This window comes from Bactrocera dorsalis, chromosome 3 (genome assembly GCF_023373825.1).
Source record: "Bactrocera dorsalis isolate Fly_Bdor chromosome 3, ASM2337382v1, whole genome shotgun sequence".
NCBI lineage: Eukaryota > Metazoa > Arthropoda > Insecta > Diptera > Tephritidae > Bactrocera > Bactrocera dorsalis.
The window spans coordinates 62,762,062-62,882,200 of NC_064305.1; the positions used below are offsets into that span (position 1 = coordinate 62,762,062).

General features: G+C 37.5%; 1 protein-coding gene and 1 pseudogene across 1 annotated transcript; one reads left to right on the forward strand and one right to left on the reverse strand.

Annotated features, from left to right (window-relative positions):
* The first annotated feature begins 24,648 nt into the window (after positions 1-24,648).
* Positions 24,649-104,828, forward strand: LOC105224647 (mucin-5AC). The gene is made up of 6 exons (XM_029549560.2): positions 24,649-27,644; positions 73,922-74,555; positions 82,253-82,366; positions 82,901-83,029; positions 100,367-100,570; positions 102,398-104,828. The coding sequence occupies exons 1-6, from the start codon at positions 25,582-25,584 to the stop codon at positions 103,901-103,903; spliced, it is 4,650 nt and encodes a 1,549-aa protein (XP_029405420.2). The 5' UTR covers positions 24,649-25,581; the 3' UTR covers positions 103,904-104,828.
* LOC125777454 (ADP,ATP carrier protein-like) lies at positions 80,777-81,540 on the reverse strand (annotated as a pseudogene).
* Positions 104,829-120,139: the final 15,311 nt, after the last annotated feature.

The following is a 120,139-nucleotide window of genomic DNA, read 5'->3' on the forward strand; positions in this document are numbered from 1 at the left end:
CGAATGGGAAAAGCGAAATTTATTTCAAAAATCCATAATGGCAAAAATTTTCGCTGCCTTTGATTTTTTGCGTTGCACAGCGGGGCGCCCTCGCTGCATACACTCTCTCCGCACACTCTCAGTAATCCATGCCATTGCCCGCAATCTTTCCTTTCGTCAAGCAACTGCACGCTTTGACATTTATTAAACTTTGCATTTCACCTTCCTTTATGCCACAACTCTGCCTTAAGACTGCTGACATCCCCTTGCACCTCATATGCGCATAAATAAATTATGGTTTTGGCATTTGTTACTTCTTTTTTTTTTCTGCGTTTCACTATTAAGAATCCGGTGAAATCTTTGGCGAAGCAATTTCAATTTGATTTGTAAATGTTGCGCCAATTGAGAGGGAGCGGGGGCAGAATCAACCACCAATAAGCAATATGTTCCGATACATAGAATTCAACAGTATTTGGGTAGCACTCAACTAACTTTCAGAGCTTATTTCTTCTAACACCCCGCTCATAAGCGTATTCGTGCCTCCCCTGTGCCAATTGTGGTGGCGACAAATAAAGTTAAACATCCTTGCGTCTCAACAAGCGGGTAGTCATTGCACATTTCTTCAACAATTCTTTTCCGTTTTTTTTCGATTTTCCAATTTGCGTATTTATACATTTTTCCTTCCCCTCCCAACGTCTTCGCAAGACTACTTATTGCTGGCACTTTTCGCTGCTGAAACACTTGGCTTTCTTCGCTCACAAAACTTTATTCATTACCTTTCAGCTCGATTTTCGATTTCGTTGGCTGCCTGAACTCATAAAAGCATCGTATTTGCCTGGTTTCTCCCTGCAGCGCGTGTCGTTGCCCGCTGCCAATGTTTCGCATACGCATAATTGCCCAACGATGCGTAACTCATGGCCACTCGCTTTGTACGCAGTCGAAGGTATGACATTTGTTGTTCTTTGTTTTTGCTTTTTTTGGGTGGTGGACATTTTTGCTTGTTGCCTGTAGCCAAGCGGCTTTTAGTGCGACACTTTAGTGGCATTGTCACTACATCGGCACTTGCTGTAAGGAGTGTGGCAGGCAGCATGCGGCAAGTGCATACGCTCCTCTCTCCCACTCACTTCTCGGCTCTGGAGTATGGCTATTGACCGACGTCTATTCTCCAGGGTGACATAAAGGCTCATTCCGTTTTCATAGCGTGCATAAGAGGTTCGATTATTGCACGAGTTTAACCGACACTAAAACTGATTGATTTTAATAAGTTCGTGTGACCTTTTGTTTCCTGGCTATCATAAGTACCAGCGCAGGTGTGTGTTTAAGGGTCATCGGTAATTGATGGCAACGCTATAGAAAGCGATTGATAAACGAAATGTGATTAATTCCTAACAAGTGAGTGGCTCATTCGATTAGTTTTGATAGATTTAAGTAAAAAAAGGAAGATATCTGATATGTGTACAAATTTTTCGAGGAATCTAGTACCGTTTGGGGAGATGAAATGTAGGTCTGGCCGATAGTTGATTAAAACATCATTTAGAAAATTTGAGATACTTGCAAAACTCTACTATTCCAAAAGATTGATATATCTGATCCTTGAGTTGATCGTAAAGATAATCATTTAGAGACAAGACTATATACGTAGATATTATCAGTGGTAGAGATCTATATTAATTAAAGCAGGGAACTTTTCTGACCATGTCTCGCTCTTCTGAAATAAAATGGTCGTGAATCAGCCATAACTTTTGAGGGAATATCAACCAGTTTCAGCATTGGGAGTCACCCTATTTCAAAGCGACTACATGTGTCATGATTCAGAAATAAGGAACATGGGTTCTTTATGACCTCAATATCAGGACGGGAACGAAAACGTGATTCAGCTGCATGACTACTCTCGGCCACACGTGACCAAACTCGTTAAAAGCGCTTAAATGAAAAGTCCTACTCTATTCGATATATTCCACAGACATTCCACCGTCCGATTACTATTTGTCTGGCAATAGTTCCACTCTCAGGACGGCATCGAAAAATGTCCTGATTCTTGGCTATGATCACAAGATGAATAGTTCTAACATGATCGGATTTAGTTCAAATGTGTGCCGTTTCATTTGATAATCTGTTGCCAACTAGACGGCAACTTCATAATGCCCCCCTCTTAATTGTCAAGAAATCGGACAACCACTTTTCACAAGCCTCTTTTGAGTTCAACTTTACACCAACTAGGGCGTTCGCTATGAACAGGAAAAGGTGGGAATGACTTGGCGTTATGTCCGGGTTATATGGTGGATGCAATAAAACCTCCCATCCGAACTCCCGTAGCTTCTAACGAATCATCAACGAAGTGTGTGGTCTGGCGTTGACTTGGTGGAACACTACACCCTTCCTGTTGGCCAATTCTGGACGGTTCTGGTCGATTTCCTGCTTTAAGCGGTCCAGTTGTTCGCAGTAGATGGTATAGTTAAGAGTCTGGCCATATGGGAGCAGCTCATAGTGGATGATTCCCTTTCAATCACACAGCAAAACCGAAGTGATAAAGTACCATCCCCCAAAACAGCATTAATCTCACAGAACGTTTCTCTAGCGGATTTGTCTTTAACGAAGGAAAACTTTAAAATAGCGCGAATTTCGACGTTAGTGAACTCCATGTTTACACGTCTATAACTGTTGAATGCAATATCCAAACTAATCATTCATTGCGTCGTTTTGTAGGTTATGTCTAAACCTTTCATAGATGTATAGTATTGCCAGATACGAGCTCTGTAGCGCTTTATATTTAGCCGCGATGCCAAGTAAAACGTGAAACTTACTTACATGAATATATTTTTCATTCTTTATTTCCCTTTTATGCGATGTATGCACACAAGTATCATACCGCGAGTCACATCAATCATGATTTGATTGTCGTATTGCTCTCTCGCTGTGATTGACTTATGTTGTAGTGGTTGCAGTTAATAATAAATCTAAGTTATTGACATGAAAGAGACGAGTTGTTGAGGTCCCCTACATACGCATGCTTTAAACTTCTCGCTTTGTGCATCACCTTTGCCCTGCTCTTTTATGACAGTTGCCGGTCACGTTTCAGAAAAGTCCAGGAGCTGCCTGAAGCCATATTTATGAGTCAGTCGAAAATTATAGTGTTAAGGTACGATACATAAATAATGTGAAATATTTATGGGAATTGTATTTGAGGCTATAAATATAACATAAAATGGCTTGGCATGCTTAGAGTTTCGGGTTTTTAGTTTCAAGTTGGCTGAAGGATCATATCAATAAGGGCTAATGAAAATAAATCCGTTATTATTACACTAAATTAAAAGTTGTATTTAGTATAGTTCGAATTACCTGACTTAGATTAAATATGCACCTACCTTTCAAGCATTTTTAAGGTAGTTTCATAATATCACCCTCATAATATATCTTCGTCTCATTGCTAATAGGCAAAGAACTGAAAAATTTCATTTTTATACCATAAGCTTCTGTCGAGGCGAATAGTAGAAAGGTATTACTCACTTTGTTCCTGTTCCGAAGTATGAGGGGAATGTATAGGGACCTCCCAACTAAGTTCCCGGATCTTTTGGCGAGTCACTATCTATCTATGTGCCGCCTGGCTCTGCCCTAATGGTACAAAATTATTCGCCCGTTGGCCAAAGCTGGCCGTCTCTTCAGACGATCCAATTGTTGACAGCACAGGTCCGAGTTAATCATTTAGTCGTAGGGAAGCAGTTCATAGTAGATGATAATATATTATTATATTAGCATCGGTAGCATCGGTTTTTGGTGCATATATGACCAGTTCATTTCAAGGACAATTATTAAAATGATAAAAATAGCTTATCGCAACTATTTTGGCTGAGTTCAGTGATCTCCTCAAGTGTGTGCTCTTACCTGTGCTGTCCTTGACTTTTGCATAATATTGGTTGCCCAGAGGTTCCTTTAGCAGCACCAATACCCTCACGGTGAAGGCTTACCAAATCTGTTTCCCTCTCGAAAATTGGGAAGAAGATTTGGGTTATGATGCTGAAGGAGAACAAAACACTATAAAAAGAAGGAACGCTACCTATTTTACTGAAAACAGCGAAATAAAAGCACCCCATTTACTTGTACAAAGACCATACCGAGCTATTGTGTTCAAGACTATATCAGTGGAATTCATTGGTATCAGGCATGAAAGTTCGCTATATGAGCTCTTGGAAAGTAATGAAAAAAGATCCGACGATTTCGAGCCAAATTTTGTCCTGCGATTAGACCAACATTGCTGCATTTGGGACGAATAGCTACCTGAAGAGATTCAAGAGCTACCATTTCATTCAGAAAAAATACGGTGTGGTGTGGTTTGTGGGCCGGTGGATACACCGTTCTATATTTCTTCAAACATGATACCGGTTAGATGGTAACGGTCACTGATAACCGACTATTTGACCCCACACATCGCATCATTCAATGAATTTATTAAGCTGCCCACCAAGATCATGTGATATCTTTCTCTGTGGTATATGTAAAGTCTAAAGTCTATGCTGGCAATTCCGCTTCGATTTAGGCTTTGGAGCAAAACAAAAAGTGGCCGCGATATTTTTGAATTTTGTCAAAACACAAACAATCATGAACATAAATTTTTACTATTGTGAATAAGTTTGGAATTCTCATATTTCAAATAAAGCGAGGAGAGTGCTAATGAGAGCAAGATAAACGCTCGCTGTTAAAGTCTACAAAACCCAATTCAGTATCACACGCACAAAATCTATTACAATTCATTGTTATTATTATGTTTCTAAAAAATTAAAAGAAAAAAATGCTCAACTGTGTGTTTACAAGCTACAGCTGTTCAAAACGGAGAAAGCAACAAGCCACTGCGCCTGTCCGTATGCAACAACGCGCTCAACTGTTGCGCTCTCTTACGCTCTTCACTTCTAACAGTCACAACTAGTGAGCGCGTTTGAAATGTAAATTCCAGCGGGATTCTTAGAAAAAATACACACCCACACAGTCAACACAACACGACACCGTTCAAGGCACAGCCAGACTGTGTGTCTGCCAGGAACAACACCCACAACCGGCCGACGTATAGACGCGTTTGGGACAAAACTGTTGACATCCTGTCGGCTGCATAGTGACAGCGCCATTTCCAACTCACTTACGATTCAGTTGTGGTTCGGACGTGCGGTCGCAAGGTTGCATTAGCGCGTAGGAATTTCAAATCGTTGGCTTCGGAATGTGAATAGAGGAGAAAGTCCACTTGTTTATTGTAAGATTTCGTCGCGTTTGTTTGTTTGCTTTTCTGCTTTCTACGGTTTTGTTCGCAAGTGCATGTGTGTGTGTAAATACATATGCGTGTGTGTAAACGCATATGTATGTGCGTTGAAATACTTTTCCGTGCAGTGACGTCGCCTGATGCCCGCCTGCTCGCAGTTACTTTAGTGCAGTAACAACAACGCGCCAGCAAGTAGACAATTCCTGGCAACGCGACAATTTCCGCTTCGATTAATTTTCGAAATTTTGAGCTTCCTTTACGATGCTCAAGTTCAAATGTTTTGAAAAGGCGAAAGTTTGCATGAAATTAAGTTCGCTTATTCGCTTTTGCATAATGAATTCTCGGCATGCGGAAACATTGCGTCGAAGCCAAGTCAGTGAGAGCTTAATTCCATTTGAATTGAATAACTTATGTTAATTTGTTTAAAGTTATTTCGAATAAGAAATTAAGTGTGGACAATGATTTGTTGTTGTGAGGATTATTAAATTGATTGAAATACTCACAGGGTTGTGCAAAAGTGTGAATAACAAAAAACGTAGTAAATGAGACTTATTGGTTTCACGCTCTAATAAACAATGTGTCTAATGTGAATTAAGTGATCAATTGGAAATAATATCAGAAGTTTTTAGTTTTTCCAACTGTGTTAATACCTTATTAGTCATAACTGTGCTTTTAAGGTAAAAAAAGAAGAGTGTGTAGTTATAATCTTCAAATACTACTTATAAGGTAAGAGCTAAGCCGCCTCTCGCAAATATTCATTTATTAAAAAAATTTCGGTCAGCTTAAGATAGTTAGCAATTCAAGTGGTTATGCATATGGTGTATGACACAGAAAATTGTAAGGTATTTTATTGTTCGAATAAGTCCACCAAAAGCAATGCAAGTTTTAATAGAAAACGGTTAAAGAGTCGTGTTACACTGTTAGCGTTTAGAAAAATTTAGGTGACGACCTAAAATGCAAAATAACGTAACATCACTTATTATAAGTTGACAGGCGAAGAAAAAGCGATATTATAGAAACAACTCATATTGCAACAAACTTTGAGTTTTGCTTATAAAATGGTTATGTATTGATTATATCTGACAGTGGAAGTTAGTTTGGTGACGACAAATGGTCTATTGTGCCCTCTCTTATATCACATCTGCTCACCCAAGTATTCTCTCAATAAATCCATTAATTAATGCCAAGCAAAGTGGCGTAGTCTTGTTGAGATCAAATAAACAAACGCCGAGATCACGAGCTTCAATTTTAGGCGTCAAATAGTCGGCGCGATAACGGTTGCCTTTGACGGTTACGTTCTCAATATGGACCTAGGATTCCACCGGAGCACAAACCACACCAAACCTTCGGTTTTTTTTTAAATGAAATGACAGCTCTTGAATCTCTTCAGGTTGCTCTTCGTCCCAAATGCGGCAGTTTTTCTTGTGTACATACTCATTGAGCCAGAAATAGGTCTCATCGCTGAACAAACTTTGTATCGAACAAACGTGGAATCTTCTTGTAACTTTTCAAGAGCCCATAGAGTGAAGCGACATCATTTGGGAAGTTCGATCGATTTTAGTTCTTTCACCAACTGTATTTTGTACGCTTTCTTAAATGCTTAAAATGCGCAACGTCGTTCCATACGTTAGTCCGAGATGCTGCGAATGGCGTCGAATTGATTCTCTACGGCCTTCATTCTCAGCTACGGCTGCTATATTTTATTCACTGCATACTGGACTTAGTCTAGTCGGTCGAATATTATCCAGTAATGAATACTAGGTCGCAAGACGAAGACGAAAAAGGCTATTGAAAAAAGAATATCCTTTTGGATCACCCATTATTCCAGAACTTGATAGCTAGTGCTTCTAATATTTAATCGTAAATAAAATATATTGAAACAGTTCACCCTTTTCTGCACAGTGACTTGCCAGATTAGCGAAAATATTCCCAGTGGTTGGGACGACAGTATAGCTTGATACTCATATTACAGCAAAGAGTTTGAACGTTAGTCATTGGTCAGTTAGCTAGTACTCCACTCATATTATAAAAAGAAATAACAAACACTTATTTAGCATTTTTTTTTTTTATTTAATTTTTTATTTAATTTTAATATGAAAGAAGATTTGAATAGATCAAGATTTCTAAGTATTCGTTGAAAATACTTTGACTAGATTGCTTTTGAATTCCTGGCAAATTTCAAAGGCATTAATATATTATGCGTTCTTCTTTTTTTACTAAAACTTCAGGCTAAGATTCAGGAATGCTCTATATATGACCTAATTGAAGGATATGCACAGCTTACTCTAGATTTTTTTTAAATGAGAAAAGTTGTAGATATGGTGGTGCACTGATTCATTGTAGGCCATATATAAAACTATTTGGCGAGTTCAAAGCAATGGTTTGAGACATACTTGTATGTACAAATATGAGCACTGTAATATGTAGCTGTTGTAGTATAATTGAGAACTTTCAACAGCAGCTTGTATAAAAAAGAAATCAGTGCTATGAAATTCCTAAAATTTCTTATGAAGTGTGATGCATTTCGAAATTCACTACTTTCTAAAATAAAAAACATAGAAGCTTCAAATTTAATGGGGAATATTTATTATCATTGGAAAGATCATTTGTCATTTATTTTTTTAGTATTATTTCTTTCAAATGTTGGCCACAGCTACGTCTCAGATGGCCCATGCGTTGAGCCCAACTTAGATGATCACAAAGCTAGCATTTTATTGATTCACTTTTTCATAATTTCGATGGCAATGCGCAAATCAGCTGAATTTCCGAAATCGGCTTTGTGTCTGGCAACATAGATCTGAAATACGTTAAGGTAATTTTGGATGAAAGAGCATCTCTGGTATTATTCAAGTAACGCACTGTGTAAGAAAAAAAAATGTTTTTCAGTATAAATTTTAAAACTCCTATGATTAGTTTCACCAAGTTATTTGTCGTCTAACAAATACTAGAAGATTATTCCAGAGAGAAAATCATAACTACGGCAGTTGGTTCTTCGAAGAAAGCTTGTGTGTGTTTATTTTTCATGCCACGGCAACAGCTTATCTTTAGATAATAGGAAAAAAATGGCTAATTTTTCTGATCTAAGGTATATTTTGTGTTTCAATATCTATCGCTGTGTTGTTTCGATTTGCTTGATCAGGTATAACATAAGTCCTATCTGGATTTTACATAAATTACACAATCTGGGGTATATAGGAGCGAAAATACTTCCTTCCTTTTCTGTCTACATTTTCACTTTCGAAATATCTAAGCTTGTTACCTTAAGTAAAAATAAATATAAAATGCTTCCGTTGAATTTCACATACCTCAAAACGATTTTATGTCGGTGAAAGTGAAGAAACTGTCTAATCAGAATAATAGTGTTCCTTTAAGTATGTGGGTGTCTGTTATAAGACAATGCTTCTATAGAAAGATTAACATACGACTCCACACCTCCGACACCTATGACACTTTAAACTAGTTAACCTGCAATCCAACTGATTTATAAAGAGCAAACACATGCGTATGTACATAAGCATGTATATATTGGTGTGCGTGCATAACTAGCAGTAAGTAAATAGTTAGGTGTTAACTTTATCAAATCCTTGGCACTCGATAATACATGCTAATACCCTAATTAAAAGCTATGGCACCTACTAAGAGATTACCGTTAAGCGGTGTAAAGTGGATGGAATATGAAGAAAGTGAGAATTTTCGCCAAGCAATATCACTATGAGTAATGAATTATTCAATTTAATTAAATGTGAGCGCAGTTGTCAAGGCCCAACACTATTGCCAACACTACAGGCTACCTATTTGTAGGCGAGCGAGCACTCATTGACACTAGTAAGTCTCTGTATATATATAAGTAAGTGTGTCTGTGCATTGCCAGTGATGCGCAACTTGAAGTCATAAAGGCGAAAGTTCGTAAAGGATAATAGGCTAATAACTAACCTCACTTTCGCCACACTTATGCGCGCAAAACCACCGGAAGGTATGGGGGTATTTCAAATTCCGTTGCATAGCTACAGGCGCTGAGCACTAAGTAAGCGTAGCAAAGCTTTGCTTCCGTTTGTGTGTTTGTTTTTATTTATGCTTTGTGAGTGGCATATAAGATAATTAGGAATTTAATTATTTACACACGCTTACATGTATGTGAGTGTGCATGGGTATGTGTGTGGAGTGCATCAAATGGGTTATACCAACGAAAACAGGCGGCAAACTCATTTCATTATGGCTTGTGGTAATGCTAGAGTAGGAAATTTCATAACAGCTTCGGCGGAACGCCTAAACTGCGATACACAAGCACATACAACAAGTTAAACATACACACACTTATGCATATATGCTCATATAATATTTTACTCAGATGTATATGTGTGTGTGTGAGTGCTTATACTCATATGTGCCATGCAAATACGAACAAAAGGATGTCATCACTTTTATTTATTGCCAATGACGAGTACATACATACGAATATACATGTATATGCATATATATTATTATATAAAACATATACACTCATTTCTAGTACCTTGAAATTGTCGAGCTGTGCGCCATAATAATTGCCAGCCTACAAGTGCTTGCCAGCTGAGTTAGTCAGTCATTCCACAAAGCCAATGCTCATAATTCTTCATAAAAGCTGACGACTTGCGGTTATTAAACGCTTCGAGGGTTGGCCAATAAAATTCTTGAGCCACTTTATGCGAGTGCGTACAATGGCAAAGCCTACTTACAGGCGCTTTGATGTGGTTGTTTGGGTTTAGTGGGTGGTTGAGCTTCGAAAATGTCGATAACTAGTTGAGCGAAAGCTGTGTTGCGACTTATACATACATTATACCTACATACATACGTAGTCTTATATATATTCACCTATTCCCTCATATAAGCACAAGATAATAGTGTCAGATTATCAGCTAGTTTATTGCATTGCCTTCCCTGCAGTACTTTTTTGAATAGTGTATTCAATTGTATGATGCTTCCAGGAACCGTTTTCACTGCAGTAAAATAATTTGTTGCTTATATAAGTTGGATATTTATTTTTATGTGAATTGCTTGTATGGACTCAAATGCGGCATTTGTTTGTGGAAAATATATATCAACAATAGATTTGGAGAGCGTCTACCCTTAAGCTTCTTGCTACAAATATATATATGTGACATTGTTTCGTAGAATCTATTTATCTTTTCTCAATCAAAGAACCTTTGAACACAAGTCATCAACTTCTTCTAGTGTCTCACATTTAAAATAAATAATAAAATTAGCGGCATTTTTCCAGAAATTGAGGGAAAAAGACGTGTGCAAGATTTCAGATCGAGATCCTTAAAAGACTGATTATCGTGCTGATCGTTTTTTTTATAATATAAGTTGTTTAGGGTTTCTGTCGTTTCCTTTTGAGTGGAATTTTGTGGCGAGCTTAAAATCCGATAAATTTTATGGAAGTCTACCCGAAAGTGTGTCACATTGATTTTAATGCTTTGGTTTCAACCAGACGAAAAAAATAAAATTCTGCAATAAAAATTACCTGGACGTCTAATGTTGAAACTGCATAACAGATTTGATTTCTCTAAATCTGTTTGAGGTGTTATTTGAAAAGAAAAATGCAAGTCTTCGCTTTTTTGAATATTGACTTCAAGGCAAGCATTCTTTCCGTGACCTTCGCTATAAAGCCCATGATGCTGGAAAAGGTTATGAAAAGTCATTACACCAAAACTTTTTGGATTTTGTTGATATGAGATTTTTTGATATGGAAGCGATATTCGAAGACAACTAAAATGCAAATTTGAAGGATGCAAAAGTTAAGAATTGCTCCGCTGGCAGTTTTAGTAGCTAAGAGGCGTTTTGTTTTGCAGTTACATTAACAACAATAAATGTGAATGTTTTCATTTATTCACCCCCTTCATTCAGTTACGTACTTCTTCTAACCAAATTTTACAGTTGTCTTTCTGCCGCATGCAAATTAGTTGTTTTGTTGCCCTTGGCAATACATGCAAATTATGTCGATATCTTCTTTTGGACTTCAAATAAACATTAAATGCATACGATTACATGACATCTGTCACTTCTCACAGAGCCAAACTTGGCCAGTTACTTTCAGATGGTGGCATTTAGACAGAAGGCGGCAGATATTTGTCCATATAATGTAATCTCTCATTTACTCTTTCATATTTTATGCATTTTTTACAAATGTTAATATCTACTTGTATGTGAATAACATGAATAATTAAAAATGAAATTTGTTCGAATTAATTCAGACTACATATTGTATAAATTTTTGCATAAATTCATAATTTGAAAAATAATTAAGTGACGAGTGTGTTTAATATAGTATATATGAGGGCTGTAACCGACCTAACCATGATGCACGCGACTTTTTCAAAATTTTTTTTTTATTTTTATACATAGTCTCCTTGTAACTCCACACACTTCTCCCAGCGAAGCTCCCATCACTGCAACCCTTCCAAATAGTACTTGGCGTCTTTGTCTGCAAAATACGAGTTCACGAAAGAGATTGCCTCCTCATTTGACGAAAATCTCTAGCCGCCGAGCGCAGTTTTAAGTTGAGGAAACAAAAAAAAGTCGCTTGGTGCTAGATCCGGTGAATAAGGTTGATGGTCAAGCAGTTCGAACCGCAATTCGTGGATTTTCGCCATGGCGACTGTTGAGGTGTGAGATGGTGCGTTGTCTTGGTGGAACAAGACTTTCTTTTTTTTGCAAATGTGGCCGATTTTTCGAAATTTATTCCTTTAGCTTGTCCAATAATGATGCGTAGTATGCTCCTGTTATAGTTTTTCCTTTTTCAAGATAGTCGATAAAAATAATTCCATGGCTGTCCCAAAAAACACTCGCCATCACTTTCCCAGTCGAATACACAGCTTTAGGTTTTTTTGGGGCTGGTTCCCCCTTTTCAATCCACTGTTTAGATTGGTTTTTTGTTTCGGGCGTATAATGATGAATCCAAGTTTCGTCTACAGTTATCAATCGGCGCCAAAAACGGGTTTTATTGCCTCTAAACTGAGCCAACAGAGCGCTGGAAATGTTCATGCGCGCACGTTTGTGGTCTAGCGTAAGCAAACGCGGCACCCAACGCGCGGACAGCTTTCTCATGCCCAAATCTTGGTTTAATATGTGACAAACAGTTTCTTTTGACATCTTCATAATCTCAGCTATTTCCCTAACTTTAATCCGGCGGTCGTCTAGTACCAATTGATGAACTTTAGTGATGTTACCGTTAGTGGTTACAGTTTTTGGACGCCCAGGACGTTCATCATCTTCCAAGCTCCTGCGACCACGTTTAAATTCAGCTGCCCAAAATTTTACGGTGGTAAACGAAGGTGCAGAGTCACCATACACAGAGTCCAACTCATCTTTGATTTCTGAAGGCGTATTGCCTTTCAAAAATAAAAATTTAATTACAGCTCGATATTCAATTTTTTCCATTTTGGGGAAATCACCGAAATAGACTCACAAAAACGACTGTCAACAGATAATTGCGCAAGATAAATTTCTGAAATTTTGGCGAGTAGCTATTATAATATGCACAATTTGAAGTAGAAACTTTTTTTTCAGATGTGCTGCTAGCTTCACGTTGAGGTCGGATATTTATCGGACAGCCCTCGTAGGTGTTGATTAATTGTTTTATTATTAGTCAATTTCTCAGTATGAAAGATAGCTCCTTAGACCACTCGAAGAAAGTCTCTCCAAGTATGATCTGTTAATTGTAACAGCAAGGTCGTCCGTCTTACAGTTTCCTATTTTCTCTTTTTATTATCAGATAGAAAAATTTAAATCTCGCCTACAACGACTAGAAAAATATTTTATATTTCAATTTTGTCGAATACCACCTAGCCGTTTAAAAAGTATTGACGATTGAGGTTTTATTATTTTAAGACAATTTTGTTTTTTTCCTTTGAAAGTGTCTAGGAACCTGTTTTTCGTAATAATAAGCGAAAAACAAATATTTGTCTTTGACCAACCCTAATATACGCATACATATAAGAATGATTTTTATCTTACTCCGAAAACTTCTAATGCCGTAAAAGCATTTACCACTCTACTGCATGAACATCTTAGCAATGAAGAAATTTTTTATGTGCAAATATGTCTTTATTTGGGATATTATTATATTATATACATACATATATGTATGTAGAATGATCGCCATCTATAAACGCGTTTTTCTCGAAACGGTGTTTTGGAAGTCGGTTGGCAAGGTTTCTCAAGGACTACTCAACTGATATTCATGAAATTTTATACAGGTTTTTGAGTTAAAATTCTTAACGATTAGGAAGAAGGATTTTTTTCGATCATAACTATTTGAAAAAAAAAGAATGTTGAGAAATTTTCACTAAAATTTTTTCCGTGGGGTTACCGAAAATGGCGTCGCAAAAATTAAAATTTAAAATTTTTTTCTAAAAATTTCAGTATTTCTTTGATAGTAGTGTATGTTGGTAACAATACAAAATTCTGATAATTTATTTAATTTTTTATTTGGGAAAAAGTTTTTGGAAAAAGGCTGTACTATAGGAAACCTATTAACACCGTAGGGATTATAAAAATATGTATGAAAGTTTCCGAGATATTCCAATGAAATTTAATACGTAGATGTATTCTGATATTTTGTTGATCACTTGTCGGAATCGGTCTGACCAGACAACTGTATCACATATCTCTCATACAACAGTCTATTTACATATTCGAAACTCATTGAAAATGATGCAATAGTGGGTTAAATTTCAATCTTGCCTCTCTGTTCAAAATTTTTAATAAAATATTAGAGTAGTAATTTTACTTTTTTACAGCTACTAATGTTTTATTGTTGTTGTTGTTCCACAATATAAATATATACCTTTCACTAAAGTGTGTTATGCCACCAGCTAGGCAGATCTACAAAATAAATAATAACTTCCGCTAAGCACTCTGTGCTTCCTGCTTTAATGCGCCCGAAGCGGCGCCTAAATGTATGCCTCAAATGAGTCTAATCTATAAAATAGGCAATATTCGCTCTGGCTCTCACTGCTGCTGCGGCTTTTGTTGAATTGTCTAGTACTGATGGTAGCATTACGCTTGTTGTTGTTGCTTTTATTACGCTTGTGGCTAAAGTGACTGCGACCCAAAGCTGTTGGCGAACGGGTTATGGTTGGTTGCATGGTTGGCTTGATGGTTTATTGTCGCTACTGCTGTTGCTGGCAGCACCAACTTTATCTGCACATGCTTATAAATATGTATGTGTGTTTTACTTTTTGTTCTTGTTGCTGCTGCTACTGGTGTTTTGTTGCTGCCACAAGCATTTATTGCAGCTTTTGCTTTTGTTGCTGACTGTTTTTTCGGTGTTTTTGGAAAATGTGAAAACGAAATTCATGCAAATCTCGCTGGTGTGGCCAACAGTTTTTTCACTTCACACTGCCACACCGCAAACTTTTAGCGCCCCTCTGCGCCGCACCTCCAACAAGCCCATTTTTGACAACCCATTTTCGCGTTGCTTTCAATTTCGTTGAGCAAGCGAATGATGCTGTGGATTTGTGTGTGTGTGTGTGTGAATGATTGCGCGTGCAAAGTGAAGTTTGCTTTGATGGGTCGGCTGTTGCCTTGACTGCAGTGATTATTATTAATTTCAACTCTTTGCATATGCAAATTTTTCTGCAGCCGAAGCGAAAAGTTGGGCGAAATTTATGCGAAATTTCCATGGCATTTTTCACTTTTATATTTTTATTTAAAGTTGTAAATTGATTTTTGATTAATTAAAAGTTTTTTTTTCATTAGCAGTAGAGGAATACATTTTTGAATGGTTTAAAAATGCCAAAGCTGTTTTGTGATTGTGCCCAAAAAATCGACTTAGAAAATCGCCAAGCTCATAAAAACATGTCTAACATTCGCGGCTTCTATAAGCAAAGTAAGCGATGAATACAGTTGAAAATGGTGTCGTACTTCACGGACATGTAGCACGTACATAGTAAAATACATTTTTTTTTCATTCAAAATTCAACATTTACCCTTCAAGGGTGCTATACTGATTGTAGCGACCCTCCTTTGAAGCCACTTTTGTAGTGCGATTTGTTTCTTGCTTCAAGATAGTCCACAGTTTGGGCGATCGCTTCTTCATTCGACGAAAATTTCTTCCCAGTAAGCATGCTCTTGAGATCTGAGAACATGAAATAGTCGCTGGGGGACAGAACTGGAAGTTACGGTGGATGCCGTATCAATTTGAAGCACAATTCATGGATTTTTCTTATAATTTTCACTGACTAGTAACACAGTCCATTGGTATGCTGAAGCAGCACTTTCTTTTTCTTCAACGATTTCGTGGATTTCGTCCTTCAAACGGTCTAATAGCGTCTTGTAATAGTCGCTGTTGGTGGTCCTTGCCTTTTAAATGTATTCAATTAAAATTTCCCCAAGTTTATCCTAACTTTGCCAACCGACAGTTGCGTTTTTCCACGCTTTGGATCGGGTTCATCGTCTACTGTCTACTCGCATAACTGTCCATTGCATTTCGGAGTGAAATTATAGAACTATGTTTCATCCATTCTTAAATATCGAAAAAAAACTCGAGTTTATTATGCTTGAACATCTCCAAACACTGTTCCGAATCAGCAACTCGTCTTTGTTTTTGATCAAAAGTAAGCTCGTGCGGAACCTCTTTTCACAGAGCTTTCTTATACCCAAATATTCGTGAATGATATAATGTACATATTCAGTTGATATCTTTAGACTGCCTACTATCGCGAACAATTTCACTTTACGGAAATCCAAAATTATTTAGTAAACTTTTTGATGTTTTCGTCGGCAACAACCTCTCTACGTTCACCGTTTTCGGTGCTCATTTTGCCAAATCTAAACTTATACCATACCAAGCATACCAAGCCTCGATGGTTGAATTTCCTGGAGCAGTGCTGGGAACTCGTTGTTAAGCCAATTTTTTGCTTTCACTCTATTTTTCCCTTCAAAAAGGAATATTTTCTCAACACGCGATTCCTCTTTATCTATTTTTTCACAATAACAAAAATTGTTTCATTAAAAATGATATAATTCACAAAGTAATGTTCCAACAGTTGCCAAATTTATAAACGCGTAAGTTAAAGATTAGGGCTAATTAAAAATTTTTCAACTGATTTCTTATATCCTTTAGTCATAAATAAATTAAACACTTTCTTATTTGCTTTTGAATTTCTGTGGTCGTATTTTAGATATTTAACATTTTTTTTTAAATAAAGTTGATAAATTTTCCATGTTAATTTTTAGAACTAAAGGTTGAAATTCAAACAAATGGTTAGTTTTGTTTGCTCTGGATTAACTTTAGACAGAGTTTTCAACCAAAAGTTCGATAACAATCCTTATTATTTGTATTGCACAATTGAAGAAGTTTAGTACAGACTCTCTAATTTTGGAAATTGCATCTTCTCAGTCAAAGGATAATTCATAAAATTAAGCAAAACTTTCGTCAGAGAAATAAGTAAGTCAGTATAGTCGCTAGTACCCGTCGTACTTACGACTCAATCCAGATATTCGCATTCAACGAATGCTGAGGTTCCAGAGAGAACACGATTTGAAAGATCCATGGCTGACGTTTAATTGTTAAAAGGTGAAGAAATTCTTTCATTTTTCTGTGGACTTTCGAATGTTTTATGTGTAGAAAGAAATATCTCTTACAGTGGAGATGCTCTATCAAAAAATTACTCAATTCGCATATGTCTGAAGAGTGTATCATATTCAAGAGGACATTTCGATTTACTAATGATATTTAGTTCTGGTTAGACACTTGAGATACTGGCTAGTCACAGGCTTTCACTGTAATATTTGAAAAATCAAAATTGATATATTGGTTATGAGTTATTGTTAAACTTTACTCATTTAATTCAACTTGCGACAGTTCCCTTAATTATGAACCACTTCGATGCTCCAGGAATCTGATTGAGGTATTAGAAGACTTTCAGAAATTTTCGTTTTTAGTTATAGATATTAAATTCTTATTGAAATTTTTTTATATCTGATGAAAAGAGAATCCATATCCAGTATATTCATACATTAGGACAAAAAAGCATCCGGAAATTGTCATTATAATTTTTTCTCAAATTTTGCATTTGTGGCCAAATTTCATGTGCTTCTTTTTTGAACGTTAGAAAAGCCATACGGTGATTCAGTTTTATCAAAAACATAAGCCTACGCGTGGTAGAAGGCCGTCAAAGACGGTCCAGTGATCGTTGAAGAAGTTGCCAAGTTCTGGACGACCTTCGATCTCTTCAACTGATGAAAATATTAAAAAAGTGAAGAATAAGGTGCTTGAAATCACCAGGCAAGTATTAGAAAGATGTCAAGAGAGTTCGACATCTCTCGCGAGTACGTTCGAATGACTTGGAATTGGATATATGGGGTACGAAATGCGTTTTTGCTCGCCTCGTCCGTCGTAAAGTCGGTTTTTTTTTTTCTAAAAGAGTACGATTGTAACTGAGTTTCAATTTCGTTAGGCTACTACGAGTATAGCACTGTAAAACTAATCGTGTGATTTTAAATATCACCCTAATATGCGCACATCTGCACTGTAATTTTCTCTACCGCGAAAAAAACTTCTAGCTGATTAAAATTGTTGACACACCAACACGAACACACTAAAAATCACAATAAACTTTTGCAAACAATAAACATCACCGCCTCCAACAACAACATCACTCAACATATCCACCTCCCCAACAACCTGCGCATTGACAACTGTTAACGACGTTTATTTCTGCTGTTTGAAATGTCAACTTCTGACTGTTGCCAGCGGTGATGATGTCGAGTTGAAAGCCCAGCATTGGTGGGTGAGGGTGGTCTAATGGTGTGCACAAGCGTTAGGGGGATGTCGCTGATTAAGGGTTGCATATATGCGGCGCAATCATTGTAAATGGCAACTGTTACCTGCAAAGCCTTAGAAAAAAAATCAGCGATGACAATAATAACAACAATGACACCGACAATGACAGAGCAACGACGCAGCAGCCGTCACGTGGCAACAAAGAATACCATAAATAACAAAACAAATGACAGATTCAGCAGAAAAAAAAAAAACAGAGAAGAAAGAAATTCTGAAGAAAGGCAAAGGAATGGTATAAAATTTAAAACGCAGAAATGTAAAAAGTTATAAGAAAAGAAAAGAAATTCGCACAGCAAGAACTTTCTCAAAGAAAACATTGAAGTATGCGGGGAAACAAAAGAAATGCAAAAGTGGAAGCTCACAGCGGGTTCTTGATAAATGAAGGCAGAAGAAGAAGTTGTGTAAGGCTTGGCAATATAAGTTACCGCCGGCGCTCATTAAATGCACTTAAAATTGGCGAGAGTCCTTCCAAGTGCGCGTTTTGTTTGACAGCGTTTTTCATTAGCAGCAAAAATGTGCGTTACATTTTTTGAGTGTGGGTGTGGTGTTGGCGGATTTCTAATTAAAAAATGTGGATTTTATCATAAAAATTGCAGTCTTTCGCAGTCATAAAAGTAAAATAAAATGTAGAGTATTGGCGGGATGAATATTTCATATTATGGATCAATGACTTTAGAATTGGCTGAACAATAAACAGAAGTCTTGCTCATAAGTAATAGAAAAGTGGAGAAGAGTACATCTAACCGTAGGAGAGTGTGAGATTCATTCACAGCCACAACTAAAGTAACTGACAGTAATAACAGTCTGAAGGTTCAACCTAAAAGATCACCCTGAATACACTGCAGTTAAAGCGAATAAAGTCCTAAACGCATTAATACGAATAATGACAAATAAAGGCTGCGTGGTTTCAAGCCAGTGATTTTACTCGCAAAGGTAATGAGATCGGTTGTATTATATGCGGCTCCAATATGGATCCAGGCATTACAGCATATGCCAGATAAATAAGCACAGTGCACAGGCTGTCGGCACCAAGAGCTATCAGTGCTTTCCGAACAAGCAATGCTGCAGTGATGATAGCTAACATGTTGTTCATTGACATCTGGGGTGGGTATACAAGTTAACAGAGTCGTCTATAGGACCCAAAAAAAAGATAGAATCAAAATCTTAACAATTCGGCAGCAAACCTCACTCAAAGAACGGTGGGCCCACAGACTAATACCGGATATTCATTCGTGGATGGACAAACGACATGGAGACCTGGATGGTGGATGGAGTTCCACCTAACCCTTCCATCTCGAATTTAGTCCGAATTATCCGACGTGTTCAGAGTGTTTTGAAGGCTCTGTATGCATATATTCTTTTATTGTCTTTGCTTTCAATAATGACAAAACTGAGACAAATGTACAGATCAAATTAGGCGTTCGTCAGTCCGTGCAATAGAGGAGACTCAAATGTCTTATTACTCCCAAGAAGTAATACTTAATCAGGTTGTTCCGTGGGAGAGTCTGGAGTTGGCTAGGTTTAGCAAATTGAATTTCCGCACTCCAGCTTTCGATGTTTCCCCCTACTTTAAAAATAAAGGCATATAGGGGATGGGGAATAAAGAAAAGCTAGATAAGGTTAAACGTTTATTCCATATACCATATTCAATATACCACAAATTTCAAACATCTTCTATTACTCTGATGACTGGTTTAATAGCAGATTGACACTTATTCCTCTACGTATTCTGTATCTCAAACGAAGTGAGAGGAGAAGTGGCGAAACGAACACCATTCGGGAAAATACGAATCAACATAGGAGATGTTGGCAATGACGCCAGTATCTTTGTAGGTTCAAGCCATGTAATTTTCTCTGATATTAAGGGCACGAGACGTTTCTAACATTTTCTTTAAGTATTTACTATCGGTTAGAGAAATTGTCCCAAGAGATCTCTGAAGCTTATTATTCTGATTTGAAAAATGAACGCAAACGTCCGAAACGCTATAAACTTCTTCTTCTTCTTTACTGGCGTAGACTCAGCTTATGCGGTTATAGCTGAGTTAAACACAAGGCTCCAGTTGTTTCTTCTATTCGCTATCAGGATGAGTCGATTTAGTCATGTCCGTCTTCTGTCTGTCCGTAGTTTTATCTATACGCAAAGTAGTCCCTTAATTTTAGGAACTATTGACATACAATTTTTTCACTTTCTTTTCTCCCCAAAAAGTGCTCATTTGTAAGAAGTGCCGATACATATTTGACAGGGAATCGTCACAGACTTCCGGATAAATTATTAAGTTAGTCAGCGCTACAATATCGGCAGGAATTGCTTAAATCGGACCACAACAGCATATATGTAACTTTCATATAAAGTGACCGATTAAAACCATGAAAAAAATCCTGTATATCCTTTTTTACTATATTTTTTGAATCCATAAAAGGTATTATAGTTTCTGTGCAGCCTAAGTTAACGCTTTTCTAGTTTAAAAATATTTAAAACCATAAAGTCTGTATAAACTTCATATCTGCTTAATCTAAAAACAAAAATATTTAAATAAACTGGGGAAAAAATTTACATACATAAAGTTGACTGTAAAACTGTTGACTATATACTCCAACACCAACAATATAGAAGAAACGCCAACATCACTAGCAATTCAACACAGTCAATTGCGCCCCTCCAGCAACGCTGCGTGCATCCGCTTCACGTAGCAACGCTTATTGTCTCATCTGAGCAATAAACGGAAGTCGACGGAAGCACGTAACTATTTTGAATGCCTCGCTGACTGACTAGCTGCTTACCGCGGACATAAAAAACGTGTATGTATGCAGTGCAATTCCATGCATAACGGTTATTCCACAAACAGTCTGCAAATTCTGAGCATACCCTGGTGGGCCAGGCAATTTATCTGCTGCAAGTGTAACTTCATTTTCCCTGCAAATGCAAAATAAAAAAAGAAACGAGAATGAAGCTAAACAATTTCTCGTTGCGTTGGCGCATTTCATTTTTAAGAAGTGTAAATTGTTTTAATACCGTCAACGTTTTTTATTTAACGCCTTGTGACGCCATCTTGTGCGCCATATTGTATGCTACAGCATGGCCAGCACACTCAGTTAGTGGCTGTAACGGCAATCCAGCGATGAACTGTTGTGGCGGTGATAATCAACAAGCAACAACAACGTGTTTGACACGTGTTCGAAACGTTAAAATCTCTACTTTTACGAGTTGCACAATTGTTACGAGCACGACTGACACAGGAAGCGAAAGCGCCAGGTCACAGTTGTGTGCGGCGGAGGCGAAAATGGTTATGAAGGTGTGCAAATATACTTCTGTAGATGTAGATGTATACGAGTCTGTATATTTGAATATTTGCGATGTAAAATAGTTGTGCTGCCTTGTGGTCGTTAGTGTTGCTGAAGTTCTTCCTAGTTTCTTTGTTGCTGTATTAGTTAAAGCAAATAATGGGTATTTCAATAAGTGAAGAAGTCCAGACTCTGAACCCAATTTTCGACGGTTTTCAAGCATAAATCGGCGGATATTTCAATTGTGACATTCGCTATTTGGCTTTTGGCGCCGTCTTGTTGGAACCACAAATTGTCCAAGTCCGATTAGGACCAAAAATATTCGGTTATCATTGAGCGGAGGCGATTCCCATTCACAATAACGTACCGGTCTTCATCATCACGGCAGAGGTACGACCGTTGCGCTCTAAATCGCACCAAACCGTAATTTTTTCGGGATGCAATGCTGACTCATGGAGTACGTGCGGATTGCTGCCTGTCTAATAACGCATATTTTGCTTATTGACAAAGCCTTTAAAACAGAAATGAGCCTCATCGCGGAGGATGAGTTTGTTCTTCAACCTATTGTCCTTTATTTATAGTCTTCTTCTTATGCCAAAAGCTTAAAGACCCGTGCACACAAAATTAGTAGTTGCTAAATATTCAATTGTTTTTGAACTTCAAAAGTCAGCTTTCAATTTAGGCACTTGCCTCCCTTCTTCTTATCCTGTTTTTCTTCGTGAAACCTTTCTCCCAACTCTACATCGCTAACTAACTAACTTCTCCGTAATTAAAATATTTCCACTTCTTATTTATTTGTTTGCTGTTTAATTTTGCAGAAGCACAGTTAGTCTAAGCGCACACACTTCCACTTTGTTAACTGTTTGTAGTATGTAGGTAGATATGCTGTAGACAAGGACTCGCAGTTTGTTTGTTTGCTCGTCGGTCGCCAAAGAATTTCACTTTGATTCACTCTCGCTACTAATTAGCTAAATTAATTACTAACGCTCCAGCAGTGTGTCTAAATATTTACCTTAAATATACTACATTTCTTCTTACTTATATAGTATATAATTCTCTTTGCAGCAGTGTTTATAGAAGCGAGAGGAGGCTTTTGAAACTAATGCCGACACTGGTGACTACAGCAAGTGGGATTTTGAATGTCTAAGAGGTGAGTTTACAATTAAGCATATTATATTATATATTATATCATATATTGTTTAAAGAAACCAAAATGAAGTTTACAAAACAAAATATTCATTGGTACCAAACCTTCGTCTTAGACCTTTATATAAATGCAGAAGATCTGGGAATTCAAAAAAATTTTACTTTTGAGTAAAGTCTTTATTTGTTGCTCTCTGATACCCAAACTAACAAAAAAAAATATATATTCACAATAGAAAACGAATTTCTCAGGATGTGACTTTAAAATCGGAAACCCTTCTATTCCAGAATTATAATACATTCGAAGAAACATCCACCCATCCTTTGGAATTAAAATTGACTAGTAATTCTTTTATGCGGTAAGACGGTGAATGACCTCTTCATGCATTATTTCCATCTTGGAAGACTGTTTTGTGACAAGAATGCCTCATCGATATCAGTCGATAAAGAAATTTTCCTTTTGACTACTTTGTTTACTTCTCCAGACGTGTCTTTAAAAAATACCAACTTAATCCGACCTGACTACATACTCAAAATTTGTTGATAGCACACAAGAATAATAATCCGCTGAAGTTTCGAGGAAGAAGACGATAAAAATGGCAGAATACGGAAAACGCAGTGGAGATATGGTTCTGCAGGTAGGTAGAGTGAAAGTCTGATGACGCACCTAGGTTATTAGGAGGCCTACTGTAAAACCGCCTTGGTTGAAATGACCTCTTAGCAATCCTAGTAGAGTTCTTATATCATTCATTTTGGTATCTCTGGCTATCTGCATCTATATTCCTTGTCCTGAGCACACTCTTTGTCAGAACAAGTAGGCTTTCTTTAATTTCTATGACCTCCGCTAGAAGATCCTGCAGTGGTCTGACGATTTTGGTAAATAAGTTTGCTGAAAAGACACCACCCCCCACACGATTATCCAGTTTGCGTATAAATACTTATGCCTGTGACCGTGTACTCCTCATATTTTGCCAATCTGCTCTAGAAGGGAAGGCAATGATGTGAACCGAATTTAAGTTCAATTCTATAGCATTTCGAAAATCTGTGGTATTGAATAGAAAGCGAAACTTAACGAGTATCTTAGAATGCCCCTTAATACAGGCGACTAATAGAAGCGCTGACTTCGCTGTCAGTTGCTTACATAACGAGTCTGTTGGCAATAAATGGCAATAAAATGAAGTTGGCCCGAATTTCCGAAGAAGACATCTAGAAATAATGTATAGATCAGTGCTAGCTTGGTTCTGCTTAGAGGTATGATTCTAATCGAAGTTCTCCAAAAAGTCTTTAGGAGTTACAAATATAATATTATTTGTATATTTTCTTTTCGAAAGTTTTGAGCGCTGATTAATGTGAAGTTATCCCTTGAAGCCGGAGTACATAATTTACTAAAATTTCTTATAATTAAATCAATAAATAACTTAGACGTTTTGAAAGAGCGAAATATAAGAATCACCCATAATGCAAACTATTTACTATGACTTTGTATACTACTTCCTTATTGTCTATATTAAGAACGCCAGCAAATTTCACATTTAAAAATAATTGCCCATGTTTCTTTTGCTGCACTTATTGCGAGTGCTCCACTTTCCACTGGCAAACACGATCACTCTTCGATCGTCTGCAAGCAACGACATTAATCATTGCGCTAAACAACACGAACGATCCTTTAGCTACGTTAATTGTGTCAAATGACCTCGAGCAGTTGGTGAAAAAAGCGACAGCGATTACTTAAAATAGGCGCGTTCAATGAGGAACACGCCAAGAGAGAGAGCCAAAGGCCAAAAGTGAGTGGAGGTGTAGCGGCGACGCAACTTGTTTGCTTACTGATGATAAACCAGTCAAAAGAGTGTTTGTGAGAGCGCGTCTAACTGGCTGAAAGAACGCGAGTATATGCACTCATCTCTCTCTTAACATTAAATTTAACCAGCTTGTGGTCAGTTCAAAGTTTGGCTACAACAAATATTTATAGTATTTCATATTGATGCTCCTCTTTTCACCATTAGTGCCATTAATGGTAAGCGCACCTGTTGAGCGCAACGGCTAGCTGTGGTGAATATGTATTTGTTACACATTTGGTGCAACAAGTGTGGTGTGTTGCGGTGGTGGAGTGATCATGCGCGCACGAGCGCGTTTTGTTTACAAACCTCTTTTCTTTATTTAATGTTGTTGTAGCTTACGCCGAACAAGTTGCTTGATCTACACCTGGGTGCGCGTGCGCGTGCGCTCCCAGGCATGCTTGTTGCTACTGTTGCTGCTACCACGCTCTCGTACAAGTAACTTTCTTTTGCATTTCACCACTAACAAATTATGCTGCGCGATCGTTTCGTGTTTACCTGCTGACTCTTCGCTTTGGTGGTGGTTTTAATGTTGGTGCTGCTGATGCGCCAGCATAGCTGGGCATATCACAGTGACTCTACTTCACGTTTAGTTTACAACGAAACTTCGACGCGTTAAGACAAGTGAATCCAGTGACCGGTTTTTTGATTATATTCTGTAAGCGCTTTATTTCGTGATCGTGCGCATGCGCGTAGAACACACTTCTTGCTATTTTTGCATAGTTTGTTGATCGATCGCTTATAGTGCAAATACTTAATATAGCGTAGCGTTACGATTTCTAAGCGGATTTGTTGCGTGCAAATGCGGAGCACGTAATTAGAACGCGCGATCGCGCCGCTTGCCGTGTATCACAATAATTGGCATTGACAATAATTGCTTGCATGCAGGCGGACGTATAAAGAACCGTCTATTCGGGGCGCGTTGCCGTGTTCGATTTGCAATTTAGTGCGATTAACTGCGCGCGTGCAATTGGGTGAATGTGAGATTACAAGATTTGTGCTGGTTTTGTAGAAATTTTACTAAAAATAGGCGTGGCGCATATAAAGCGCCTAACTTGCTGTAATCTTTTAGAAGCTTTGTACTGTAGATCCGTAGCATAGCTTCCAAGTAAAGTGCACACAAAAAGTGGGCGGCGCGTTATCGCATTGATCGCCGCTTACTTACTAGTATTCAAAAGGCTAAAAAATTAAAAAAAAAAATAAAACCGTGTACTATTAAATATATGCCAACCATAAAATCGTGTTTGAGTTTTGTCAACTAACAAAAAATGTCGCATGCGCTGCAGGCGTTCAAGTTGAAAACGGCCGCGCAGCCAAATTTGCCGCTACCCAAAGCGTTGGGGCGCCGCGCCCATTTGCTTGCCACAAAAAACTGGTGGAAATTATGTTTTGTGTACGGTCATGATCCGTCGAAACTTTACCGTGAAATCACTTACAACACAGAGTCGCCAACGACAACGGACAATAAAACAGATAATACAACAACAATGAATGCCAGTGGGAATACCGCTACGGCGTGTAATACGGAGGCTGCTGATTCATTGCGCGCCGCGACAATGTCACCAGTGGAAAGCGGCAGCGCTTCACAAAGTTCGCTGAATGATGCTGCAAAATTATTTCCACGCAATATGCCGAGCGTGAGGCGCAGTCGCAGGCGCATAGCGACCAAAACAGTAGCAAGCGATGAGACAGCGGACGGCACAGAGTTATCAATGATTGCTAAACAAGCAGCAGAGAAGAAAAAAATATTGAACAGTGCGGTTTTGCACCGCGTCGATAGTAGCTGCCACAAATCGAGCCTCTCAAGGGTCACCAAGTTGACGCCGCGCAAACTAAAGGCGCCGAATAGCGGGCAAAGGCGGCAACATTGTCGGCGCACGCCATTTAGTGACAATAATGCAACGCTGATAAATGGCAAGCGGGAGGTTAGTGTACACAGCAAAGAACGTAGAAATAAGTGCAGAGCGCACGCGCAAAACAATGACAGCGACAAGCTGAATGCTGCTGACAACGCTAAGTATTGCGAAGCACACAACGCAAATAAGGCGCCAACACAGCATGCAAGCACTGCGCGTTGTCACAAACATAGCAAGCAAGCGCTTGGCGCTGAGCAAGAGAAACAAAAATATGAGCATTTAACTGCTATGCAAGCGCAAGAAATGACGTGCCAGCAGCTGCAGCGGTGTGAAATTGCACAAACGCTCAAGCAATCAGCGCGCACACATCAACATTACGCTAAAGCACTAAAATTGTCACTGCTGCCACATGAAATACCACTGTGTGACGATGGCGCGCGGCCGCATACATTGTCTGCCGCAAGCGCGTTGTCATGCGCGGTCACCCAAACTGCCGATGTTCAATACGCGCAAAACCGCTTGGCCGCAATCGGCGCATTGCCATCACCCTCGGCCGCCTCACAAACTCACTCTCATCAATCGAGTCTCATTAGCTACGATTTGAGTCGTTCCACAAGTCGCCTAAGCTACTTTGAATCAATGCCGAATGCGGTTAATGCCATAACAACAACAGCAGTAGCAACAACAACGGTTGAACAGTCGCTAGCAAGTCAATCACATACCAATGCTGGCAAACTAAGTCACAAGCCGCATCACCAACATATGGATGACACATTTCTGTCATCAGGCATCTCATGCGGCGACGCTGAGACGCAATCAGAAGCGAGTTGTAGTTCACCATCGCTAATGCAACTACAAAATGTTGCTGTTATTGGCGCGCATATGGAGGACGTCGAGGATGCTTTAATTGAGGCAGAGGTGGCACAGCTTACGGCCAATCTGCGGCGTGACGAAGAGGCGGCCGAGCGACGCCTGTCACGACGCGTCGAGGCCACAGCAAAAATGTTGCAGACCAAAAACGCGGTCTGTTCAAGTGGGAGAGAAGCGGCGTCAGCCGTGGCAGCAAAGAAAGTCGCCGTCATCACCAATGCCAAAACAATGTCAACAACTATGACAACAAGCGCAACGTCAACAACAACAACAACAAGCGCGTCAACAGCAGTCTTACCACAATCACTAAATGTTGCTGATCTACGCAATTTAAAAGTTTGTCGCAATCGCAATGCCGTGTGGATGCTTTCGTGCGCCAACAACAGCGATAGCTGCATAGCGCCCATACCGGATGACGCGCAGCTAAGCGATATTGAAGAGCAGCTTGCGCGCTTGCCATCCAGCGATGAAGTGGATATGACGAGTGGCGTGTCGTCGACGCTTGAAGAGTCAGCAAACACAGTAGCAAGTAGCACAGCAGAAAGTGCAGCCACAGTACTGTCATCAACAACAACAACTACAAGCTCGTGTGTGCAGCAGCAGCTGTAAGTGGTCTTAGTCAATAAAAATCTTTGAAATTTATTGATATTTATAAGAATAGAAAGCTGCTAAGAATTCTTTATCATTTATTTTGTTCTCACACATTGCCCCTTACGTCTGTAGCTTTCATTTTCAGCAAATAATCTGAAATTATATCACAGTCATTAGCATTTCAATAGTTCCGCCGCGCTCAGCTGCTAAGCCACCGATTAGTCTGTAAACAGGCTTTTATTGTCAGCTTTAATAGCTTGATTGGGCGCGTCCAAATTTATACAAATAGAACAAAGCAGTCTGTGCTTCTATTCTTTACAACCGAACACATGCTCGACAGTGGCTTAGTTGGTTTTTAGTGTTGAAGGGATTTAAGTAGGAAAATAATTTTTTTCTTATGTAGAAAGTGGTTGTAAGAGCTTGATGAAATAATAAACATTTAAACTAAATAAACAAGTTTTTATAAAAACGAATTTACTCTAACTTTTCTTCAACCAATTTTCGTATAAAATATTGATTTTATGATTTATCATGTAGTGCATTAGAAAGCAAGGTATAACTCAATACTAAGGAACTACTGGTTATTTTATTTTTCAATAGGAGCGCTACAAAAGTTTTTTTTTTTAATAAATTTCCTGTTAAGACTAAAAAAAAATTCCTTAGAAATTACTTTTGCATGGTTACCACGAACATGAGCCCAATCGTCGCTGGCTTGTTGACGTAGACCGTAGACTTAACGTAGCCTCACAGGATAGTCTAACGGTGTCAAATCGCACGATCGAGGCGGCCAACTGACTGGATCATTTCGTGAGATAACACCATCACCAAACTTGGTTTTCAATAAATCGATTGTGCCATTTGCTGTGTGGCTTCTGGTGCCGTTGGAACCACATATTGACCAAGTCCATATCTTCCAATTCGGGCCAAAAATATTCGGTTTTTATTGAGCGGTGGCGATTCCCATTCACAGTAACGTGCTAGTCTTGATCATCACGTAAGAAGTACGGCCCAATGCCGCCGCTGGCCCATAAACCGCACAAAACCGCAAAACCCGTTTTACCCCCTTTAAGTCTATGACTCTGCTACTCTATAAACGTAAACAAGCGATTAAATCCGTCTCCATATTTGTATTGAGCGGCAACTCAATGGAAGCCAGTAGTTTATTCTTTTTCGATTTCAAAAAAATGATTATCGATTTCTTTAGAATGATTGTGTAAATATGCACTCAACTTATTTTGATTTCAGACTGATCATTGTGTAATACTAACATTTAGCTATTTGTTAAGTTTTCTTTAGGGTTTTAGTTTTAAGTCTTAAGTTTATTGTTGAAAACTGTACAAAATATCTTTGCTTGCATTGAACTCAAAAATAATCTAAATCAACTCAAAAAGCTCACTGCTAAACTGTAAAAGCATATTATAAAACTGAACTATCGATTATTTATTGAAGCTCAACTCTCGAAAAGCCGAAACTCCTATGGAAGCAAAAAACACCTGTGATTTCAAAATTTAAATAAAAAGCTTATTAGTATGGAGTTTGCTGAGCATTTGTAGAGTATCAAGCTTGTTGAGAATTTAGAAATCTTTCGAGCTAATTTCTGTTCCTGTAGTAGTACTATAGCAATGCGCTGCTTCTTCAAGTAATTTTGCTGTCAAAAAATCACTTCCCTCGAGAACAGTTCAAAAATAGTTCGTAAATCAAAAATGTTTCGCTTTTGATTTGTTTACTTCGAAATAAGTGGGAAATTTCGAAAATGATATAACATCTACTGTGCACAAAAATGGCTTTGTTCGATTTTTTGTACTCAAACTGTCACTCAGAAGTGATTTTATAATAAACTTCCATTGCGGAATTCCCTGCTTTTATAAAGAAAAAAGACAGAACGTTAATGGAAATGTTTGTTATCATTCGAAAGTATGGTATTTAGCATTTAATTTTTGAAGATTATCCCTTTCAAATGTGGCACCGGCTACGTCTTAGATGGTACATCCGTTGAGTTCAATTTTCGATGACTCGTTCGAGCATTTTTACTTGTAACTGGTGAATGAGAAGGGTAATGTTTTCCTCCAAGGCCTGAATCGAAGCGCATAGACTTTAGACTTTATATTGTATATCCGACATAAAAGGAGCCAAGTCGTTTAATACGTCAGTCCGAGTTGCTATGAACGGCGCGGAATGGACTCTCAGCTAAGGTGATGAGTCTCAAATCTGTTTCTAGAAAAACCAATTTGTCTAGGTGTTTCGCAAAAATTCTAAAATATTAAATATTCAAATTTTGAACTAATTGCAGCCAGCAGCTACAAGCACCATTTAAGTCACAGGAGTCTGTCCACAAATATACATACTCTACATATATTTATAGAATGTATACTATGTATGGAAGCTTATGAAAATCATCAACTGCTAATTACTATACAAATATAAAGCTCATTAAGAAACTATTTAAAATTATTAAAAAAAAAAAAATATTTTCACAAAAATTAAAATTCGTAAAATGCGTGTGTGTGCGTATTCTAGCGCACAGCATACACATGTGCATTACATACCGCAGAGAATTAATGAGCTGCGTTTACAATATTTCGCGCTTCCACTAATTAATTTATTCAAAAGCCATTAGCGATAAACGAAACTCCATCTTCTTCTTAATCACACTTTATGCTGTTTCTGCGCTTAAATATTTATTTATCTGCGCATTTTTCTGCTAAGCGTTTCCCCTGTGCCATATGGTGTAGAGCGTCGCCGGTCATACGACAATGTGTCAGAAGCAATTTTGTAGTAGTCAATTGATGAGGCGCACCAATCTGGCATTTGGTTAGTTGTTTTACCAAAAATTGTTTGCCTTATGGACATTTGAAGCGCCCAGCGGCAGAGCAGAGCGCCAATCAAGCGATGAACTGCCGAAAAAGCCGGCAAGGCAACATTGAAAAGGCGTTGCAAATTGCGAATTATTAATAGCGGTGGCACTTAAGCGAATACAAGTATGCATATACATACACATATACACATAGATATACATATATACACATCTATACACACATACATTTATGCAAAGTAATTTTTGGTAATTCTCGAAATTGCATTCGCATTATTTAGTTGTCAAAAAAGTTGTAAGCGGCGCTGCATCCTTCAGCAGACGGCGGTCTGACACACTTTCATTGTTGTTGTCTTGACTTTTTTTGGTTATGACATGATGCATACGCTGATTGCATGTAATAAAGACATAAAAGCACAAATAACAGCTGCTGACAATAAGCCATTTTTTATGAGCGTTTAATGACTGGGCCGCGTACTTTACGAATTTATCGTTTGTTTTGGAGACGCGCGTGCGAAGAGCTGGAAAAAATTATGCATGTGTATATACATATTTACATTATATGTAGATATATGTGCTTGCATGCATGTATAGGCTTAAAACTTATGGGTTTTGCATTGTGTGTATTTTTCTGATGCGTAATATATTTAACCGAAAAATTAAAGTAAAGTAGTTGCCACCCAACTGAAATACCCACAAATAAATTAATTTAATTTTCGTCTAAATAGTAAATCAATTAAGCAAAACTGAAAGATTTTGAATAATTTTACAAAAATATTTACAAAAGGAGTTGCCACCTGTAAACATTTTTTTAAATTAAAAATGCTGCTAATATAAAAAAGACTTCAATTTAAACACCAGATAAAAAGTTTTCAGAAAGCCTTCGTTATTTTGAATAAATATTTTTGGGAAAGTTGCCACCTATTTAAAATTTTTATTAAAAAAATGTATTAAATAAGTAATAACAATATTGACGAGAAATAAAAATTAATTAATTAGGTATAACTGAAAGGTTTTGTATGCTTGTGCATAAATATTTACAAAAAGTGCTGCCACCTGTAAACAATTGTGGAGTAAAATATGTCAGTAAAATAAAAAAATATCAATAAAAACATTAACTGAAGAGCTTTAAAAACTTTCGTTGTTTTAAATAAATATTTTTGAGAGCGTTGCCACCTATTTACAAATTTTTTAAAATAAAAAAGAAGCAAACTTTACAAAGACTTAAATAAGCAATTCATGCAAATTCGAATACAGTTACAGACAAAGTAGGATGTAAGGAACCAGTTTTTACTATACTGATTTAAAATATTAAATTCGGTTATGAATTAAATGCATTAAAAGTAAACCAGATTGACAAAAGTTCCCCAAAATATATCCATACAATATTAAATTTTGTCGATACAACCAAAAAGTGTATTTTAAACCGACATTTACTTAGAAAAAGTTTCGCGCAATATCTACACCCATTGAGTGCCTGTGTGTAACGTAGCATAATTTTAAGTCTGCACTAAAAAACACGAATTGCAAAAAAAAGGATATTTTAACTTATTTCCGAAGCAAAAGTTTGCGAAAAACAGCACATAAATACACAGCCAATAATAACTGCTGCCAAACATATTAATTTTCCTCCATTTATAATTACATTTACATTTTTTACGTGCCCCATCAGCGCAGTGTCAACCAATTGAATTCCAGAAATTCGCCTGCGGTCGCGCTGACCTGTATCGACATGTGCCCAGGCATACACGCCATACACGTAAGCGCGCACCACACATTCCCACCGCATACCCCTCTGTCTACATAGCGACTTGCGAGACCGTCCGTTCGTGTGTTTGTGCATTGAATTGATGTGCCGCCAAGAGGACATGCGAATATTGCCACTCATAAATTCCATATGTCGTTTTAATAACCACACATTTATGTGCATGTTGCAAGCCGGCAGCGTGCGGCATTTGCAGCCGCATTGTGGCAACATCAACACGCCCATTCAGTTAAGTCAGAAAAATTAAGATCCTCTTACACAGACGGCAAAATGGAAGCAAAGATGAAAACCGACACGAAGACGCACAGACTCACCGCACTTACGGCGTCTCCCGCTTAGTTCATCCGACGGCTCCGAATGCCGATGAATGGTTCGCTGATAGCGCTGCGATATATCTCACTTGGCAGCTGACTGCCAAGGCATTTGCACACGTACCGAAGCAGTGCAGAGCAACAACAACCACTTTATTTTATAAGTATTCTCAGGTCCACCGTTTGTTGCGACCATATTGGGAGGCCTCAGCGACATTGACTAACCGCCCAGCAGTCACGCGCACACACACACACATGCACCCAGGTGCCCATCCAAACCAGCATATCGCGCTCGTAAATCGCACCTTTCGATGTTGCTTAGCTCGTGCATCTTCGCATATCAGCACGAGATACGCAGCTCAACACTTTTATCGCTTCATTTGCATGCTTTTGTGTGCCACCAGCCCAGCCTCCGCAGCTGCGCGCCTCCACTGGTTGTGGCGACTTTAAATCGCTTCGTATTATGCATAAAAAGCTTGTGGACGTGCGCAGCGAAGGCGGTGTGCTCACGTGCAAATCTTTTGTTTGCGTGCAGTGCGGCAATTTCCTCACGCACACAACTTCAGCTCGCATCATTTTTATGTCCAAGCCGCGCATTCACCGGCTACCATCTTCCATCTATGAAAGCTAAGTAGCTGGTTATAAATCTGATTTATGAGGTGAATGTTTGAGTTATAAAGTGTTAGTGTGGTGTTGCTATTGTTGTTGTCGGCGGTCAATTTGCAATTCTTAAGAATTTCGCAATGGTTTCGGGTATCGTATTCAAATGTCATGTGCGTATGTATATATGTATATGGCAGAGCGTGGCATATTGCTACTTTTACTTTTTATGACACGAAGTTTCATGCTTTTATAGGCGGATTATGCGCGCTGCGCTATTGATATTGTTTGCCATAAAAACTTCAAATATATGAGAAACTAAAATATTTTGAAGCTCATATTAGAATAATAATCAGTTAGAATTTTGTAGCATTAACGTTTCTACCCACTTTCAGTACCGAAATTTTGAATTTTTCAGATTTGCTCAATAATATCTAAAGTGTCTGCTTGGTTGCCATATCAGAGCTCAAAAACTTTAATGTCAATTAATAACTCCTAATCCTATTTTGCATTTTAGGTGACGATATGTAATGGGAAACAGTCAAAGATAGTGTGAAGGGAAGTCAGAGATATACTAAGCCTTATCTTGAGGCTATTTTCACTTACGGTTAGTAAACATTGCTTGGTTGGAAGATATTAAGGATCAATGAAATGTTTTTTTAAGTCCTGCTAAATGAAGTCTTTATGTGGTGGAGGGTTTTAGAAAAGACCACACTTGCAAAGAAACTCGAGAGCTTTCAATGGGCGGCGTTCATCAGCATGTGTGGGGCACTAAGATCCACTCCAACCATGGCACTTAACGCCATTCAATGCAATATTGCCCGTGGACATCGCCGGAAGGTGTATGGCTGCGAAAGATGTCATCAGATTCAGAGAGTCTGGGTTCTTAAAGGAACACCGATCACTTGACTTGGATCATTGAATCGCTAAACTGAACTCTGATGGCTGTTTTTCTGCCTATATACCGGCGAGGCAGTTGTGGGTGGGAAGAAGCCGTTGGAGGAGAGGGGCAGTGAGCTTCTTCACGGATGGGTCAAAGCTTGGAAGAAGGTTAGTGAAAGGGTCCACTCTCAGGAGCTCTCTATGAACTCCAGTTTCAGATTTCTTGACTATTGCAGCATTTTCCTGGCTGAGGTTGCAGTCATTAAGGTAGCAGTAGATTTACTGCTCCAGATTGCAGCCCTCTTCAAGGAAGTGACCATCCACTCAGATAGCAGAGACGCGAGTTCAAGGGTAGTAGAATTCATTAATTTTACGTTCAGGGCTGGTCGAAGTTTGCATTGGCTACCAAGCGGTTTGCAAATTGTTTAGCTTTCCTACACTACCTTAAATAAAATTTCGAAATTATTTTCCCTATGTTTCCTTATCTCAAAAGCTTATTCCACTTTTCTTAATTTTTTATTGCTTACTAAATAGGTAAATATCTCCAGCCCTTTGCACGTTAATTTAATACTCGAAATTCCTGCAAATTGATTGTGCGCATTAAATTGACATTCGCGGCCAGGCGATCGCCGCTGTCACTATTTGCTTGCTTTATTTTAAAAAATGCCAGTGAGGCGAGTAAACGTGGTACTAGTATAAATATGAGCGCTTATGCAAAAGAGTCTTCCTCACTTACCGCAACAGCAAATAAGTATTAATTGAAGAAACGTATTGGAGCTCAATAATCATACAAAGAAAAAAATAAATAAAAAGGGAAAGGTAAAAACTGTGGCTTTAAGTCCATAGACCTTCACATTGAATTCCTTTTCATTGGTTCGTGCAAAAGGTGAATGTATGCATATGCTCGTATATATGCAATATAATTACTTATTTACATATGTATGTGCGTGCGCACAATGTGTGGCAAACAAAGGCCAAAGTCACTTTCGAACTTGGCCACAAAGAACATGACGATTGGTGGCAATCGTTAGGCTGAGCGTTGAACAAAGCGCGAACCATACATACACACATGCATATATGTATGTACACATTGGGAGTGCGCTAAGCTGCGCTTGGGTTAATATGCCAATATATGTATGTATAATGTATATGTATATATGTATGAATACCTGTATGTGTTTATCACGGCATGAGCGCGCTGATTTTAGCATCTTAATGGCTTTTCAATCGTCATTTATGCGAAAACAAAGTATTCTGCAAACAACAACAAATTAAGCGGAGATAAATATACCTACGTATGTGTTCATGTTTACTTATGGATACTTAAATTTCAATTTTCCGCCTCTGTCAGCCGCCGGGCGTGAGAAGGTCAGACGAATAAACATCCAGGCAGCCAGCTATTCAACTGGAATAGTAGTACAAATACATACAAAAACACATATATGCGATTACATATCGACAACTAAAATGCAAAACAACGTATCATAAAACAAAAATCGAAAATCGCTTTCAGATATAACCAATATACAACCGTTTTATAGGCCAAACTCAAATTTTGTTTTAATATGAGTGTATGATAACCATTATATAACTAATATATAACCAATGCATAACCAATATATAACCACTGTATAACCAAAACTCAAATTTTGTTTCAATCGGAGTGGTTTCTATTGTAACGTTGTTCCGTCACCTGTAAGCTGATGAAGAGTGATGTTACGTTATTTTGCATTTTATGTGATGATATATAAGAATATATGCTTAAATAGGTATACGTATAACACTCAACAGACTTGCATATGTATATATGTATTTATACTAAAAAAATTCCATTATTATCTCTCGAGAAATTTGCGGCGGCCGTTTTATATATGCCGACGCCGCCGTACACTCTACTCCTGCACAATTTTATCCTCTTCTACAAGTGCATACATACACATACCACATATGTCTTTACATATACCCTCATTTAGCCGATTTCAAAGTTAGCATGTAAAATGGAAAAATGTAATTAAAGTCGACATTAAGCAGCGAATCACGGGTGGTCGGTCGCTTTGCTAATAAAAATGAAAATTGTGGCGAGCAAAAGTTGTGAGCAGCACCAAATCGGCCTAACCAGCAGAAGCGGCGTGTACAAGTGGAGCACAGATGAAAGCAAAGGCGACTACAAAGTGTAGCGATAAATTAGTGTTTTCTTGCTTTTTACGAAGAAACATATGGACGTTGCGACTTTGAAGAGTAACATAAGCTCCGATCAGCCTACTTACTTCGAGTATTTGCCACATCACATGGCCGTATGATGTCCGTATTTGTGTATTTAATTAAAAAGAAATTAATTTTTGTTGATTTTAATTGAATAGCAGCAGCGCTTACAGCAGAGTGTGGTGATTACTTTTCAATTACTTTTTCTAATGGTCAATTTAATCTTTTTTATCGTATTATATTTTGAACTAAGTAATAAAGCATTTAAGTTATGATAAATTAATTGAGTTAGTCTGCATTAATATTTAAATCACTGCGAAGGTTTGGTTTTACTAAAGTTTAAGATAAATACTAATGGCAGTGTGATAAAAATTATTAGAAAATTTAAAATCATTTTTCACCGCTCGTTCCAATTCGTAAAAATATCTTAAATATATAATTCGCTTACTTGAAGCTCTTGCCAACACTTTGTTCTAATTTATATTTACAAAGCCATTACTTAAACACTACAAAAGTCATAAAAAATATGGTTCCAAAGACTTACATTTTTTCTCTTGACTGACCTTTGATAATGTTCTTACTAAAATAGAGTTCGATTTCAATGGTTTTGAGTATGCTTGCATTTTCCAAAGATCTAATCAACCCATATGCCATTTAATTCTACACTTTAGCTAGTTATTTAAAAAACTCTTTATATATTCAATATTGATATATAAATTCTTACACAATTACTGCTGTATTCGAAGGATGCTCTCAAGCAAGCTCCTCAATACGGCTAAATGGAGCTCCCTGGAACAAATTCATGATTCACCAAGCCACGAATATCGAAAAAAATTAGGATCACCTTGATTTTGAGCGTCTTTGACGATTTTCAAGCACCATATTCTTCACATTTTTAATATGTTGAACAGTTGAAGGGGTCGAAGGTCGTCCAGAACGAGGGGTAGTTAAATTTCAACTTCCCGGTAGATTTTTTGTCACACTGTAAATACACATTTTGTCTCTTTTAAAGGTAAATTCGATTCAATTAGGAATGAAACAATTATCTATTTATTATATAGGCTGCGAACATAATAATTGTGATGCAAGTTCCTACCTAATAATATTAGGTTATAGTTGATGTGAAGACCTTTCTCTCAAACGTGTTCAGAAATATAATAGATGTTATTGTGAGCATATAAGGTACATATAGTATATGTCTTAAATCCAAATTGCATCGCTCAGTGAAAGGTCTGTAATAGATAATCTCTCATAGACCTCGAATCGATAAAAAATACTCCCAAATAGAGAAAACACTTCTAAAAAGTCATTAAATCACTGAAAATGGATAATCATGCTCTCTATTTATTAATTTATGAACTGCTAAGTCAGCACATTACATTAATCAACCCAAAGCATTTGATTGGTTTAAGAAGATTTCATCTATATTGTGGTCAGTTAAAACAGCGAATTATCAAGTAAATTGAACCAAAATAAAATCCATCAATTTATCATTCTTTCCGCATGCAATAACTCATCAAATAATTGAGGCGGTTTCCAAGTATCTGGCTCGGTTTCCATTGACTTCCTCGCACAATTTCTCAAATTTTCAATTATTGTATTAAATTATGATTTTATTGCTGAAATTTCAGAGTAATTCGAACAATTTGCTGGATTTAAGTGGAGAGCATTAAGAAGAAAAGTAATACCAAAACAAAATTTTTGAAATCGTATCCAAAAAAGTGAACTGAAAAGTGGGTAGGAAAAGAGAGGAAATACAAATTGATTACGCAGTCGAAGATAATGTGAACGGAAAAATAACTGCGGCATATTGATAAAATACTATTATGTAATATAATTTTGGTTTAAAATTTCACTGTATGCTGTTCAGATATTTTGGAATTTTAGCTTGTTTTTAATAATTTAGTTAATAATAGTAATCTAGTTCGCACAATTTGTTGTTAAGTTACGGGACAGAAAACGTATGACTGTGACAGAGAAGTTTGTAGGCTTAAGTGTATTAATTGGAGTCTCAATCCATTGGAATAGATTTCTCAACACCACAAAAATCAGTATTTTAGAAAAATACGTTTAGAAGAATCATAAAAAGGAGTTAAAACTATTTTTCACTTATTATAATCGATGCTAGTCGTTAGTTAAGGTTTTCGTCTTAAATACTGCACTTATCCAATTAAACCTAAAATAATAAATTAAATAGTCTAATACCATTTAACTACATCTATAAGTACCCTATAGTCAAATCAATAGTTCTACTATATTTAACAACTAGTTAGTATGAACGTCATGTCAAATAACCACTTTAATTTAACAAGCATTTACTCAAGCAGGTATTTCTAATGAGTTGATTTCCTAAAAAATGTTAATTGACAGATTTTTATCAAAAATATGACACTTTCTTACTAGTTTAAACAGAAACATAATTGCCAAGTTCATTTAATATTATTAGAATTGTTCTAACATGGATTCTATTCTCCCTGATTTGATTTAAGTAAATGCTGATAGAGTTACTTTCGAGTTCTTTAGTGTTACTTTGTTCTCTTTCTGAACATTCTAAAGTTTTTATAAGTCAGCAACTTTTCTGACCAATTCAATTTAAGTCATTCTTATAACTTTTTCTTTGCTGGGTACACACATGTTTATATGCCTCATTGGTCTCGCCCGTCAAGAGACTTTCGTGCCAAACCAATTTTGATTGCCTTCAAAGAACGGCAACTAAAAGAAACCAAAATTGGAACTTGTGATTAGTTATGCACGCAAAAGCATGCCGCAAATCAAACTTATGAAAATTCAAACTTTTTTAAATGAATTTTGAGTTAATTGAATTTGCTCGTTTTGTTTCGTAGCTAATTTGCAAATAATTGAGTTTCCAAAAGTGTTAAAAAGAGACTATTAAGACAAACGTTTTAAAGGTATAATAATATAATACATACCTATTTACTCGTATATATCTGTTCATAGTACTATCAGCAAAAAATTGAAGAGCGTAATAAAAATAATAAAAATGCTTCTTTAAGGGATCTCATTTTCTCTCATTTTCTTTTAAAAAATATCGGCCGATTCACCAACTATTCCTGGGTCCTAAGAATAGATCCAAGATCCAATGATCTTTCAACATGGTTTTCACTGATCCTTCCCATATTCCAACGATGCCAGTAACATCTCTAACTATTAATCGTCTACTTCATTACACGTTCTGTATATAATATGAATACTTAGTCCATCCGGCTTCCATGCGATGCCAGTAAGTTGTGAGCTGTCATAAGGGTGATAGCCGTCCTGTAGTCTCTTCAAGAGTATATGAGTAAAATACATGCGGGGTTTTCATCGATGCGCATGTACGTGTCCTTAAGACATTCCATGATCACTCACTTTCGGAAATTTTAATTCTTATCGTTTTTAGTGACCTCTGTACTTCCTATACGGCTTCGGTAACCAGACGGATGGCACTTCTGGCAATCTCACTAGCTATTAGGTTTCCCAAATTTCCTTGTGGCTTGGAACTGCTATCCGGCAGCCGCTACATCTTCAGCCACCCTGACGCAATGCGATGTGGGATTATTGGCTTAATTGCCGCTTCGCTATCGACGTATGTTTCATCATATTTATATTGTCTCTTGCGTTGAAATCATTTATCATCATTTTCCTGGTCCCAAGGACCTGACCTCTGCATGGAAGATACTCCAATATTCAAGAAGCTTGAAGAGTGGCATGAGATCCAGTTTTCAACAATAGATTCCGGCTCAAACTTCATCAGCATTTTTTGATTCGTCTGTAAATTTCGCTTACATGTCGCATGCTCTTGCGCCATCCCTCTTTTAGTGCGACTTGAAAGATTGTCTCACAAAAAAAGAGAAGGATACATATGTGGGGCATATTCGCCGCTTATTGAGTCCGATGTCCGAAGGCTATTGTTGAGAATTCACCTTACGCCGCCAATCTTCTAGCTGTTTTTCCAAAAGTGCTGAAAAATAAATTTAGAAAAAAATTTAAAAATAGTTTTTGTTAATTTTTCGCAATTATTTATAATTATTATTTATAACTTTTTTCGTGAAATCAACATTTCTACAGAATTTTGCAGTGACTTGCAGCACTAAAACGACTACTATATAACATACAGTATGTCAGTATGGATATTTGAATGAAGTTAAATATTGGTATATGTTGATGTATATATGTATATAGAAACTAAAATTCCATTCCATATAATTTCGTAATATGCCGCACTTGTGGCTTCTTCTGTTGCACTATGTAGCACACAATCAGTGCGCTGCCAAAATGCATGCAACATTTAGCACAGTGCATGTGGCAAGTTATGCCCGCCTGCCCAATTTGGTAATGGCACATACAACCGGCAGCGACCTACAACGCCAGCAAGTGCGGCCGCACTCACGTACATTCGTGGTCGTTCTCTGAACTCCAAAAGTCAAGGAGCGTGTAATGGAAATTGAAAATGGGGAGCAATGTTGCGGAGGCGGCCAAATTGATGGCGTTGCATGTAGGGGAAGTTGCATGCGCAAGTAGCAGTTGCAAGGCAGCCATGCCACACTATGTTGAATTATGCTTTGCTTATTTTTAGTGACTTCCAAATTGGCTGGTTACAACTTGGATTGAGTGTGGCACGGGAAATGACTCAATGCGAGGAGATGAGTGGAAAATAAGTTTTCTTCTTACTATTTTAGGTACTGTAACATCTAAGCAACATATTTTTATAGCTATGTATGTGTATGTGTACATGCAAGTGCATAAGTATGCCCGCGTGTGTTTGTGCGTCTGCGTGCATCCGTCGATTTGATTGTAAACTATAATTGGTTACGCCTTGAGATTATAAAGAGTTCTCATTGTTCCTTTATTGCGGCAAGTGGATAAGGCTTTGTTGGAGCCTAAAAAGCGATGGCGTGTTGTTTAGTGATGGCGTCAATAGCGTCTGTGATCGAAGTCAAGCACATAAGCTGCCCACTAAGCCACTTTCATGAAACTCATGTTGCTTGTATGTCATAAATCAAAGGGCCTCATGTGGTTATAAAAATTACGTTTTTTCATTCACCGATTTTTTACTTTTCACATCAAAGTAATGCTCGTTTAAGCCAAGCTACAAGCCGCCACGTCAAGCTTCATTATCTCAATTATTTCATGGAGAAAAATGCGTTTTGATAGCCATCAGCTGATATTCTTTGCAAATGTAATTGTTGGCGGCCAAGCTTAGCGCTTGAAGAGTGTGGGTTCGTGTTGGTGTTAAGCAGAAAATAAAAAATTAAAAATAAAAGTTTCGTAGCGCCAAAAATCTTTTCAATTATCAAATAAAAAGCTCAATTATCCGAGTAACTGCGCAGCACTCAATTCCCCGACGCGCCGCTGCCTTCTTTCGGAAACCCAATAATAAAAGAAACATAAAATTCTTTTGTCTAATAGTCTGTTGCCTTTTTTTAGCCATTTTTGGCAATTTGGCCGCCTTGAAAGTAGCTGTCGTGGTCAGGCTTTAAATGATTTGTCATTGCTTCAAATGGGCTGTCAAAATAACAAACAACATGTTTACAAGCAATAAAAGCAGTATTGAAGATTATTTATTCGAGAAATACATACATAAAGGCACCTGATTTTTTTGCTTGCCTGGGAGAGTAATATTGAAAATTAAGCTCTGGCTAACATATTTGTTCAGTCTTATAAATAAGGTTTTCATACAAATTCAGAAGCTATTAACTCACCTCTTATCTGGGAGGTCCATATTCTTTCTTACTTTTATACTTTACTGCAATGAAAGCTTCTACTGAATTAGAAAACACTTAATCTAACGAGGAAAGTCCATCTGATGCGGCTATATAATTCCGTCTCATCGATAGTCAGCCAGAGACAAAATTATGACTCCAATATGTGAAGTTACTAAAAAGTTTAAATTTCCGGAAATGCTTTGATGGTAACTAAAAAGAACTTTGATTTAAGTTCTCCAGAAAGTTTTTCCATTGATAACTTGTTGTGAGTTCATTGAAGTTCACCCTTTGATAAGATAAGTTATTACGGAAACTTGCATGATGTGATAAACTATTTATTTCCATGTAAAAATGTAAAATCAACAAAACGGCCTGAACCTGCCAGAAATCTGCTTAGGTGTTTTATACCTCTTACCGCTATTACACATATGAGATCTGAGGGGTTTTTGCATTCACCTGACACAAGCAAGACCATTGTGAAGGAAGTATTTAGATGATGATATCTCTCATATTCACCCAAACAGTTGATGCGTTGATATCCCGTAATCTGTATATCTCACCGCAAGAATTCTGATTGCACAGTGTTCAGTTAGAACTCCTATAATTATTGAAAGGTCGTTCTCATTTACCCTAACTAGAATATTTTAGACTGCAAGGCTGCTGGTAGTTGACCTATGGTTGCTGAGCTAGTCCGAGGTCCAACCGTTCAGAACTAAATCACAATAAACCAACGGAGCTCTTAGCAGTTCCCATTCCGCAGTCATGGAGGCTAAAGTAACTGTCCTAGCAAGCTCAATAGCCCTACAGTTTCCAGCACTACCGCTGTGGTCACGCACCCAAACCAGTCTAACCATAAAATAACTCTATGGTAGAGATAAAGAGTCTCGATAACCCTTCACTTGTCATGAGCGCACAGTCAGTGAACTCAATGCTAATAACGCTGGTCGACTGCTACATTTATGGCAGTCACCTACGCTTGGAAGACACTAAAGTGGTCTGAAACTGGAGCTGATGGAAAGTTCTCGAAAGTGTACTCCTCCATCAACTTTCCTCACATGCTTCAAGTCATCAGTAAAAAACCTTACCGCTCCTCTCCTCCAGCGAGTGCTTCCATCCTATGCCCGCTTCGAAGGTATGTGAGCAGAGAAACGACAGTCAGTGCAAAGCTCTATAACATGGCAATCCAAGGAGAATTCCAGAGTTCTGATACTTGCTGTCTTAGGGATATACCTATATACCTTGTATGTAGTTTGGATTGATTTTTCATACAGTAACAGATTATAAAGCTCTTTTACTTCTCCAAATATGTAAACTCAAAGACTACACAGTTTGTTATAAATTTCCATTGGTCTAATCGGAAACGAATCACATCAAGATTCGAAATTTTGTTAAAATATTTATATGAACGTTTGCTATCAATAAACTCTGGCGTAAATCTGTTAAACTGGTAATGTCAGTATAGTATGGCCTCTGTACCTCTGTGCTGCTGGGAACACTTTAAGTTGAAATTCGATAGGTCTCTCTGATTGATTTGAATTGCCTAATTTCGGACATGGCAAATGCAATGCACCTTACAACCATATAAGCATAGAGAAGTATAAGGTGAAAGTACTGAATAGACCTTAAGATATTATATCCAGTGACATAGATAAATAAGGATCGATTACTCCCGCTGAGACACCTACGCATAGTATTAAAGTCATGAGTTAGTTACTTGCATGGTATTATGGGGGTCGCTGATGGGTCTACAAGTAAATTCTCTAAGTTTCCACTACTTCATGGTATGTATTAGAGACATTCATATAATCAAATTGATCGATATAAACATGTATATATGTATTAAATATGCATGTGTATATTTTTCGTCGACTTTTTTGTTAATAAATGAACTGCAATATACACCAGGTACTGCTGGACAGCGGTTGATATTTTTTAAAATTTATACGACAAGTCCGGTGAGCTGAAAAACTAGCATTACTTTTTTTTGTTTGGAGAAGAGTGGTAAAAGTACATTAAAATGGTGAGAAATCGATAATATACAAATCATTGTATGAAAGTGGTACATTAAGTCAAAGAAATATTTGATCCATCACAAAAACGATCGAAAAAAGTCAACACACAATAAAATGTAAATCGAGTTGGCTAAGCCCATTGAATAATACTTTGCACATTACATAGCGCATACCTTATACATATATGGTACATATGTATAAGTAATATATACGCATATCAAATATTTTATATCGCACAGTTCAATGAAAACCAAAACGAGAGAGACAAAACAAAAGCGAACACTTTGACAGGCGAAAAAGGCGTAAGATTAAGATAGTGAAAAAGAAATGTTGGAAAATGCCGGAAGAAAGTGTCAAGAAAAATGTGTGAACGCGAGCTATAAGTACACGTACAATATTTGCTTTTCCAATTTGCTGGAGCTTGTGATGTATGTATGTTCACTTACATAACTCTAAACATATGAGTAAATACAGACAAATTGGTGCTAACTACCAAGGCAGGTTTTTTCACATATTTTATATATATACAAGTTAACATATGTAACACATACTAAATACGTATGTATGTATGTACACATTTAATACAGCGCAGTTGTAAGATGATACACTGACGGCGTCGCGCTTGCGTATTAGCGCCGCATGGCATTAACACTTTCACAATGCGAGAATATTTATGAGGTGACAGGGTGACAAAGTGATAAAGTCAGAACAACAGCGTAGTGCGTGCCTAAGAAGATGCTTCAGCTTCATGCAATGGATGATAATTATGTTTATTTACAAGTTTATCTGTCTTCTTTGTTGTTGTCGCTGACTTCTTGGCTAAAATGTTTTTATGACAGCTGTTCCAATTTTTAAAAACATTTTATTGACATTGGTTTTTTACACTTTCGCGGTAATTTGCATATTTCTGTTAGAAAGCTGTGTGGGTCTGCATATATCATTTGTTTTTTAAGTTTTTTAATACTTAATGGATTGAAGGGTTTGGAATCTAAAATAAAATAAAATATAAAATAAAATAAAATAAAATAATTTTTTGTTGTCAAAGACATTCAAATATTTTATTAAATTCTACAATGATTTCAAAACAATATCTGCTGCTCTGGAACTTTTTGAAATATCCGGAACCGGATAATAACTTTGTTGAGTAGAAATCGATTTCTTTAAATTTACGACATGAACATAACTTCAGATCTCTTATACTGACCATACTTGGTGATATCGTATCTTCTCTTATTTGTTCAATTACGCTCTTGTTACTGACGGATACAGTCATTAGCTCCCACAGCCATTTAATTTTGTATGCTAAGCTTTCCGCCGTATCCCTTTTTAACACATTCGCCCAAATCTCTGCTTCTTATAATAGAACTTTCTTGCCGTGTGCTGAATTGCTGGAGTCCATTCTTAGACCCAGGTAGTTTCTTGCCTTTTGTGTCCGTATAATAGCCGTAGTTGTTTACTTCAAGAGGAATATGCGTAATTGTTAGCTGTCGAGCCGAATATTGTGTTATCTGATAATCTGATTCAGTTGCGTTCTTTTAAATAATATTCGTCTGGTATTTCAAGTTTTAGTATTTCGGCATAACTTGTTAAACATTGGTTTAGGCCTGAGCCTAAAATGGACTCGCGTGCTGCTTCTAACGTAACCACTATTTCTCGCGATCCCTCTCTAGTCTGGTTCAGCAGTTTTCTATTACTAAGTTAGTTCTCATCACAGCATTGAGTTAATTGGGAACTCCAAAATAATAAATAAGTCAATTTTTTCTAGAGCTTTCGTCATATCCACCCATCTCGCGCTGTTGAAGGCGTTTTGAACGTCTAAGGTCGCTAGTAGAACTATTCGCTTGTATTTGTGGAATCTACACTATGCTACTAAAACTAACCTTCCGGGACTAAAACCGGCAGAGTCCGAAGGCTTCGTTGATAGCCTTTCAAAAAGCTTTGCCGTTGTGGCGGGTAAGCAGATAGTTGGCGGTATTCAAGCAGGGATTTTCTTTTCTCTTGATGTTTAGAAAAAAAATCGTTGTTTCTTTCGGCTCTTCTAGGACTCTCCTTTCCTTATTGAGCCTGTCATATGCTCTGATGATGATGTTTGGTGACGTCACATCCTGGCCGAAAAATGACTGCGAATAAAAAAGAAAAAAACGTCCAAGGCCACCAGAATTTAATTATGCCCAAGTACATATAACTAAACTACGGACTACTTAATCTCTTTAGATTTTGAGTAATAATCACGAAGTGATATAATAACTTACTTAGCCGCCGAACTAACTCACTTCGTTTTATGAAATATTTACATTGTGTTTTCATAGTAGTTTTGTTCATTGGGAAAGGGAGACGCACTAAATGAAAATTTCCGGAAAAAAATATTGTAATTACCTAAACACATACATACAAAGCAACCATAATTAAGGACGTACATAACGTGCGTATGAGTTTTGCAGACGTCACAATCTCATTACGCAACTTACGCCGTAACCGTGAAAATCGTTTAATTATCTGAAACCGAAAACTAAGCCGAGGCATGGAAGAAAGCTCCAACACTAACGCAAATGAAATGAAGCTGCTGGTGGCGCATTTACTCCGACCAACATTAGCTGAATACCGATGCCACGCCGGTTGATGAGAAAAATTCCCACAGCAAATAAGAGAAACAGAAAAACAAGTAAATAAATTTATTCCGACACATTAAACGTTAACACATTTTTATGCCATAATTTCAGCTTATTGCTCATTACTCATCACTGAGCTATAATTTCACCGGCGCAAAAACAAAAAATGTTAAAATAAAAGCAACAAAGTTGTTGTAATAAGTGTAAAATGTGGCATTACATTAAGCGATTTTCCAATGATTAAAAACGCAAAAACCACAAATAGCGGCATTAGTGCTAATAACTTAATTCAATTATAGTCATTAAATAAATCAGCGCAGTAATGAATGTCAATGAAATGAATAAAAACGCGCGAAGGAATAATGAAGGTGCGAAAAAATTAAATGGCGCCATTTTATTTGCCGCAGCGTGAATTCGAATGAAAAAAATTGCAATAAAATTTAATATTAAAAGTTAAAAAATGGCAAACAAGAACAACAATTAAAAACGTTAACTTCGTTTGCGCCAAAGCTATAATAACCATTACAGGTAACTGGCGAATGACACTCGTGATGTTTTGCGCCAAGGCCTGAATCGAAGCGGGATTGTCCGCATAGACTTTAGACTATACTTATCCGCGCAGGAAATAGTCTAACGGCTTCTTCGCATATTATTTCATTATATTTGATTATGATCTGTGAAGGTATCTTGCCAAATCAATGCTTTTTTTGAAAGGGCATGTAACGATATGATCATTGAGTTCGTATGTCAGCGAAATGCTTTGGTAGTCCGATATCAGCTGTGCTGTCAAATGGCCAGCTCCTTGAGGGGCAAAGGACATGCGCAAAATTTCAGATCGGTATCTGCAAACCGTGGCACTAATACTCGTATATACAAACATAAAGATGAGCATGGCTTAATCGACTCCGCTGATCACGCTGACCTTTAATATATCAGGGTATAAAAATTAGCCATAAAAATTAAAGTTACATTTTTTTCTTAAAAAATTTCAAATATTTCATAAAATACTACAAAAAATTAAAAAAAAAATAACATAAAAGTACAAAACGAACACTGGAAAATAATTTCGGAAAAAGAATTAAAGAAAAATAACATTCACAATTAAGCGCAATACGCTGCTAGGGTTGGTGTCACACAGTTAAAAGAATAAAAGTCAGCGTGGCGTGACGCCCAGTGGTCATTTGAGCTGTAGAACAAGAAGAAGTGTGGAATATTGAAGACAAGTGACCAAAAAGACAAACTACCGAAGAATACACATTCACGCTTACATATGAATACATGCATACATATACATTTGCATTTCAACAGTTAATACCACTCGCCAGGGGAGGCAAATGTTGCACAGGAGTAGGTGCCATAGCATATTTAACGCCACTTGTTAGCCGAAAGTGCAGACAAACACACAAACACACAAGCAAACAAAGCATACAAATATGTATGCATATGTGCGTGTGTAAATATATATTTCCATGTATGCGTTACCCCGCACACCTGTTGCATCGTGGGAATATTTTGTTTGCTCATCATTTTTTGTGTCTTAAACTGATGGCCCACACCAACGGTGGTGTTGTTTTTGTTAGAGTAGCCACTGTGACCACTGCAGCGAAACGCTAAGCGGTCATTTTGTGTAGATTTGTGGTCAGGGGCGATACATGGCCGGACATCGGAACTCACATTTTGGGTTTAGAGATATAAATTTATACTTTTACCACAGATACATATGTATGTATTATAGTATATACATATGTATATGTACCATTTATGTATATGTAAACGATTTCATCGGCACTTGTCAGTTAGCTGAACTACCCTGTAAACGTGCGTTTTCAATGTCACACATTCTTCCTTCTATCGTTTAATAAATAGGGGTACTTCGTTATTCTTTATTTGCTACAATTAAGCTAATTCCTGTGAGAAAAATATTTTATATTTTCATTCCTTTGTTCACTTCTTTGGAAAGGATGTCTCGTTGTGTTGCGCATCGTTGCTTTCAGTTTTAAAATGATTGTGCAGAATTTAGAACAATTTCATAACATTAAAAATATGATAGACAAAAAGGTATTTCGATGTGAGCAACGGAAGTTGCTGACTTCCTTTTCGGGTTCCTTCTTTTCTTAACTTCAATGTAGTAGCGATGATTTGCATGAATTTTGTGATTACTAAAGGGAAGAACTCTTTATTTATGCCTGTACCAGTAAGCGTTATTCTTAAAAACCAAATTACGCTCAGTGTTACAAGTCAAGTTCACTTTTGATTACTACAAATTGTTTGTATAGAACGCATAATGCAACAGTGCCTACCATATAGCAGCATTTAGAACTCTGTGCTCCTTTTTCTTTTTGTTTTATTTAATTTGAATTATTTTAACGTTTTTCTAACCCAATTTTGCTTAGCCTAAGAAGAGTCCAAAATGAAAGCGTTATAGAGTAGAGTAAAGGAAGTAATAAATATTCTCCGAAATATGGAAATTTATATCCGTTGCGCGCAAGTATTTACATATGTTATCAATGCTTGACTGAATTCTGGTGCTGGAGTGGTGGATACTTAAAAAAGTCTAGCTGTCGTTGATTCAATGCAATGTAATCTGATTAATGTCAAATTTATATATACCAGTACATACAAAATATGCGAGTATAATTACCTATATACTGATATTACCAAAAAATTAACTGCAACATATGTACATATATCAAAAACTACATGTATGTATATGTACCCTCTTCTCTATAGTATAGTATGAGTTTGTGCTAAGCAATTATAACTCAGCCAAGTATGACCGCACAAGTAGTATGACTAATGAATGCAGGAATGCCGAAGCGGCCAAGCGGTACTCCTTGTAGTCGTATATACGAGTATATATGTATGCACTACACATACCCATAAACAATGCGGCAACATGTAGCACTGTTCCTTCCTTAGTGCCAACTTTTGTTCTACAGTCTTTTCCCAGTTAAAATAAGGTTAAGAACGGAATTTAAAAGCGCATAAAAAAGTCGAACTAATTTGAAGAAATATATGTTTATACTATATGTAAATGTTGTTGCATGCAATTCACTTGTTGCTAGTTTAGTACAGTGCAGTGGAGTATTGAGCATATTAAAAGCAATACCGGATGTGCAACACATATCTGTTTTGGGTTCTTCCTTTTAACTTATATTTTATGGCATGCAAATATTTGTACAAAAAGGTAACAACGCAATGTAACAATGTTCTTTCATATGAAGGAGAGTATAGATATTGGTTTGCAGGTCATAAAATAGAATATGCATAAATGGAGTATAGTAAGTATAGGACTAATACTTACGTTGTCGAAGCCCCAAGGAATGCATAATTATTAAATGTCGTTCTTTTTAATAAGAAAGGCTCTCTATAACAGGAGGAGACAAGAGATCTAGTGATCTCTCTAGTTATTTCTATGGTCTCACAAAGGTCTACATATACTTGTAGAAGTCCACGTGTGATCTTTGATCCATCTAACCTTGCCTAACCTACTACTATATCTGTATCATTTTCTTGAAAAATGCAGAGAAGTTTCTTTAGAGACAGTGGAGTTTCTCACCAATACTGACTATCTTCCATATATAAGTCAAGATCAACTCAACAGCACCGAGAAGTTTCATAAGGCTTAAGATTTTGCATTGTAAAAGTTATGTCCAACAAGGAATCTCGAGACAATCAACATAGCACTCTCGAGAGTTCTTGCTCCAAACGTTACTTTCGATAGTTAACGATAAGTTCTCGAATACGACGTTGGATTTTCAACTCTTATCGCATATTCTCAATCAATAACCTCAGGACTCGTGACTCTCTATTTTGTAAATTTACTAGGTACTCGCGAGAGTTCTTAGGCCAGGCAATATTTTCGACATTTATCGATAAGTTATCGTGTGGTATGTTGGGTTTCGGATTTCTACCGCATATTTTTGTATCATATTTCAGAAAAGAAGTTTTTTTTCAAATACTATATATTCAAGTATGTGTCTTAAGCCTTGTACACCTGTCCATTTAACAGCACTTCCGTATACTTGTATAAACATTGGCGATTTATTACCACTTTAATGGCTTTCAAAAAGAGCAGAGATTTCTCATTTCATACTCAATTAAAATTGCTCAAATGCTTTACTCGCAGCCAAAAGTACCAGTTGAAGGCATGTTAGCCTCACATATAAGTGATTATACAGACACATGTGCACCGAAAAATCGGATTGCACACATTTATATGAATTTACAACGCTTCGGCTGTAAGCCGCATGCCTTCAAATCAGTGCAGCGTCAGCTGCAACAACTGCGCCGCGCCTTCTAAGCTGCGGCTTAAGCCCAGCGCGGCTATTGCTTCCACTTTTTAAGCATTTACAAGCATTTAACAACTAACTGTTGTGGCAATTAACATGCAGCTGTGAGCTAACCATGCTACGAGCATGCGACCAGGTGGCAAGTTGAACATTGTTGCCTTTGTTGCACCGCGATGGCCGCGCTCGTCTGCCTAAAGCGCTCATTAACGCTACTAAATACCGCATGACTTAGTGGTCAACTGTCAAAATAATGCTAATTGCACAACAAAAGGTGAAATGCTGTTGTTGTAACGCAACTCTATGCAGTTGCATACATAGGTGACGGTGTCACAGAAATGTGAGATAACGAATTGTGGCAAATGAAGCCATCAAAAGTGATAACTAGCGACGGAGCATGAAAGAAAGAAGAAGAAAAAAACGGCAAATTATAACAACAACTTGCTACACAAAAATGCAGTCATTAGAAGCAGTTGAACAGCTTTCGTTTATATTATTTATTTCTTGCAACGTCGCATTCGTTTGGTGTGTGCCGGTGTATTTGCGTTGGTGTGGCTTAAAGGAGCAGCAAACTCCATTACCTTGTTTTACCGTTGTCGCCAGTGGCTGCTTGCAGTACTTTCCGTGCATTGGGTGAGCGCAAAATCTTGCCAAACTGGTACACATTTGCTTGCCACAACACGCCTTTGATGCGTTTTCCATCAACTATGCAATAGACAACAACAACATTTGCATAAACTCATCATAATTATTCATCTGCGGCGATAGTTAGGTGTGCACGCTGTTCGCATTTATCAAAATGTCATTCGGGTCTACAGTCGAGGGCGAAATTTTTGTTGCAAAAACGTGTTAATCATTGTGTTTTATTTATTATTTAATATAGTTTTACGTAAGGAGTTTCAATTAGTACTTAAATAATTCCCTGTGACCTACAGGTGTCCAAAATCCATTCTTGTTCCCATTTTTACATCAATCTTGAGATTGATCAGTATCCAAATCAAGCTGAAAAAATACTTTTTTTTAATATTGTGTTTCAGTCAAAAAATACCTCTCATTAGAACGGTGGTTCCCACAAGTGTGCGACATCCATACATTTCTTTAACAATCTTGTGCTGGAACAGTACCCAACTAATTCCGAAAACAGGTTTGGAAACTGACACCCTCGGCAAACCGTTTTTTTTTGTCAATAGACCTCATGCTTCTGCCAGAAAATGCTACTCGTTGAAAAGTTCTGGGATGACTTGAAAACTGTGAGAGAGTTATATACTTGTATGTAGGCTATTCCGCCACAGAAAAGTTCTTTTAGTTAGTTCGTGTGCAATTAGTGAAACTGGTTTCTCCCTTCAAAGTGATTCTTCATCCCACTCGGGGTATAAATATGGATCTAGAACACAGTTGTAGGAATTGCACTCTCTGAGCTTAAAAATTACCTCTGAAATACAGCACACAACTCACTCTTACTCTTACTCTCAGAATACTCTTCCCAAGCTCATCAAGTCCTATGAATATGGGCATATATGCCTCAACCGATAAGTGAGTATTTTCCCATATAAATCCACCAGAACTTTTAAGTGTAAAATTGGAAGTCTGATTAATGCTCTTACATAGCGGCAATAGGACTGTTTCAGAAACGCGCTCAACTTGTGCTCTCTTCTGCTAGTTTTTTTGAGTTGAGAAACGCTTTTCCAACACAGAAATTTTGCTAGATGGGAATAGTTGGTCTTCCCAAAACAAACCTAATAACACTTTGATAGCCAGAAAAAGAGAGAGAGAGAGAGAAGGATGATTGTATTTTACTTTACCGACTGGTTCCAATTAAGATAGAATTTAATGCCGTGGTTACCTTTTCTGTTGGGTTTCCTTAGGATATAATAATAATGTCTCCATATTTTAAACAATATGTCGGCGTTTGACAAATTGTCATCTGGCACTTTTGTGCGCAGTCGAGTAGATTATATCTATACTGGTTTATCAATAGTAAATATCTATCTGTATTTTTCACTTTGCTTTGGGTTTAAATAAAAACTCTACTAATGAAGAGCTGATGCCACTCTGCTAAGAACACTTGACATTTAATTACATTTTCACTCACAAATTCTTCAATTTAATCTTCGTAATCGTAATAATCGTAACAATATCGCAAATCATTTAATTAGCTTTATCAACCTCAATCCAATCTGCGCTTACAATGTGTGTCGCTAGTTTTACATGCCTTCTCTTTTGGCTGTAGAAATTTATTTATTGCCCAACAACTTGCTGCAAGGTGTGTGAAGTGGCAACAATTTTTGCGTTTCCCCAGTTGCAATCAGGGAGACTGCAAATGGCAAACCTGTAAAATACTCGTATTTGTTGTCACTTTGGGATCTGGTTCTGCGGTGAAATGCACTTAGAAGCACCGTTAGATGTTGCACAGCAGTTGCAAGATCACAGCCAACAATAACTGGTCTACTGGAGTTTCGCATGGGCTTTTCAACAATTTTTGGTTTATTTTGTACGAGATACCCAGTAGGAAAAGTTGTGTTAAATGAAGCGAGGTATATCTGTTTTTTTTTTTTTTACTAGAGAATACATATACCAAATTTATATATTACTAAGTATATATTTTCAATTTAAAAGTCATTCGATTTTTTGAAATTATATATCGTCATCTTAAATGCAAAACAACGTATCATAAAAATATCGAAATGGAGTTTTATTGCTAACGATTCAGTACATTATATTACATATGTATATGTAACATAAAATTTTCAGCGTCAGCTGTCAGTTATAACCAACATATAAGCAAATATGGTGATAATTTTTTTAAGCAAATATGGTGATAAGCTATATACTTATCGATCATAACTCATCAATATGAATAAATCCAGAGCTCTTAAGTGAGTTATTCAAGCTAATGTTTGCAGCTTATATTTCCTACAGGGCATTTTTTACGTTTCTCAATTATCGCTACCTCTATACCGCGTGTCGTGTTCTCTGTTGCATTCACACCACAATCCAATTGAAGTGTACATAAATAAGTTATGAATTTGAGAATTCTCAGCCAGTTGATGTTGTTAATTCTGATGATGACTTCTGGTTCAGAAGTTACTCTGGTTACACGTAAGAAATTATACTCACAGGTTGAGACTAAAAGCAGCTATATTATGATAAATTAAAGTTTGCATAAAAGATTAGTATCCAATCGTAAGTCTGAACACCTCGCTATTACGTGAATTTTTCTAAGAAGCATTTTATTGATTAATTTCGAAAAATTTTGCTATCCCTTGATACCGTAGTTGATCTTGCAGAGCATCTCAGAATAGTGCATTTGGCGAGTAATATTTTTTGGTGAAGCTTATCGTAAATACAAAAATCAAAAACAGAACAATTAGAAAACCGTTAACTTCGGTTGCATGGAAGCAATAATATCAGAATGGCAAAAAAATACTTACAGTATCTCTGATTTTGATCAGTCAGTTTTATGGGAAATTTGGTAAAGATGACTCGTCAAATGAAAGAAAAAAATTCTCGAAGATATCTTGTTAAATGTAAAAGCTCCCCATACAACCACTTGATTCTCATCGTTCGGTTTGTATTGAAGCTATAGACTTAGCAGTGCAAACTGAATAATTTTGAATATTACATCATTGCCTTCGATAGTAAGGCATGCCAAATTTGTCGAAGATACTTCGTCAAACGAAAAAATCTCCAGATAAGAACTTGATTTCAATATTTCAACGACTATAAAATTGAACAGCTTCGGGATGCAAGAATTTATGCAAAATTTCACATGGGTATCTTGCTTATATTTGAGCTTCACTTAGTAATCGGTCAGGCAGCCAAACGCACACTGTTACAAATGACAAAAGAAGTTTGTGGCAGAGTTAAGGTAATCTCGTCCCAGCGAATGAAAGAGTTAAGTGCTGTAATACTATTGGTAATTACCAAAAGTGTAAATTTCATCAAGTAGTTCAAGGATACCCTTAGCAGGACTCTTCAGCTACTACTGAGGGACAGTACAATCAAGTGGCAGATGTACGGCTGGAAAATGTCGGAGGGAATTGGTGCATGAGTCGCAGGACGCACAGGCATACATTTGGAAAGTTTTCCGAGCACTTCCAAGCAGAAGTCATTGCCAAAAGTCGTTGTATTGAGATTAACCTCCAACGCTACTATCGCAACGAAGGTACAACCACACTTAGCGATAGTGGAGCGACACTTAAAGCAATCTCTTCCTATGAGATCAAATTGCTTTTGGTGCAGGAGTGTAGACAAGTTTGAATAGTCTAATGGAACGTCAACAAGTGTACCTTCTCTGGGCGCCCGGTCACAAAGGTATAGCCGGGAATGAACTGGCTGATGGAATCGCCTGCTCCGTAGCATCCACTAATATGGTAGGACCTGAACCTTTTACTGGGGTCCCCATACTATAAAGCTCCGTAAGGAAGAAGGAGTAGGCAGAGAGATGTATTGGAAACAACTACAAGGCCTGCGCCGTACTTATTCGTGGTTATTACCTTAGCAGGTTGAAATATGTAATCAACTACCTTAGAGACAAACTCAAACTACTGGTCGTTTTCTATACTTACACAACATGGGCATAGCTTCTTGCGTAAATTGTCGGAGGGTACAGTCTGCAGACTTGGGTTAAAGACCCTTGGATCCATGTTTCCAAATTGGAATCACAACGCTTTTTTTGTAAAAAAAAATTGGCAATTCAGAGTAGGCTTGAAGAGAGATGTTACCAAAAGTCGTAAACCTTCAATCATTACCTAACAACCGTTTCAAGAAAGAGTAGAGTAAAGAACTCAGAACTCGTTTCATGATCGTGATATTTCTGAATTCGAATTGAGATGAGATCACAATTTTATTTATATAAGATCTGTCTACTTAAACTCTCGGTAAACTCTTCAGGAACATTCAATCTTAATCTAAATGTGTTTTCTGATAGATCGTCTCCAACAAATTCAAGTAATCAAGCGATTTTCCGCTTGGTTGACCATAATTAATGGAATAAACGTTTTTTGAACTGACTGGTAGTTAGAATAATCAGATAAAGTAAATAATCAATTAAGCAAATATTAACAATAGACAATACAAATATCGTTTATCATCACAAGTTTAATTAAAAACCTAATTACTGCACCACAATTTCACACTTAATCGATAATTTGCTTTATAGCCATAAATTCTGTCAATAAATTGCATTTTCAAAATCGATTTCCCTCCCGACGAACTTCATGACGTTTCGCTTTCTTGCGACTTCGACAACTTTCGATTTTTAAATGCTTGTATGTATGTATGTAACTGCCAGCATTTCACAAAAAACAACTAAAAAAGAAAATTGCGTTTTCATAACCCACCGTCTGGCTAGCTTCATTTATCAAAGGTTTGCTGCATTTTGCTGACAGCTCTGAAGTTTACTGAAATGAAAAATTGTCATTATGTCATATACTCTCGGTTGTTTGTTTGTGTTTTGCCCGGTTTCTCTCCCGGTAATTTGCTGGTGATATATTATTACGAGTATACGCGGGGCTTTCACATTCCCAAGATGATTTATGGTCTCATCGTTTTAAAATTATGAAAACTTTGTAAGTGTTTTGGCGGCACTGTAATAACATTTTTTGACGCAGTTGAAGTGCATTATGAAATTTTGGTGAAAATGATTTTAAAATAAGTCTGAAGGTAATTTGAGTGAATGAAATGCTTTGGCGTAAAAAGTAAAGAAAACGAAAACCAATTATTAAAACAAATATCACATTTATCACATTAAAAGAAAATAAAATCTACAAAAATTGTTAACTTCGGGTATACCCGAACATATGATATTCTTGACACTTGCAAGAATTAAGGTCAGGGAAGTAACAGGTAATGAGCCTTATTGCTGAAGATGACTTTTCTATGAAAATCCGGATCATTTTCAAGTTGTTGCTCAGCCTAATTCACGAATATATGACGATTCTAGTGGTCAAACAGCTTCAGTTCTTGCATCAATTTGATCTTGTAAGGATGTAGGTCAAGATCTTTTCGCAATATTTGCCACAAACGACGTCACAGAGATGCTCAATGCTTGAGAACGACGTGTGAGGGACTGATTTGGGTCTTCCTCAGTTGATGTGCTAGCGTCAGCAATATTCTCGACACTATGGGCATTTCTTTGTCTCACTGGCACCGGAGCATTTTGTACTGTGTCTGTGGATTCAAAGTTTTCCAATAGAAGCTCACTTGTTGATCTAACAGAACAATTATGACGACCATAAACTGCCACTGGCCACTGACTTTGGATTTCTGTAGTAAATATACATATATAATTTTCAGTCGTTGTTGGATCGCATGTCTTTCCATGATGAAATGTCAAACTTTACTGAAGAGAAATGTTAAAAGAGAGGGAACAAATATGGCGTCGTTTGCTATCCCTATCGATCTACTTTTGTGGCGTCCCTTTGAACAGACCCGTTTACTTTTGAGGGTTACAAGCTTCGTGGAAAACTTAACATACCTTCTTTAAAAAGACTATGATTAGGTTGAATACTTTTCCAATTATAATCGTTAGTGTTTTTAATGAAGCCTTTTAATATGTAATCCAAAAAATATTTATTTTTTCTTTGGGTTCTTTCTGTTATGGAATTCAGGTTGAAAAGTAAGAGATGCTGCCGAAGTGCTCTAAATATCTTTACAAGAGCCTTCATAGGTATCACAATCAAAATCCATCTCTATTCTGACATATTTGATGGAATCGTTATTCCAAATTCCGAAATTAAAGAAAATAGCACGAAATTAAAAACCTGCAATCAAATAGGATATCAAAGCACTTTAAATATATATAAACTTATGTTCACATTACACGGTAATCTCACACCACACAATGCACTTCAATTACAATTAAAATTACAAGCTAAGCACATGTTCACTTGTTCCGGGCCGTTGAACTTTAATGCAATAGGTTGCTGCTTTTATCCGCAGATTTGTAAGAGTAATTTGAACTCGCGCCATAAACCCACATACAAACACATTTATATTATATCACTGCCCTGCTGATGACTTGCAGTCGGTTTGCAACTGAATTGTGCATTCAAATCGTCACATAAAATACACAAAAGTTGTAAACTGCAAGTAATATAATGCAGCAATGTTGCACGCTCGTGTAAATCTTATAAGCAAGCGAATGTTTGACGCGCACTCGTCTATATTTCAGAATTATGCACATTGAATCTCGGCGCTGGCATTCCCATTTCCCAAAGCGCTTCAGTCAGCCAACCGCAATCCCTGTTTAGATGAGTATTCTGCGCTTTGTCTTCTTTCTTCTACTCATTTCTACAGTGCTACCCACACATTCACTTGTAGAGGCGAAGCGTCGCTGTGGGCTTGTAATTGCCGCTGCATAGAATTAAGATCTTAATCTACGATATTTCCGACTAGCCTCTTCGAACAACTAAGAATTTCACGATTTACCACGACAAGTGCTAGCGGTGTGTGCCTAACTCGGTCGTGTGACACTGAAATGTCAAAAGTACTGAAGGCAGATAATAGCAGGTTAAGGTATAATGATTTTATTATGGAGTGTTGATTATTATGCAGATTTATTTTTATGTTCAGCATCAGCTACCTACACATCGGTAATCGTTTGTTTTTGGTAGATTTGCTTTAAGTTTTTACGGCATTGTTTATAGTCCTTAAGCATATTAAAGCTCCATAAAGTACTACTCATAAGAGGTTAATTGCATAATAGTTGGTTTTTATTTCTAGTTCTACTTTAATATTCATGGCTTCTTAATATCATTGTATGTGAAGATTTATTAAATTGAATCTCATTCTTACATTTGTAGGAATTTTTATAGAACACAGAATATACTCGTTTATAGATTACCCATAAACGAGTATATTCTGTGTTCTCCGGCGAGTACTGCGTCGAATACTCTCTGAGCTGGAGTGTTTTCATCCATTTGGACGACCATGACTTAACCAGCTTAGCCTTTGCTTCTTAAGTGGCTTAACTATATCAATGTCGTCGTATATCTCATACAGCTCATCGTTCCATCGAATACGATATTTCTCTCGAATACGATATTTCTCTTGTAAAGTCTACTCATCAGATGTTCTCATCGTCCATGCCTCTGCAATATATAGCAGGACAGGGATGATAATTGACTTAGAGAATATGGTCCTTGTTCGCAGAGAGAGGACTTTACTTCGCTATTGCCTACTAAGTCCGAAGTAGCACCTATTAGCAACAGTCATTCTGGTCATCGGGCTTCGCCGCTTTGTTGTTTTTCAGACGAGTAATTGCTATTCGAAATTCTTCTTGGTCGGGCAATAGTACGTCTGCTCCATAGTCATCGATTGGGCAATCGGGTTCACCATCTCCTGGTTTTATGGTTTCACTGCCATTCAGCAGGCTGAAGTGTTTCCTCTATAATTTCAGTTCGCTCTAGCTATCGGTTTCTAGATACCCTCTGGGGATTGTGTAAGATTAAATCACAGTCTTGAAACCTAGTGTTACTCGCCGCTTTTTCTTGTAGAATGTTTGAGCATGACCTCTGTCGGCCAGCTTGTCAAGCCCTTAATACTCACGCATTTCTTTTTGTCTACAATTGCGTCCAGCTAACGTCTTCAACTCTCGGTATCTATCCCATCCAGCAAGTGTGGTGGTTTGTTGTAACGTTACGAGGTAGGCAGTCTGTTTCTCTCCACTGCGATACGGCATTCAAACAAGATAATGGTCCGAGTCAATCTTATGACCTCGATTCGTACGCACGTCTAAAACGCAGGAGACGTGTATTCCATCTATCATAACATGATCGATCTGGTTGGTGGTTTTATGATTACTGCCGATAACCATATGCTTACTAGATTTGCAAAAGATTCTAAAACTCGGAAGATGGATGGATGCCTGGGAAAAATTCAACACTTTATCATAGTAAGGAAATCCTTAACATTTTCGAGCGAATCGTTCTATAGAATCGGTTGCTTATTGTCATTGCTTGTACTTTCCTTAAAGCATCTCAAGGAGATTAGTCGCGGTCATGTCATGCATATAACTAAATTTTTAATTATTCTGAATTGTATTCTTTTTATTTCGTATAAACTAACTGTGTATTTTTTTCAATTTAATTCTACAAATTTACAGCTATTACGAATTCTGCTGTTTGCAAAATACTTTGATACCTTTCAGTAGTTAATAGAAAAATTATATGTCTTTTTATACAAGAGCCCAATAGTTTCAACACCTTTATTTGATTGCCCTTTCTAACAGCTCGCCAACTGAGGTGTTGCAACCTTGTGATTCGGCCAACAAAACACTACACAGCAATTTGTTTATAATCAAGATATAAAAAAAAATAAAAAGAATCAATAAAAATCAGCAAAAGGCACATTACGAAATCTCAGTAGACAAGTTAATTGCGCCAGTAATTGGCGAATCAATCGATGTGGCAATTACCCTTACAATCGGCTGAGGCTTATTTTGCAGTGATTGCAGGCCAAAAGTTTCTGACTACAAGTACGAGTGGCCGTACGTGATATCCGAGTGCCGTTGACGGCGGAAAATTGCGGGCGGTTTAGTGAGCCTTACAAAATATAGAAAAAAATCAGAAGTAAAACTTTACTGATCTGCCGAACGCATATTGATCAAGCGATCGCATTCTGCTGTTTGTAAGTGGATCGCGCGATCGCTTGCTGATCCTCAGCGCACTAGTTATGTTAAGCTCGGTTGCTTAATCGCTTTCAATTGTAGCGCTTGTTGCATTGTTGTTGTGCTGTATGTATATTAACCGACGTTTTGTTCAGTTGCTTTGGTGAAGGCCCTGCAATTTAGCCTAATTGTGGGATACATTCAATTGTTGAGCATTTATTGGATTTTGCTTTGATTTCTCCGTTCCGTTTTACTATTTCTGAGATAATTGTGAATGATTTGGCAGCTGTGCGTTCACAAGGCAGCTTCAACGATCCATTGAGAATTGCAATGTATGCGTGGTACAGACTTCCGGTATTTAAAATTTGTAGTTTGAGAAAGAAGTAATGTTCTATAGGAAGCTAGCGTTTCTAGAGGGTAATAGGCGCAGCTATGCTTAAATTAAATACTCCATTAAAACTTTTTAGAGATATTCATAAGCATAATAATTACAAAATTTTTCATAGACAAGTGAGGATAGAATATGTCGTATTTTAAGAGGAAGTATAAAAAATTTACGTTAGGTAGGCTGTAGACCCATGCATATAATAACTTTTGTATTTTTATGACTTCGGTAAATTCGTCCAATATTTACATATATACGGTCTTTGTAATAATAACTGGCTGAGAAAAAGGTTGCCATTTTTTGTCGATATGTAAATATATACTGAATAGTTGACACAGAAAAATGCTTAAATCTGTGGACTTCACTTCTGCTATTGTTCACTTTTTTAACAGCTTAGTATTTTCAAACCTTTATGGATCACATTTGTGAATTGGATTAACATTCTTCCATATGCAAACTGTTCACTATCGTCCTCTCTCTGTCAACGCTAAAATTTTGTTGTTATTTCCAGAGCATAGAATATGTGTTTTCTCGACACTAAAAATGCCGTGAACGTTCATTAATGCGAATATCCGATCTTCACACAATGGTTACTAAATCATTTCCATATTGAATGGATCTTTTGAAGATGGAAAAATGCATCTACAGAGCAGATATAAGTATAAAATTTTGAAAACTGATATGCAATGTTGTCATCTTAGATCCTCACTATGCTTTCAACGCTTCTCACCAATTTCTCCCTAAAATCGAAATATCTGTCAACCAAAAGGTTATTTTCCAATATTATGAAGTCAATTTATATTCCAGCGGTCTAATTATTTGATGATTGATTTACTAAATATAGATCATAGGTGATAAGTAAGTGAACATCTACGAGCCGATTTCGGTATTTTAACATAAGCAATTGTGACCAATTACCTCTACATTCCTAAGGTCTCCATAGCCGTATACCACTTCTCTTGTTTTTCGACAGGTAAAAATTGGTATCGGTACTTGATTATTTCTAGCGGATGGGTAAACAGCCATACATCATCGAGGAGACGGGCTGAAAATACCACTTATTCACTGATTAGATCAACACCCTTCCACATTCTCTTAAAACAGTGCATATTGCATATCTTAAAGAGTACTGGCAAAAAAACCTTAGGTCGCGGTGGAATCCTTATTTATTTATCTTCATCGGACAGAATAACCACTTGCTTTATTCTTCAGTTGTGTATTGCAGATAGACACTTCTTTTCCCAAATTATCTCTAAGCGAAGCTCTTCCTAAAATTTAGTTTAGAGATTTGGTGTCAAAGAAAACCGAGACGGTAGGGACCGCTTGTTGTGTAATTTTTACAACTTTAAATAGGACACGTTAATGGTTGAAAACTGAAAAAGTGTTTGTCCTGAACCTGACTTGATTGTAACTCTGATCTAGGCCATTGATCAATCTAGATATTGATATTTGGGTTATTTTAAAATTTAGGCTTCTAGCTTATGGAATAAATCTAAAAAATCTTAATAAATAGCTTTCAATAGCTCCAAACATTAGGAATCCGAAATCTCTTTTCTTTCTGCGATAACCACAAGTACGCAGCGAAGAAAATATAGCAGCCGTAGCTGAGAGTGTACACGAAGACCGTGGAGAGTCGATTTGACCCCGTTCGCAGTAACTCGGACTGATGTATGGAACGACATGGCGTATTTTACGTCGAGACCTTAAATTGAAAGCCTACTAGATACAGCTTGTACGAGAACTGAACTTCTCAAGCTCGCTCCATGGGCTCTTGAGAAGTTCCAAGAAGATCCGAAGTTTACGAACCAAATTTTGTTCAACGATGAGGCCCATATTTGGCTCAATGGGTACCTAAACAAACAAAATTGCCCTATTTAAAACGATGAGCAACCTGGGGAAATTCAAGCGATGCCATTTTATCCAGACAAAATAACGGTTTGATTTGCTTTGTGGGCCCGTGGAATCATTGGCCCATATTTCTTTAAAAATTATGTTGGTGAGAAGGTTACCGTCAATGGCGACAATCATCGAAAATTGGAGTCAACGGACCGACCGTATAACCCGTCAACCCCGACATTTGAAAGAGATAATCTTCAAATAAGAAATGAAAAAAAAGCCCTTTCGAATGATAATGAACATTTCCCATTAAATTAGAAGTTTCTATGTTTTCTCTTCAAAATAGTAGGGAACTTCGAAATGGATCAGCCTAAACAAATGATGAACTGAATCGATTTAGCGATGTTCGTCTGTTTGTCGGTAAGATTGCTCAGTTTTTGAGATATTAATCTCAAATTTTTTTCACGTGCTTTTTTTCCTAAAAATATACTCAGTTGCCGGTACCGCCGATTTCAGACCACTATATCAAATAGCTGCCATACAAATTGAATACTCAGAAGCAAGTGCTTGTATGGGAAGTTTTGTATGGTATTTGTGAAGGGCTAAAGCTAACGTTTTGTGTTCTTTTGTTAGAATTCGACGCTCAAATGCTTAAGTCTTAAGCCATCGCATGCAAGCGCAGCATTTCACATTCATTTCCAAAACAATTTTTATCTGATTTTTCGAAATCAATCATGCAAATGAACTTCCTGAAACGCCTACAGCAATTAAAGTCCACAATGAATGCATTACATGAATTTTCTCCGAACAACAACAGATAATGCCGCAACAAACGCAAAGCCTGCAACTAGCCACATTGAACCCATTTAATCTTATCTAATGTGGCAACAAGCACAGAAATTCATCAAAATCGTGAACACAAACATACTGACATATATAATAAGTTTGTGCATTCATGAGTTTTATTCGCAAATGCATGAACATGCCACAAATAATCTATTAACAGTTGGCTTTCATAGTAAAACAAAAACACATTAAATGCTGCTAGCGGTATCACAAGAAAAGTAGCTGCAAATGCGAGACTGCATAAATTAAAGCGCAAAGAGATAAGCAACAAGCAGCGCCGCAAAACTGGAGTAGAAGTTAAGCGGCTTACCGCTTAAAACGCGCTAAACGGCGGCTTTAAAGGCAGCACCACGGCGTATGAGTAACCGAAGCGCTTGCACTCACTGACAGTTTGAAAAGCTTAAGCGCTGTTGCTTTGGTTTTTTGCCTGCGATTCGTTGCACTCGATGCAAGAATTATTGCGCGCTTATACTTTTCAACTTTTCAATGCTTTATTTTCGTTTTGGCGTTCTTAGCTGTCATTACGGCGCAACTAAGGCAACTCAATGCTACTTTATGCTAATAAAAACGATGAGCAAGGCGCGCATGCGCATATGTAACATTGTTGCTGCTGTTTTTGTGTGCTTGCATGGATGTGTATGCATGTGTGTGGGCTTTTATCTTTGCCATTCGAGTTGCTTTGCGTTCGGTTAGTTTGGGTTGGGTTGAACACGCCGGCGCGCCTGCTATGTTGCACGTCTGTTAATAATTATATACACTTCGCAGTCGTTTAGTTGTGCGCATATTTCCACACACTCGTTTTCCGGTTCTTCGTGCATAATGTAAATAGACATGTATGGCTATGCGCTATGTTTGTGGCGGCGGCTTATCAGTTATAACGGTGCAAGGTTACTAAATCACATGGCTTGCCGGTTTGACCTGACTGACAACTGCTTGTCTGCCTAGCCGACTGCCATTCCGCGCTGCATTTCTCCCATCAGCCTCCTGCCTTTAAGGCATGCGTGCCAACTATTGCCACATGTTGCAAGCGTTGTAGCGCCTCACCACATACCACATCTATTCGTGCCGCTTCTTTGTTGCGCCTCCCTTCATTGCATTACAGCGTTCTGGCTCTCAGCTGCTGCATATGCTTGCCTTTGCTGCATTCACTGCTGGGCATCATCTTGTTGCATCTGCAACTGTTTGCAACGCGTTGCTTTGGTTTGCATGAAAATCGCATTGTGGTTGTTAGTGCTCGCTAAGTTAGTTAGTGATAAGTCTTGTTGCTTTGCGTTATATCAATTTTGATGCACCATTGAAGCGTTTAAATTCGCACAGCAACTCTTGCAACGCGCGTTATGTTGCACGCACTGTTGCTTTTCCACTTAAATTTATGGCTACATGCAGTCACGTGTGTGCCAGTGTGCGTGTGCAACAAACTAAATGCATTAACTATGTTTTTTCCATAAATATTACAACACTTAATGACTTCTGACGAACAATTTAGCTGAGAGATTAATGCTTCGGAGGTTTGATGGCTAGCAGCAGGTGGCTAAGGAGCAGCATCGTAATTTTACAAAGATTGAGTCTCATTTAAAAACATAACAGAGTGTTGGAAAACCGTAAGTTTTTGCTTTAAAATTAGAAACGTTTTTTTTTTTGTGGCGAAACTCGATTTTTTGACAATATTATGTCATTGAGCATAGTCCATAGAACTCTTGTGGTAAAATTGGGTTTTAGTTGCAAGCCTCAAGCTCTGCGTTTTTTATCAGCGATCGGTCAACATCAGAGTACCGAAAATGTGGCGTAAACAGAAATTCAAATTTTGAGCATTATGATTATTATGGACACCTACAAATCCTTGAAAAAACATTTTCTGCGTAGATTTTGTGTTTTTGTTATTAATATTTTTTTATGTGTAAAGAGGATAGTTTCCTGACCGTTGTCTGCGTACCAAAAGCCTCTTGCATACGAGTATGTTGAGCCTAATTTGCTGCATCAAAAGATGACCAGTTGACCGATGGTAGGTTTTCATGCAGAAATAACCTCAAATAAACATTGGTATTGATCTACTTGACATATCCCCTTGACTTAACTTTTTGTTTCTTAAGGGAACCTCAGCGAATGCTTTCTCGAAACATTCTATGACTGAATTATTTCGAACCACGCAATGACAACCACTTCTTCTGCTGTCATTGGACGTAAATGCATAATCTTGTTGTATTATTCGAAATTCGAACGTTATTTTAAACGTTATCTTCAAGGATACCAGCTTTTTTTATGCACATAATGAAAACGTGGTCTAATAAGCTCAAGAAAAGCTTCAAACATCTGAAAGCACAACAGCTTGTCAAGGTATACAAAGCTCTAATCATTGACGACCAATATGTGCTAATGTGATATGAGAGTTTTTTGTTAGAGAAAATCATGTTTCCAGAAATACGTAAACGAAGAAGACTCCAAACTCGTGTATATGAATCATTTGAGATCTTGATTGATCAACAGAAGTATAATGGCATACAATTTTTATCGATAGGTTTGCGATTACTTGATAGGATAGCGAAGTGTTCGGTGACTTTGATATGAACAAAGTCAAGAGCCAAACTATTATCGAATAATCTGTCAACAAATTCTCTGCACTGGACGTGCCAATGATGTTTACTATATATTTACTTTACATAACTTAGAAATAGTCGACAGTTTCTGATACTAGATATGTAACAACTTTACTAATTGAAGCTTAATTGAGTAAACAAATTGGATTTGCGATTTATACACTTCAGAACGAACATATAACCTAATCAATCAAAATTTGTGAAATAATTTCCATATGCCAAAGCAACAACAACTAAGCAATTCAAAACTTTTCGCACCTAAGTAATCAAATTTGCAACAAATTATGCGGAAACTGCAACCGCAAATGGCAAACCGCAGCGAAAATTGAATATAAAAATTCCATTTCTACTGCAATCAGCGAGCATTCGCCGTGCACAGTTGGCCGAAATGCAAAAAAAAAGCACAAAAAAAACAGAAAACACGAAAAGCCAAATCGAATCTGCGCTTTGTTGCAAGCCGCGTGCGGTTGCGGCGGAAGAGAAAAATGAAAATGCAAAGCGACTTTTGAATATATATCTGAAATAAACAAATCTGTAAGTATGTATACATATATATGTAAATATGTCAATAAATGTCTGCGTGTTGCAGCAAAAGTGCATTTTGTGCAAATTAAGCGCACTGTTTGACAATTAAATGCATTAATTTGACAGTCAGCTGTTCAAGTGTTGTCTAAGTGTAGTTGACACTCACATAAAGAGATTATGTACAAATATATATATATACATATATATGTGCTTATTATATTTGCAGCCTTTTGCCGATTTTCGCCAGCGTTGCGAATTTCGTTATAAACACATGACAGATTAGTGACATGACCCAGTTAACGGTACGCCAACGCTTCGCAGCCTCGATAAACAGTTGTGAATTTGTGTTTGCTTTGCAAGTTTTTATGCTTGCTTAGCTGCGGGATTACGCGCCGATAAGTCGGCTAGACAAGTCGCGTTTAGAAAGTATTATATTTGCATGCTCTTGGCGCATACGTAAAAATAAATGCGAAAAAGCGCCATATTATTAGCAAAAACAACATTTTGAAGTGAGTCTTTTCTATAACTCAACTTGTTGCGAATTGAGAACAGTTTCACTTGTCGGAATTTAAGCAAATTCATTGAAACAAGTTTGGACACGCCGATAGGTCTTAATCCAGTAAAATAGTTGTGTAAATACAAGTACATACGCACATACCTATGTATGTAAAAATATGCGTAAACATACGCAGAGTCAGAGATAATGAGTGCATGTTTGTGGGTCAAGTTCAATTGATGCGAAGTTCTTTGACAAATAATTTTTGAAAGTTTTTTTTAATGAAATATTATATTATTTTATACAATAGGAACAAAAAAGGAAAAACGTTAACTTTGATTGCACCCAAGCTATGATACACTTCACAAATACAAAAGATTCCTTACGAAAACTTCATTTTTATCGTTCATTTTGTATGACTGCTATGTGCTATAGCTATCCAATCTGAACAATTTTTTCAAAGAAAATTTAATATTCTTTACTATTACTAGACTTTTCGTAGACAACTCATCTTATGATATGGTTAATACCATCTGATTACCCGGTCATATAGGAAGAATAGGCAGCTAGAGACACAATTCCCGTAAGCTGTCCCATGCCATTTAGCTTCTTCAATGTTTATTTGAAGCAATGGACCATATGGAACACCTCAAGTCTTGGAACACAACCAACAGAGGACATAGCACCAAGTTACTTTGGGGTAGTGGTGATAGTGGAAAGACCAAAATGCTTCTAATTCTAAGCAAATTAGAGCTTCGCAATATTGCATGGGTCATTACGGAGCACCTATCCTTAAGCTTCTACCTTCAGAAAATTGGAAAAGGGAATTCGATGGAAAGCAGAGTAAGCGTGAAGGATGATGAAAATGCCCAGCCTTTAGCTGGATGAAAAGGCACATATTGGTTTGTCAAAAAAGTCTTGCGGTATTTTTGCTAGTTGGCGCTGAAAGCGCGTAGTTCAAGTTTTATTCGTCGCATCGGGTCATGCTATACCTTTTTGGAAAGCTCATTTCACGCGCTAACACGTGTTTGATTAATTGTCGTTTCTTTTAAGTCGTTCATGAGTCATAGCGTCGCAAACATGGAGCAAAATAAAGAGAAAATACGGCATATTTTACAGTACTACTACGATAAAGGCAAAAATGCATCTCAAGCCGCCAATAAAATTTGTGCAGTTTATGGACTCGATACAGTTTCCATTTCCACCGCACAACGATGGTTTCAACGTTTTCGTTCTAGTGTAGAGGTGGTCGAAGATGCGCCACGCTCCGGAAGGCCTGTCGTCGAAAATTGCGATAAAATCGCTGAATTGGTCGAAAGAGACCGGCATAGTAGCAGCCGTAGCATCGGTCAAGAGCTTAGCATCAAGCCATCAAAAATTCATTTCAATTTCAATAAAAAAAAATCAATAAAAATACCGCAAGACTTTTTTGACAAACCAATATTTCACAGGACGACATTAACTAATAGTCGGATAGTAAGGCATCAATTGGTTACCATGCTACAGCACAATGCCCATATGGCTGTGACCCCTTGAGTTAAATTTGAGTTAGTATCAAACAAAAGTTTTCTCAGCTCTCCGTACACTTCCGAATAGACCAAATACTTTAGAACCATTCTCCCGAAAAGTCATAACGCCGATTCTTCAGATGTTGTCATCGTTCATGCCTCTACACCATACACCAGGACGGAGATGATAAGTGACTTGTAGAATTTGATCTTTGTATCGTCGAGGGAGGATTTTACTGTTTTGGATTTTGAGACTGACGTTGTTGTTGGTATTAATGCTGGTTCCAAAGTCAACAGTGACGAAGGAGCTGATTCGCGAGTGCGATGACTGGCATCGAAGTTGTTCCTTTTCGTGCTGTCGAAAGTGGTTTTAAAATCAATGAGTGGTGGTCGTTTTCAAGATTTGGCGCATCATACTCATGTTCATATTTCACACACCACGCTCGATAAGACCTTATATGCGATATTAATGAGGCTTATCCCACGGTAATTGGCATCCCCTTTTTTGTGTGGATTGGGTAGAACTTTCGTTCGACCATTTTCTGCAAATAACCTGACCCGTTTTTTTTTGTGGTTTTTAGGACGGGTAATTGGTATTCGAACTTCTTCAAGGCATAACTGCTCCATCGCCATTGATTGTAGAATCGGGTTTCTCATCTCCTGGTGTTATGCTTTCACTGCCTTTCAGCATGCAGGAGAAGTGCTCCGTCCATAATTTCACTATGCTCTGGGCATCACTTACCATATCAACTCTGTGGGTTCTACAAAAGTATGCTCCGGTCTTGAAACCTTTTGTTAGTCGCTGCATCCTTTTGTAGAATTTTCAAGCATTACCCCTGTCAGCCAGCTTGTCAAGCTCTTCGTACTCATACATTTCGGCCTCGTTTTATTTTCTCTGCCAATTCGTCATCTCGCTCAATTCTTCAACTCTCGGTATGTACCAAGTTGTGGGCGATTGTTCCATATCTTACGTTTTCTATTAATGACTATATTTTATTTTCTTAAAACAATTCCAAACCTATATCTCATGAAAATCCACACTTCCGAAATCACATTCATATGAGCAATTCACTTTCCAAATACCACGAAAATATGATTTTACGCCCAAACATTTCAAACAATTGCCATTATCGGTTATAGATATACATATATGTATATATAAGTAAATATGTACGCTTTTCATGCATATCATTCCCAAATGCCATACATTTTCGAAAGCGAATGGCAGCCAAATCCAATTGGAGATTTGATGTTTTAAAGCGAACAGCGGAGAATTGATGATTGGCATGAAATTATGAAATTGATGATGGAGAAAACGAACAAAATGAATGAATGACATGCGTTTGGAAGTAGAAATGATATGTTTACAAACCACTCGGCAAGCGATTAAAAAGCGAAAATAATGAGCAGTGCGCGCATGCGTAAAATGGCTTGCGCTTGACCGGTGAATTTACAGCGATAAGCTAATTTTAATAATAATCAAAATTTATTATGTGTGACTGTGACAGTTATGTGAGTATATACATACATAAATATGGTATAACAAATATATATGTATAGAATAAATATGCATTTGTACTCTACGAGAGTTTATAAAGAATAATGTACACTAAGTTGTGTTGTTGTAATAGTCATTATGGGAAAATCGTCAATGAATACTACAACTTAATTCTTTTCAGCTTATAATTTCGAAATTCGTATTCGAAGACTTCTCTGCGATATAAAAATGTATGTTTGATAGCCGCCAAGCCTCATTAAGCCGTTCAAATATTGACAGCTATTTAAGTGATTAATTTTATGCGACCATTAATTACACACCAAACTAGACATTTGCTTATGTATGCGTGACTACACACACGCACACGAGATTTTAACTTTTACATTCAGTAGCCGAAGGCGTAGCGCGAAAAGTGAAAGGAAGGCTTGGCGATTCTGATTTGATGGCCTAAAAAGGCGCTGTGTAGAAAGCTTTTAATTGCTTTCTATTTGTTTTCACTGCTAATTTGCAAAGATATAAAATGATTCTCTTCATATGCGTATCACATTTGCTTTTCATAACGCCCATTCATCAAATCAACGAGTCCGGCCACTCGCCCAAGGTAAGCGAAGCGTGAGTAAATAATCATAAAACACCGAGATAGTAATTACACATTTATTTTTGAATGAGCCATGTTGCAGAACAAAGAAAAATTGCGCATAAACTAAAGCAAAAACAACAACAATAAAGAAAATTATAAATAGAGTATCAGCAACATTCCAGAGAGAGAAAGTTCCCAAGGCGCATGCGCAGAACCATATATGCAGAATGAAATTGGTTAGCGAAAAAACAACAACAAAAAGTAAAAAACAACAACAACATGTAATTCGAAGCAACAACAATTTATACAAGAAAAATTCGACAGCAACAACAACAACATAAAGTCTAGTCTAACACCAGCAGCAGCCGCAGCAATAAGAATAACAACAACAACAGCAACAACAAAAAAATCAACAACAACAACAAAAATTCGACAACAACAACAACACAAATCTGAAAACAACAACAACTGAAAGTCTAATCTGACACCAGCAGCAGCAGCAGCAAAAATATTAACAACAACAACAAGTTAGTTAGCAACTAAAGACGACTTGACCAGTTCTAGCCATTGCTGCAACATCATCCACATGCGCAACAGTGCCACTTGCTTCACTGCGCAATTGCGCATGTTTTGTGGCGCGTCGCTGACCAAATACAAATTAACCAAAGGCACGCAAGCGCAGCATAAAAGTCCGAGTATACCATGTGTACGCAAGGTGTTGCTTAGTTATGCTCAGCTGCATTTACATACCCATATGCCTGCACGGATTTATCTATGTATGTATGTGCCTGGCTGTGTATGCGTGCATTGCAGCCTCATAATCAAAACGCTATCAAATAAATTTGAAAACAGCATTCTCAACAAGTATGAATATGCAGAGCATTGTTTGTTGCATGCAACATTTGGACGCCAGTTCGTGCCACTAATGCGTTTGCTAGTTTCTTCTTATGACTAAAGATGGAAAATGGAAATTGTAGTGCGAAAAATTACAAAAACAAATTCAGCCGAGAGTTATATAAAAGATAAATGCTTTGCATTACTTTCCTGGCAAATGTGGAAAATTCTAATTTCGCTGCGATTGAAAGTCGAAAGTATGCGCGCCAGGCATGTGCACAAATTGCATTTCGCAGGCATTTCTATGCGAGCAGAGCAAATTAGTTTTGCTGTTGAGAAAAATTGGCAGTCGCACAAATGGTGGATGCCAATGAAATTCCATTCCATTCTATTCCTTTTTTAGAAGATATATTTATGGTACTTATGATTGTTGTAGTAGAAGAGCTGTGATACACATGGAGTGAAAAATATTGCTTATTGAAAAAGAAATTATTTGTTTACAAAAGGGAAGTTTTATTTAATAAAAAAGCGAAAAAATTCATATTTGATACACTGATTGGAAATCTGAGAAAAGTAGCAAACATCAGGCCTAGACTAATAATTTTTGTAATGAAATGCTTTTCTTCATATGCACTAATGTTTAAAATAAACTTTTTTTAACGTTGTTTTTTCTTATTCCTAACTGGAAATTGTTTCATATTGAGTCGAAATAAAAAACAAAACGTGTCCAATACTTTTTCGTCAAAGAACACAAAAAATGCATGAAATGACCCATATCTTCTTCTTCTTTACTGGCGCAGACACCGCTTACGCGATTATAGCCGAGTTAACAACAGCGCGCCAGTCGTTTCCTCTTTTCGCTACGTGGTGCTTCCAATAGAGTCGGTCTTCCTCTACCTCTGCTTCCCAGAGCTGGAGTGTTTTCGTCCATCTGGACCCATATATCGTAGCATTAATATCGTTTCCTTTTTGATACGCTTAAACTCTTATATTCAGCAGCTTGCTGCAGGTAAAATTTTTGTTAAGATAATTGAAAAAATCGGTTATGATGCTGTGAATTCTCGAAGAGCTATATCCAGTTGAGTTGGAATTTTACTGATCGGGTCAAATATACAAAAAAGTAACCGGAAATTGTAAAAAAATGCAAAATATTTAATTTTTCACCCATATTTATAATCTGGTAGTATACTAATGCCAACGATTTTTCTAGTTCTCGGAACACTTTTCATAAGTCCTTTTTTGGAATGGCCTTCAGCTCCTTCAGCGAATTTTGTTTTATCTCGTCGATCAACTGAAAACGGGTTCCATTCCGATGATTTTTGACAATGTTTGCATGCCAAACTCATAAATCCATGTCTTATCCGCAGTTATAATGCTCTCCATGAGTACTGTACTCTTTTCGAAAAATATTCAGCTTTAGAGGGACGAATCGAGCAGGAATGCATGTCATACCTAAAATATCCACCACAATTAGTCAAACGGACTCGTGAGAGATGTTGATCTCTCTTGCCATCTTTCTAACACTTGCTGATGATTTTCAAGCACTATATTCTTCAATCTTTTTTAATATTTTCAACAATTGAAGAGATAGAAGTTCATCCAGAACACGGCATCTCTTCAACGATCTCACGACCATCTTTGAATGCTTTGCACCACTTGTAGGCTTATGTTATTGCTAAAACTGAATAACTGTAAGCCTTTTCAAACATTTACAATGATTCCGTATACGAAATTTGGTCAGAAATACAAAATTTGAGACAAATTCTTTTTTCAATATTCCCATCCATTGTAAAAATCGCAACTGAGGTGTATCGACTTAAGCAGCTGCTGGCGATTCCCACAGAATATTATATATTTTGAAAAGTACCAAGAATAATAAAGGGTCTATTTTAGACATGTGGCTTTCAAGAAGAAATAATACCTATATAATTTTTATATGATGGCCAAGAGTTTAGCTTAGCTTTGGTTTGGCATTATGTTCTAAAAGTGATTGCGGGTAAGTAACCACCGCGGCTGGCTCGAATAAATAACTGTCGAAAGCCTCAATTTTCAACCAGTTTTCTGCAACAAACACCGAACAGTGACTTTTTAAAATATAACGACGTCTTAACGATTGCTTGTGTAGTGTAGCTTGATAGAATATTGTACAGAGGCATAGTTCAACATAACTGATGAATTTGGTGCTGAAAGCAGAGTACCATATAAATCCAGTTCGTTTTATTCGTTATCTACTTTCTTGGTAGCTAAACTAAAACATATCACTGATATTTACACTTTTCTTGAAAATGAATAAATATTCCGAAATCTTACTATACTATGTTCATTTAACAATAAATACATCCAGCTTGCTTTATTTAACTCAAAACAACCTTTCCACCCGCTTTCTTTACAGCACACCCAACACGTGGGAACCTCAACCCCTTCAGCAGTCTTGCTACACGTCGTTAGCCCATCAGCAATTGCTACTCGAAGTCACCATGCAACAGCCAACCAACTACTACACACAAACCGAAAGTGAACTGTTGCACTTGGAAGCAACCGGTGGACACTTACCCGAATACGAACAACTGCAACCTGAAACAGCAACTTCTCAAACACAAAATGTAGCCTCATCTCCGACTCAACAACAACAACAACAGTCTGTTGTACTACCACTTACGGCACTCAACAATTTGGATCGTGCCACGCCCGTCTCTTCCACAGCCGCGACACCCACACCGACAACTGTCAGCAATTTAGAGGCATCATCGAGCAGCACAAGTAACGGCGGTGGCAGCAGCAACAGCACGACGCCGCAACATTTTGTAGCGCCACTACAGCGACGCTGCCAAGCACCGCCACCATCATTGCCACTCAGTTCGATTTCATCACCGTTGCGTGCGGCCAACTACAAGACGGCCGCCTACCATCAGCACCAGCATCATCAGCAGCAGCTGGAATTTCAGCGAAACTCACAGTCGGACGATGATAGCGGTTGTGCGCTGGAAGAGTATACGTGGGTGCCGCCGGGGCTGCGGCCGGATCAGGTGAGTGAGTTGGTTGATGTGCCTAGAGTGTACATATGTACATTAAGGTCTCAAAAGAAATTTAATGTCGAAATGGAATTTGTGTACTTTAACCGGGTTCTTCCTAAGAGATTACATATTAGAAAAATGTATTTAAATTTTTCCTATTTAACGGTTTGTAAGATATTTACCGCTTATAGGCCCTAGGCAAGAGCTTTTTGATATTCATAAGAGAGAACTCCGCTCCAAATAGAGAAACGATAAACGACTAAAAGAGATTGTTACCGACAAAAACATCAAAAACGTCCACAAAGTAATTTTAATTCACGAATATTTGGGCATGGTAAGTTCTGTGCAAAGTAGGAGATGTTCAAGCGTAATAAACCCGAGTTTTTGGCCCACCGTGCCTCCTAGAAGCTTGTCCAAGGCGGTACTCATATACGAAGGGCAGATCAGTTGAGACTGCACTCCATACACTGGTATTTAATATCGAAAGGGCTCTTAAATATATAGAGAATACGCTCTTGGAAAATTCCTGGACATTTCTGAAGCGTTCAACAACGCGTCTAGATTCCTTAGATTCAGAACAGTATCCAGTCAATGCGTGTTAATCTTGCTATACAAGCCTGGATCAGAAGCCTTTTGACCTCTAGAAGGATAAGAGCAGAATGGAACGACGCTAAAATGACCAAGGAAGTCTGTAGAGGTACTCCGCAAGGTGGAGTGCTATCTCCGCTTCTGCGGACATTAGTGGTGAATAAGCTACTAAGGAACTTGGAAGGCAAGGCTCCTAAGATAGTGGCATATGCAGACGACATGCCCATCTTAATAACGGGTAGGTCTCTTTGGTTTACATGTAGAACCTTGGGGCATAGCTCAATGGCTAATGACAGTTGGGCAAACTTCGACTACACGATCCCACCTTTCAATTGGGGAGGTATCGATAGTGAGGCTGCAGAGTTTGTTAAAATTCGCGTTAAGCGTAGGCATGCTAAAAGATGACTACTCTTCTTGGACCTAGCAACTGAACTCCATCTGGTATCGAAAAGAACCAAAACTGGTCTATGCGTGGCTTATTAGCCAACCAAATTAACCAACTACTGAGACTACTGTGCATATGTTCACTGACCAACATTTGCCATGCGAGTCATGTAAACGCAATCATTCGGTCAAACGGTGAGAGCCAACGGATAAGGACATAAAATCTTGATAAAGCAATGACGCCAACTACAACTACAATTGACTTTTATGAACTCTTTCCGCCGCAACTTTTCAAATTTTCATTTTCTATAATTTTTTTTTTTGTGTAGGCAGCGTTGCATTGAATGTGGCGCGTTTTCACTTTTTTATTGTCTCGCTTCGATTGCAACAAAATGGCACACACGCTTCGGGTTCGCCATGCGGCATGCCACAAAGTCGCTTAATGCCGGCGTAACAGCATGTTTTTCGTTTTTTTTTGTCTTTTTTTCGAACATAAAAAATGATAATAAAATTTTTTACCACTTTTGCTTTCGTTTCGCCGCTTTTTTTCCAACCACTCATACGCCGCAGCGTTTTATCTTCAACGCCTCTTGCCGGCTTGTGCACTTTACTCTTACTTTAAGCATTAAAAAGATTAAATAGTTGCAAGTTGCAACTACCAGATGCATGCTTAGTGTTGTTGCAGACACACATGCAATATTTTGTCGGGTGTTGCAAGCTTAAATGTTTTTGGGCAACGTGTAACAATTCATGTTCATTAGACGCCACAACAAAAGTGGCCGTAAAATGTTGCAGCAACGGTTTTCGTTGCAATTCAGCAATACTTCAATAAATACAATTTCGTTTTCGCTTTTATGTCAGCATAGCTAGCATGCTTACAAATATATTTACAAGCAGTGCGCGCTTTTAAGGAGATTTTCGAACGTTTTGCCTCGTAATTGCGCGGCATTTCCAAGATTGCAATCGCAGATTTTTGATCGAAATTGCCGGTAATTAATTGTGCGATTTTGTTAATCTCATGTTCGTTGCCGGCGTTTTCGAAATCTCAAATTATTCCATTGCTGGCATAACATCTCTGTCGCAGTTGTTTTTTTCTTCTCAGCCAAACCCGCTAAATAATTGCTTTTCATTTGAAATTAAAGATATTTGGAGTTGATTAATGTAATTAGTATTGAATCGTATATGTGCCCATATAAGTATCTGTGTGTATTGGTTAATCGCCAAATAAGTTTATTGCTGGAATTTGGCTATCTTAGAGATAATTACTTACTTCTTACGGCTAAGCGAATTGAAAATCGACTGATGTGTGGAAAAATGTTGAACTCATATCTCAATTTGATTGCTTAATTCAATTTTTTTACTTAGTTACTAATTGCATCTCAATTAAAGTTTAAGTGGTCATTTAATTGCAAACTCTTATAAAATATTTAAGAAATTTAATGATTTTGAGGAATGCTTTTAATAAACTCATTAATATTGTGGATTATTAAAACGCTTTATTTGGTTTGATTTGTTAATAAGATAATTAAATGATTAACTTTTGCTGCTTCAGAGATGTAATACCTTTCACAAGCGTTTTTCATGTAGCATAAAAGGGTATAAAAAAATATTATCTTGATCTTGAATGTTCAGTTTATATGACAGCTTGATGGCAGAAGCTGAGGCCCATTTTATAGCAAAGAACAAGCATTACTGCAAAAATGGTATTGAAAAGTTCAATTATCGCAATTATCTTTAAAGAAAAGTATGTTAAATAAAAAAGAAAAAAAAGATTTTACCAAAAAAGTGTGCCTTGGACAAAAATCTAAATATATTTCGAAAAGGTTTGACAAGTTACCTAAGAAAAAGTTATCCATAAAAGAACTTGATTTGGATTAGTTGTTTTGTATGGCAGTTATATGCTATAGTAGGCCGATCTGAAAAACTTCTTCGGAGATTGCACCATTACCGTAGACAAGCGGAATTTTTGTCAAAAAAAAAATTCTTCCATGCAAAGACTTGATTCCGATCATTCAGTTTGTATGTCAGCTATATGCAATAATTCTCTGCACCATATAACAGGACGGGAATAATGAGAGACTTATAGAGTTTGGTTTTTGTTCGTCGATAGAGGACTTTACTTCTCAATTGCTTACTTAGTCGGAAGGAGCATCTGTTGGCAAGAATTATTCTGCGTTGGATTTCAAGGCTGACACCGTTGTTGTTGGTGTTAAAATAGACGAAATTATCTACGACATCGAAGATAGCCAATTCGCGAGTGAGACAAGTGTTTGTTTGATGACAGGAGATATTTCGTCTTGCCCTCGGTCACTACCAGACTCATTTGATTCGCTTCCTTATCCAGTCTGTAGAAGCCAGAACTAACGGCGCGATATCAATATCATCGGCATACGCCAGCAGATGTACACTCTTATAGAAGATGCTACCTTTTCGATTTAGTTCTGCAACTCGAAATATTTTCTCCAGCAGGAGATTAAAGAAGTAACACGATATGGCGTCGCCTTGTTTGAAACTTCGTTTGGTATCGAACGGCTCGGAGAGGTCCTTCCCGATTCTGACGGAGTTTTTAGTGTTGAACTACGCTGTACGTATTCCCTTCCAAAAAACAAGAATGAAATCACCAACCGTGGCAAAAGCTTTGTAATTTTTCCGCTTTTTTTATAAATCCGCGGCCACGTCCGCTTCCACACGCGCTCAAAAAAGAAATACAACTGGGATTCGGCTAAGTTTTTAACGCTTGTTATCTACGGAAATGTACGCCTTGTCTGTTATTAGAAAAACTGTAACATATAAAACAGAAAATATAAACATTGCGAAGACCTATTCATCCGAAGATCTGATCTATTCTTACAGTCGGGGCTAAGCAACCGGAACGGAGCCGAATTTTTATCCGGCTAAGGATTGTCAACTCGGCTCCATTCCTCGAAATTACAGTACGGTACAAGAACAATAACAACATTTTTACTTTATCAGCCTAATAGCGATCTATAAAGAACTAGTGAGAGATTTTGTTGGCAGTGACGTGAACTCATAAATTTTTCTATGTCCTATTATAGCCGAGTTCTTTCAGTATAAAAATACCGTTCTGTGGATAAACTATTAAAATATTAATAAGTTTTAAAATAGTTTGTTCGACTATCAGTGTCTGTAAACAGTGGAAGAGACCTCTCCTTTTTGCTAAGTCACCTCTCATAGTCAAATATAGAAAGAATTCTATCGAAATTATGAACTGGTTCTCGTTTTAAGTATTTCAAAGATTTTTAAATACAATTACATTTTTATAATAAATACATACATACTTAAAATAAAATCTCAGTCAACATTTTGAGCTAGTATACCCATTACTCAGCATGACTTTTACGATTTTAACGTGCTTACGCGTAACTCCGCACCTGTTCCAAGCAATGACGGAAACATCGCGCGCTCAACACTCAACTGCAGACAGACACATACACAACTGGGCATTCCACCATTAGTTCAGCTAAACGCAGTTGAACGGAGCAAGCGAGCGATTGACGTTGTCTACTCCATTTAATTTCATTCGAAGCGTGATTCGAGCGACATTTTCCGACTGCGGACAACGAAGCAATTAATAACATTTTTGGTGCGTTGTTTTTGTCTATTTTGTGGTACATTTGACTTCTAACTTGCGCACAACTCACAACTTTTTGCCACAAATATTTCCCATGTTTTAGCATTGGACCCGCGCACAAGACGAGGTGGTGAGGGGGATTGACCGTTGTGCTGGTTGCAAAACTTAAAAATTTTGCCACGCTCTCGAAAATGCTGTGTGGCAGCGCTGACTCACACACGCACACACTGGCTGCTTGGGCAGATAAGAGTCTCGCATGTTGCACGGCGGCACTGGCCTGTGGACTGGGTGAAGAAAGATAGATGACATATGAAAAGCTAACGGGCGCCTGCGGTGCAACACGCAGCTGCGACGTGCAGCGGTGCCACGCTCGTTGTTGTTGGTATGCGAGTGGCAGGCATGTGGTGCGCTGACACTTTGAACCAAATAGATAGCTGTAAAATATATTGGTGTTGTTAGCCGATTGAGTTTTCGGTGGAAATTGACCAAAACAAGAGTTAATTGCAGCGACGCAACGGCGGCGGCAGCGGTGAATTGGCTTAGTTGGCCGCCGAGTGAAAGTGTTGTGACTGCTGCGTGCACAATTTGATTAATTTCGCTGCTGTTTAGACATTTTTGTTGCTGTCTGTCGTTCAGTTGCTGCTACCACATTTCAGCAGGCGACGAGTGAGTGCGAACGAGTAGGAAATGATTCGTTACAAATTGAGGAAGTTTTCATTTTACGGTGTTGGTGCAAGTGAAAAATGTCATGCCATAAATATTACCATGCTTCGCAGTTGATTAGATTAATTGGTAGTGAATTTATATGGGGGTTAAACGATATTTTGATTTTGAAACCATCTTTCCGGCTGGAGAAAGCAAAACTTTAAAAGATTTGCTGGAGAGAAGAGTTTTCATGTTGAATTTGGTAAATAAAGTAAGCTGTTGGGATGTAAGGAAGAACGGAGAAAATGCTTTGGTTGATGAACTTGATTAATATGAAAAATTGCGCCGTAAGAACTAGGCCTATCCTGCAGATCTCATACTCGCTTCAAAAACAACCTGATTCAAATATAATTTTTTTTATAGAAATCAATATAATATATTCTCATAAGATATAATAAGCGTAATATTCAATTTTTTATACGTTTGCCTTGGATATCGGCTGCCGATCAGCACATAGCGTATTTCTCGAAGCTGATAAGCAAGTTTCGAGAAGATGAAGGCCAAATATTCTGCTTAAAATAGCCCATATATGATTGATAGGTGACTTTAATATGTTGCGAAACTGGCAATTGTCTCTTTTCGTGCCTTTTTGTGTAATACTCAAGTCATTCGATATCAGTCTATTAGAGGCTTTTTAATCTATTAGAGAGATCTTTTGAATCCATTCTACCTCTCCTCCACCAGCAGCACCGTATGCTACAAGCACCACGATGAGAGTTTTTTCGTTAGCGGGAAACCCGAACAACTCGCAACTTTAAGAAATTTACTGGACCCATCTTAACGCTATGGCATTAAACCCCGGATCGCATTGAGAACACCGACTTTGCGGTCAGTTATTAAATTTAAATTAACCTCAATAATAAGGCCTGTTTACTCGTCAAAACTAAATTTTTTTATAATATATTCTCTGTCAATTTCTGAGTTATATTCTAAGTTGAAGCTTAGTCTGTGAATTAGAATCCAGTACTAAAGAAGAAAAATGCGTAGTATTTTAGATATTTTATTCACGACGTAACTTTGTTATATGACACCCAGTCGCTATACATATTAATATTTAAGTATATTCAACTTCTTTAAGCTTCCTTACATTTTTGTGAAGTTAAGAGTCTTTGAGCTGATGTACTTAAGCAATAGCCCAGCTGATGTAGATGGGTGTGTTCCTGTGGTCGGGCAACATACAACTTCCAGTATCGTAGAGGCCAAAGTAAGCGGCACTGTAGATGATGATCCCTTGTACAGAAACACCGAAGCCACGATACAAAATAGCAAGACCTCCACTCTTGAAAGCGTTAGACAAGCAGTTACTAAAATCAGTAAATTCACGTTGACTACCCTTACCGATAGCAGCAAACAAACATTACGAGCAAAGCCCAAGGGGTAGACGAAGCACAAAGAAGTGGCAAAAGCAGGACCACCGGAAACCAAGTTAGCCGAAAAATAACGCCAGGACTGAGTGTGCTTGTCAAAACCCACAAGAAAATCTGTTTGTACACATCTTTGAAGGCAAAGTTCAAAGCTTGACTTGGGAAGTATCTAATAACATTGGCCAAGTTACCACGCCAGTATGACATAAAACTTGTTCTTTTGGAATGCGGTCAAAGCTATCAACCATGCCCTTGTATTGCTTATCAGGGCTGAGTTGTTTTGAGATATAATAACAGCGTTTGAGGCCGTAGCGAAACCCTTGATGAGTGCAAAGGGATCAGCAGCTTTATCTTCCTTGCCCATTATGCTTTTTGCTTTCTTCTTTCTTCTTACAAAAGAGATACAGAAAAAAATTCTTTTGTAGTTCAATTTACTTCTGGCCATGAAGTTCAGATTGCCTTCACTTTATCAATTATTCATTCCTCATTGGTAAAAACGTGCACAGTTTTTTTGCGTAGGGATTAAGAAGATAAAAATTAAATCTCCATAGGTCGTTAGGTAATTCTTCATTGAGCGAGGATCCTAACTTTCTATTATCCATATACTTCTGATTTTGTGTACGCTAACTAGCCTGCGGAGGAAAGATTTTAGCCCACGTCCCTTTGGACTAAATATGCAAAAGGTCTTAGTTTGATTTTATGCAGAATTCGTCGTCAATAAATGTTATTAAGAATAAATATGGTACCTGGTGGAACCCTACCTATACTACGATAAGGAATATACTATTTTATGAAAAAGAGATTTTGAACTGGGCCAGCTGGTTTTTCATATCGTAAACTTTTTTCTTTAGGACCGAAGCTTCAAGTAATATTGAATGCTTTCCTTTAGGAAAAATATTTACACTACATATGTAAATCTTAAAGTTGAGGCCACTGACTCCGAATGTCCTGAAATTTAAATAATTTCGGTTAAAAATTGTTAAAAATAATAAAGGAAATTTTTAACTTGCATTCTTTTATGAAATCTGGTCACTTTTTAAAAAAATAATCTATATAATAATTTTTTTACATTACAGGTTCGTTTCTACTTCTCCCAACTACCCGACGATAAGGTACCCTATGTAAACAGTGCCGGCGAAAAGTATCGCGTCAAGCAGTTACTGCATCAATTGCCGCCGCAAGACAATGAGGTAAGTACCACATTAAGCACTACCAAGTAGCTCCCACACTAACCGTAAAACAGACAATCAGACGACTGAAAAGACATCAGAAATGAAGAAAACGAACAAATTGGCTTTGTTATAAACGTAGAAAAAGACAAAAAAGTAACTGAAAATGGCTGCGGCGGCCGCCAACAATAGCAATCCAGAATCGCAGACAATAAAACGAAAACGAGCGAGAGAGGAGCGGGAAAAAACTATTTAAAAACACGGCAGTAGTTAAAACGCATTGTGCAAATGTGAAAATGAAACCTTTCAAAAGTTTTTCCTTTTCACTTGTACTTGTAAGATTAAAAAACTTTGACATTGTACTGCTTGCCTTGGCTGCGACTTGTGACTTCGACTTCGCCTTCGACTACGTCTTCAACTTGAACGTCATTGTCGCGTCAGTTAAGGACGTGCAAGTGTATTTTTAATTAAAATTTACTACAATTTTCTGATACTCATACTCAGTTGTACATCCCTCGCTCTCATTGCCTTCTCATTTTCTTTATTTTCTCATAGGTGCGCTACTGCCACTCGCTGAGCGATGAGGAGCGCAAGGAGCTGCGCATATTTTCGGCACAAAGGAAACGCGAAGCCTTAGGACGTGGCGCTGTAAGGTTACTCTCCGACGAGCGTCCATGCAAGGGGGTGAGTAGTTGTTTCAAGACGTTTACATATAAAATAATAAGTCGAAAATATTTTTAGTTGAATTTAATGAGCGATGAAGAGGATTTGTTGAAGTTTTAAATGAAATGTACAGAGAACTAATTGCTTTTAGGAAAATACTTGTTGCAAATATCATCGAGTCTCCTTTTGTGTAAAAAAATGCTAAATAATTACTTCTTTTGTCTTTCTTATACACTAAGAGTAGCTGAACATTAAAATATGTCAAATAGATATCTTGTTACTTTAAGTAAAAAAATCAAAGTATTCTCAATTAATTTTCAGGTATGCAAATAAGTTTTCCGTAAAAATCCGGTACATATTGAACTAGATGTCTTCAAAAACCTTACCTTGGATATTTTTCATAGTCGATAAAGCCTGAAAAGATCTCATTATGATTTTTTACGTCTTTCATTCCAAAAATATAATTGAGACCTTTGTTTAGAGACTATGTTTGAGTGGAAAAGTTGATTTGTTGTCTGCTGGGACTTCGCCTTTGTTTTTAATGTCTAATCAAATTCAGCTAATAAGGCTAAGGCTACGTGTTCTTATCGTTCCCAATCATAATAATAACTACAAACATACATAAGTACCGCAATTTTGTAGACTTCGAAGTTCCTAATTAGATTGTCTTTAGCATACGAAGTATGACAATTATGTAATGAGACTAATTCCATAAAAACCGTATATTTGAAAATTATTCTACAACTCTGCCATCCCCTTCAAAGTAGTCCCCTTGGGCAGCTATATAGCGATTCCAGCGCGTTTTCCATGCTTCGTAACATTTCTGAAACGCTTCAACCGGGATGTCCGCGAATACCCTCGTCACGGCCGCCTGGATGTCCGTAATCGATTATAAGTGGGTTCCTCTGACCACCGATTTTGTTTTATCGTTTTCACCTTGGACTTGCTCATGCGAGCTTTTTTCGGGTGGGGGGCGCGCGGAGACAACCATTGTGAGCTTGGGCACGACTAAGAGCACTATCACTTTACACTCTTACAATTTTAGCGTAGGTTTCCGAAGCTGTTTCGCCCAATCTGGCGCAAAATTTTATCGCGACGCGTTGCTCTTGATTTCGTTTTTCCATTTTCGTGAGGAGCACTACAAACTCACGTCTACTCAACTTGCCGCAGCAGGCGAACTAAACAAGCTAGAGTGATATAACATATATCAATGGAGAGAGGAGGGATGCCGGAAAAAGAGAAAGGGAATTTCAAGCTCACAGGTTTACCACAAGCGCGGCAATAAAATCAGTCTCACTACTTAATTGTCAAACCTCGTACACGATATGAAGGTTATGTATATAAAATTAAATTCAATGTTATTGATCGGTTATTTGATATCCGAGATGTGATTTGGTTTTCCAGTAGCTGACAAACGTTCAGTCCATTCAAGGTATGGCATGTAAAGAAGATATTATTAAAGAAGTGAAACGAGTGGTTGTTGTTGTTCTTCTAGCGGCTGCCGAGTTGACAGTCCTTGGCCGGATAAAAATCCGTTCCGTTGCGGTTACGTAGACCCGACGGTCGTGGGAACGAATGGTCGCACAGTCATCTGTGCTCATTTCATTTGACAACATTCCAGAGAATTCAATTTGAAGATTTTCACACATGGAAACTATTTAAGGAAGCTTCCACTTTTTCTATTTTTTATCTCGTTGCAGTTTTCCGTACACTAAATGAATAAAGTAATTCTCACTTTCGTTTTCAAATTACATATAACGGGTGATTTTTTTGAGGTTAGGATTTTCATGCATTAGTATTTGACAGATCACGTGGGATTTCAGACATGGTGTCAAAGAGAAAGATGCTCAGTATGCTTTGACATTTCATCATGAATAGACTTACTAACGAGCAACGCTTGCAAATCATTGAATTTTATTACCAAAATCAGTGTTCGGTTCGAAATGTGAAAATCCGCTTTTTTATCGACAAATTTTGTTCAGCGATGAGGCTCATTTCTGGTTGAATGGCTACGTAAATAAGCAAAATTGCCGCATTTGGGGTGAAGAGCAACCAGAAGCCGTTCAAGAACTGCCCATGCATCTCGAAAAATACACTGTTTGGTGTGGTTTGTACGCTGGTGGAATCATTGGACCGTATTTTTTCAAAGATGCTGTTGGACGCAACGTTACGGTGAATGGCGATCGCTATCGTTCGATGCTAACAAACTTTTTGTTGCCAAAAATGGAAGAACTGAACTTGGTTGACATGTGGTTTCAACAAGATGGCGCTACATGCCACACAGCTCGCGATTCTATGGCCATTTTGAGGGAAAACTTCGGACAACAATTCATCTCAAGAAATGGACCCGTAAGTTGGCCACCAAGATCATGCGATTTAACGCCTTTAGACTATTTTTTGTGGGGCTACGTCAAGTCTAAAGTCTACAGAAATAAGCCAGCAACTATTCCAGCTTTGGAAGACAACATTTCCGAAGAAATTCGGGCTATTCCGGCCGAAATGCTCGAAAAAGTTGCCCAAAATTGGACTTTCCGAATGGACCACCTAAGACGCAGCCGCGGTCAACATTTAAATGAAATTATCTTCAAAAAGTAAATGTCATGAACCAATCTAACGTTTCAAATAAAGAACCGATGAGATTTTGCAAATTTTATGCGTTTTTTTTTTTAAAGTTATCAAGCTCTTAAAAAATCACCCTTTATAAAAACTTTTCCAAATTCAAATCAAGAGATAAAGAAAAACTGCTCAGCTAACTTTACACACTTTGACTGCCCAGTTTAAAGCTTGAAATGGTATTTTCATAAACATATTTTCAAATTAATAACACACACACATACAGAGGTAAATTGTAACCGAAACGGAACTGTTTTTGAAACTGACCAGAAATGATCGTAAGACAATGAGTCCTAGATTGAAGTAAGTCCAAAATTTCGAGCATAAAAACGGCAAGATAAGCGCCAATAAATATGCAGCGGAAGTAAACTAAAGCTGTAAACAGGCGAGCTACTTTTGTGGGCGACTGTAGTTGCAAAAACTGAACAGGGAATGTCACTAAAAGCGATTGAAAATTATATAGAAAAAAATTGCATAAAAAACAATAACAAAATAACAAAAGTTAAGAAACAATAAGCGTGACAGTAAATAAAGCGTTAAAAGTACTTTCAAGCGAAAAACAAGAGTGAAATTAAAATAAAATTTGTTATTATTTTACGACAGCAAAAGCGAGCAGCAAAAGATAGCCAAACAGTTTTGAGTGCGCAGTTACCTCAGAGTTGCTTGGCTGTGGGTATGCAACACAGCCGGCTAGGCAGCAAAAGTGAAAGGGGCAGTAAAGACCGAGACACCAGCCGCCAGCCGCCAGCCGCCAGTCGCCAAGTGAAGGCGCAACTAACGAAGTAGTGTCAAGTGGCAGATACTAAGTTTTCCAACTTTTTTTGTTTGATTTTTTCTGTGATTTCCTGTTTTTATTTCAATCTTTTGTTTGCACTTTATGAGATTTCTTGCGAAAATTTGCATCATTATTGGCTGCAGACAGCTGCTCGGGCCGAAAAGTAGACGACCCATGCAGCGGCGAGACTGGCAGACAGCCACTTCGACACTTGGACACGCCGCGACTAGACGTTGGAGCGTGCGCACGCTCAAGTGCCGCATGGACCAACTTTTAGTTGCCGATTATTTGTGTGTCACCCCGCGCCCTTTTGAAAGCCATCGCTTAAATAGCAGCTCATAGCAAATACGTTGCTGCCGAAGCGCGCATGCATGTGTGGAGTGGGTGTGGCATAAGTGTGCCTCTTATAAACTTTTCACAGTTTGAATTTTTTAAAGTAGAAAAGAAAATCATTGTTGTTATTTGTTTTGGTGTATAAAAAAGTTTATGCAAAATTGCAGATTTCTATGTGAGCAAATATGCACTTTGCAAATATGAAGGAAACTTTTGTCTCGTGCATCCGACAAATTCATATACTATGGCAACCCACATCCATTGCAGCCTTTTATGATCGTTATAAAGTATATTGCTTGCAATTTGCTGGAAAAATCTGCAACTGCCGGGTGATGAAACTATAAACAACTGAAGTGAATTGCAGATTACGAGTGTGGATACTTTTTAGTTCCTTTTTTATGTTCATGCTTACTTAAATTGTCCACAGTGGGAAAATTATGCCCATTGATTGAGTTTACGACTGCTTTCATTTCTAGTTATGCAATAAAGATATGAGTTGGTCTTTTTAATTTGTCAAGCTTCAAGATAGTGAAATTTGATTGTCAAAAGTTTCTACAGCCTTTTTAAAGGTAAATAAGAGACGATGATTTGACACATCCCCAATAGCGACAATTTTGTTTGTTGATAAAGTCATTAAACCAGAAATCGGTCTCATCTGATAAGAGAATTTTTCCGATATCCGGTTTTTCGGAGAACGTGAATTTTTGCAATAACTCTGAACAGGGTATTACCAAGCGCTGTACCAAAGTGAAACATGAATTGGTTAACCTTAGTGACCACACTGTTAAAGTTTGACGCAAATTCGGTAACACACATGGCCGCCACAAGCTGTCAAAACCACGTCATCCCTTAGTGTATTGTTGGTGCATGCCGTATACTATAATCGTCTCAGTGTTAGAAACATCGATGCAATCTAAATATACCCTATATATCTTATCTGTATTTAGCTCAGGAGAATTGGGTATTTATGTATATGCACTCTGAAATACTTCATAATTCGACATTCCTGACAATCTAGACTTCTGCCAACTATAATTGGTAGCTTCTGCACTCATACCTAGGGGTGATTTTCCCCAAGGTCAGCGCACAAATTACGTCTCACTAGGTCTGTACAAGACTTTAATTGCTTTCGTGTTATTTTAATAACTAACCTAACCTTTCAAATTGCTCATATATTCTTCTGCTTCCTTTTCATTGGGGGCATTTCTTACGTGGCGAGTCCCAAACCCAGTTCACAATCCAGACGCGAGCGACCATATCGCGTGAGACCGCTAAGCATTTAATTGTATCTAAGTACGTAGCGCACAGTATCGCTATTGAGTTCAATGTCAAATGAGTAAAGGCAGCGAGCAGGAATCGTGTGGTGACGACATTTTTAATCGAATTTAACAACGTCGTAAACTCTTCATAATTAAATTTGTGGTTGTCAGCTAGTTTCTTGAAAAGAGATTTGAAGCTTTTTACAGTTGATTCCCATAAACCACCATATGGGGAGCGCTTGGGTGGATAAACTGACAATTAATACATTAGAAAGCGTATTTTTGGACTCAGTCTCACCTGACACTTCTCTTGTGAATTCCACAAATTGTCTTCCTGTTGCTCTTTGAGCTCCGATAAATGTTTTTCCATTATCGCTCATGATTTTTGATGAAAAGCCACGTCGTCTGACAGAGCGAGCAAATGCCGCGAGAAAATCCTCTGTCGTAAGATTTGTATATAGCCCAAGGTGTACTGCTTTTGTCGTGAAATAGAGAAGAATAGCCAGATTGCCTCTCTTGAAGATCGAAGATCTTAGCATGACCGCCTTTATCTGAAAGGGCCCTGCCAAATCGACACCTCGGCAGAGCAAAATTGAAGCGTTTAGATGGAAGTGCTGCCATAATCTGCGTTCGCATTTTTTGATTTTGCATAGTGCAGAGCTTACATAGAAAATGCACCTTTTTATTTGGGGTTTACGTCGGGGTATGAACAACTCTTGGCGAACCATATGTTTTCTGATGAATAAGGTGGCAAATGTACACATCTCTGATATAACTATAGGGTGGGATTCATTATGTATGCCATGTAGGCTTGAATTAGCAAGCCGATCATTCGCAAGAAGCTGACCTTTCGTATCCAGAAATGGGTTTAGAATTAAGAGTGAGCTTTTTTTTACATCAATCGACTTGGCTTCTCTTAGTAATGATATGACGTGGCTGTAGTAGCGCATTTAGGTTGATGCGATTAAAGCGACGTTGGCTTCAGCATATAGGCGACTACTCGAAGGGATTGGGGAACAATGAAAATCGCTCAAGGATGTCAGTGTCTTCCAGGGTTGTATAATAAGTGTCGATTTTTTGACTTGGAGACTTCATTCTGTCCAGGTTTTGGCGCATAAAACGTTTGTTACTCCTTTTATCGTTATTTGTAGGAGGGGCATCCAATTTTGTCCAAAGTTCGAGGTTACCTCAGATTGGTACAATATATCTGATAACAATTAAATGCAAATCCATTATAAATTTAAAGAGTTAGGCCCATGGATTTGAAGCACTTAAAATTTCGTTTATTTCATGGAACATTGCTCAGACACAGCTCACTAAAAATAATAAAGCGTTACATTGTAAAATATTATACGCCCATCCCACTCTAACCACAAACGCATTTACAATAATAAATCAGCGACGTTTAAAAGGAAAAAAATGTGAAATTTTTCGGAGCATCATTCCATAAATATAAAATCCATAAAGTAAATTTATGAAAATAATCAATGAAGCACAGGCACAATAAATGCGACGAAGCGCAACGAAGTGTGATGAAAAGAAAATCTGCAGAGAGCAAAACCCGGTGACAATATCCGACCTCACACTCAGCGCCGACGACAGCGCCTCCGCTCTCACGCCACTTACCAGGCGAGCCAACAATGAAGATGATAATAAAGTAGCAACTGGAAAAGGATGTGACAGGAATATGACAGGCGAAAAGTGGTCGAAGACTGGGCGAGTGAATGATGCGTAAAAGGAATGGCGCTGGATTTAAGCCAGTGCGAAAGTGCGCTCAAGTGTGTAAGCGAGAAAAAGGTAAATTAAAAGCAAAGCAGAATAGCGAAGCAGTGAAACGGAAGTGACGACAAATGCTGAAAGCACGAGAGCCACGGCTGACAATGGCTCAATGCGCAGACAGGCAACACTAAATGACATACGAAAACACTCGTTAACAAGCGCCGATGTAACTAAGTTGAAGACACAGCCATGGTAGATGGGGCTGTGAAGAAACTGGAAATGGCAGAAAAATTAAAAACAAAATGCGCACTTTGTTGCCAACTCGATTTGAGGTAATGCCAAAAAGTTTATGTACCGAAAAGGGCACGATAACGAGTGTCATTAATAATTGCAAAGCTTCCGGTGTTCGGCCGTTGTACCACACACATACGTATGTAACTGCGAAGGAAGTGAGCGCACAAAAATAACTCACAAAGTCATAAAGTTCGGCTGAGGCCAAAATGCGCTCGACGGAAAATGAAATGTTGGTTAACTTTCAGGCGTAAATTACACATACACAAGCATTCTATAATAAGTGTGCATGTATGTATATACATGTGTGTGGGTAAAATTATTTTCGGCTCCGCCTTTGTGTCAGACATTAGGTGCAGACGCAGACATACATAATGGCCAAGGCGACAATTTGTCAATACTCTAATTGAAGCAGCAACTCACAGCATACTTTTAGGCGACTAAGCAAAGGTTGTGCTGTTTATGCGGCTATTGTCATGCTTGTAAAGAGTGTCATGAACCCAACGTGACTTTACTCATGCACTTACACACACACACACTTATAAACAGTCGGATATAGAAATGTTTAGCTGACTAGCTGTGAGTTGAAGAAAATTAAATGCAGATTGCTGACAGCGACAATGAAATGGGCGGCAAAATAAGGCGAGTCAGATTAATTGGATTGATAAAAGTAAATGACTAAATGCCGGAGATTAAGCAACTGAACATATTTGTGTGGACAATACGCAGTGCAAATATAGTTAAATGCGAAGTTGAGTGAAAGGGATATGCTTGTGTGAGTGCGTGTGCGCAGTAGAGCGAGTTGTTAGAGAAAGTGGTGATAAATGATGCTTAAAGTTTGTGCAAAATATTTCAGCAAAGTGTAATATTTCCTTTCCAAATTAAGCTCACAGCAGAATATTAGGTTTTTAAATAGTCTGGAGGTTAATAAACGCAATTAGCTTCAGGAAACATTTCAAACACTTTCAACGTTGGATTATATAGCGAGCACTATCTTAGAGAATAAAGTTAGGTAGAGTACATTTATTTCTAAGAAATAATTAATACTTTTTTTATTATTTTCTATAGACAAATTCAGTTTTTGGATTCAACGAAAAAATGTAGAAATTCAGTATGCATCATTCAAATAAGAGGTAATAGAGGAATAGATAGCGCCCATATTTTTACCTTTTTAATAGTTAGCAAAATATAACTAATAATGTTGTTTGCAATGAGCTCATTTTCGAAACTCAAAGTCATTCATTTCGATTTTGGAAGATAACTTCGAAAAACAAAACATAACTTTTTTTTCTTTGACTCAATCTTCCAAACAAAAACAAAAGAGTCCTTAATGCTACTTCAACGGCGGCTCTTAAACTCAATTGAAAAATCACCGGTTTATTATAGAAAAAACACGCAATTCTACATGGTTGCCTTCAAGGCTGATACCCTGAGTACAGCGACCCTGACACTTTGCGATACCATTTGTGTAGAACGATTTGTCCCATGCTTCAAAATAGGACTCAATTTCGGCGATCACCTCTTCATTCGAAAAAATGTCTTACCAGCAAGCATTCTCACTGAGATCTGAGAACAAGAAATAGGCACTGAGGGCCAGATCTGAAGAATACCGTGGATGCAGCAACAATGCGAGTCCCAATTCACGGATTTTTTCCATCGTTTTCACTGCTTTCTGAGACGTTTCATTGGCTTGGTGAAACAGCACTTTTTCTTCTTCGAATGCGTTTTTCGGGGATTTCGTTCTTCATAAGGTTCAATAACGCTATGTAATAGTCGCTGTTGACCATACTTTCATATTAAAGTTACACAATAATAATTATGCCATGCGCATCTCATAACTTTTCCAGTCGATTGCTGCATTTTTCCACACTTTGGAGCGATGCATCGTCCGTAGTCCACTCCTTGATTGTTGATATTCCTGAGCAGTGTCCGGAGACTCGCCATCAAACCAAGTATTTGCTTCGACTGTATTTTTTCCGTTTAAAAAGCAATATTTTACCAACACGCGAAATTGCGTTCCCAATAACAAAAGTTGCTTCACCCAAAATGATATAATTCACAAACTACTGATCTGACAGCTGTCAAATTTATACACCAGCCTTTTTAAGGCTTGTAATCTTAGGAATTTTGTTCTAGTAGCGCCATCTATGTGTAAGGCCGGGGACTTTTCAATTGACCTGTTTTACATATTTTTGATTCCGAAACTATTCGTTCGTACAATAGTACGAATACTTGTTGTGTTAGCTTTAAAAAATGTTTTTTCACCTTAGAAAATCTAGAGTAACTAAAATTTGTTTAACTAATATCTTATTTTACGTTATACGTCGCACGTGAAATACATAAGCTCATTGAACATTGTTGTATTTGTGTATATTCTATTTGTTTGGATTGCTCTCATAGCCACAGTCCGACGTCTAATTTTAAGAATATTTTCTAAATATCGCAAAATATATGAAATTAACATTTAACCATGTATTTTACTTTAATTGACTGTCGATGGATATTAGTACTGAATACTTCGAGATGTAACATAAGTAATCTGCTTTCGAAAGCTACGTATGGCCAAGTCTTTGCATTAAGTTAACCGGAGTCCATAGCTCTAAGAGAGGAACGCATCTCCATTTAAAAAGTTCTCTCACTTATAAGAATATCGAAATTTTCAGTTGAGATTCATACAGATGTGCAATAGTAGTTTGGGTTATATGGTTATATCAAATTTTCTTCAAAAACTTTACTTTATTACTTTATCCAAGGTTTAGGCAGATTTTATTACACATTATTGCCATTGACTGAAATTTTCCGATAGCTACCAGATATCAATTCTGCGGTTTTATTCTAGTGTATTTTCTCGTATATAAAAAGTTCTTAATTTACAAAAATGCACCTTTAGTAATTACTACTTCTAATTAGCTATTAGCTATTACCCTCTGATATCATTGTATATTTTAATGTTAATTTCATATATTTTACTACTATCCTACAAGTTGTATTTTAGTGCTTATTTATTTGTATTTATTTGGAATTTTGCTGACCTTACCAAGTACCATTTTGATACCATTTCTGGACATAGTTATATTCTTTAACTTACAGGCGCCGTGTATGGCATATGTATCGTTCAAAATCTTCAAAAATTACTTACTCTCTTAAATAATCGGCTAATCCTTAACTCAACTTAAAATGTTGGAAACCTACATAACAAAGGTTAGTAAGCTGGCTAAAGACATTTGTAACGAGAATAATTTTTTCAAATGTTTTTCCAAAGTAAAAGCCACAAATAAGCGCCACTTGCGTGAAATTGTATAATGTAAGTCCGTGATACTATGTAAGCAAATGGGAGGATTAGGGTACATAGGCTTTAAGTGAAAGAATACAGTTTTGGTTGAAGTAACAGTACAAAAGCCGGAAAGCCAAAAAAACTTCCGGTTTCCGGTTGGTGCGAACAATTGTGTAAAAGCATATAGGGAGTAATTACTTTCAGGCATACATATCAACAATTGAGAGCTCTACTGGGGTAATCCTACGTATTTCAGAGCTGAGTTTCATTCTATTGATTGGATTGTTCTTGCATGAAAAGTTGAAAGATGAACTAATTAACAAATCCCCAAATAAGTAAGCTAGTCGATCTTGTTTAGTCCTGAGAGTCCTATAAGGATGTTCATTAAAAAAATTAACTAAAAATGTCTAATCAGGAAAACTGGTCTCAGTTCTTACGTTTTGTTATAAAAGTAATTTTTTGAGTTAGGTCTCCCACAAAGAATCAAAGTTTGAGGTTTTTCTCTTGAAACTAATTTATATTTGATAAATTAGGTTAATCTGGGGCACTCTAGCGTCTGAATTTTGTTATTTATACCGCCAGAAGAGAAAAAGGAATCGTATTTTTCTCTTCCCAGCTGAATTGGAATCAATCTGGGTGTTTAAAAACAGTTGTCATTTTAACATTTTTGGTACGACGTAAGGGCAACTGAGCTAATATTCAGAAATACCTGTTTGAAGGGAATCTGAATTAACGACGGTGATTCTAGGAACTTGGGACAATCAAAAAATATTATAAAATGAGGTTAACTATCTACATACATTTGAATACTTACGTTCGTTGCCCGATTTGAAATATGCGGCTTCTAGAAAAACGTACTTAAAATATTACGTGCTGATCTGACCATCTTGAACGCTTCGAAATTATAGCTCATTTGATAAAAAAATGCTATTTTACCAATTAAAAAGCGTCTCTATCAACTAAACATTATTTTTGGAACTTAGGAGTTTTCTTTAAGTTACCAAAAATGAATATCCGAAAGTCCTAGATTTGGTAGAATTATTTAAGCCATCCTTTAACATACATCCTTCGAAACTAGCGGGGTATACTTTCTTAGAAGTTTACAGTGAAAAATAATATAATGATATCACAAATTCGGAAAAAGTAAGGCTACGAAACTATGATGAGAAGTTTATATGGGCTTTTCCCATAAGCGAAAATAATTTCTTCAATTTTTCGGTATTTTGAAGTAAGCCAAGTTTTTAACCAATCTTGATGTTCTCGCTAAAAACCAAATCAAAAAGTAACCTTTCTAGATATCAATGAATAAAACGGAGTATAGTGTAGATCGGAAAGAAAGTTTAAAGAATTACCCTCGTGATTTCATACACAGAATTAGGCGAAATGTATTTTACTTTCCGGATTTGGCAACTACTGCATAATTAAAGGTTGCCCATGCGAATATTACTTTTATTTTTGTCTGTATATAAAACAAAAAAATTAATGAGAGAAGACATTTCAGTATATATTTAGCGACATTTGGAAAGAATTATCTATATATATAGTATATAGATATATTTAAGACTTTCGCCATTGAAGGAAGATGTGCAAAAACAGTATCTTTCGGCATTCCAATGATTAAGGTAAAACTACGTCATTACAACTATCAGAGCGAAAAACACAAAACAACTATTTTAACTGCTAAACACAGCTACAAGTCTCTCTGTAACTACTTACGCTGTTACCACAAGGAAGCACTCACAGAATCCTTTCTCCAAAAAGTACAGTAATTGAGCAAAAAAGGTAAGGAAAATTACCCACAGGAAGAAACTGAGCTTATCTGTAGCTACGGCAGCAACCCAGTAAACTGCTTTCTTCACTGCTAGAATATCCGCTCAAGAAAACCGACAACGCAATTGTTTCATGCCACCCAATCACTTGTCGCCGCCACTGCTGCTGGAAGGGTCAATGGAGGCGTGCTTAATGGCTTGCAAAAGTGAATGTTGGATATTTTGTAAAAACACGCGCGCTTAATAGCCTGGAAAGTTAAGCGGCATCAAGAAAATGGCTGCTTGCGGCCATGCGCCTTCAAGTATGCAATGCAATTGCCAAAGAAGAGGTAATTTGCGCTTGTGCTTACAACGCTCTGCGGTACCAAAGTGATGCCAGTACTAAAAACGGTAGTATTCTCAGTGATTGCATTGCCGCAGCCGCAGTCGCAGCCACAAAGAAGCTAATGAAGCAATTTGAAAGGCAAACTTGGCAGGAAATTGCAGTGTTGAGTGCTTGGATTAATTTGTGGCATGCAACAACTCTACATATACGACAGTGGTGGAGTATAGCAAAAGCTACACGAATTAAGCAGAGGCGACAATTAGCTATGCGCTTGAGGGAAAGCGGCGAGCATCGCTTACAATTAAGGTAGCACCTAAAAAGCGGCATCAGGCACACACACACATACACATATACAAGAATGTATTTCTAATTTAAGTTTCGCATAAAAGTCAGGCGTTTAATTTATATAGTGCCGCCGCAAGTGATAGTGTCGCGAAAAGCGCTGTCATACAAGTTTGTTGTGATTTGCGGTTGCTTAAATGCATTAGTATGTGTGTATGTAAATGTAAGCGACGCGGGTTAACTTTGTATAAGGCAGCACAGCTGTCGTGTAGATTTTATTGCCGCTTGCAGGCGTTGGGACGAAAAGGCTCTCGATTTAATTACGCTGCATGTTTAAACTTAAATGCGTTGAGCAATTAAATGTTGCGGATTCCGCTATGTGCGTTTGTGTGGTCTCCTTCTGTCACTGAGCTGTAAAATTTAACCGCTATGAATGTAATACAACATCTTTATTGCTTTTCGGAAAGTGTTGGGATGGAAAAACATTTCCAATTTAGATTTTATGTATTCACAAATTTGAATTTTGCTATTTAAAAATTTTGAATTTAATGTTGATTGGTTTATTTTTTTCACGGGATAGTTATTATCTAGTCACATCGATACGGTATGTGGTCCTTGACTAAAATATAATCCATAATGATAAGCAGCCAATAAAATAATAATTAGGAATTGGTGCTTGGAAATCAGCGTTTAACAGTCAGAAATCTTACTGACAACCTTGGAATATCGGAAAAATCAGTAAAAAACCATTTCGAAAGACCATTTGAGCCTAAGAATAGTGAAAGCACGATTGGTTCCAAAGTGTTTTCGAAAAACAGTGTCGCGTTTGCGTCTGTGAAACAATTCTTTCCGCCTACCTGGATGTCATGGAACGTATTTTTACTGGCGATGAGTCTTGCATCTATTATTGTGACCCGGAAACAGATGATGAATCGGCCGAAAATCGTGGCAAAGGTTAGCCGAATTAAAAAAAGCACGTCAAAGCAGTTCAAAAATCAAGGCTATGTTGACAGTTTTCTTCAATTTTCGAGGTGGGATGCACTCCGAATTTCTTCCGCCCGGCGAAACTGTCAACAAGGAATACTATATGAGTGTTATGCCTCGTCTGGGTGAAGTTATTCGTAAAAAGAGGCCGGAATTATGAACCGAGAATTCATGGTTTTTGCACCACCATTATGCACCGTCGCATACTGAATTGATTTTTCTTGAATCTTTTAACAAATTTTCAACCGATATCGTGACGCAACCATCGTCTGGCTATACAGAAAACCCACGAAGATTGAAAAAAATGTTGGCACCAGTGTATTGGGGCCAAGGGGAATTATTTTGAGGGAAACCACGTAGATTTTGAAGAACTCTTCTTCTTCCATACCACTTTGGCAACTAGCGTACGGCTGGTGTTTTAGCCTCACAGTCCTATAGGATAATGTCCACTAAACACTCTTACGATTGCGGCAAGTTTAACTGTGCAACGTTAGATTCTAGGTCAGAGAAAGCTCGCTGTTACACAGAAGCTGTTCATCGGACAAAGCCAGCTAAGCGAACGCAAAGTCCATATCCCCAGTTCTAGAACACAAGATGACAATGGACTTATTCGTTCTCATTCCGATGTGAGCGGGGCAAGATTTCCTCCTCTGATTAGCTTATCAGCTTTGCAGTTTTCAGCTTTAGCAGAGCACCGAAATGACTCTGATAATGAAGTAATTTGATGTTCTAGTGAGGATAGACATTCTTCGACTAAGTTTCAGTTTCGTGAGCTCGACGCTAATATCGCCGCTCTGGTGTCTGAATGTATGCTCATCTCCTCAAAAGAAGCTGCACTTCGGAACAGTATGTCTGCTGTCACCTTACTGGCAGCCACTTCTGCTTGAAAAACACAACATTAGTCCGACAGGCTAAAGCTAAGCTTGGAGAAAAATTCTTAAAAAAAAGACTCTACCTCCAATGACTTCATCCGTGAAAACACTCAATGCACTTCTTCTCGCGTGACATTTCCCATCCACATATTCCTCATCGGTATGTGAGGGGAACGACCGTCCGCCAATAGACGAACACATCACATATACACACGTTTGGCTTGGCCACGGCTTCGCAGAGCCAAAACTCTATATTTGGCGAGAGTCCCTACTTTTTCCCTAAAACTCCTTTTCAACAGTACGTATAAAAGATAAAAGACGCCTTTTTTGTCACATCCTCAATATTTTGGCGGCATGAAAACTTTCTATCAAGAAAAAGCTTCATTTATTTCACATTTTCAACAGGTAGAAGTCGTGGGCCTTCGAATATGGGAGTGAGACGTCCAGTAGTTTATATTTATTGTTATATCCAAAAGTAACTATGCATGTAAGTTTTATGTAATCTAGGAAACGGCGTTATAACGGGTGATTTTTTTGAGGTTAGGATTTTCATGCATTAGTATTTGACAGATCACGTGGGATTTCAGACATGGTGTCAAAGAGAAAGATGCTCAGTATGCTTTGACATTTCATCATGAATAGACTTACTAACGAGCAACGCTTGCAAATCATTGAATTTTATTACCAAAATCAGTGTTCGGTTCGAAATGTGTTTCGCGCTTTACGTCCGATTTATGGTCTACATAATCGACCAAGTGAGCAAACAATTAATGCGATTGTGACCAAGTTTCGCACTCAGTTTACTTTATTGGACATTAAACCAACCACACGAATGCGTACAGTGCGTACAGAAGAGAATATTGCGTCTGTTTCTGAGAGTGTGGCTGAAGACCGTGAAATGTCGATTCGTCGCCGTTCGCAGCAATTGGGTTTGTGTTATTCGACCACATGGAAGATTTTACGCAAAGATCTTGGTGTAAAACCGTATAAAATACAGCTCGTGCAAGAACTGAAGCCGAACGATCTGCCACAACGTCGAATTTTCAGTGAATGGGCCCTAGAAAAGTTGGCAGAAAATCCGCTTTTTTATCGACAAATTTTGTTCAGCGATGAGGCTCATTTCTGGTTGAATGGCTACGTAAATAAGCAAAATTGCCGCATTTGGGGTGAAGAGCAACCAGAAGCCGTTCAAGAACTGCCCATGCATCCCGAAAAATGCACTGTTTGGTGTGGTTTGTACGCTGGTGGAATCATTGGACCGTATTTTTTCAAAGATGCTGTTGGACGCAACGTTACGGTGAATGGCGATCGCTATCGTTCGATGCTAACAAACTTTTTGTTGCCAAAAATGGAAGAACTGAACTTGGTTGACATGTGGTTTCAACAAGATGGCGCTACATGCCACACAGCTCGCGATTCTATGGCCATTTTGAGGGAAAACTTTGGACAACAATTCATCTCAAGAAATGGACCCGTAAGTTGGCCACCAAGATCATGCGATTTAACGCCTTTAGACTATTTTTTGTGGGGCTACGTCAAGTCTAAAGTCTACAGAAATAAGCCAGCAACTATTCCAGCTTTGGAAGACAACATTTCCGAAGAAATTCGGGCTATTCCGGCCGAAATGCTCGAAAAAGTTGCCCAAAATTGGACTTTCCGAATGGACCACCTAAGACGCAGCCGCGGTCAACATTTAAATGAAATTATCTTCAAAAAGTAAATGTCATGAACCAATCTAACGTTTCAAATAAAGAACCGATGAGATTTTGCAAATTTTATGCGTTTTTTTTTTAAAAAAAAGTTATCAAGCTCTTAAAAAATCACCCTTTATTACTTCACACGTTGTAAGAATTCTGAAAGCATATTTTGATTAAAATAATTTTTTGCTTTTGGAAAACGTAATAATATTTGTGTTATTTTATAATTGCCCGGATATTGTTCCACTTTCTCTTATTTTTTTCCAACGCTTAGAAAGCTGCACTATTCACTTCCAGAAGGGTAGGCCTAAACGGCCAAAATCAGTTTGTTTCATTGCATTTTCTAATTTGCGATTGTAAATAAGTATTATGTACCTTCTCCTTCCTTTTAGCGTGGTCGTAAAATTCCCAAAGGAACACTTTCGCTCATTGCCTCCAAGCAATTTAGATCATTTCCATTTCCATCCCTCGGCGGAAGCCACAATTTCGCCATTCAACTATGTAGTTCAATGGCGTGCCCAAAGAACGGCTATACCACATTCCACTTGTTGTTGTTTTGAGGACTTATATTCTCAAATATAACTGCAATTTACCCTGTTGTTGCTGTTTTTGTATATTTTTGCTGTTTTATTTGTTTTGCTTTACAACTTCTTTGGGCATTTCGTTTATAACTTTTTGTTTTGGCATTTTATTGCCTACCGCTAGGCGTAAACGTTTTATGCGTTGGCTATTTAACATTTATTGTTATTTAAATATAAAAATATTTAAGATTCCCATCAGTTAACGTTTTCCACACCTACGCGAAGCGTGTCTGCAACGAGGCCTCGCAGCAACAAGTAAAATTCCTTTTAACTACTTTTATATCACTTTTCCATTAGGAGGGTTCTACGCGCACTGATGGAAGCATATATGTATGTATGTGTGTTTATATCCCCTCACTGCTTATTATTAATAGCTGTGGGCCAGTTTTATTTGCCTGCCGCCGTAAAAATAAAATCGTCGTTGAATATTGCAATTTGTTTACAAAAAAGTATTTTTACCCTAAATACTATGCATAGATATATTTTTTATATACTTACTTATACACATATATATATGTTTTGTACCTTTATACATAAACAAATTTATAACCTTTAATTTTTTTCTTTCCTCATTTCCTTTGCAGTGCGATGAGCCATTATCCGCCGGTGACATTGTGGTCTTTGCCCAACGTGTCGGCTCGCAGATTTGCTGGCATCCGGGCTGTTTCGTCTGTTGTGTTTGCAAGGAATTACTTGTGGATTTGATTTATTTTCATCGTGATGGCAATCTCTATTGTGGCAGACATCACGCCGAAACGCAGAAGCCGCGCTGCTCCGCCTGCGATGAGGTATGTACACAATTATTTGTCTGTAGACTGTAAGTATGTATAGAAAGCAGCGCTTTGTTTACTTTTGTCTGCGCAACTTGTATTCCTTTGCCCTTGGGGCTCAACCTCTTATGCATATTGTAGGTGGATTTGTTGGATTTGGTTAATTTCAGTTGTATTTTTTCCTGGTTTACATTTTAAGCTTATTAGAGTAAGTCTGTTTTTCTTGCATTCAGATCATTAGAAGCAATCTGTACTGGCATTTAGATATTTATCATTATATAGGGTTCTTTTAGATATTAAAAATGGATGACAGCAAACATCTTTTCTCATATTATCCCTGGCTCTCTTAAAGCTCGAAGGCAAATACGAAACATGTTCACATAATCTATGAAGAAATGCAAATTTTTGATGAATTTACAAAATCTGAACACTCCTAACAGCACATTCAAGGCTAAAGGAATCCCTGCCCTCTCTTTCAATGCATCCAGTTACTTTGTGATAAGACTAGTATGACTGACGGAAATACCGGTAACTGCAAACCTGGTAAACTCGCAAGAAAAACCACTCTAGTTCCGCTATTAGTGGTATGTAAAAGGTTCGGTGTTCCGTTCTCATCGGACTTTCTACTATTGGATAGCTGGGCTTCACAAAAGCTTATCCAGTGCTGGGCTTATATGAGTTCTTGCGCTATCCCATGATATATTTGGCCCATTGTGGATCGCAAGAGGCCCAGCGAGCTCTATTATGCCCTCAGCAAGCCTGGTCTCTACCTAGCTGTGAGGGTTCTAACTGGTAAATTGCCATATTGTCGTCCACGTTGTACGATGAAGAGTCTAGGCGGATGCCGGCTGTATAAGTTGTTTGGAAGAAAACGAGATATCAATAAATCAACCCTTACTACCTGATTGATCGGTCTTTTCCGGCTTAAACTTTTGCAAGCTCGCACTTTCCGATATGTCACTGAGATAATGAGACATGAAATTGAACGCCTAAACATCAAACGATGTGTCGATTTATAACATCGAATACAGGAACTCCAGTATGTGTTCTCATAAAGGATAGTATTCCAAGTGTGACCACCATCCTGAAATATAACCTAACCTAGCGAACTCCAGTGTTCATGGTTCATCATAAAGCAGAGAAAATTTTCAAAAGTTCGAATGTAAATATATACATAGTTTGATCTCCAGATGGGGAATTATTCCATGTTTTGAGTCTCTTTACGTTCCTAAGCTGCAAAAACGAATATCACTTACCCAGACATACCAAGGAAACGTTTCGTACCGTTTACGAATAGTAAATTTGCGAAAACCCTTAGTTACTTAAAAACGAAAGAAGTTCTAAGCAAGCGAAGTTACTGACAACCGATTCAACAAAGTCCAATCTTCAGATTCAATAAGATGTAGTCCTTTGATACAAATTTTATTACCAAGTCGTTGATGCATTGGTTATTCGCAATCTTTTTGCCAAAAACTCGAGTAGCAGCATTTCGCAACTACCGTATTTGCCTGATTTGGCTTTGTGCGACTTCTCACTGTTCAACAAACTCGAGAGGCCAACGCGGGAACGCCATTTTGACTCGATTGAGGAGATAAAAAACTGAATAGAAAAAAGTCTCGAAAGCTATACCGGAAAAAGACTGTTCCGACTGTTTCGAGGACCGGAAAAAGCTGTGGTAAAAGCTGTTTTTATCGGATGAGGATTGCCTTAAAGAAAGACTTTACATTTTTTAAACAAAGTCAACTTACTTTTTGATCTCAGCAGTTTTATACATAGTATATTCATTTATTATACGCTTTTTTGTAACCAACGTACTTATTCCCCTAATTGTTTCCCACATTTCAGATAATCTTTTCGGATGAATGCACCGAAGCGGAGGGTCGCACTTGGCATATGAAACATTTCGCCTGCTTCGAGTGCGAGCATCAGCTGGGCGGTCAGCGTTACATCATGCGTGACGGCAAGCCCTATTGCCTCAACTGTTTTGACACCATGTTCGCTGAATATTGTGACTATTGTGGCGAAGTGATCGGCGTCGATCAGGGTCAGATGAGTCATGACGGCCAGCATTGGCATGCCACGGATCAGTGTTTCTCGTGCTGCACTTGTCGCTGTTCGCTCTTGGGTAGACCATTTCTGCCGCGACGTGGTACAATTTACTGTTCGATTGCTTGCAGCAAAGGTGAGCCACCTACACCTTCGGACACAAGTTCGGGACCACAACTGCGGCCGACACATCGGGCTAGCACCACGAGTCAAATAGCGCGTTCACCGCGACCGGGTGCGCGACATAAGGTTGGCGGTGGAGGTGGTGCAGGCGGTAGTAACGGCAAGAGTGCTGGCAGTGCGGGAGATTTGCTGGAACGGCAGGCGCGTCAGCGAATGGAGGTTGGCATGGATCGTTTGATGATTGTGGGTAAGCTGGCTGCGGGTTGTGAATCCATTATGCCGCCGCTGCCTGGTGTGCCACGCCCTGCACATCCGCCACCTATAGACCTCACTGAACTTGGCATTAGTTTAGATAATATCTGTGCGGGTGACAAATCGATATTTGGTGATCCCAGCAACCTTACATCTTCACTGCCCGACATGCTGATGTCGAAAGGCGAGGACTCACACAGTTATCAGAGCATTGACAAAATCAATATTAATTCACCGAGCGCCTCCGAGCTTACGCAAAGTACGCAAGAGATCACCAATGAACTGGAGCTGGAAAATGATGACGAGAACTGTGAGCTGCCGCATGACAACTACGAAATATTGTTGAATACGAAGCGATCGCGCAACAAATCCGATATTGATGATGACGATCACGACGACGACGAAGATGATGACCCGGACCACAGCGATGCTGATGAAAATATACGTCCACACTTGAAGGAGGTACGCTTCCATAGCGTACACGACACAATGTCGCGTTCGAAGAGCTACACGGACAGCACGAATGCGCGGCGACGACGCAAGAAACGCAACCAATCACGCAGCTCCTCGGAAATGCAAATTAACCAAGCCAATCTAAGACTGCACAATGCACAAACGAATGCGACGGGCATGCACAACAATATCGATAACTGCGACGCGGCAAGCGTCTGTTCCACCTGTTCATCCAGCTCCTCCAGCGATATGGACGACTACCTGTATCGTATACCCGCGCGTAGACACTACGGTGGCGTGCGTGTATCCTACGTGCCGAACGATGCGATCGCTTACGAGCGCAAACGAAAACAAGCGGCAAGCGAGCAGCATTTGGGTAGCGGCGGCTCATTGATCGGCGGCACAGCAGCTTCGATGACGGCATCGACAAGCGGCGCTACGAGTGGCGGGGATACGAAGAACTGCATTATTTCATGACAGCCTCCGATATTGCCGCCGCCACCGCTTAGTCTTGGCAGCTACTACATATTGGATACGATCTTGGAGGAGCAACGTTTGGTGGTAGATGAGAAGCCAGCGGGTTGTTTGAGGCGCGTTTGGCGTATGCTAACCACAGGTGGAAAGGGTAAAAAAGCGCCAGTAGAAATGCAGTGCGTGTGAAGTGAAGAAAAATATATACTCGTATAAAGAAAATATTGATGGAAAATTAAGTGTATTGTTGGGAGAAAGAGCATGTTAGGGGAGTCAAAAACTAAGAGGTTGTACTGAGAGATATTCTAAAGAGAACTAAAAAATATGTAAGGCAAAAATAATTTTAAGAAAGTTATTTAGAAGACCGGGAGCTTATTTAAGTGAATGTTGTGTCTTCCGGTTTCGGCGCTCTATTATCATCCAGAAAAAATTGTTTTTTTGACTGAATGTCCTCCACGAATGTTTTGTAAACTTGACCATAAATGGCATCACAATCATAACGGTTGTTTGAAATTATATAGCAAGAGCATTTGTTCTGTATATAAAAAGCACTGAAGAACTTCCATATCGTAGTTGTAGCTGTAAAGCAAAAAAGTTGAAACTAAAATATTATAAAAACTAAAAAAAATATTAAAAACGAAACTGAACTAAAAGAGACACATATTTAACGAAACTTTGTACAAAAAAAAAACACATATGAATATCGATTTACACAGTTTTCTGAATAAGCGAGTAGCAATTAAGCGTCTGTATTGATTATCCACTACAACTATTACAAACTTGCACAAAATGTATATAATAACTATGTAAATATATAAATATATCCATATACTAAAAATATATATAAATGTTTTATTGAATGTAATTCAACTAAGTGGAAAAAGGCCAGGCATTTTAATGATTACAAAGGAATTATTGCCAGCCGTTTGAAATCAAAAAAATTATAAAGATTTTTGACTCAAGCGCTTTTGAAAATATATACATTTTACAGCAAGGTTTGAATAAATTTTATTTAATTTTTATATATTATGACAAAAACGGACCCAAAAATTGTAAATAAAACGCGAAATGTGTAATTATTCATTAATATTTATTTTGTCATCTTCAAAGTAATCTCCAGCAGATGTTATACATTTATATCAGCGATTTTCCCAGTCGTCGAAACACTTTTCATAAGCACTTTTTGGGATGGCCTTCAGATTCTTCAGCGAATTTTGTTTTATCTCTTCGATCGACTGAAAACGGGTTCCACGGAGCGACAATTTCAGTTTGGGGAACAAGAAATAATCACGAGAAGCCAAATCTGTTGAATACCGTGGTTGATCGATGGTTTTCACGGCGTTTTTGGCTGTGGATTCGGTCACAATCGGGGCTCGATGGGGCGTTTTTGATGGATGTTCTCAAGCAAATGCCGTTTCGTTTATCGTTTATCCCTACAGAACAGATTCATGATGCACCAAGTCACGATTTTCAAAAAAACAATGAGCACCACCTTGAAATTTCTAATTGAAAAATGAAGACAATTTAGAAAATTAATCCGTAATTGTTCCTCATTTACCATGCAATTGAGCCTCTAATTATTACCCATTTGGTAATTAATTGGCCATAACATATTGTTTAAGTCATACACGTCTGTGTTAAATGTACGATGAAAATCAATAAAATGAGTAAATTAAAAATAAACCAAAACAATAATAGAAACAAAAGGAACATCATTTCAATATCGAATATTTGAAAAAAAATTTTAACGTTTTTAGTTGAGTTCAAGATGGAATGGAATGAGTAAATTAACTTCCTAATTGTCTCAGCTGGCTGACCGATATATCATATATCATTTCTTACAAGGCTAGCAATTCATTTTCTACAATTTGGTTGTGGTCTTCATATATTTCTTTTGACTTTTATTTTCTCTTTCTAAATTCTCACAACTTTAATTGATTGCTTAAGGGTAATATAAGCCCATAAAATAATAAATTCCATACAATTGTCAAGACAAACCATCAACGTGTCCTTTATTTTCTAAAAGGATGCTGGAAGTGAAAATGTAAAACAACCATTTAAATTTCTATAATTTTATTTATAAAAGCAGTTAACGAGATCAGTGTAAGCATTACCTTTTAGTTATATTCTAGGTATGGAAAATTTGAAGTTGTTGAAAGAGATACTTTATTTTCAAGTATTTTATTACACTTATTAAGGACCCAAAAGAACATATATGTATACATACATTGTGACAGTAAAAGCACTCCGTAGTTTAAATTCCACAGATAAATGATATTTCCAAAAACTTTATTTTTCTTTTTAAAACTTTATTTATTTTAATTACTATGCCAAATATGAACGGCATCTGCGTTCTTGTTCGACTCATCCCGATAAAACTGAATCTTTTTCAAAAAGAGTACTGTAAACAGGTCTCTTTGGTCCAAAAACGAAATGAATGTCATCGATCAACCACCATATTCACCAGATTTGGCTCCGCATGAGTTTTTCTTGTTCTCCAAAATGAAATTGTCTGAAATACAGGGTATTGGTTTCCGTAATCAAGTATTATTTCAAAATTTGGTAATTTGTCCAGGTTGGAATATATGTGAGTAGTCAAGTATCTATACAGTAGTATTTAACTAGGTAAAAGGGAAAATATGAGCTCACAATTGTTTCAATGGATGTAGAGACGATTCCAGTTCCAACACATATCAACGAGTTGTTTTGCTTGCAGCAGTGGTAAACCTCCGAATGTTTTCTCGGCAAAAATAGAACTCGACAGAAAATATATCTTCGTCATTTGGGGTTACTAAAAGTTTTGTAAGTCCCTCTGTAAGGATGTTCCTATAGCAGCAACGCTCGTTTTATTATCGTGATACGAGAGCTACTATAACTATTCTCGTGTTATTCAACTCTATCGAAACTAATCCATGTTTCTTTATAAAAATAAAATTTCATCATTCAAAATATGAAATCACTAATTTGAAAACATGAATAAATAGAAGCGATTATAATGACAAATATTTGTTTGATTTCAAATGGATAGTGCAAAATACAATATTAACATGTAAATTATAAATACAAAAGCCATAAAAAAACGCTTGAAAGGGCAACAGTAACGAATGACAGCAACGAATGGCGAAATTCTTTCATGGAAACACTATAAAAGCAAGTCTATGATAAACAAAACAAAAACCTTCAACATGCCAAGTGTTCATATGTTGATTTTTGCGACAGAGAATGGCTCATGTAAGGTTTCACAAAGGCAAAAAAACATACAGAAAAACAAATTGATTGGAAATACATAATGGAGCTGTTAACAAAGAAGCACAGAAAGTGAAAAGGCAACAAACACAACGCACAAAATATACTTCCAAAATAGAACAATAAATAAAATATGATACAAAGAGGAGTGAAAATAAATTTCAGACACACATATAATCATACATATGTAAATATTTAAATGGCTTATAAGTGTACTATATGAAACCATGCAATTTATTATTGTTTTGATTGGGCGCGAATACAAAGAAATATAAAAAAAAAAAACGCATAAAATTTGCAAAATCTCATCGGTTCTTTATTTGAAACGTTAGATTGGTTCATGACATTTACTTTTTGAAGATAATTTCATTTAAATGTTGACCGCGGCTGCGTCTTAGGTGGTCCATTCGGAAAGTCCAATTTTGGGCAACTTTTTGGAGCATTTCGGCCGGAATAGCCCGAATTTCTTCGGAAATGTTGTCTTCCAAAGCTGGAATAGTTGCTGGCTTATTTCTGTAGACTTTAGACTTGAAGTAGCCCCACAAAAAATAGTCTAAAGGCGTTAAATCGCATGATCTTGGTGGCCAACTTACGGGTCCATTTCTTGAGATGAATTGTTGTCCGAAGTTTTCCCTCAAAATGGCCATAGAATCGCGAGCTGTGTGGCATGTAGCGCCATCTTGTTGAAACCACATGTCAACCAAGTTCAGTTCTTCCATTTTTGGCAACAAAAAGTTTGTTAGCATCGAACGATAGCGATCGCCATTCACCGTAACGTTGCGTCCAACAGCATCTTTGAAAAAATACGGTCCAATGATTCCACCAGCGTACAAACCACACCAAACAGTGCATTTTTCGGGATGCATGGGCAGTTCTTGAACGGCTTCTGGTTGCTCTTCACCCCAAATGCGGCAATTTTGCTTATTTACGTAGCCATTCAACCAGAAATGAGCCTCATCGCTGAACAAAATTTGTCGATAAACACATTTCGAACCGAACACTGATTTTGGTAATAAAATTCAATGATTTGCAAGCGTTGCTCGTTAGTAAGTCTATTCATGATGAAATGTCAAAGCATACTGAGCATCTTTCTCTTTGACACCATGTCTGAAATCCCACGTGATCTGTCAAATACTAATGCATGAAAATCCTAACCTCAAAAAAATCACCCGTTACTTGTACATACTTATAATTACAAGAAGCCATTAGAGCATTTGGCTCAAGGGCGAATTGGCGAAATTGGAGGGCAAGTGTTATTTTCTGTTATTGTGTTTAGTATATTTATTTTTTAGAATATTCCCGTGTTTATTCCATTTATACTTAATTAAAAATATTTTCAAATATTTTTTTTGCTGGTATTTTATTTTATTTTATTTTAATTTATTTTATTTTATATTAAAAATAATTTTATTTTTCCCTTATTATATTTTAATTAATTTTTTTATTTCATTTTATGTTATTTTACTTTATTAAATCATATATATTTTTTACCTACTTTTTACATGTAATTTAATAAAATATTTTAGTTTTTTACATTCCAATATTTGTAGTAATTTTTACAGCAATTACTTTCTAGAAACTAACAATCAAAGCTAAAACTATTTAATTTTATTTTCTCGCATCGACTTTCCCTTGAATTTGCATTTAAACTCTTTATTTGGTAACATCGACATCATCATTTCACTATATATACATATGTATATATGTATATGCAAAAATCTTATTTTATAAAACTGTTTAAAGTCAAACAAAACTCTATTGTTTTCGAGCAAAATATTTGCAATTTTTTAAAGCGCTATATCAAATACAAAGAACTATTGATATGTAAAAGAAATAGTAACAAAACAAAAGCCAATCTTAAAATTGCGAACAAACGATTTGATGTAATTTCTCATCTTTACACTTTCAACTTTTAAAGAAAGCGAAACTTTTACAAAAGTAATATTTTACAAAGTCGACAACAATAAATCAATTCTTTCGTAACTGTTTTATTATAAAGAAAACATTATTTTAAATACGCAGACTATTGATTTAGCACGCCATAAATATGAATACTTAATTCGCCTTTTGATTCTGTTATTTTGAGTTTACTTTCTTCTTTAGAAGTCATTTTTAATTCCTTAAAACACTTTCGTTTTCTCTACACAAAATCAATGAAATTAACGAAAATGCATACCCTTAGCAGTGAGTCATAGCAGAGCATGTTAATATATACCACAAGAGAATGTTAAAAATGTTCATTAAGACTCTCTGATGTCAGCGACGTACGTATGTTGAATTAACAGCCGCTGCTAACAGTAGTGACTATGAACGCAAGTAAAGATTAGTACTAAGCTGTAAATCTGTGAAATGACATAAGTTTAGAAAATAAGTTACATATTAGCCGGTTATACATACATATGTACATTTATATTAGCATTAAGTATATCATTATTGAAAGCTATGTAAAGCGAGTGAAACTGAAATAAACTATTCTATTTAACAAAAACCAAAATTTATACTGGCGTTTTATTGCTTTTGATGAAAAATTTCCTAACAAAAGGAAGTGGTATTCGCGAGTTGATTTCACGATTACGAGAGACCGGACAGTCCCAAATCCAACGCAAAGCCCTGTGGGGTCATGTTTCGCCTTTTCACTTAAGCTCGTCTTCTAACAGATGTTTTTGGCTACCCAGAGAATACTTGGTCTAAGACTAGAAGTCGTGAGCAGCTTGAGCCATATGTAAAAGAATCGTTTCTGGTTACAACCAATTGAATGGCGCTCAGAGAACTTTTCTCACTTGCATGAACTTCTACACAAGGCTCTATCCTCCATTAAAATTCACGGTCCATGACGCCAAGTAGTGTGATATAAAGTGACATCTTGTTGGAATCAAAAGTCGTTCACATACGCATCCTCCAATTTAGGTACGAAAAAGTTATTAATCATTTCTTGGCTTCATTTTTGAAGAAATATGTACCAATCTGCCTATAGAGCACACTGGGACCATTTTAGGATGTAACGGCGTTTCAACAATGGCTTGTGGATTATTATCATTCCAACAGGAACAATTTTGTTTATTAACTTAACCCAATCAACTAAAAGTGAGTTTCATAGCAGAATAAAATTTTATTGTGCTAAACCGGTATCGGTAGCCATATTGTTTGGGGTTCTTTCATTGAACTTGCGTAGCGCTTGATGGTGGTTCGACTTCAATTCATCCATTAAGATGGTTCCGCAAACTCTTCCTAAAGCAGATAGACTCATTCGGTTCTTCTTCGATACTTTGCTCAACAGCAGCAAAAGTGCCTTCTGTGTTGACTATAAGACTTCTCTGAGTTTGCGCATTATACACTAGATTAAACTTGGCGCGATGCCGATCCATGGTTACTCGGAATTTTTAAAATGAAATTCCATACTTTATTTTCTTTTACCATATTGATATCAGAAAGCATCCTTTATAGTTTATCTGATAGTCTTCTCAATTGATCAACAGTCCTGGATAGACACGTAACTGGCAAATGACAGTCTTTATATTTTACTGCAAGGCCTGAAACAATTGTCTGCATAGACTTTAGGCTTTACATATTTCCACAGGAACAAGTCTAACGGTGTGATATCACATGATCTTGGTGATCAATCGACCGGTCGAAAACGTGAAATTATCTGCTCACCGAAGTGTTGTCTCAATACATCCATTGATCGATGCGACGTGTGGGAAGTGGCGCCGTCTTGCTGAATCAAATGTCACCGAGATCAGAAGCTTCAATTTCGGGCATCAAATAGTCCGTTATCATGGGGCGATAATGGTCGCCATTGACGGTAACATATTTTGAAGAAATATGAACCAATGATTTCACCGGTCCACAAAACACACCAAACCATTATTTTTTCTGGATGAAATTGCAGCTCTTGAATCTCTTTAGTTTTCTCTTCGTCCCAAATTCGGCAATTTTGCTAGTTTACATACCCACTGAGCCAGAATCATTGAACAAAATTTGGCTCGGAAACGTCGGATGTTCTTGGAACTTTTCAAGAACCCATAGAGCAATGCGGTGTCGCTTGGGTAACTCAAGCGGTTTTAATTCTTATAAAGCTGTCGACGTAAAATGCGTGAAGTCGATCCATACTTCATTCCGCGTTGCTGCGAACGGTGCCGAATTGACTTTCCACGGTCTTGGTGTACACTTTCAGCTTCTGCTATATTTTCTTCACTGCGTGCTGGACGTGGTCTATTCGGTCGAATATAATATTATCTAATAATGAATGCTGATAGGTGATGGTGTTGCGAATAGTACGCTCAGTGTGGCGATTATGTTGACCATAAGTTGAGCAAAGCACATTCTTTACAGAATGAATTTTCATAATGAAGTTGAATGATTTGTAAATGTTCTTCAGTCATAAGTCTTTCCATGAATAAATGTCAAGCAATACTGAACAAAAATAACATGACAGCTTGACACGATTCACGCGTAATCTATCAGAAAAAGGCATTTGAAAAAAGTACCTCTATTTAGAGGAGTTACTGACAAAAATGCTATTTACTGCTGTTAGAATTGCCTTGAGGAGGTTCTTCTCTTGTTTCGCATAAAATGACACTTGTAGATATATGCAGTACTTAAATTCAATTCTACAGACACTTAAAATGTAAATATTTTGTAAACACACCTGTTTTCGTGTAAATGGACAGCACACACACACAATTTCAAAATCATTTGTCGTCATTAATCAAACTAATTGATACAAGCTGCAGACAAATATTACATTTGAAATTTACACATAACATTAATTAACTAAAATACACAAAAAACTGAAGAAAACAGAATCAAAGAAAATATAAATGCAAAAGCAACAACAATAATAACAAGATTCAGCAATACAAAGTAGAAATTAACATTTACATCATAATTGTGTGGTCGAGCCTAGGCAGACGTCACACAAACGGTAGTCAATTATATTTTATAGCGAACGAACGGATTTAATGAAGATAGAAACGTGTAACAAACAGAGCTTAGCAATTATTTGACGAACTGATCATTTATTTAAATAAAGGAAAGCAAATAAAAGTTAAAAAAATTGATTGTTGCTTGTGAACTATGAATTCGGAGAGTGTGATACTTGTAGGTTCCATTAAGCCAGAGCGTTATACTTCATTTCGCTTTTTTATACAAGTTTTTTACACTTTTTAAGGTATAAAGGTATAATCAATTTTGACCAGGACTGTTGTACTTAATTTGGACGCATAAGTCTGATCGATAATTTTTTTTCCTGGAGAAGTTAATCCTTGTCTCGTTTAACAAGAACGAAAGTTGCATGCATTACATATGGGCCACACTTGCCGACTTTTAGAATTTAAAAGAAATGATATAAGAACTCTAGTAGGAGGTCTAATAGGTCACTGTTTCTTGACGACGTTTCGTACTTCTTTTCAGAAGCACAACTAAACGAAATCAGGGTTGCATGTGCCTACAGAACTGTATAACATCAGGTGGCCTCCAGACATATTGATCATAGTAATTTAGCGAGTATTCGATTTTCTGTCCAAAGTATGAATAAGAGAGGTTTACAATAAAGAATGTGATACAAAGTCGAAAGACGCAGGAGAATATCGTGCCTTACATTATCCAATCAAAGGTGGTCTGGGACTTAATGAGAACATAGTGCAGCTTTAGTTATACCTAACGGCAGCCCCATGGACGGAATACAAGCAATGACGACGGAGTTCAGAGTTTAGTATGTAGACGTACTGTGCCGCAAGTCCAGCTTGGGCGTGGTCTCATTAGAGGTGTATCTTAGCGGCCAATCGTACATAACGTCGGGAAAAATGACGATATCTTTGAAGATTAACCCTTCGAGAACAGAAAAAAAGAGTCATGGGGTGGTTCAGGTTGTAGACAAAAGAAATCCTTGAGGTCTAGGTGCGTCATCACACAGCCGTTCTCTCTACCTACCTACCGAATTGTTAGTAATTCCTAATCTAGCAAAGATGTATCTTTATATACTCGTATATACATATCGTGTTCCTCACTTGTGGTCTATAGTATAATGCTCGGCTATCTCTGCCGAATTGAAAAAATGAGCAGCGAAGCTCCTATATCTTTAAGCCGGGTGGATTATGATGTAGGATATATATATATTTTCTTTCGCCAACTGAAAACGACAGTAGTTTGGCCTCGAATCTGCCTAATAGTTCGACATAATAGAATCCTTTGACAGCTTTACTCTTCTCCAGGTTGTCGATGTAGATCACATCTTGTGAGTTCCAGCAAATAGTGGACCACACTCATTCCCAATATTTCCCGCAGAATATCAGACACGCAGTATTATTACATTCCAGCTTTGTAGCTATTTTATATACCTGGGCTTATCACAAATCCGAACTGCATCAAGATTGAAGCTAGTTTAAACAATTGTCGCCGATCGCCTTCGAAGGAGAACTGTATTCCATTTGACATTTTCGAATTGTAAGTATCTCTAGGAACTGCTCATTCTTCATATACACATTATACATATGTAATATGTGTATATGTATGTAGGTATCAGGAGCATATACTTATATATTTATATATATGTTCACTTCTTCTTTACACTTAACTTTCACTCGTTGTGCCAGTGCGGTTTTCAGCTTTTATGGCGAACTCATGCAGCGCCATTAAATCACTTTTGCCACTCTCTCAGACACACACACATAAATCCATGGAATTTCTAAGCACACCCACACACCTTCCAACGCTTATCCACCTGTTTTTTCTGTTTCCGCGGCACTTTTATACTTTTCCTGTGCCAACATTTGCTTCGTCCACCTCCATCAACTCTGGTTCTGTCGGGCTGGCGCATTTTGGCTTTTGTGTTGATCACTGCTTGTTCTTCCTTCTACTTGCATTTTTACGAGTTTTTAAGTAGTCGTAAAACGTAGCACTTGATGCGATATTAAACGACGTTTACATTAATGTTGTATGCACTAAATTTGTACATTTGTATGTGATTTATGGCGGTGTGGTGGATTTGGTGGTGCGAGTGCCAGACATTCTAGTCAAGTTGACGAATGATAAAAGTGAAATGGCTTTCGCTGAAATTCGCTATTGATACGGTGCACCTTGTCGGGGCTAATAAATATTGCGGGAGCTATTAGCAAGTAAGAGGTGTGGAAAGGTCGATAAACCCGATTTTTATATTCTTGCAATCAAAAGGAAGTCAAGTCAAGGAGAAGGGTCTGAAATTCTTCGATTATGTTTATAATGTGCGAGAGGGGATAATAATTAAGGCTGTAAATATTGGAATTACGCTAATGGTCAGTAATAAAAATAATGTATGTACATGGGTACTTACACGAAGCTTAAAGTTATAACGGGTGATTTTTTTGAGGTTAGGATTTTCATGCATTAGTATTTGACAGATCACGTGGGATTTCAGACATGGTGTCAAAGAGAAAGATGCTCAGTATGCTTTGACATTTCATCATGAATAGACTTACTAACGAGTAACGCTTGCAAATCATTGAATTTTATTACCAAAATCAGTGTTCGGTTCGAAATGTGTTTATCGACAAATTTTGTTCAGCGATGAGGCTCATTTCTGGTTGAATGGCTACGTAAATAAGCAAAATTGCCGCATTTGGGGTGAAGAGCAACCAGAAGCCGTTCAAGAACTGCCCATGCATCCCGAAAAATGCACTGTTTGGTGTGGTTTGTACGCTGGTGGAATCATTGGACCGTATTTTTTCAAAGATGCTGTTGGACGCAACGTTACGGTGAATGGCGATCGCTATCGTTCGATGCTAACAAACTTTTTGTTGCCAAAAATGGAAGAACTGAACTTGGTTGACATGTGGTTTCAACAAGATGGCGCTACATGCCACACAGCTCGCGATTCTATGGCCATTTTGAGGGAAAACTTCGGACAACAATTCATCTCAAGAAATGGACCCGTAAGTTGGCCACCAAGATCATGCGATTTAACGCCTTTAGACTATTTTTTGTGCGGCTACGTCAAGTCTAAAGTCTACAGAAATAAGCCAGCAACTATTCCAGCTTTGGAAGACAACATTTCCGAAGAAATTCGGGCTATTCCGGCCGAAATGCTCGAAAAAGTTGCCCAAAATTGGACTTTCCGAATGGACCACCTAAGACGCAGCCGCGGTCAACATTTAAATGAAATTATCTTCAAAAAGTAAATGTCATGAACCAATCTAACGTTTCAAATAAAGAACCGATGAGATTTTGCAAATTTTATGCGTTTTTTTTTTAAAAAAGTTATCAAGCTCTTAAAAAATCACCCTTTATAATTTACTTTAAAGGCAAATTGCTTGCAATTTTACTGCAATGAAGACTTAAATTCAGCCTTTTGCAGTGGAGATAATTTTAGAAAAAGTTCACATTGGAACTTTAGGGATTCATAGACCAGGAAATATGAAAAATTATAATAAAATTGTATTGAAATCTACTTAAAACATGCGTCGACTTACAAGCCAATTTCCATATTTCCAAACCCGTTTTTATAATGAGACCCTGCTGACTGAATCCAAACTCTTGAAATTTTAAAGTATTTATACTGCAATTTTTAAACCAGGGGTGCCCAATAAATAACACACTCTTGGACACGTTGAACATCAAAGACATTAAATATTATAAAAACATGTTTTGAGGATTGCTAAAAAACCACTGATGAAAGCAGAATACAAGCGCAATTCAACGAAATAAAATACGATTTCTACAGTGGAGATAATTCGAAGTAGAACGACGATTGCCTCGACTCGAACCAATACGTTCTTCAAAAGATCCAGTATTTGTTATAACAGAGCAAATCCGTGACACAGTAATATTTTTGTAACCTTACTAAGATAACCTACCGATATGTTAGTGTATTCGATTTTCGAGTGTTCTAGGTGGAGGATTATAATAGGAAAACTGTATACATGTCTAACGAGTAAGAAATGACTAAGTTCTGGTGTAACCAAACATTTTATGCTCTTGCAACTTGCCAGGATCAAAGTTAGAGAAATACAGGTATGTACATACGTTTGCAGGTACGTAAAGTTTCAAAGTTATATGGTGCCTAGGGCAAATTACTATTACACTATTTAATCCAGTTCAACCAATTTTTGACTGCAGCCTTACTATTATTTGCAAAAGATTATCTCCGAATTTCTACAATATATCTCACAGATTGACCGATATTTTAGACTAAAAATCACTTTAGCACTGGGTTCACATATTTGAAATCTGGAGACTTGAATAGTTTTGGTTCGATTTGCAAAATTTTATGCCATAAGATGGCCTACCTTCAATGTGCCGAAAGAAGGTTTTTTTCTGATATATTCATTGGTGATTGATTTGTATACTGGAAAGTGAAAGAATCAATTGTAATTTAAAAATGGATAATGTGGGAAGTAGGCGTGGTTGTAAAATGATTTCGTTTGTTTTTTCGCTGGAATATACCAAATTTTAGCCATAACGATCGAGTAGGTCTTGAGCTATATGCTTTTGACACTGGCTTCAATAAAGACTTATTGTATTATCGAAGTTGTAAAATTTAATGCCTGTGGGAGTATATATGTATTGATTTATTGTGCTTTTATCAGCCCACAGGCCCTTGCACAGACTGACAGACAGTCACTCGGATTTAAACTCGTCTCATCATCCTGATAATTTAAATATATAAGTTATAATCTTATATCTAACTCGATTATTTTTAGGTGATACTACAAACCACCGTTAAGTGAACAAAACTATTATATTACAGTCTGTAGACCCCACTTCATACGTAATACAAGACTTTAGTTTGGAGCAAGTATGCAATTTTGTTGATCTGGGAGTAAGATTAAAATTAAGTGGGGGACTGGACCCCAAACTCAATTTTAATCTTCACGCATCTTCCACGCTTTTTAAAGCTAAAGGCGGTTTTGCTAAACGTTGGATCTAAAGAATTTAGAGATCCGCTTTCTACAAAAATTCTTTTAACATCTTTGGTGAGGTCTATATTAGAGTATGCTTCTGTGATTTGAAACCATAGGTATCAAGTACATACGAAGAAATCAGAAGAGTCAAAAATAATTTTTCTTTTTGCCTTAAATCATTTGCATTGGGGTTCCAGTTTAAATCTTCCCCCTTCCACTCACCGTGCACTTTTAAATCTCCCTACACTCGCTGGTCGTAGGGAAATTCTTGGTATAATATTTCTTGTAAAGCTCATGAAAGGCTTAATCTGCACTCCATCTCTGTTATCTGATATTAATTTTAAAGTTCCCGCTCGCTCAACCAGGCAGTTTAGACCTTTACTTTTAAAATTTTCTAGACAAATTTTAAGTTAAACGAATCATTCCAACATATACAATGTTTAAAGCAGAATAAATGGTTTTTTTCGGCAAAATGAATTTATGTTATTCATAATAGTCTCCTTCTGCTTCAATACTGCGTTTTGCACGGTCCAAAAGCATGTCGAACGAGTGTTTTAGCTCGTTGGCCGCCAGTATGCCGGTGCAAGCCTTTTGATTGGCCTCTACGTCTGCATAACGTTTTCCTTTCATGGACAAATGAATTTTTCGAAAAGGAGGAAGTCGCACGGTGCCATATCAGGTGAATACGGGGAGTGGTTAATGGTTAAAATGTGATTTTTGGTCAAATAATCGTCCTTCGAATGCTGGATTCTGAGTAATTTTTGGTTGTAAGTCAATTTGGGCGGAACAAACCGTGCACACATCTTTCGTAAGCCCACATGTTCGGTAAAAATGCGATAAATCGATGTTTTGGAGATGTTCAATTCCATTTCCTTGAATTTCAATGATGATTTCGGCTGATTTTTGATGAATTCACGCACAGTTTCGATGGAATTTCCGGTGATCACGGATTTTGATTGGCCCACATGTTGATCGTGGTTTATGTCATCACGACCACTTTGAAAACGTTGAAACCACTCGTGCACTCTGCTACGGGATGGCCAATCATCACTTCATCAATTGAAACGTTTCGGTAAAAGTTTTACCAATTTTAAAACAAAATTTAATATTGGCTCTTTGTTCGAAGCTAATTTTCGCACCGATAACACAAACATACTGACACTTAAAAAAAAATATTATGAGCTTATTAAAAAATTCTAAAGATTTACTAAAACCAAAAATGATGTTTAATTCTAGGAATAATTCAGATTTCCCTACATAAAGCACTATAACACCTGTCACAGGTAAATCTCAGTATAAGGAAAAAGTTACTGTATTTTTTGTTTAATGAATTTCAATTTCTATTTCGACATTACTAAAGCAAAAATCTATAATATTTCCAGTAAGAAATTCAAAGCACGCTGTGAAAGCTTAGTTGTCACGGCGTCGTGACGCAAGTTAACACCTCGCTTGCCACACGTGCCACAGAATACCTGTAGGTGCTTACGCTTTTGCAACGAGCCCAACATCAAACAAGTATAAATATCATAAGTATGTACACATCTATATACGCTTTCGCACACACACACACACACTCACTCAACACTCATGTAGTTCCGTGTCAGCTCTTGTTAGGAGCAAATGCGAGCATGTTACGTGAATTTATTGAAAGAAATTGTCCACATGCCCATAAATTCTCTCAAAACCACAAGATGTACAAGCTAATGTGCTAATAAACTAACACAAGTGCATACACATGTATGCGTGTATGTTATGTAAGCAGCTATAAAGATGCGCATAAACGTTCGCCTAAAAGCACACTAAATTCTCGATAAATTCACACAATTGAGGCCAACAGCACCGGCCGGACATGTCAATGAGCCACGCTAAATATTTTATTAGCCAACATGCAGCAACAACAACAACAACAGCACGAACGAAATGAAAAAGGCAAAAAAAAATGAGAAAATATGACACGAAAGTTCTGCACTGCGGTTGAGATTGTGCTAAACTTTGCCCGGAAGAGGCCAAAAGTGAAAAATAGGGAGGCCAAAGCAACAGCGCAAACAAGACAAGACAAGGCAGGTTAAAGTATGCATGTGTGTATTTGTGTGTGTATATATGTGCGTGTATGTGTGTGTGTGAGTGGCTGCCACAGACGTGGGTTTAATATATGTGGCCAATGATGTCGGTCATAACAATAAGAATGATGAGACCCTCAGGGATTTAGCTGTGCGGCAAAGATTGATGCGGTCTTCTGCGTGGGTAAGTGCAAGAAACAAGCTAAGAGGGAAGTGGCAACTAAGTTGGGAAAGTATGGAAGTGTGCTGTATTTAAGAGTAAATTGTGTGACTCAAGGCAGTGTGTTAGTAATTTAAAGGGGAAGACGTTGCCCCGAAGACAGCCTCCGATTGATGAAGTAGCCCAGCGCACTTCCGCATCATCTTCAATATTTGCTTAGTAGCGCTGCTGCTAAGGAGTTTTTCGTGCGATTTTTCTTCGTTTGCTCTTCGCTGCGGCGTTTGAGGTGGGCGAGCAGGCGAACTCCTGCTTTGCTTCATTCGCCACTTGTACGTGACTGTCTGTCGGTTTGATAGCGAAGTCATTCACCAGAAATTGGCTGACTTATTTGCACTCCCCTGTTGCTTTCATACGTTGTTACGTTGTTGTCTCCACATTTGATTTGATTATATTCTAGTGAAACATATGTTTTCAATTTAGTTTGCTGGGCCAATAATTGAAGAAGACATCCAGCGCTTGATTGAATTACCGGCGGCGAAAATCGATATTTAATGGGAATGTGTGTAAGATTAAATACTGAGGCGTCTTTAAACTTTAAAGATATCTATTAATAATTATGTATGACTGCTTCTTGTTTTTGGTTTGCTAGTTTGATTTATATCTTTCACACTTCTATACTTTGCAGCATTGCTTCAGGTTTACATAATGATAGCAAATGACATCCGTCATTGTCTACGCTAAAACTTCTGCGAATATTGGTAGAAAGAATTAACCCTTGGGTAAGCTCTTTTGCTTTATCACCATAATCTAAGGTCACTAATCAGACAACAAGTGTTGGAGCTAAGGCTGTTTTTATATTAAACCGGCTGATTAACAAATATATTCTAAGCACTTGACAAAT

Excerpts from the sequence above, each read along its gene's own strand:
- LOC105224647 (XM_029549560.2), top strand. The coding sequence starts at position 25,582 with ATGTCGCATGCGCTGCAGGCGTTCAAGTTGAAAACGGCCGCGCAGCCA. Across the intron at positions 82,367-82,900 it reads TGCCGCCGCAAGACAATGAG|GTGCGCTACTGCCACTCGCT; the intron begins GTAAGTACCACA and ends ATTTTCTCATAG. Across the intron at positions 83,030-100,366 it reads ACGAGCGTCCATGCAAGGGG|TGCGATGAGCCATTATCCGC; the intron begins GTGAGTAGTTGT and ends TTTCCTTTGCAG.